Here is a 142,401-nt window from a genome sequence, read left to right as displayed (position 1 = left end):
CTGAGGTGGCAAAGTTCATTTGTCTGTCCCAAGACAAAAAGTTTACTACTAACCAGGTGTGGTGGTGCATACCTGTGGCTGGGGACCTGGGCTTAGGCCTTGCTCTGCCCTTGAATTTGGGAGGTAGAGGCAGGCAGATTAAGAGTTAAAGGCTAGCCTCATTTGCATAGCGAATTCAAGGCCAGGGTATACTACAGGAGACCCTATCTTTAAAAAAAGAAAGGAGGGGAGGTGGGGGGATGACACGCATGTTTAATCCCAGCATTCAGGAGGCAGAGGCAGGCAGATCTCTGTCAGTTCAAGGTCAGCCTGGTCTACAAGACAAGTTCTAGCACAGCCAGGGCTACACAGAGAAACCCTCTCTCAAAAACAGTAAAGGAAAAAAAAAGTTAGAGAAGCCAAACTTGGTGATGCACACCTTTAACCCCAGGACTCTGGAGGTAGAGAAGAGGGAATTTCTGAGTTTGAGGCCAACCCGGTCTACAGAGTAGTTCCAGGAGCCAGAGCTACACAGAAAGACCCTATCTCCAAAAACCAAAACAAGAAAGAAAGAAACGGGGGGAGGGGGACTGGAGTGATGGCTCTTGGTAAAAGCACCTACTGCTTTTGTCTGGGACCAGGTTCAGTTCCCAGCACTCACACAGCACCTACACCTGTCCCAGGATCTGACACCTCTTCTAGCCTCTGCCTATACCAGGCACACACTGTAGTGCACAGACACGCATGCAGGCAAAACACTCATATGCATTAAATACTTTTTTAAAGGCTCCCATTCATTGTCACAGAGCAAGCAGACTACACTTTGCCCACTACCGGTCCCTGGTGATGGGTGGTGAGGACAGTGCAGGCCTGTCACTGGATGACTGCTGCCTCTGGAAGGGCAGATGAGTGAGCCATGTTGGGGAGACTTCCTGCGTGCCCTTCAAACGCTTCAGATTCGGGGCTTCCACATTAAATGCTTTTCTTCCTGTATCAAGCTAAGATCCTGGTGTCACTTCTGAGTCTATTTTTACAAGTGAATCTATCTAAATTGAGAGGTCGGAACATGGGCCTGGGTCTCAGAAGTCTCCAGGTCGGTGGCTCAAAAGTTCCCCCTCTGGTGTTACAGATACATGTAATAATCCTGCTGCACATAACCTGCAACCTTGATGATGCCACTGTCCCTATCGCATCTTGCTCTTACTCAGCTGCTTTGAAACTTACTGGCTGTGTGTATGTTCCATGTTCCTGATCAACCAGACCTTGTACTGCTTTCATTCTGCACATGGGGCTTTCTCTGCCTAAGATACCTTTGTTCCTTCATCCTTCTACCTGGCTAGTGCATACATACCACACACATCACATCACATCACATACATACACACATCATACCACATACATACCACATGCACAATATACACATACCACACATGCATAAACAAAAATATATACCACACACATCACATATGTACACTATACATACCACACATACCACACACATAGATGAATACATACCACACACACCATATACATACATATATACTACACACATCCTCTTTCACCGAGTCAGGAAGCACCAGTGTTGCCCTGAATTTGTGGCATTTTTATACCGTGAATTGTGTATCTTCACTAGACTGTGCACCCCTAGATCACACGTCATTGGGTCACACCTACCTAAGGACTCCCATCAAAGGCCTCTAGGAGGCTACAGAGATGACAGGTATGAAAAGGAACAGCTAAAGCCATCTCGAGTCCACAGTCTCATGCAGGGCCTCTGGAATAAGGGCCCAGCGTGGTCACTGGATGTGGATGAGGCGGGCAGGCGCAGGGGACAGCAGATGGAAGTCTCCTAGCACTGCTCTCGGCTGCTCCCTCCGTCGGGAGGCTACCTAGATGCTTTCTGGCCCACAGCAAGGTCGTTGGCAAGCCATCTCCCCATCTGCCTACAGTAATGACTCCACCACCTCAGGTGATACTGTCCACAGGGGCCCACAGAGAGGAGATCATCATTGATGATTAAGTATGTTGCAGAGCTAGGTAACTGAGTGTGACCTCATTATGACTGAGGAAGTGATATGTGCAGAGATGGGGTCTGTCTGGTCCTGCCGGGAGTTCTACACCATCTGCCACAGGACCCGAGCATATGAAGTATTTGCTCTTTGTCTGCAGAGCTGGAAACGCAGAGATCGAGTACGGAGAAGAAAGTTCATGTTTCCTGAGGCCTAGACCGGCAGGCTTGTCTTAGCAGGGTGCATGCTGGAAGTCAAAGCAGCAATGAACTGTCATGTTCTCGTGCTCATGTAGGAACAGAGATTGGGGGGATGACGGGGACAGACGGGGACAAGTGATTCCAAGACAGGGGTTCCTGGAGGATAGCCTTTCAGGCCTGGGGTAACTCGGGGACAAAGCTGTCCTGGCGTGAGAGACGTCAAGCCACACGGAAAGGCTGTTCCGTGCGGTGGCTGGACAGGCATGAGGTGATGAAGAAGAGAAACAAACAGAAGTCCTTACCATGGTAGGGAGGAGTTACGTGTCAACAAAGAGTTACGCTCTACTGTGGCCTAAAGACTACATGTAAGAGAGTTACATGGTGGGAGGGAGCTGAGCCCTGCTGGGGCCTAGACTGAGGATATTTTCAAAAGGCGTGTTGTCTCTTGGACTTTTACTTACTCTTTATGCCAAGAACTGTATCTTGGCTGCCTTGAGAAATAGTTCCAAGAGCCTTGTCCTGCTGCTTCTGTAAACCTGCTTGTTTGTTTGTTTTTGTTTTTTCAAGACAGGGTTTCTCTGTGTAGCCCTAGCTGTCCTGGAACTTGATCTGTAGACTAGGCTGGCCTCAAACTCAGAGATCCACCTGCTTCTGCAAGTGCTGGGATTAAACATGCTGGTTTTTAAAAATTAGAAGTCTAATCATGCAAACTAAAATGTCAAGCCCCCCAATCAGGGCAATGCCCAGAGGTGATCCAGAACATAGAGCCAACAGGAACTCTGAGGATTAACTTGAGTTAGCATCAGCCGATACAATAAAGTTGAGTTCTCCATCTCTCCGAGTGCAGACTGGTGGTGTCTTGGGTGGGGATGTCTGCTCCTCGTACAGCCTGACATTGTGGAGAAACTGTTTACGAAGCAAAGAACAAGGACTAGTGAGATGGTCGGGGAGGCAGGAAGCGGGTGTCATGTCTCGGTATAGACATGACACAAAGCATAGAGTTTTATTGAAGATCGATGCCTTAACAGATATTCTGGAAATTCTATCTGGTTGGAGTATCAAAGGGGAGAGCTAACGCAGAAGGAACTTTTATTTAAAAATATAGTCCTGAGAGATGTTGCTGCCTCCTTCCAGGAGGGGGCGCTGCAGGACAGGCCTGGAACTTAATTAGGCTCAGTCACCCCTGGGCTCTCAACCAAAAGTATCTGGGCCTTAAGGCTCAACTCATCCCTTTCCCAGTGACTGCAAATTCTGTGCCAGAGGGATGGAAAGATGTCAGGAATCTGGATCTAGGCTCTGAGAGGTGCTCTCAAAGTCCTGCATCTTCTAAAAGTAGCCCTGCCTCATGACCACACACCACCTGCTCACTACTGGGAGTCTCTCTCCAAAGTTCTCTGACCCGAGCACTGCTCTGGGCCAGCAAAAAGGCTCTCTCACAAATACATCTTTGGACTTCTTGGCCATTCTCAAACTGAGGTGGGAACCTGTCATCTTTTTGTCTTGTTTTGATTTTTTTCAAGACAGGGTTTTTCTGTGTAATATTTCTGGCTGTCCTGGAACTTGCTTTGTAGACCAGGCTGGCCTCAAACTCACAGAGATGCTGGGATTAAAGGTGTGCGCCACTGCCTGAATGGGACCTTGGCACCTTAGTAAGACACACAGGGACAGCTGAAGCTGAGCGGAATGTTCTAGAGACAGGTACTGTACAGTGCCTTCCTAGTTCAGGCCAGGCTGAATCCTGCTGCAGAGGGGTCAATGCCTAGGCATCTGGGAGAAGTACAGGAATAAGGTGGTTTAAGGTCAGAAGCTGGAGTCCTTATCAAGTAACTGCCTCTTTGTGCCTTCTACTCTAAATGGATTTTGAGAAAGGTTCTTGCTCTGTAGCCTTGGCTGACCTGGAATTCTTATGTAGGCCAGGCTGGCCTTGAACTTGCAGTGAGCGAGCTTCCTGCTTCTGCGTCCCAAATGCTAGGATTACAGATGTACGGCACCGTGCCCAGCCCTGATGAACACATTAACAGTGCCTTTCTGAATGGCTTAGAGCCTGAATGAAATAATCTGCATGAAGTGGGTTACTCTGGGGGACCAGAACACCAACGGCACACCAACCTTATTCTACCTCCTAAGGACAGTGTTTGAAATCAGGACACTGCAGGGAACAGGCCTGATAATTCCTACAAGTGATGCCAAGAGGAAGAGGAAGGCCTCCCTAGGGCTTTTTGGCAAGGAGCCCAGGATTTGAAGGAGGAAGACTGGAGAAGGAACAGAGTTCAGAGAGGCTTCGAATCCAGCAGACTGGCCAAGAAGACAAAGGGGCAGATTTGTCCTTCAAGACCCCACCCAGCTCAGGCCTGTCCCTGTCTGCAACAGCTAGTCAATAGGCTGGTGACTAGCCAGCTGACTCAGGCAGTGCCAATTAAACCTGCTCCAAAGGGTGGCACATGCCCCTTCCTCCTTAAGCTCCTCTCCGAGGGCTGTCCTGGAGCCACACCACGGCTTCAGGAACAGAAGCCTGGGGCTGGAGATGGCCTGGCAGTTAAAACTGCTTACTTCACAGAGGACCCAGGTTCAGTTCCCAGCATCCACATCAGCTAACTCGCTATTTCCTGCTCCAGGAAATCTGATGCCATCTGCTGGACTCTTTGGGCACCTGCACACATGTGTACATGCACACAGACAGACAGACAGACAGACACACACACACACAAATAAATAACAAATCTAAAAAAACAACAAAAAGAAAAGGACCCTTTCATGACCTTCCGTCTAGGGCCCAGGCTCTCCTCCCATCTTCCTGAAATGGCAGGCTTGGCAGAAGGCTGACAGGAAGCCTCACACCCTGTCTACTAAGGATATTTGGAGAACTTCTGGGACTCGGCCATGAGCTGAGCCATTAGCTCAGAGCTGCGGTGTAGTCCATGAGAAAAGGGAAAACAACCAATCTACAGCAACAAACAAGCTTTCCATTATTAAGGAAACCCAACCCCAAACAAACGACCACACACCATGATGTCACATTTTTTCTGACTGATTTACTGACATTTCTCAGATGTTGTACAGTTCTCCTTTGTCTCCGCTCTGCCAAGTCAGGGCCCTCCTCCCCATGTATAATACAGAAATCTCCTTTCCTGTGGGAAGAGCCTGCCTGGGGGCTGGAAGGGTCTCGTCACATGGGAGGGTGGGTGAAGATCCCTAAGGGATGACCTGTTGCCCTCACCAGTACTGAGACTCCCCAGTCTAAGACGGGCACAGCTTCCTGCCATCTCCCCTTAGGACTCAGCCAGGCTAGTTCCTTTTATTGGGCTCTCTCATCCTGTCAGACCACAAGTCAGGCTAAGCAGCCCACAGATGGATCCTTTGCTGCCCCTGCTCTCCGGTAGAACCACCTGCATACACGGCTAGCCTGAGAGCGCTGGCCACCCTGCAAATCTGAGGAGTCAGTAACGGACGGATGGGCTTTTTCCTGGGCCACCTTCAACCAGCTCCTAGCCCTGGCCCAAGCTGATTTATTAAACAAAAGACACTGTCTCTGCTATTGCCAGTCCCAGCTCCCAGTCCCTCCCTGGTCCCTCTGCCCCGTGGGAGGAAGGATGTGTAGGCTCACAGGTTGTTCCGCTGAAGTGCTTCACATAGGTTCTGGTTGGCATCTGGCTCCTCGGTCAGCATCTCCACAGTCTCCCACTCCCCAGATCGGCTCGACCTTTTAATGGCATCTACCACGCTCTGCATGTATAGTCCATCCTCAAATGAGGCAGCCATAGAGACCGGGGTGCGGTCCCAGGTACGGCGATCCCCTTGGCCCTGGAAGGACTGGCGTAAGGCCTGCACCATATAGACCATACCTTTCAAGTAGAGCAGTGGGACATCCTGGAGACCCTGCTCCGGGAGCCCCGCACCCACAGTCAGCGAGTCTCTCACCAGCAGTTCCTCCTGTGCAGCCGAGTTCTTCTGCCCATAGAGGTCAGCTCCCCGGGCAACAAGACGTCCTGCTGAGCCCACAACCATGACTTCATGTACAAAGGCACCTGGCATGTTGAAGTTGAGCGTCACTGTGCTGCACACCCCCCCACCCATGAGCATCTGGAAGAAACAGAAGTCATCGCTGGTGACATGCCGGATGCCGCGGATGGTGGCGTTCTGCCGCACAAAGGTCTTAAGGAGCCCATGCACCTTCTCAGCTTTCTGGCCAGTCAGGTGGGTCAACAGGTCCACGATGTAGGTGCCCATGGTGTGCAGGCCCCCGCCACCCATGAGCTCATCACATATCCAGCCATAGCTGGGGCTGAGCAGGCTCCCAGAGTAGATGCGGGCGTCACAGATCATCACTGCACCTACGTAGTGCTCCGCGATCAGCTGCTTCATGCGCACAAAAGCAGGCAAGAAGCGCAGCACGTTCCCCACCAGGCTCATCAGCTGTGGGTAGTAGCGAGACGCTGTCACCATCCGGAAGGCGTCCACTGATGTCGCTGCTTTCTCACACACCACATTCTTCCCGATGCCTGTGAATAAAAGACAACGGGAAATCCTCAAACTGTCACAAGATTTGCCTTGTAGGGGGCTGGAGAGATGGCTCAGCGGTTGAGAGCACTGCCTACTGTTCCAGAGGTCCTGAGTTCAATTCCCAGCAACCACATGGTGACACACAATCATTTGTAGTAAGATCTGGTGTCCTCTTCTGGCCTGCAGAACACTGTATACATAATGAATAAATAAATCTTTTTTTTTTTTTTTTTGGTTTTTCGAGACAGGGTTTCTCTGTGGCTTTGGAGCCTGTCCTGGAACTAGCTCTGTAGACCAGGCTGGTCTCGAACTAACAGAGATCCACCTGCCTCTGCCTCTCGAGTGCTGGGATTAAAGGCGCGCGCCACCATCGCCCGGCTGAATAAATAAATCTTAAAAAAAAAAAAGAAAAGATTTGCCTTGTAGGGAGAAAAAAATCTTTTTTTGGGAGGGGAACGCAAGTTTTTCCATGTAGCTTTGACTGTCCTGGAATTTGTTCTGTAGACCAGGCTGGCCTCCAACTCAAAGATCTGCCTGCCTCTGCCTCCCAGGTGCTAGGAGCAATGGCATGAACTAACACAACACAATTTTATTTCTCAAGTCTGACAAGATGGGAAGGAGAAGCCGGGCGATGGTGGCGCACGCCTTTAATCCCAGCACTCAGGAGGCAGAGGCAGGCGGATCTCTGAGAGTTTGAGGCCAGCCTGGTCTACAAGAGCTAGTTCCAGGACAGGAACCAAAAGCTACGGAGAAACCCTGTCTCGGAAAAAAAAAAAAAAGATGGGATGGAGACAAGAGGAGCTGGAGTTTAAGGCCAGCCTGGATTACATAAGAGCCAGTCTGTGTGCGCGCGCGCGTGTGTGTGTGTGTGTGTGTGTGTGTGTGTGTGTGTGTGCGCACACACACACACCTCTAGAATGTCCCCTACACAAACAGGTGATCTGGAAGGGAGGAGATTTAGAACATACTGGAAAGGTCTCAGTGCCTGGGTTCTTTCACTGAAGCGGTAATGGGTACTGGGGATGGTCAGGACCACGTGAGGCTTCACAGGGGAGTTAATGGGGTTAAGGGAACAGGGGCGTAGGGCACATAGAGAGGGGGTGACATATGCCAAGACTTTAAGGCAGAGTGAGGCCGAGTTAGACTTGCTAGCACCCTGGCTGCATGTCAGGACATAGAACCAGACAGATTACAAGCTATTTAAAGCGATATGGGAAAGTAGATGGACAACAGGCACCACTCACTCCCGAGATATTCAAGGTAAGATCCAAATCGGGGCTCCAGAGAGTCCCTAGCTCAAAGCTTCCCCATCTGGGTTTCCTGAGTGAAAAATCACTGTAGGCACCTCATATGTATCATTTTCAAAAATATTTTGTCTGTGTGGTGTATGAAAGTATATGTTTGTATGCATGCATGTGTCTGTACAGCTAGTCATACAATGAATGCATACAGAGGCCACATCTAAAACCAGGTGTCCACTTCTACCACTTTTCAGGTTTTTTTATACATAGTCTCTTTGTGTAGGTAGCTACAGCTGGCCTTGAACTCACTTAGTAGACCAGGTTGGCCTTGAACTCACAGAGAACCAGCCCCCCCCCCCGCCCCCCCCCACCCCGCTTCTAACCAGAGTGCTGGGATTAAAGGCGTGTGCCACCACGCACCACACCAAGTTATCTGACTTGCATACATCCTACGGACTTGGTCTTCAAGCTGCGTCCAGAATCTAACCAGTTCTGTCACTGTCCCCATTCAGGTTATCAATGTTTTGTTTTGCTTGGATTGTAACAAAGGTCATTTCTTGGTAGCAACGAGACAAGAAGATGAGGAGTTCAAGGCCAGTCTTGGCTACACAGCCAGCGTGAGGCCCTATCTCAAACAACCACTCCCCACTCTCAAAGTCACTTAACTGCTCTCTGCCTCGCTCTGGCAACCCTTCCGTTTTCTCACAGCATGACGGTCACATTTCTGTTCAAGCTTGTTACAGTATGACATTCTCCAAAGGTCCATGGGTTGATCCCCAACACCTGGTGCTACTGGGAACAAAAACCTTTGGCAGGAACTGGGGCCGTTGGAGGCCATGTCTTTGAATGCGGTGCTGAGTTCCCCTGTTCTTTCTCTTTGCTTCGCTGCTGCTGTCAAGTACAGAGTTTTGCTCCTAAGCTGGGCATGGTGGCTCACATCTGCAATCCCAGCAATCAGAGGTTCAAACAGGAAGATTATGAGCTTGAGGCCAGCCAAGGCTACACAGCGAGAGCCTGTCTCACACACAGGGCAGCCTTTGTAAGACTTTAAGACAATCCTGAAGCCATTTTTGACAATTCTGAATCCTCTCAGCCTCTGTGCCATAGTGCTTCCCCTCCTCCCCTGGGAACCAAGGACCTAACAGCTACACTCACACATACTCAGTTCCTGAACAATTACCCGTATACGTATGCTTTGGTTCGGTCCCCTGGGAAACGGGGTCAAAATGACCTCTTACCTCATTTGATCTGGCAACAGCTCTCCAGTCAATTATTGGTAATAGCCCTTTCAAATAAGCCAATCAGAATAGTCAAAGAACAACCCCCCTTACTTGCTAAAAGTAGACTGTACCTGCTATTCAAGGTCCCTCGGCTTCCCGAATGCTGGGGGACCCTGTCATGACAGAATTACTAAAATCCTCATGCTGTGGTGTATGAGATGGTCTCTGGGGACCACTCCTCCTTGGTGTTTGGACGCTAGAGTCCAACACCTTGTTCCACCACGCGCTCTTTGCCTTACTCTTCTGGATCACATGGATCCAGAGGCGATGAAGCTACTCCAAGGTTAAAAGGCTAAAACCGCCAGCAAAGCAAACCTTTCCTTTTAAACTCAGAGATTCTCCTGCCGCGGCCTCCGAGGGTTGGGACTGGCAGGTGACATTCGCCTGGCCAGCCTGTCTTTTTAAGCTGTGGATCTCGAATACTTTGTTCCCGGAATGGAAATCTAACGTAACATAAAACTTAGATGGATCAGAGTATCTCTCCCAGAAAAGCCTTCCAATGGAGTCACCTCTCATTCAGAATAAAAGTCAAAGTTCAACCACCAGGCATGACAGCATGTGCCTATGATTCCAGCACTTGGGAGGCGGGGAATTGCAGACCTGCCTGGACTATACCAAAAGACTTTGTCCCAGAAAGAATTAGTGTAGTGTGAATTTTAATTGGTCTTAATAATAAAAACTTGGAGTCAGATATTAGAGGGTGAAAGCTGGAAGTCAGAGGAGAACAGCCAGCCACTAATTCTTACTGATATGGAATCCTCAGACCAAATGGGGTATCCTGTCTCTACAAGTTCTCAGACTGAATCTCCAGACTGAATGCGGTGAGTTCCTGTCTCACAGACTACTCTAGCCAGGACCCCTGCACTTTTTTATTACACAGAGAATGGATAAGAAATGATACAGCCACCTCCTCCCAGTACTTGACAATTAACCCAAATTTTTCTTTCTTTTCTTTTTTTTTTTTTTTTTTTTTCGAGACAGGGTTTCTCTGTGGTTTTGGAGCCTGTCCTGGAACTAGCTCTTGTAGACCAGGCTGACCTCGAACTCACAGAGATCCGCCTGCCTCTGCCTCCCGAGTGCTGGGATTAAAGGCGTGCGCCACCACCGCCCGGCCCAAATTTTTCTTTTCAGGATCCCCTAAAGATAGAAAATGAATTACGCACAACCTTCTGGAATCACCAAAATAAGATAGATAACGGAGTATTTTCTATGAATTTGTCAAACGCTAATGACTAGATATTGTTAATGTAAATATTGTCTGTACATATTATATATAGCTATTATGCTTATATACATAGTTTGTCTTATATTAGTTATAACCTTTTATAAATTTTAGACAAAAAGAAGGAAATGTGTTGACATTTTGTTTGTGATCTAATAAAGCATGCCTGAAGATCAGAGTGTGGAGCTAGCCACTAGTTAGCCATAGAGACCAGGCAGTGGTGGCTCACACCTTTAATTCCAGTATTCCGGAATAACAAGCCTTTAATCCCAACACTAGGGAGGGGGAGACAGGAAGGGATATGGCTGGGTGGAGAGGGGAATATAGGGTGGGAAGAGACAGGAATTTCGTGGAGATAAGAACTAGTGGCTGGCTAGTCTGCTTCTCTGATCTTCAGGCAAGCTTTATTTGTTAGATCACAAACAAAATCTCACCACAGATTAGGGCCGAGGAGATGGCTCAGTGGGGGGACTCGGGGAAAGCCCTATACAAGTCTGAGGACCTGAGTTCAATCCCCAGATTCTACAGTAGAAAGTCGTCCGCTGAGCCCCACCACGTATTCTGTGGCACATGTATATGTACATTCATACATACACACACACACCTACATACACATGACATTCACACAAACACACACCTAGGGCTGGAGAGATGGCTCAGTGGTTAAGAGCATTGCCTGCTCTTCCAAAGGTTCTGAGTTCAATTCCCGGCAACCACATGGTGGCTCACAACCATCTGTAATGAGGTCTGGTGTCCTCTTCTGGCCTGCAGACATATACACAAGACAGAGTATTGTATACATAATAAATAAGTAAATATTAAAAAAACACACCTACATACACACACGCGATGACATGTATGACAATTTTTGTTTCTTTGTTTTTGAGACAGGGTTTCTGTGTGACAGTCTTACCTGTCCTAGAACTCACTTTATAGACCAGGCTGGCCTTGAACTCACAGAGATCACCTGTCTCTGCCTCCTGAGTGCTGGGATCAAAAGCATGTGCCACCATGCCTGACTGATAATAAATTTTTAAAGTAAAAACTTGCCTGGCATATATGTTCAATTTCAGCCTGGAAATTTAGAAAGATCCAGTCTCAAAATATAAAAAGGAAAAGAGGACTAAGGATGAGCCCAGCTCTTGCTCCGCACGCATGAGGCCCTAGGGTCAACCCCAGGCACTGAAAAAACACAAAATTCTATTAGTGGTCCACTGATACAACCTTCAAGTCTGACCAGAGACCCTTCCAAAACCTCCTTTAGCTCTTTCTCCCTGCCGTGGTCCCTCTTCTGCTCAGCCTTCACTGGCTGCTGGGAGAAGGTGCTGCTGTGCTCGAGAGCCTGGTGGTTAGGGAGAGGCAGCAGTCCTTAGAACCAAGGAAGCTAACAGGCAGACCTCGACACCATCACAGTAAGGGAAATCTTGAGAGGGACTACACTCTGCAGACCAGACTGGCCTCGAACTCACCGCCTGCCTGTATTCCTGGTTCTTATGGAAGACCTCTGGGCACACAAGGGCCATCTGCACTGACCTGGCTCCACAGCTGCTGCCTAGTTAGAGGGGCAGCTTCCAAACCTTGATGCCCCCTCTCCAGATCCTCACTGTACCTCCCTCTAGGTGTGCACACCTGCAAGAGCTCCAGTGCTCATTCCCTCGGTCCCTGGCACACTCGCTGAGTGTTTTCTGATGAGATCAAGGTGGGATGCAGATGACTTCAGGTGGTCACTGCAGGGCACAGCCTGTCCTGCTGCATGGATCCCGCCCCTCCCAGGGGCCCAGCTGGGAAACTCCTCTAGTTGACCTGCACAAATACTGGCTACCATCGACCATAAATCTTGCAGAAAAAAATGAAAGAAAGGAAGTATGACTAATGTCTCCCATGATGGATGGGACACAGCCAGCCAAATAGCAAGAAAGTGTCAACTATTAGTGGCAAACTTAGACACTTCATAAAAAACGACCTGCAGTTTGTCTGCCTCTCAGAGTTCTGGCTATCACTAGGAAATGATAATCCACCTTACAGGGAAGATGTCTGCAGTAACTGAGGTAACCCAGGTAAGGCGTCTGGCTCAGCACAACCATCAGTGATTCGCGTTTACCAAATCGCTGGAGAGGCTGAATACAGCAGAATGGCTTCTTGAGATTCAGACTTGAAGATTCACACAAATGTTCCGATTTCTAGGCAAATCGTTTCTGTGTTTAATGTTGAAAATGTCTTCTTCTTCTTGAGGAAGGGGGTGTTAAGATAGGGTCTTACTCTGTAAGCCAGCTACCCGCAAACTTACTCTATTATAATATCATATTAGTACTGTCACGAGGCCTCTCACAGAAAGAGAGGAGCTCTTTAGCAGTTCAGGCCTCACAATAGCCACGGCAGAGAAGATGTTTTTGGCAATCCTGCCAGCTCCCTACTTCCTACACCTACCCCAGCCACCCTGACCCTCAAGATGTCCACAAAACATTTATCATCAACACATATGCGGGTCTCAGGCCTGAGCTCTGGGGATGATGAACCTTAGTGCTCTACCGAGGACACACGCACAACAGCATCCCACGGCGTGACTGTGTCACTGCAACTTAGGGTGCCCTTCCACTTCCTGTCTCCAAACAACAGGCGCGGCAGGATGACACGAGCTAACTCACTGTCTGTAACTACTGCTTCTGGAGGGTCCCCACGTTCGCGATTTCTGAATGAGGGGCAGGAGAATCACGATACTAGAAGTAATTTCCATTTGGTTGTTACACACGTGGCTGATCAGTGAAGTATAACTAGGTTCTCAGCACAAAACCCCACAGAGAGCTGCAGTTCTGACCACTTGAACATTTGTTACAGTTGTGAGCTGCCAGGTGGGTGCAGGGAACTGAATCCGGGTTCTCTGGAAGAGCAATTGATGCTCTTAACCGCTGAGACGTCTCTTCAGCCTCCCCCCTTCCCCCGCCCAACCCACTTTCTTTTTTTAACCAAAAAAGGTTTTATGGAGCTGGAGAGATGACTTAATGGTTAAGAGCACTTGCTTCTCTTGCAGAGAACCTGAGTACAGTTTGTTCCCAGCACCTACCTGGTGGCTCCCAACCATCTCTAACTCCAGTTCCAGGGGATTTAACGCCTCTTCTGACCTCCTCAGACACCAGGCATGCATGAGGTTCTCATACATATATGCAGACCAACATACATACCCATAAAAGTAAACTTTTAGTTTACTTTTATTTTATGTTTATTGGTGTTTTCTTGTTTTGTTTTTAGAGACTAGATTTCTCTGTGTAGCTTTGGAGCCTGTCCTGGAACTTGCCCTGTAGGCCTAGATCTTCCTCTACTGCTCCTCATCTTATGCTTTGAGTTAGGGTCTCTCTGTCAAACACAAAGCTCACCCATGTCTAGCTAGCTAGAACTCAGAGATATCTGCCTGCCTCTGCCTCCCGAGCGCTGGGATTAAAGGCGTGCACCACCACCGCCCGGCTGTTCATTGGTGTAAGGGTGTTAGCAGTCTTGGGACTTGACTTATAGACAGCTGTGAACTGCCCATGTAGGTGCTGGAAATTGAACCTGGGTCCTACGGAAGAGCAACCAGTATTCTCAACCATTGCCATCTTTCTAGCCCGTGTGTGTGTGTGTGTGTGTGTGTGTGTGTGTGTGTATAAGACAAGGTTTCTCTATGTAGTCCAGGCTGTCATGGAACTCACTATGTAGACCAGGCTACCCACAGAGATCTGCCAGTCTTTGACTTCTGGACACTGGAATTAAAGGTGAGTGCCACCATACCCAGCCCAGGTACTAGAAATATGTATGAGCTTGCAAACCAGCAGAGCAGGCTCTCTTGCCTACAGCCCATCTCCATTCTTTCCTGGCCACCAGCAATATGGACCACATGGACAGGAACTGTAAATTTTTTTTTTTTTTTTTTTGGTTTTTTCAAGACAGGGTTTCTCTGTGGTTTTGGAGCCTGTCCTGGAACTAGCTCTTGTAGACCAGGCTGGTCTTGAACTCATAGATATCCGCCTGCCTCTGCCTCCCGAGTGCTGGGATTAAAGGCGTGCGCCACCACCACCCGGCTGTAAATGTTGTATTTACCCAGTATGCCAGGTCCTGGGCCAAGCACTGGGGGAACACAGTATCAGTAAAGGATTTAACTTGAAAAGTTACACTTTGGCCGGGTGGTGGTAGCGCACGCCTTTAATCCCAGCATTCGGGAGGCAGAGGCAGGCGAATCTCTGTGAGTTCGAGACCAGCCTGGTCTACAAGAGCAAGTTCCAGGACAGGCTCCAAAACCACAGAGAAACCCTGTCTCGAAAAAAACCACAAAAAAAAAAAAAAGAAAAGAAAAGTTACACTTTGGGGGTTCATATGAGCATACGGTAAAAATGTAAACTGCATAGCAGGAATCTGGTCTGGGCTAAAAGGCTACGTAAGGAACTGGAGTTTTTATTTTTAAAGATTTAGTTATTTATTATGTATATGGTATTCTGCCTGCATGTCTGACTGCAAGCCAGAAGAGGGCACCAGATCTCATTACAGATGGTTGTGAGCCATCATGTGGTTGCTGGGAATTGAACTCAGGACCTCTGGAAGAGCAGCCAGTGTTCTTATCCACTGACTCATCTCTCCAGCCCAGAACTGGAGTTCTTGAGATTAAATTATCTGGGTCAGTGTGCTTAGAGAGTGATCTTTTGTTATTGTAATAGCTCATAAGAAAAGAATTAATAAACTTAATGTGTTATAAAATATATATAGACATACATGTATGTATCTAATCTTAATTAGTTTTGTAAACTTTATTCCTGAGCAACAAAAACTCTTTTATTTTATTTTAATTTTTTTTCAAAAACTCTTTTAAACAACACAAACACACCAAAAGTAACCAGACCCAAAGTCTACATATCTCAGTGAATTTCTATATATTCTGAAGCTGTGGAGCTTCACATACACTTTCAGTATGGAATATGTTTCTGTGCATTTATCCATCACCAAATATGAAAAAATCCTTAGCAGAATTAGAACTAGAAAACAAATCCCTCCTTGTCTTCTTTCATAACTCAGTTGTGAAGCCGGCTGGATGGGTAAGGTGCTGCCGCACACACGAGGACCTGAGTGGATTCAGCGGTCGTGGGAAAACGAGGCATGTGGCAAGAACAACTAACTGAGGATGCAGGGAATGGACACAGACAGACGTACCTCAGGGGCTTACTGGCTGGCCAGTCTAGTTGAAATGGAGAACTCCTGGTTCAGTGTCTCAAAAAATAAAGTAGATAGGGCTGGAGAGCCCCAAGTCCAATTCCCAGCACCCGCGTGGGCCGCTCATAACTGCCTGTAACTCCAGCTCCAGGAGGAGCTGATGGGCTTCCTCCTGGGCACTCATAGTCACATGCACCCCCAGGCCTGCAAATTAAAAATGAAATTACCCAATATTAAGCTCTAGCCTCTCTGTGTGGCATGAAAAGGACATGCATTTCTACACACAGTGTGAACACAAGCACACCACAAACACAAAATCAAAGTAAAAAATACTCTAATGAGAAGGAAAAGCAATTTTGCCTATAGCCCAAGACTTAGAAAATACCCAAGTAGCATTCCTGGGCTGATGTGGAATTCCCCTCTATATGATATGAATACCATTGGTGAATAAAGAAACTGCCTTGGATTGTTGATAGGGCAGACTTAGGTAGGTGGGGAAAACTAAACTGAATGCTGGGAGAAAGGAAGCAGAGTGAGGAAAGGCCATGTAGCCCCACTGGAGATAGACGTCAGAACTTTACACAGTATGTTAATAGGAATGGGTTAAATTATGATGTAAGAGTTAGCCAACAAGAAGCTAGAGCTAATGGGCCAAGCAGTGATTTAATTAATACAGTTTCTGTGTGATTATTTCAGGGCTGAGGAGCTGGGAACCAACTAGTGGCCTCCTTGCTACACTGGGCCTCAGTTGCATTTCTTTTTCTTTTGTTTGGGGTACTGGGGATTGAACCCAAAGTCTCTGCACACTAGCTCTGCCCGAGCTATACCTCCAAGTCCCAGTGAGTTTCAGATTCAGAGGAAAACTGAGGAGTCGTCTCTCCTTCCAAGTGTGGGTTCAAGGGATCAAACTCCAGTTGTCATCCTTGGGAGCAAAGTGCCCTGAGTCACCAAGCCTCTCACTAGTCCTCTCTTTTCTTCTCTTTCTTTTTTTCTTTTCCTTTCTTTTCGGTTTTTAGAGACAGGGTTTTTCTGTGTAGCTCTGGCTGTCCTGGAACTCACTTTGTAGACCACGTTGGCCTGGAGCTCACAGAGATCCACCTATCTCTGCCTCCTGAGAGCTGGGATTAAAAGCATTCGCCATCACCACCTTGCTTTCCTTTTCTTTCTTAAACACAATTTTTCATGTATTCCATGCTGCCCTTGACCTCATTATGGAGTCAAAAGCCAAAAACAATTTGATCTGGTCTTCCTGCCCCACTTCCCAAATGCTGGTGTTAAGAGTATACACACACCACCACACTTAGTCTTCTGTGGCTCTGGAGACTGAACTCTGAGTTCATACATGCTAAGCGCTCTACCAATTGAACCACATCCTTTACAGAAGAACAAAGACAGTGCTGTGGGTCTGTGATCCTTCACCCACAGTGTGCATCAGAACCACCTAGGAAGCTGCCAACCCCAGCAAGTGAGCAAATCCGGGAGCTGGAGAAACCACAGTGCGACTCTCACAACTGTCCCAGGTGACATGTTTCTTTGGTGGGGATGTGCGGGGACCCCTGCAGTGTGGGGGGTGGGGGAAGGGGAAAGCTCTGTCAGCCTCTTCCACAGCACTGAGTGGAGGCAGAGCTCTGAGAAAGTGAGAGACACCCGCAGGCCTGGCTGTTCTACTTGATGCCACCGAAAGCCAGAGGCATAAGAAGTCTAAGAGGACATCGGCTGGGCCACACGTCTTCATGTCCGCGTTGTGTGCCTCACATTGCTGTTTTTACCCTCTACACCTTTTATATGCTTACCATATTCCAGCACAACCCAAGGAACATGCCTAGTTACATGGAAGCTATAGGTAAGTGTGAAAACCTCGTATATGCTCCAGGTTGAAGGGAGCTCAGTTAAAATTAGACTATTCTGACATCTACTAAGGACTGTCTTGTCTTCTGTCAACTCTAAACAGACTGCAGTTGGAAAGCTTGGAACCTTAACTTAAAAAACATAAAGAAAAAGAGCAAGAGAGATCCAGCAACAGAAAGAAAAGAAGCCAGGAGTAGTTGTGCACACACACACACACACACACACACACACACTCCCAGCACTCGAAGGGTGAGGCAGGATTGTGAGTTGGGGGACAGCCTGAACTACATAGGTAAACTCTTGTCTCAAGATATGTATGATGAAAGAAAAATCTGTCCATAGTTCACAATCAAGTGGAATTCACTAGGAGCTGAAGATCAGTTGACAGGGCCACACCCAGCCAGGGTCAGAGGTCCCCAAGCCCAGTTTCCCAAGGGAGTGAAAATGTAAGCGAGCTGTCCCGTGGTTGGTGTCGGGAAAGCCAGGGCTGACAGACAGCCTTCCTGCTGTCTGGCAGTGTGAGATTGCAGCTTGCCAGGAAGGGTGGTGCTCACTACAGTCAAGGGCTGACAAAGCACGGGAAACGGGACAGCCTCCGCTCCTTCCCGCAGAGCCCTGTGCTACACAACGGCAAAGCACACACAGCGGTCACAACTGACCCGCAGGGTCCAGAGGCAGACCCGAGAGTCAACAACCGCACATCTCTGGCTCCTTGACGGGCTGAGTGTCGGCTCAGAGGGTTACTAGTGAACAGGGGGTACAGAAGGTCGAGCTATTCTTTCCTCTTGAGAGCTTTTAGAATCAATCTCCAACATCCCTTTCCCAGCCGTGTCCCAGCGATGTCCCACATCACAGCTACGCGCAGACACAGACAAAGAAGGAATGCCCAGGCCTGTGAGAGGGCAGTGAGCTGTGGAGGACTGCTCAAAGGGAAACACATTCCGCCTGCTGTGGTCTGAAGGTACATACCTAGAGCCTTCACGGATATCTGCCGGGTGAGTGGAGGTGGGATGTTGATGCACACCAGGTCTACATCTTGATGCAGCAAGATGTCATCGGTCCGGCTGGTGTAGAAAGTGATGTTCATCTCCTCGGCCAGCTGCTTTGCTTCCTCCTCGGTCTTCCCCCACAGGGCCTCCACGGTGAACCCCTCTGCCCTCAGCAGCGGGACTAGGACCCGGGCTGAGCTGCCAGTCCCAAACACGCCCACTCCTGGCAGCAACTTCATTCTGGCCTCTGCTCAATGACTCATCTCCTTACAAGGGTCTCCAGGATAGAGCTGACCTTCCCATAGTCCCGGTCAAACATGGTTCCTAAAACAGTAAGAAACAAACTGGTTAGTGGGGGAGATCATACTCAGTGGAACCTACATTCTTGGATAATTTGAAAGCAATTAAGTTTTCTGACCCCAAAGAACAAATGAAGTATTTTTCCAAAATAAAAGCTGAAGGATTTTGTTCCTTGAACACTGATACCACAGTCACCTGTTAGACACAGAGAAAACAAAACAAAACAAACAAGCCGGGCATTGTGGCACACACCTTTCATCCCAGCACTCGGGAGGCAGAGACAGGCGGATCTTTGTGAGTTTGAGGCCAGCCTGGTCTACAAGAACTAGTTCCAGGACAGACTCCAAAGCTACAGAGAAACCCTGTCTCAAAAAACCAAGGAAAATAAAAACAAAACAAAAACAATAAGGGGGGGGTCAAATCTGGGCAAGTAATTTAGCCTTCAAGGCTTCAATCACAAAAAAGGACCGATCTTAAATTTCCTTCTCTTAAAAAGTATTTACTTGATGTGTGTGTGTGTACCTGATGTCGGTGCATTGCACAGATGCTGGGAACTGAACCCAGGTCCTCCACAAAAGGAGTAATACTCTTAAGCTCTGAGTTATTTCTCCAGACCTTAATTAAAGTTTTCTTGCTGCAAACATCTAGCAGTTTCACAATATGACAGTGGGAAGAAGTATGAACTAAAAAGCAGCAGCCGCAGCTGCAGCACTGTGAAGACAAGCACCTGGAGCCTCAGGCGGGCATGTGGGGCTTGCGAGGGCAGCCTGGCTTAGAGAACAAGAGTCTGTCTCAAAAAACGACTGAAAAAAAAATCAGGAAAAAAAAAAGGAAGTCAAGCATGGTGACACACTCCTTTAATCCTAGCACTCAGGGGGCAGAGGTAGGCGAATCTCTGAATTTGAGTCCAGTGTGGTCTACATACAGAGTTCCAGGACACCCAGGGCTATACAGAGACCCTGTCTCAAAACAAAACAAACAAACCAAAACACCAAAAGCAAAACAAAAAGACCAAAAACCAAGGGTAGCTAATAAAAATGACAGATTAGATAAATAACACTGGGCACTAAAACCATGCAGCACAGGGCCCTCGACCCCTGAAAGGCACCGCCGCACGCTCACTGGGGGAAGGGAGAGTCTGGTTCACAAGGTACCCTGCATCATCCTGTCCTGGGGACAGAACATCTGTGCCTTTGAGGACCACTGAAACAAGCATGGCTCCTGCAGTCAGCAACTCAGAGCCTCTAGGACTTTTTGTTTGTGTATATGTCATTAGGATGTTAGTTTGTTAACTTATTTATAGACAGGGTCTTGCGCATCCTAGGGTAGCCTCAACCTATGAACCACACCTGGTTTTAGGTGCTAGGGAATGAACCTAGGGCTTCAAGTGCCAGACAAAGTTTCCTACCAAGTGAAGACATTCTCAGCTCTGGTTTGTGCTCTCCACTATGGATGTGGAGCCTGGCTGGCCCCTGTCACTACCATTGGGATTTTGTCTTACCCAATTTATTTACTTTAAACACAGGGTCTCACTATGAAGGCCTGTGTGCCTGGAACTCAATATGTAGATCAGGCTGCCCTCAAACGTAAAGAGATATACCTATCGTTGCCTCTCATGCTGGGACTTAAGGTCTAAGTCACTACGCCTGGCTCTGCAGACCACTGATTATTAAAAGCCAGGGATAGGGGCTGCAGAAATGGCTCAGCAGTTAAGAGCACGTGCTGGTATTTTTTTTTCTTTTTTCTTTTTGGTTTTTCAAGACAGGGTTTCTCTGTAGCTTTGGTGCCTGTCCCGGAACTAGCTCTTGTAGACCAGGCTGGCCTCGAACTCACAGAGAGATCCGCCTGTCTCTGCCTCCCGAGTGCTGGGATTAAAGGTGTGCGCCACCACCGCCCGGCTGCACGTGTTGTTCTTCCAGAGGACCCGGGATCAATTCCCAGCACCCACATGGCAGCTCACAACTGTCTGTAACTCAAGTTCCAGGGTATCCGACTCCCTCAAACATCAATGCATATAAAAATTAGAAAAAAAAAGCCTGAGATGTCCATGTTCTCTCTAAAATTATGCCCAGGACAATACATCTCTTCCTATTTCACACTGAGCTCCTAACTACTCTAGTTATATATGCTGCATATATAAATAAATAGCATATGCACACATGTATCAATATTTATTTTTTGAAATGGGTTTTTTTCTGTATAGCCCTGGCTGTCCTGGAACTAACTCTATTTATAGGCTAGACTGGCCATATCAGAGATCCATTGGCTTCTGCCTCCCAAGTGTTGGGATTAAAAGGCATGCATCAGCGATGGCAGCGGCACCCGCCTTTAATCCCAGCACCTGAGAGGCAGAGACAGGCGGATCTCTATAGAGCTACTTCCAGGACATGCTCCAAAGCTACACAGAGAGGCACTGTCTCAAAAAATCCAAAAAGAAAAAAAAAGCATGTACCACTGTCCATGGATATAAACACACACACACACACACACACACACACTCTCTCTCTCTCTTAAGCATTGGTGGTGTAAAATAACAAATTAGATTTTTTTTAATAACCTGTTTTACTACCACTGACTCAAGCGAGGTCAGTTTCATTAACACCCATAGAGGGGCCTCTGAGGAAGCTAAATGGCATGAAACTAAGCAAGCTGGATGACTGGGTATTTCCTGCTCAAGCAGGAACAGCTAGTTTTCCTGGTTTATTTTGGGGCTACTCTTTCTCGCCCCTAAATTTCTTACTCTTTGTCTTAAAATCATTGCACATGCCTTTCCCTGCCCATGAAGATCTAGACAAATCCAGCCTCATCAAGTTCATGTGAGTTCCAATCACCACATCTCTCAGGAATGCAGAGTACAAGTACTAGGTGCTGGGGAGGCAGGCTGGAGCTTAGAGGCAGGGATTCAAATCTGACTCTGCCACTTACCAGCAGGGTGGCCTTCACATGGGTGGCCAAGGACTTGGTCACTTGCTTTCTCTCCAACTCACCCCCTCCTGGTTTTTGAGACAATGTTTCATATTATAGCCTAGAACTGTGTAACTCAGGCAGACCTCAAACTCACAGCAATGTGCCTGTCTCAGCTTCCTAGAGCTGTGATTACACCCATGTACTTATGTAGACAGAAGGCTCAGCTTTTTAAAAAAATTATGTATCTTTGGACTTACAGTCTCTGTATGTGTGGAAGAGAGATAAGACATGAGCAAAGTACAATGAGATTATATATATATATATATATATATATATATATATATATATATATATGTTTGAAAATGCTGTAACTAAGCCCGGAGGTGGTGGCGCAAGCCTTTAATCCCAGCACTTGGGAGGCAGAGGCAGGTGGATCTCAGTGAGTTTGAGGCCAGCCTGGTCTACAAAGCGAGTTCCAGGGCAGCCAAGACTGCTATAGTGAAATACAGGGACATATATTGAGATTCATCATTTTATGTTTGCTGGTTTTTAACGGAAAGAAGGGCTTATTTTGTTTTGCAGTTTTAGAGGATGGTCTATCATGGCATAAGACAACAGCTGCAGGAGGCGGCTGGCCACATGGAGTCCAGTCAAGGAGCAGAGAGCAATAAAATCTTTTTTTTAGAGATAGGACCTCATGTATTTCAAGTTAGCCTTTAACTTACTGTATGGCTGAAGGTGACCTTGAACTCCAGCTACTTGTACCTACCAAGTGGACCACCACAACCAGCTCTCAAAGGTGCATGCTTTTCTGAATTTGAATTATTTATTATTGTTGCTGTGGTGGCGCACGCCTTTAATCCTAGTACTTGGAAGGCAGAGGCAGGCGGATCTGTGTGAGTTCGAGGCCAGTCTGGTCTACAGAGTGAGTTCCAGGACAGCTAGAGCTGTTACACAGAGAAAACCTGTCTCAGAAAAAAAAATTATTGTTATATGTGTTTGAGTGTGACATGCACATCTCAAGGCTACAGGCCGAGGTCAGAGAGTAACTGGGAGTTAGTTGTCTCCACCATGCATTCCGGGGACAGACTGAGGTCATCACACTAGTGCAGCGAGTGCCTGTGCCCGCTGAGTCTTCTCACTGGCCCCAAATTTCATTTTCAAATAACCAATAAACAGTGATATCTAATATTCAGAAGCAGCAAAATAAACAAGTAAATAAATAGTAGGGACTATAGAGACAGCTCGGGGTACAAATGCTTGCAATGTGAACATGAAGACATGAATTCAAATTCCAACACCTATGTTCAAAGCCAAGTATGGCTTTGTGAGCCTACAACCCCAGCAGTTGGGACACAGAGACAGGTGGTTCCCAAGAGCTTGCTGGCCAGTCAGTCTAGCCAGAATGGTAAACTTCTGGTTCAAGGAGAGACCTTGTCTCACCAGAATAAGGTACAGAGTAATAGAGGAGGCCATCTGGCATCTTTCTCTGGCTCCCAAAGACACATGCCCAGATGTAGGCACCACACCCTCCACATACAAATCAAACCAACAGCTCTGCAGGACAACAAAGGTGACCCTGAGCTGGCTGCACGGATATACCCCATCAGGCAGTATCAGCTGTCTTTAAGTCCACATAATCTTGTCTTAAAGCTGGGAAAACAGACTTTTCCATAGCTGGCTTCCACTCGGGAGGCAGAGACAGGTGGATCTCTGAGTTTGAGGGCAGCCTAGTCTGCAGAGTGAGTTCCAGGGCAACCAGGGTTACACAGAGAAACCCTGCCCCGCCACAAACCAAACCAAACCAAAAAAAGCAAAAAAACAAAAAAACTTGCTCTGTAAACTAGGCTGGCGTTGAACTTGCCTCGAACAAGATTCACTTGCTTCTGCCTCCTGAGTTCTGGGATTAATGGTGTGTGCCTCTACTGCCTGGCTGTATATATTTTAAACTTAGTTGTGTATGTACACACATGTACTACTAGATAGGTTTTTTGTTTTTTTTTTTTAAAGATTTATTTATTCTGCATACAGTGTTCTCTGTGTGTATCCCTACAGGCCAAGAGAGGGCACCAGATCTCATTATAGATGGTTATGAGCCACCACGTGGTTGCTGGGAATTGAACTCGGGACCTCTGAAGATCAGCCAGTGCTCTTAACCTCTGAGCCCTCTCGCTAGCCTGTAACTGTTTCTTTTTAATCAAATGTCTCCTAAATCTATTCTGCCTTCATCCTTGTGCCAACTTTAAAAAGGAAATTAATGGTATTCAGCTGCTTACAGGAAACAGCCAGTACACTCAGAGGTTAACAAGAGACCTTGAGTAAAGGGATGGTTTACAATTGCGTGAGCGGCCCTGTAACGGATAGTAGGGCACCAAGAGACTGTCAGGACTGACTGTACCTGGTCATGCTCCTAGCCCAGATACAATGGAGGAAAAGTGGGTGTGGCTGGAACAGGAGCCTCAGTTGAAGAACATAAATCCTGCTAGAACCATATCTTTGAAAAAGAGAGATCACGGGATAAGAGCCTTGACTTTCCAGCTCTCAGATTTCTTCTAGTGACGCAGATGGAAGCCAGAATTCTGACCTGGAGTCTTGTTCCTTAGAGATTGGCCTTCTGGATCCGGAGGCAGGAGGTCTGAACATACCGTCCGCCAGAGCCCATCCTTAGACTACCATTTAGTGCGGCCAGCTCTGGCTCCTGCCCACCTTTCTGACTCGTCATCTCCTGATTAGGGTTTTCATGTTTTTATACCCACAGCCCCTATTAAACTTCCCATACAGATGCAGAACATAGGGGGCTGGAGAGATGGCTCAGTAGTTAAGAGCACTGGCTGCTCTTCAGAGGATCCAGGTTCAATTCCCACCACCCACATAGCAACTCACAACTAACTATAACTCTAGCTTCAGGTAAGCTGACCCTCACACAGACATACATACTGGCAAAACACATAAAATAAAATTAAGAAACAAAAGATGTAAAACGTGAACAGATTGCGTTGGCTGCATGGTAGACCTGAGTCAGGCAAGCTTGACAGAAGGAGTTGGTCCGGCTCTCAGCCATCACTAAGGGTAAGAGTCGAGCTGCTCTAAGGCCCATTTGATACAGTGTTGGTCTAGCATGCACAAGGCTCTTCCCCTCCTGCACCCCCTACCCGGCACTGATACAGTGGACATGCCTGAAATACCAATACTTGGGAAGTAGGAAGATCAGAAGTCCAAAGTCATTACTGGTTACATTGGGAGTTTAAGGTTATCCTCAATAAACAAACTAAAAATAAATCAATTGCATTTCAACAAATGGCAGTAATTAATGTTCTAAGCCTAAATAACTTAAGAAACTGTAGTGCCCTAAAGAGAAAGAAACGTGAACCAGTTCTAATCTGATGCCTGGTTTTATAAATAAAGCTTTGTTGGAACACAGTCACGCACACCCATTTACCCATTCTTTTAAATTATTATTTATTTATCTTATGAGCAATTCCAGTAAAAGGTGTCAGATCCCCTGGAACTGGAGGTACAGAGGGCTGAACTGAACTCGAGTCCTCCAGAACAGCAGCCGTGCCCCAACCTCTGAGCATCTCTCCAGCACCTTCCCCACTCCTCCCCCACCATTTACCCATTCTATTATTGCTGCTCTAAGCTACAGCAAGCAGTTCAGTAGCAGCAACAAGCCACAAGGGCCCACAAAGCCTAAAATAGTTAAAGCTGGCCTTTCAAACAAAAGATTTGCTAACTCATGCCCTATCCATGGGTTTATACAGTACAGGGCAAAGTATAATCATGAAGGTGATGGTGTCCAGGAAAGAACACTCTACCTGTGTGAAAGTCACATATTCTGAGTTAGTGGCAGCTGTCATTCAGCAGCTCACGTATGAGTGAGACCTTTCGTCAGAAGACGCCTGTGAATCCTTCTGTCTATGGTTACATTAGGTCCCGACACACCAGGTTAAAAATCAAAATAGATTCAAGCTAAAGTTATACCTTTTTCATTCCGGTTGTCGCAGAGTTTAAACTAGACTGTTATCTCACTTCTCAGACATTAGATTAGAGAGGGAGCAGGTAAATTTCCCCAAAAGATCAGTGTGGACTAGCATGACAATAAAGACTTCTCTGCCTCAACCCTTCCGTAAGAAAGGAAAGCCGAAGCTATATGATGGTGGCCAGTTGTGATTACAAAGAAAGTAAAAATTACTGCTGTTAGTTAGTTTTCTTCAGCTTTTTTCTTTTTAATTAAAAATAAAAACACAACAAGAAAGAAAAAAGAGTGCTTGGGTGTTTTGCCCAGGTTTATACATGTGCAGCAACAGCATGCTTGGAGCTGAAGTTAAGAGACAGCTGTGGGCTGCTGCTGGAAACCAAATCCTGGTCCTCTGCAAGAGCAGCCACGTCCCTCCAGCCCTGCAGCGCTTGACAACCTCTTCCTGGCTCACTGAGACACTCGTCCTGCTTTAAGGAATGAAGTGTCACCTGACGCTAGAACTGAAAATAAAGCCACTTGTGAAAGTTAAACTCAATTATTGTAATTCTGCTCTTTATAATGTTGGGGTTGTAATATGTTAAAGAGCTAAATCCTGTATTTCCCATGCTTCCTTGCATCTCTATGAGGTATATCTCATTAGATAAACATAGAAGGTACAGTTTGTCAAAATTTGTGGATTTTTTTTTTCCCAAGACGGGATTTCTCTGTGTAACAGCCCTGGCTGTTCTGGAACTCACTCTGTAGACCAGGCTGGATCTTGAACTCAGAGATCCACCTGCTTCTGCCTCCACAACTTGTGGATTTTTTTTTTTATTAAAGAAACAGAAATAGGAGGTACAGGAAAGGCTCAGCAGTCAAGAGCACTTGTTCTTATTGCTGGGAGAATACCTGATCACGCAACAGCTTCCTGCAGCACAATGAGACATTGTCTATAGCCGCGGGGAATACCATGTCATGACAAGACAGGCATTTCAGCAAATCTATTTTAAGGTGTGACAGGGCACAGTGGCACATGCCTGGAGTCATAGAGCTTCAGTGTTCAAGGCCAGAGCAGCTACATATTAAAGTCAGGCTTGGGCTAGAAGAGCCCCCACCAACACACACACACACACACACACACACACACACACACGCACGCACGCACGCACGCACGATATACTAAGTAGATACTTGTGTACAGCACAGGAAAACACCATCAACCCCAGGGCTGGAGGTGGCACCGGATGGGAAGCTGCAGGGTGGAAGTGCTCTAAGAGCCCTGAACTGGAGGAAAGGACAAGTGATAAGAAAGCCCTCATCTCGTCCACAGCAGCGCCCCTCTTAAACGGCAGCCCACTTCTGTCTCTCAGGACATTTCAGTCAGAGGTTCCTTCCTTCCTTCGTTCCTTCTTTCCTTCCTTCCTCTCTGTTTTTAAGACTAACTCATGGCAACTCATCTGCCTCAGTCTCTTGTGTGCTAGGATTGCAGGCCTAAACTACCATACTCAGCCTGAGCTCTTTAGGTGGACTTACATTCTCAGGAATCCTCCCCCAGAAGAACACCCATGAGTGTCCTACGTCGGGGCACTCAATCACGACTCACGCTGACTTTGTTGGAGAGCCAGTTAGACATCTGCAGGATGAAAGGGCATTAGAACGAATTTCTCAGTCAACAGCTTGTAAACGCAGAGTGAAAGAGCAGGACTCGGTAACTGGACAGGGCAATGGGACCTGAGTCATAGCTTTTGGCCCTGGGAAGAGGCATCGTATGCGGAACTGCCTGGAAGGCTGTTAACTGATAACCAAACCCAGTTCCAGAAGCCCAAAGGCTGCCAAGGAGAGCATGAAAGCAGATCAGCATAAAATCAAAAATTAAAATCTTAGTAAGCTTTTTGCTTTTTTTTTTAGGGGTCTTTTTGTTTGTAATTGAACTGCACAGTTCTAAAATGTGACCTCTGCAGATGATGAAATCTACTGCAATATCACGGGGCTGGCTCCCTGGGGAGCCTTTAAGACTATCACAGGGCTGGCTCACCTGGGGAGCCTTTAAGACTGCTGCCCAGCAGAAGCCTCCTGATGAAGAACAAGTGCATCCCACTGGCCTCCAGGGTCAGTCCGAGTGGGTTTTCAATGACCCTCAGAAAAGCTGTCTGCCCTTATAAAACTCACCTAAACTACGGGGGACAATGGCCTCTCTGCCCACTGTCCACTCTCACCCCTTGAGAGTATTTGGTTTTTTATTACTGTGTAATAAAATGCCTGTCTTCGACACTACATTCTGTGTTTCATCTGAATTCTTACAATGGTCAAAGGAGCAGGGAAGTAAGGGAGTCCAGACAGAGATCTCAATGACAACACTGTTTGCCCAACAGCAGTAGGACACAAGCTTGAAAAACACCGCTGCTAAGGGAGGTCCTACCACTCAAGATATCTGCGGCCATCAGCTAAGTGCAAAGCCATGGGATCACGAGAGACGTGACCAAATTATTCCCACTACCTCATCTGACATTGAGCCAACTGCCAGTTATGAGTGAGATTATGCCAGGCCATCAGGTCCATCAGAACTGACTTAGACCAGACCACCCCGGGAAGCATGAGAAATACACATCTGTCTTAAGTTCTTGGATTTTGAGGCTTTTTGTTATACAGTTAAGAAATTACCTAATATACCTTCATATCAACTAAACTCCTACAACCTTCATAGGCCCCACCCCAGAGTCCAGCCTGTTCTGGTCTGTTCACCTGGTTTAACAATAGCCCAATTAAGTGGAGGCCCCAGGGCTACAAACAAGCTCTGTTCTTGCTACCCATTACACTTTCTTTTTTTTTTTTTTGGTTTTTCGAGACAGGGTTTCTCTGTGGCTTTGGAGCCTGTCCTGGCACTAGCTCTTGTAGACCAGGCTGGTCTCAAACTCATAGAGATCCGCCTGCCTCTGCCTCCCGAGTGCTGGGATTAAAGGCGTGCGCCACCACCGCCCGGCTCCCATTACACTTTCTATCAAACAGCTTGGGTGTCTTCAATTTGTATCAGTCTTGGAGACTGAACTCAGAGTTTCACTAAGCGTTCTACCAGCCTACATGGGTGCTGTGAACTGAACCCAGGTCCTCTGTAAGAACAGCAAGTGCTCTTAACAGCTGAGCTGTCTCTCCAGCCCCAGAACAGTGAAAGTTAAAAAATAGTAATAATAATAAGGTTTGAAACACTTGCTTATCTGCATGAGGCTGAGTTCAATTTTGAACAAAGCAAGAAAGAGTGACAATCCCAAAGTGTGCAGAGGACATGGAACAGATGGAAATCTCATATGTTTATGGTGGAGGTAAAAAACAATGCAATTGCCAGGCAGTGGCGGCACACACCTTTAATCCCAGCACTTGGGAGACAGAGGCAGGCAGATCTCTATATGGTGGAGGTAAAAAACAATGCAATTGCCAGGCAGTGGCGGCACACACCTTTAATCCCAGCACTTGGGAGACAGAGGCAGGCAGATCTCTATATGGTGGAGGTAAAAAACAATGCAATTGCCAGGCAGTGGCGGCACACACCTTTAATCCCAGCACTTGGGAGACAGAGGCAGGCAGATCTCTATGGGTTTGAAGCCACCCGGTTTACAGAATGAGTTTCAGACTATGCTCCAAAGCTACAGAGAAACCTCGCCTAGAAACAACAACAAGATAAAACAATACAACTACTTCAGAAATTAAGAGGGTTTTGTTTGTTTGTTTGTTTGACACAGGTCTTTCTACATAGCCCTGGTTGTCCTGAAACCTACTATGTGGACCAGACTGGCCTCCAACTCAACAGAGATCCACCTGCCTCTGCCTCCTGGGTGCTGGGACTAAAGGTTGCACCACCACATCCAGCTAAAGTGATAGTCCTAAAGAATGAATGTGTACATAAGTGAGTTCACCTGTAACATTTCCGTTCCTAGACATTTATCCAAGAAAAGAAAACTCCTAGCCACTAAAAAATGTATACAATGTTCACAATCAATTTAAACTGGAAACAAACCGAAATGCTATCAATAGGAGAACGAGAAACCACTGGTGGTGCTGTGATACAGTGGAACACAGTAAAGCAGTACAAACGAACCATCAATACAAGCAACAATATGCATGGACCACAAAACATTACAGCCACTGAAGGCTGCCAGGCAGCTCTCGGGCTGGGAAGACGATGGCTCAGCAGTTAAGAGCACTGGCTGCTCTTCCAGGGGTCTTGAATTCAATTCCCAGAAAAAAAAGTTTTCCCGTTCTCTAAAGAACAGACAAGCCTTACAGTGACCATTGCCCAACAGTGCCAGCGGTGGTAGACTTAGAGCGACTTAACCAGGAAAGAGCGCAGGGAAACAAGCCAAAGGCTACACAGGAATGTCTGTCTTGAGATTCTATAGTTACATGGTGCTATATATGACTGTCAAAACTGAAACTCAATACTTGAGAGCTGTGTGTTTAACTGTATGTGGATTATTCCTTGATTTTCATCTTGAACATTTTTTTTTTCAGACAAGATCTCATTATGTAGCTCAGACTGGCCTCAAACTCAGAACAATTCTGCCTCAGCCTTCGGGGTGCTGGGATTACAGGTGTGTGCCTCTGTAACACCTGGCTCCTGTCCTTACTGCTGGCATTCATAAGCAGGGACCGAAGGGCGGAGAGCCACCCACTTACCCTTTGCAATTCCAGACATGTAATCAAGATAAATGGGCTTGGAATTAAAAATTAATTCCTATAAAACAAAGAAAATGCCATGGAAGCTAACCTGATCAGCATAGAGACAAAGCGAACCAAGAGAATAGAGTTTCTGAAGAAATGACTTCTAGCTGGAACCAGGATCTTAGGGTATCGGTGAGTGCTAAGGTGACAAGCCCATCAGAACAAACCTCTGCGCCTGGAAGTGTGAGCCAGGGCCCACTGGCATGGAGACAGACTCTCAGTCCCATTTTAAAACACTGTGACATTAGCTGAGCTAATTATAAGCTGTTTAAGGTGCTTTTGTATAAAACGACACCTGTAATTTATGCAAACAGACTCACTAAAATACAGGCCACAGGCCAGGATCAAGCAAAGAACGAGATACTTTGGTAAACAAAAACCAGACACAGCTTCTGCTCTTACACAGTGTACCGCTTACAGGAGTGAGCAACAACCTAGCAACCACACAAGCATGTCACGACAATTTAAGGCACAAGCTATAAAGAACACAAGGTACAGTCGGATGAAAACTGCTGTCATATAAAGAAGGACTAAATGAGTGAGCTTGGGGGTGCTGCATACCTTTAACCCCAAGACTTGGGGCGTAAGACAGGGGACTGAAAGAGTTCAAGGACAATCTAAGCTACCAGGTGAGCCTAAGAACACTGATGATATTTACGTCATACATTTTAAGTTCCATAAGAGAAAGGCACCATCTACGTGGTGTTTGAAAGTGATGAAAAACTCTGATCCTGGCATCCCAGTGAATAAATAAGCACAGCAGTTCAATGCCATTAAAATGCTGGATTCAAGCCCAGTACGGACACACCGGCACAGAACACACACCGACACACACGTACATCTTTATTCCCCACACCAATGTGGTACAGGCAGGCCGATTTCTGTGAGTTCCAGGCCAGCCTGGTCTACGGATGGTGGTGGCACACGCCTTTATTTATTTATTTATTTGCTTATTTATTTATTTTTAAATGTTTATTTATTATGTGTATACGCCTGCACGCCAGAAGAGGGCACCAGACCTCATTACAGATGGTTGTGAGCCACCATGTGGTTGCTGGGAATTGAACTCAGAACCTTTGGAAGAGCAGACAGTGCTCTTAACCTCTGAGCCATCTCTCCAGCCCCGTGGCAAACGCCTTTAATCCCAGCACTAGGGAAGCAGAGGCAGGTGGATCTCTGTGAGTTTGAGGCCAGCCCCGTCTACAGAGCAAGTTCCAGAGAAACCCTGTCTCCCAAAATAAAATCCAATCCAAACCAAACCAAACCAAACCAAAGCAAAACAAAAACCAAAAAGGCTAGTTTGGAGGTGGGGAGATGGCTCAGTGGTCAAAGCTCCTGCCATGCAATCATGAGGACCTGGACTTGAGTTCAGATCCTCAGAACCCATATTAAGCTGGTCTTCTTTTTTTTTTTTCTTTTTTTTTGGTTTTTTCGAGACAGGGTTTCTCTGTGGCTTTTTGGAGTCTGTCCAGGAACTAGCTCTGTAGACCAGGCTGGTCTCGAACTCACAGAGATCCGCCTGCCTCTGCCTCCCAAGTGCTGGGATTAAAGGCGTGCGCCACCATCACCCGGCCTAAGCCGGTCTTCTTGATGGTATTATAATTCTAGAACTCCTATGGGGTGACAGGAGGCAGAGACAAGAGACAAGAGAATCTTCAGAAGTTTTTGGCCAACTAGCCTGGCATTTGTAATAGTGAACAAATGAACCTGTCTCAAGATGGAAGGCAAGAACCAACACGCGAGGTTATCCTCTGACCTCCACAGGTGCCATGGAGGCACATACACTTTACACACATGCACACTGGGCAGCCTAACCTGCTAGGTGAGTTCTGGTCAGTGGGAGACCCTGCCTGAAAATAAGGTAGAAGACATTGGAGAAACAATATTGCTAATTACAGGGCCAAGTCCCATGCTCACCCCACTTCCATCTGTCTGCACCGTCTGATGGTCTTTCCCACCCTCCACGACAGAGTTCTTTTCTTGGTTTCTAGAACACAAATGCCTGCTGATTTGGTTCCCATTTCTCTAGCCACTTCTCAGACCCTTCCTGCTAGTTTCTCCTGATAACCAATGTAACTAACTACCCAGCCCATTTCTCTTTTCTATTTATACTCCCTTGATGAGTCTACCAAGTCTCATGACTTTAAATACCATCTATTCCCTAGTGACTCCTAAAGTCGTCAGCTGGAGCCTTTCGCTTGGGGTCCAGACCAGTATAATCAACTACCTATCTGACATCTCCACTTGGATGCTGCATCTGAAACTTAAAGCATACAGAACAATACAGTTTCTAATCCTTCCACGGTGGCTTCATCACTGAAATTGGGAACATAAATCTTCCAATGGCTCAAGCCAAAACCTTGGTGTTATCTTTGCTTCCTTCCCACAGGTGATATATGATCCATCAACAAATCTTTTGCCAACTCTCTGCCTTCTGACTTCATCCTGAATCTAAGTACTTTGCACTTTCTGTCACCCTCACCTGAGTTCAAGTGCCCACTCCTCCTACATCACTGCAACAGCCTAACTGGGTCCCAGCCTCTACTCCGTCTCCCCACGTTACACCCCCAATCTACTCTCACGGCACCAAGAGTGACCCGATTAAAGTGTAATTCAGATCAAATTACGTGTCCAAACGTTTTCTCGAGTGACCTACAAAGCCCTATGCCTTTCCTGCCGCCTACTTTCCCGTTCTGACCTCATCTGCCAAGCCAGATACAACTCTGACTGCTGTGTGCAGCTCACACAAGCTAGGGGCTCCTGTCTCAGGACCACGACACTTGAGATCTGCTCTGTTCTACAGAACTTCACTTATCTTCCCCTTCCTTTCAGGCCTCGACTCAAATATGGTCTTTTTCCCTTTCTAGTCTTTTAGTACTGGAGAATTGATCCGAAGCCTCATACACGACAGGCAAGTGTTCTATTAATGATCTGCTTCCTTTTTGAACACAGTCCTATAAGAACAGGTTTATGGTTATATTGTTGCTGCTGTTGTTTTATCTGCCAACCTATTAGAATTTATGCTCCCTGGGAACAAGGAATTTGGGGGGCCTGGAGCGGTCTGTTTTTTCCAATGTTTTAACACTGATACTTAGTATATAATAAATGTTTAATAAATATGCTCTGGAAAAAAAGAGAAAAATATTTCGGACCTTGTTCCCACATAGTCAAGAAAGCAAGCCGGGCGGTGGTGGCGCACGCCTTTAATCCCAGCACTAGGGAGGCAGAGGCAGGCGGATCTCTGTGAGTTCGAGACCAGCCTGGTCTACAGAGCTAGTTCCAGGACAGGCTCCAAAACCACAGAGAAACCCTGTCTCGAAAAACAAACAAACAAACAAACAAAAAAAAAAAAAAAAAAAAGAAAGCAAGACACATTTACTGAGCTAATAAAATTTTACTATTTACAATTTTGGCTAGAGAAATGGCTCACTGGTTAAGGGCACCTGCAAAGGGCCTGGGCGCAACTCCTAGCATCCACACGGTAGCTTACAATAGCTGTCTGTAATTCCAGTTCCAGGGGAATCTGACAATGGCCTCTTTTTATGTCCTAGGGCACCAGGCATGCAATCTGATGGACGGACACACATGCACACAAAATACTTGCACATATGAAATGAATAAGTACAGTCAAGTGTGGTAGTGCACACCTTTAATCCCAGTACTCAGGAGACAGAGGCAGAGGATCTTTGAGAATTCCAGGGCCTGATCTACATAGGAGAGGCTAGCCAGGGTTCCTTAGTGAGACCATGTCTCAAAAACAAACAAAACAACAACAAAAACCCAAGTTTAAAAAAACAAATAAAAAAATGTGTATAGAGATAGGAATAGTCATTCATCCCTGTAATCATAGTACTTGAGAAGCTGAGGCAGAAGGATTCTGAATTCCAGTCCAGCCTAGGCTACATATTGAGACCCTATCCAAAAACCAAAGATAAACAAAAGAAAAGCTGCATATAATCCCGTAGGGGTGTGGGATATGCACACCAGCAGAGCCCCTGAGCGGCACACACGAAGCAGGGTTGTATGTCTACCTAACACTGCATAAAAAGAAGAAGGCACGGTGGCTTAATTCTAGAACTTCAGAGATAGAGACACAAGAATCAGAAGTTCAGTTACCCTTTCCAACATACTGAGTGCTAGGCAGCCTGGACTGCATGAGACCCTGCCTTAAAAAAAAAAAGACAGGGCTGGGGAGATGGCTCAGTGGTTAAGAGCATTGCCTGCTCTTCCAGAGGTCCTGAGTTCAATTCCCAGCAGCCACATGGTGGCTCACAACCATCTGTGGTGAGGTCTGGTGCCCTCTTCTGGCCTGCAGATATACACACAGACAGAGCATTGTATACATAATAAATAAATATTTAAGAGAAAAAAAAAAGACAGGGAGATAGGGAGGAAAAGAAGGAAGGAGAGGTAGTGAGGGAGGAGGGGAGAGGGAAAGGGAGATTTCCAGTTAGGCACGGTAGTTCATGCTTGTAACCCAAATGCTCAGTGCCACAATAAATCCCTGTTTCAAACAAAACACAAGGCAAACAGCTTAGTCAGTAAAGCACTCGCTGCATAACGAGGAGGACCTGTGTTTAGTTCTCCAATATCCATGTAAAAGCTAGGGGGTACCACTATGCCCCCATGTTAGTCCCAGTGCCGAGAAACCAAAGACAGGAAGGTCCTGGGCTTGCTGGCCAGCTAGTCTAGCCAACTTTGTGAAATTGAGGTTCAGTAAGAGACCTTGTCTCAAAAATAAAGTGGAAACTAAACGAGGAGACCCACTGTGATCAGCCTGACCTCCATGCACGCATATCCACATGCTTATGCGCATGCACACACACACACACAGACACACACATGTATGTACACAACACACAAACATATCCACATGCACACACATATACACAGATGTATACACACAACACACAAACACATCACATGTATACACATACACAAACATACCCACACATATATACACAACACAAACATTTACATGCATATACATACACAAACATATCCACATGTACACACAAACATTCACATATATACACACAGAGACAAACATATCCACATGTACACAGACACACACAGAGTTGAGTAGTCTGGAACAGAATCTGGTTAAAGTATTCAGGAAAGAAAACAAGCATCAGATGACAGGAAACTGAGGACTAGGAAGAGGAGCTGACCCCCCATCCTGTCTTATATTGCAACACGAGCTCTCAAGAGCGAGCCCTTCATCCAGAACCACTTCTGCAACTCTGACCCCTCCTTCCCAGCACATGAGCCACACCACCTTAGCCCTCCTTGCAGTTAAGTTCCTTCCCCTACAGAAAAGAACACCATGTCAGTCTGGAGGCTGTGTTCAAAGGCCACAGACCAGTATAAAGGGAGGAGAGTAACAGAGGACGCAGACAAACACTGAGACTCAAATTTAACCAGTTTAAAAGAAACATGGCAACAGCGAAGCCTCCCTGCCCCCACAACAGTCTGTCACCCCTCCCCAACAACTGGACATTCTGGTGTCACCTGAATTCACTACTACTTTGACCTCCAAAGGTACCCAGTATGTTTTCCTAGCCTAAGGGAAGCACCCGTAGGCCCCAAATTTCTTGACAATGCTCACAGTCTCAGTGAGGCAGGACACTTCCCATCTCTCTGCCACTTGGTCTGATACATGCATGACCCAGGCTAGCCACTATCTTCGCTTGTCTCCTTCGGCCCAGGTCACTTACTCTGCCTGTAAAGCTCTTCTCTAACCCCTCGGAACTGTCAGCTCTTCACTGAAGCAGCCCCTCCTCCGAGAGCCTGTGTCCTTGGCTGGAAAGAGTGGTTCAGTTTAGTGTTCCCACAGCACCCTGGGCTTTGTCTCTCTCAGAGCTCACACGTCAAGCAGTCAGAATGGCAGGACGCGGCTTCGCTCGCACACTGCTCTATGTCTAAAATCAGCCCAGCTTCTGACAAGGAGCGGAGGCTGCGGAAAGACCCAGTCACCGAACAAATGTGAGATAAGGAAATCAAATCAGCCTGTGAGGCTCTTAAATTCTTCTTTATCTTTTTGACTTTAAATAAATGATTATTTTTAAATCTTAAGAGTGAGAACTGAGCCAGGTGGTGGTGGCGCATGCCTTTAATCCCAGCACTTGGGAGGCAGAAGTAGAGGCAGGTGGATCTCTGTCTGGGCTGGGGAGATGGCTCCTGAGGTCAACCCCTGAGGCCCACATGGCTGAAGAGGAGAACTGAAAAGTTATCTTCTGACTTCCACATAAAAACATGGCATGAAGGTCGCTGTGAGTTCGAGGCTAGCCTAATCCACACTAAGAAATCCTGTCTCTGAGAAACCAAAAAAGAAAGAAAACCAAGTGCTGAAGCTGGCTATGGTGATGCACAGCTATGATCCCAGCCCTTGGGAGGCTAAGGCAAGAGGATCACTGAGTTTTAGGTCAGTCTTGACCACACAGCAAGACTAGATTAGAAGAAGTGGAGCAGGAGGAAAAGGAGGAGGAGGAGGAGGAGGAGGAGGAGGCGGCGGAGGAGGACAGCCAGGACTACAAAGAGAAACCCTGTCTAGAAAAACAAAAAAACAAAACTAAACCACAACAAATAAAACACACACACACATCTACACAAAGGAGAAGTCTGGTATGGTGGTGCACACCTTTGATCCCAGCATTTGGGCGACAGAGGCAGGCTGAGACCAGCCAGAGCAACCTAGAGAACCCGTACAAAAACAAACAAACAAAAATAACCAAAAAACAACAACAACAACAATAAAAAGAGGCTGGTGAGATGGCTCAGGGCTTGGTGGCACTTGGTGCCAAGTATGACAATCTAGTCTGCTATCTGGGACTCGCACAACAGAAAGACAAGACATGCACCTCTCACTACAACATATGCCCAGGCACAGAGAGACAGAAACACAAACACACAGAAACAAACAAACAAAAAAAAACAACCAAACAAACAACCCAGAAGCAAAAGGGAAGGGAGGGATGAGGAAGGAGAAGGAGTGGAAAAGAACTGGGAAGGGAAGAGAGGGGAAGAGCTAGGAAACAGGTATTGACTCTCACCAATTTGTTTCCATTAATATCATCTATGTGAACAGTGCCTGCACTGAGTCTATGCATGGTCACATATTTCCGCCTTCCCACTGGAAGCAAAACCAAAAGCAGGACAAAGGAAAGAGATGCTAACCCTCAGCTACACTAGCTATGGCGTGACAGGGCAGTCACTTGCTAGGCAACCACCACCTTAGAGCACAGAGGCACCAACTCTCCACTCCACTGTACACAGGACACCAAGGACCAGCCCAGTGACCTAGTCCGTGAAGCATGAACACCCTATGCGCCAAGGGTCAGCTAACTGGGCCATAAAGGAGAAGTGAATGGAACACCCACAGATGCATTTAGTTTGCTATTAGGTTACAAAGCTTCAGCTGGTAATAAAAGCATTCCTCTGCCAGCTCTATCAGATCTTTATTGGTTTGTTTGTTTGTTTGTTTGTTTGTTTTGGTTTTTTGAGACTGGGTTTCTCTGTGTAACAGTCCTGGCTGTCCTGGAACTCACTTTGTAGACCAGGCTGGCCTGGAACTCAGAGATCCACCTGCCTCCCAAGAGCTGGGATCAAAGATGTGAGCCACCACTCCTGGCTATTGTTTAAGTCACATTTGTTTGTTTGTTTGTTGTGCACATTTGTGGAGGTAGAGACAACTTACAGGAGTTGGTTCTCTCCTACTATGTAGGTACTAGGACTCAGACTCAGGTCGTCAGGCTAGCAACAGTGCCTTTACCCACTGAGCCATCTAACTGGCTCTTTACAATATATCCATAAGAAGCTGGGCATGGTGCACATGACTGTAATCCCAGAACTCAGAAGACAAAGGCTGGAGAACTGCCAGGAGTCTGAGTCCAGGTGGGTCACATACCAACTATCAGACTAGCTTGGGCAACAGAGTAAGATCCTGTCTTAAAGCGCACACTAGAAGACACACACAGACATGCATACAAACATGAATACAAACACACACACACTCACAGACAGACAGACACACACATACACGAATACAGACACGAAGACAGACACACACACACACACATATACAGCAGCAGGAGGGACTAGGGATGTGGTTCAGTAATTGCCTACCTAGCATGTCTGAAACCCTGTCAGATTCCCAGCACTCCATAAACCCTATGACATGGCCCACATCTGTAATCCCAGCTCCCAGGAGATGGAGGCAAGTAGATCAAAAGTTCATCAAAAGCAGGTTATAGCAAACATGAGGACAACTTGGGTAACAGGAGGCACTTTCTCCAAGAGAGAGACAGTAACATTTTTTTTTTCTGATATTGCTCCAAGAGTGAGTACCAGGCTGATATCAGCCTAAGAACATTCTCAGCCCTTTCTCTCCAAAAAATTTAATCTAATCCCTCAATTTTATCATGACTTCCATGAAACGTTCCTAACGTCCAGTCTCCAGCCCTGGCAACGCAGCTCCAGCTCCACCTCAGGCTCCACTCTTCTAAGGATCTGCTGGAAATTCCCGCTGTCTGTCTCCAACCGGAATTCCTCTTCCCTCAAACCCGAAGGTCCTCCTGTGCCCCTCCCCCACAACAGTCGCCAGAGTTCTTTCCTCGTTCATGTCCTACCATTTTCAATCACATGGAGTCAGGCATGTCAGGACCTGGGGCACACAGGAGTGATTCAAACAGGCCTCATCCCTGGAGCTCAGTTTCCATTTCTTGCTTGGCCCTAGCTGAACAGAGAGACTGATGATTTGGGAACCTGCCTGTGGCAAGCAACATGGAAACAAACACTGGTTTATCTTTAAGGCGCTGAGGGCAAACTCCCCAGCAATGCACTTGTCTCACCAACCCTAGACACGAGTATGTCACATAGTCTGGGTTTACCTGTGGCACCAAAAACAAGGTGAGTTTTCACATTGTAATGCTTTTCAATGGACAAACTTGAGGTTTTCACTTTTTTGTTTGTTTTTGCTTTTGAGACAAAATATCAATACATAGCCTTGGCCTGAGGCTCACTGTGTAGAGCAGGCTCGCCGTGAACTCACAGAGATCCTCCAGCCTCAGCCTCCTAACTGCTGGATTACAGGCAGGAGTCACCATAGCCACTTCTGGTGCGCTTGTACACTGCACACCAGGGCCGGCAAAGCAGCTCCGTGTGTAAAAGCACTCACTCTCATACAGATTTGAGTTGCATCCCCAGAACCAACATGGCAGGAGAGCCTGCCAGGTCCAAACGGCCATCCGTGGTGCCTGTTAGCATAGCAAAGCACATGCTGGCCTCCAGTGCTCCTCAGCTCTTCTCACCCCTAAATTCTCCAGTTCCTGGGCTTCTCTTCGCCAGATTCTCATTCCCCTATAATCTTTTTTTTTTAAAAGAACCTTTTTTTTAAAATATTTATTTATTTATTATGTATACAATATTCTGTTTGTGTGTATGTCTGCAGGCCAGAAGAGGGCACCAGACCTTATTACAGATGGTTGTGAGCCACCATGTGGTTGCTGGGAATTGAACTCAGGACCTTTGGAAGAGCAGGCAATGCTCTTAACCACTGAGCCATCTCTCCAGCCCTCCCCTATAATCTTATTACGCAGCCATGTTCTCTTTTTCTTCCTCTTTTGGCCCCCTCTCTCTTGGTCTCCTCTGCCTGAACCTTTTTTTCCTCCTCTCTGGCTCTTCCTCCCTCTTCTCTTCTCTCATGGACAGGTCCCGTCTGCTGGCCACGTTTAATCTACTACTTTCTCTATGCTCTGGACTCTTTCAGAGACCTCTGGCTATCCTCTCCCTCATGTCTACAATAAAAACCTCCTCAACTATACCTCGGAACTGTCATATCCTCAGTTTATACAGCTAGTGCCAAAACCCGCACTTTCCACGAGAGCCAACTCCCACACGCTGTCCTCTGACCTCCACACTGGGACTGTGGCACACGCACGCCCAGAGGCACGCACATATACACGCAAATGAAGTAAATAAGAAAATCTGCTTACTAGCCTCTAGTTCAGCAGTTCTCAACCTGTGGGTTGCAACCCCCCCCCCCCCCAGGAAGTCGAATGACCCTTTCACAGGGGTCGCATAGCAGATATCTTATATATCAGATAATACATTCCCAATTCTTTTGTTTTGTTTTGAAAACGGGGTTTCTCTGTAGCTTCGGAGACTGTTCTGGAATTTGCACTATAGACCAGGCTGGCCTTGAACTCACAGAGGTCCGCCTGCCTCTGTCTCTGCCTCCCGAGTGTTGGGATTAACGGCATGCGCCACCCCACCCCCGCACATTATGATTCATAACAGTAGCAAAATTACAGTTATGAAGTAGCAATGAACATAATTTTATGAGGAACTGTATTAAAGGCTTTCGGCATCAGGGAGGTTGAGAAGCACTGCTCTAGATGTTAGCTAGGTGACACCTCGTTAACCAATGAAGTCACATTTTCTCTTTTTGCCACACCACCACTTTTTATCTGTTTGCTATGTAATGAAGGGCCAGCTGTAAAACACAGGTTACAAACAGGATGTGCCTAGCTGAAAATAATCATTCACTGAAGTATTGTAGGATTTTCTGTGCCTGTTTAAATGATGTTCTGTCCACTATTGACACTCTACACTCCTTCAGGACAAAAACCATGTTCTCAGGCTGGAGAGGTTAAGAGCACTGCCTGCTCTTCCAAAGGTCCTGAGTTCAATTCCCAGCAACTACATGGTGGCTCACAACCATCTGTAATGAGGTCTAGTGCCCTCTTCTGGCTTACAGGCATACACACAGACGGAATATTGTATACATAATAAATAAATAAAATATTAAAAAAAATGTTCTCACTACTAACCAGATACTAAGTCCCTGGAACTTCATACTTAGAAATACACTGCAGAGAACAGTTCTTTATAATCTGGTAATTACTTAGATGCATTTAAATGTTCTCTGGATAGCAATCAATATATTAGGAAATATTAGAAACCCTAAGCATTGCCGCCCGGGCGGTGGTGGCTCATGCCTTTAATCCCAGCACTCAGGAGGCAGAGACAGACAGATCTCTGTGAGTTCAAGTCCAGCCTGGTCCACAGAGTGAGTACCAGGACAGGCTCCAAAGCTACAGAGAAACCCTGTCTCAACCCCCCCCCCCCAAAAAAAAAGAAAAGAAAAAAAAAGAAACCCTAAGCAATGACAGGATAAACTAATTTTAAAATAAACAGCATGTATGCTGGCTAGTTTTACGGCAATTTGGCAGACTTGAGAGATGGACCCTCAATTGAGAAAATGCCTTCATATGATGGGGTTGTAGACAAGACTTTGGAGCATTTTCTTAAGAACTGACTGATGTGGAAGGAACCAGTCCATTGTGGGTGGGGCCAGGCCGGGCTGGTGAACCTTGGTTCTTTAAGAAAGCAGCAGGTTGAGCAAGTCAGTTAGCAGCATGCATCCACAACCTCTGCATCGGCTCCTGCCTTCAGGTTCCTGCCCTGATCGAGTGAGTTCCTGTCATGACTTCCTCTGATGATAAAAATGATAAAAAGCGATGTGGACTGAATCCAGGACATGCACATATGAGGCAAGGGCTGTCTCTGAACCCAGGACACACACACCTAGGCAAGTGCTGTCCCTGAACCCAGGATACATACTAGGCAAGCGCTGTCCCTGAACCCAGGACAGGCACACACTCCCTTCTTCTTTTTTCTGAGACAGAGTCTCACCTGTGTAGCTCTGGCTATCCTGGAACTCACAAAGAGCCACCTGAGCCGGGCGGTGGTGGCGCACGCCTTTAATCCCAGCACTCAGGAGGCAGAGGCAGGTGGATCTCTGTGAGTTCGAGACCAGCCTGGTCTACAAGAGCTAGTTCTAGGACAGGCTCAAAAACCACAGAGAGGGGCTGGAGAGATGGCTCAGTGGTTAAGAGCATTGCCTGCTCTTCCAAAGGTCCTGAGTTCAATTCCCGGCAACCACATGGTGGCTCACAACCATCTGTAATGAGGTCTGGTGCCCTCTTCTGGCCTGCACACACACAGACACAATATTGTATACATAATAAATAAATAAACATTAAAAAAAAAAAAGAAAACCACAGAGAAACCCTGTCTCGAAAAACCAAAAAAAAAAAAAAAAACCAACAACAACAACAAAAAAAAACCCAAAGAGCCACCTGCCTCTGCCTCCCAGGCACTGCTCGGCCTGGCTGACTGTGATTTTACCCGCTATCCTCTCTGTCTCAGCTTCATTTTACCAGACGGCACTGCATGCCCTCGTTATTCACAGACGGGAAAACCAGAAAGGCAGTTCAGTGAAAGTAGATGCTGTTAGTATTGCTGCTTTATCTGGCAAGGGCTCCTTGCAGTTGAACTGTCAAACACTAGTGATTACTTTATTGCAGGTCAGACTTGATAGCTGCCCTCAGTTACCCTAAACATGGAGTGGGCGCTAAGCAATTATTTGCCAAAGGTTTCATTGCCATAGTAACTTAGAAACACCTGGAGAGTCTCCTTAAGTCCACTTTTCTCTGGGGTAAAAAAAAAAAAGTGTCTGATTGTAGAACAAAAAAAAAAAAAGAACAACAACAACAACAACAAAAAAGCCCATAAACCCATGAACACATCCCAACCTAACAAGGCCTCTGCAGTTAAGGGTACTTATTGCTAAGGCAGAGTCAGGGTTCAGTTCCTAGCACCTACATGCCAATTCACAGACATCTGTAGCTCTACTACCAGGAGATCTGACACTCTCCTCTGACCTTCATGGGTACCAGGCACACATATGGCGCACATACATACATACAAACAGGCAACATGCACACTCACAAACTAAATCTCTTTTTTAAATGTTATTTTTCAAAGTTTCTAACTGCTAAGTCATCTACATGTACATCTGTGCACTGTGTGCGTGCCTGGTGCTCACGACAGCCGGAAAAGGGCACTGGATCCCCTAGAACTGCGGTTACACAAGGCTGTGAGCTGCCATGTGGGGGCTGGGAATCAGACCTGGGTCCTCTGCAAGAGTAGCCAATGTTCTTATCCTCTGGGCCATTTCCTCAGCTCCTCACCCAAAATATATCTTAAAAAACAAGCAAGCCGGGCGGTGGTGGCGCACGCCTTTAATCCCAGCACTCGGGAGGCAGAGGCAGGCGGATCTCTGTGAGTTCGAGACCAGCCTGGTCTACAGAGCTAGTTCCAGGACAGGCTCCAAAACCACAGAGAAACCCTGTCTCGAAAAACCAAAAAAAAAAAAAAAAAAAAAAAAAAAAAAAAAAAAAAAAAACAAGCAAACAGGGGCTGGGGAGATGGCTCAGTGGTTAAGAGCATTGCCTGCTCTTCCAAAGGTCCTGAGTTCAATTCCCAGCAACCACATGGTGGCTCACAACCATCTGTAAAGAGGTCCGGAGCCCTCTTCTGGCCTTCAGGCATATACATAGACAGAATATTGTATACATAATAAATAAATAAATATTAAAAAAAACAAACAAGCAAACAAACAAAAAAAAACCCAAAACAAAAAACTCATACTTGGGGCTGGAGCAATGGCTCATCAATTAAAAGTATCTGCTATTCCCTGAACCATCCATAAATCCAATTCCAGGGGTTCTGAAACTCTCTTCTTCAATGGCACCAGACACACACTTGCATGCAAAAATTTTTTTAAAAAATTCTTACTTAAGCCAGGTAGGGTGGGTCTTGACTTGGAAAACTGAGGCAGGAGGATAGCTAAAGAGAGTTCCAGGCTGGCTTGGCTTACAGAGTGAGATCTTGGGTCAAAAAAAAAAATTATGTGTATATATTTTTATTGAAAGTCTCAACCACATATGTAACAAATATATATATATATATATGTATATATATACATACACACACACATGATTTTTGTTTTCGATTTATCTGGCTATGTTGTGAGTATTTATTTTGCTTGCATGAGAGGGTGCCAGACCACCCTGGAACTGAATTTATGGATGGTTGTGAGCCACCATGTGAGTCCTGGGGACCCAGCCCATCCTGAGTAACAACATCAAGTGGTTTTATTTTTTTCTCCAAGGCAGCATCTCTCTATATGGTCCTGGCTATACTGGAACTCATTCTGTACAAGAGGCTGGCATTGAACTCACAGAGATCCAACACTTCTGTCTCTCAAGTGCTGGGATTAAAGGCGTGCGCCACCACCGCTGAGCACCATCAAGTGTTCTTAACCCCTGACCCATCTCTCTGGCCTCCTTTCTGCGGTTTTGATGTGGTTAATATGCAGCCCACACTGGCCCAGAACTTGCCATCTTCCTACCTCTACCCCCTGGATCCTAGGTATGCACCAACCTCACCCAATTTGAATTTCTTCACATACACATGCACACACGCACACACATGCACAAACACGCGCGCGCCCAGGAAGTGGCTGATCAGGTAAAACTACCTGCTGGCAAACCTGATACCCAAGTTCACTCCCAGGATCTATACAGTAGGACTAGCTGTCCCAGACCTCCACAGTCATGCTCACAAAATAAATTAATAAAATATACAAAAATATTGGGGGCTGGAGAGGTGGCTCAGAGGTTAAGAGCACTGGCTGCTCTTCCAGAAGTCCTGAGTTCAATTCCCAGCAACAACATGGTGGCTCACAACCATCTGTAATGAGGTCTGGTGCCTCTTCTGGTGAATATATGTTAACAGAACATTGTATGCATAGTAAATAAATCTTTAAAAAATATATATATACAAAAATATTTTTAATGGAAGATTACTGATGTAGCCCAGTTCATACAGTGCATGCCTAGCAGGCACAAGGCCCTGGGCTCAGTTCCTGCTGCCTTATAAAACCAGATATGGTGGTACACTCTCAAGTACTAGGGAGACGAAGGCAGGAGGATCTTAAGTTTAGGGTTGCTAGGTGGTGGCGGCGCACGCCTTTAATCCCAGCACTCTGGAGGCAGAAGCAAGCAGATCTCTGTGAGCTCGAGGCCAGCTTGGTCTACAGAGTGAGTTCCAGGCCAGCCAGGGCTATACAGAAACTCCGTCTCCGAGAAAAAAAAATGCGGGGGTGGGGGGTCTACCAATAGAACTGTGTACTAAAACTTCCACTTCTTGGCCCCAAAACATGTTTTAAATTCATAGCCCGAAAGCATTAATTTTCTCCTATTTTCTGTAAAATGGGTGTCTTGACACTCTTGTGTTCTCTGGTGTAGTTTTTTCAGAAGGAAATGAGTTTCCTTATCACAAATGAATCTAGCTTCACCTACTCAAAGACGATCATCTTTTCCTTATCACCGCATATCACAGCAATGTTGTCTCTTATTTTTCTATTTTTTTTTCTATTTTAAAGGCTGTTTCTTTCAACTGAATGGTCTTCCATCAAGAAGTCTTTGTGCCCACAGATCCTCAGAGTAGTGCCTGAGCTGGGTTTCGACTTCTTCCTCATGTATTCTGTCCTTAGCACGATACGGGGAACAACGAACACAAACGTATGATAACTTCCTTGCTGTCTACCCAATGCGGTTTTATACCTTTATATGTCTGTCCTCTTTAGATCCTGCTGCAGTCTGGAAGGTGAACTGTTCACAGACCCATTCATAAATGCTCATCTTCCAGCCCCATCTTCCCTCGCCACTCAGGTGTAATAGAGCCTTGACAGGAACACCTCATCTCATCTTTTGTCTCTCCAAATCCAGCAGGGTTTTTTTTTTTTTTTGTCTTTTGTTTCTTTTTTGAGCTACAAAAGTAGGCCAGGGCCAGCCAGGACACAGCACTTGTTCGGGGCTGGCAGGGAAAACCAAACACTTCTGGGATGTTCCCTGTTTCAAGCTGTTACCTGAACACCAGTTTTCTTACATATTTGCTGCCTGAAAATCCCATCTCATTTTGCAAGAGGATGGGCCAGCTACACGATGAGTCCTTTGTCTTAAGTTCCCACACCTCACAAATTCTCATCCACAAAGCGCCCATCCTCACACAGGTATGGAGTGATCTGTTCCGCACTAGGCACGGCAACCTAGGGTTTCGCATCTGGATAGGGATGTGGTTAGGTTCAAGATCTTAACAGAATCCAAAATTCTGCGTCCAAATGCGAGGTCCTACCTCGGAGGTGAGGAAACGAATCCCAGTGCGACCCTCGTACTCCGTACAGGGCACATAATGGCATTCAGAACAGGCCTCCTCCAGCCCCGGCCCCGCGTATACTAGCCTCCAACCTCAGGAGCCGGGCGGTGGCAGAGGCCGGGCCAGCGCCCGCTCCCAGCCGCGCCATGCCCTCCTTCGCCCTCATCCGCCGCCGGCTGCCGCTCACCTGGCACGCTGGCATCGCCCGTCCAGAGCCGCATGCGAGACCATAGATCCCGACCGGTTTCGGAGGCCACCGGTCCGCCTTGAGGGAGGCTGGTGCGGATGCGCGGACACCGGAATCAAGCTCACCGATACCGGGAACACGCCGCCCGGTTTCTAAGGAACAGGGGGCTCTGGAGGGGAGGGGCGGGGCGGCTGAGCACAGCGCATGCTCTGTGACGGGGGTGGACCCGCGCTAGGAGGGGCCGGGATGCAGAGCTGCGCATGCTCGTGCCTTGGGGCGGTGCTTATGAAACCGGCCGGGAGGCTGATGCTGTCTCGATTTCTGCGCTAGCGGTATTGATGCTAGGGGTTTTCTGCCTTGGACGCTCTCTAGTTGGCCCAATGGCGTCAAGAATGTATATTCTTTAGAGAATTCCCTGGAATAAAGAAAGGCCTTGTATTCGACAGCAACCTGTTTGTAGAAACCCAGGTATCTCCAACTGATCGGATTTTTTTGTCTCTGGAATGATTGGCTTTCCTGTTTGCTCAGTTGTCTGCCTGGTCTCTCCTCTGGATGTTCTTTGGTTGTTCCTTAAACGTCATGTCTCTTTCAGTCGGTGACCTCAGGTTCTCTTGACCTCCTTATAGAGCCTGTGTTCTCTCAAGGAAACAGATTTTGTAAAGAGACTACCCTTTGTTTTACCAGACCGCCCTTACAAGTGAAGCCGATAGACCTTAATGTGAAATTGGTTCTGCAGAATGTGACTGGGATTTATTCTACGGGGGAATATTCCCCTGGCTGCTTCTCAGCTGCAAAGGCGGAAGAACCTAGTCCTCATCCCACAGCAGGCTGGGATGAAAGAACACGTCTGCTGAAGGTGGTTCCGTGACCGTTTTACCAGTTGTAAGACTTGCCACCATTGCCACTGTCTCCGCACCTGCTCAGCTTCCAGAATGAAAAGAACCGCAACTTGGAACCTTCCTCTTCAAATGGGCCGTTATCCCGTCCACTAGAGACAGAAAGGATCAGAGTTAAAATGTGGATGCATTTCCTATTTCCTGGCATTCCTTTTGTTTGTTTGTTTGGTTTTCAAGACAGGGTTTCTCTGTGTATTCCTGGCTGTTCTGGAACTCACTCTATAGACCAGGCTGGCCTTGAACAAGGTCCAAGGTCCGTCTGTCACAGCCCTCCAGATGCTGATGTTAAAGGCGTGGGCAGCCACTGCCTGGCCTGCATTTTATATTTGATTATGGTAATTTTCTTAGATCAGGGTTTTCAGCAGTGATACTACTAACTTTCAAAGCCTGATCATTTTGTTGTTGTTGTTGTTCAGCAGAGATGGAGAGAGCTGTTTATTATAGGATAGTTAACAGTATCCCAGGCCCTCTACCCAGTAGGTGCCATTAGCACCCAGCCCCAGTTGTGACTACTAAAAGTTACTTTTGTACTTATCTGATTTCCCATTTCTCCCTGTGCATTAGCTCTTCCCTAAGAATTGTCAGTGCTGGGAGTGTAGCTTAGAGGTAGATCACTTGCCTACTATATGTGAGAGCCTGGGTTTCTGCCTCGGCATTGCCAGACAAAACCAATGCCCTCTGTAGTAATGCAGATCCAGGAGAATGCAGGGTTAAGCCCCACACTTTAACAGCTTTTAAATAGCTGGTGGTTGCCAGACTGGTGGCACACACCTTTAATACCAATATTCTGGAGGCTGAGGAAGGTCGATCTCAAGGCCAGCCTGGACCACAGAGTTCCATCCGGGACAGCCAGGGCTACACAGAGAAACCCTGTCTCCAAATACAAAATGACAAACAAGCAGGTAGATGGTGATTGGTGCTCACTGTCAACATCCAAGGGTTTTCTTGGTTTATAGACACACCAAAAACCCTTCTCCAAGGGCGTGTCTCCTAGAGATGGGTCTGGTCCTCTCTGCAAACCTCCACCTGCTGCGTCTGTGTCATGGTCAGTCTTTCCCCCCCGAGCTTGTTTGCTCTGTTCCTTCACCAACCACCCATCTTGTGCCTGACAGCGTTTATCTCCTAGATATTGATCAGCCTTGCCGGTTTTTAAAGCCTACTAGTGGCATCCTCGTTCATGCCCTAATCTGTTACCTCTATATCTTCTGTCCTATGGACACCAACGTAACTCACTATGTCCCTTTTCTGCACACCTGCCAGCCACCTGAGACTCCTGAAGGACTAAGAACCACGGATGCGTGCTATCACCTCCTGGTTCCATGACTCCACATTAACCTTCCTGTGTGGGAAGGGAGCCCAGAAAATTCACTTCCTTTTTTCTTCTTTGTTGCTCGAGATTGAACCAAGGGATCTGTTAATATGAGGCGTCTTGGTTTTTTTTTTTACCCCGGTTGTGATAAAATGCCCCAACAAAAGCAGCTTAGCAGAGGAAGTTTGTTTGGCTCACAATTCCTGGTTAGAGTTCATCTTTATGGGTGGGAGAAACTTGAAGCAGCGGTCACATCACACTCTAGAACAGGGCTGGAGAGATAGCTCAGAGGTTAAGAGCACCGGCTGTTCTTACAAAGGACCTGAGTTCAGTTCTCAGCACCCACATGACAGCTCACAACCATCCATAACTCCAGTGCCAGGGGACTGGATGACCTTCAAGAGCTCCAGTGGCACAGGTGGTACACAGATATATATGCAAACAAAACACACAGCTAAAAACAAAACCCAGCAGGAATGTATGCATGCAGCTACTCAACTTGCTCTCTCAGCCTTACATAGTCCAGGATCCTCTGCCCAGGGAATGGGCCACAGATTATACCAGGCACTAAGACCTGAACACTACTGAAGCCATGTTAGGGACACCATTTTGACTGTAGAACCCAGATCATATACCCGAACACCTTCTAAAATGGAAATAAAGACCTACATCTATCCAAGACCTAATTCACAGTTCCAGGATCTGGAAAAGTCCCAAAATGCACTAACCTTTGCTTTTTGGCTTCTGTAGTTTCACTTCTTGCTAACCAAAGTATATCAACCAGGATGTGGTTTTTGTATATAAAAGGCAAAAACACGGTGAGCCTTGGAGCTGCCTGATTGAGGTAAGTTTCCCATGCAGTCTCCAGCCAGCAGTACAGACTTTGTATTTGGCTTTAGAAGTTTCTGTATGAGCTGGGTAAATCCCAGAACTCAGGAGGCAGAGGCAGGCAGATCTCTGCATTCCAGGCCAGCCTGGGCTACAGAGTGAGTTCCAGGCCAGTCTGGGCTACAGAGTGAGTTCCAGGACATCCAGGAATACACAGAGAAACCTTGTCTTGAAGAAACCAAAAAGAAAAAAAAAGAGTTTCTGTGTATTGGGCTAGAGAGATGACTTATTGGTTAAGAGCACTGGCTGCTCTTCCAGAGGACCTGGGTTAGATTCCCAACACACACATGGCAGCTCACAAATGTCCTTAATTCTAGTTCCAGGGGACACTCTCTTCTGGCCTCCAAGGGTACCATGCACACATGGTACCTAGACATACATGCAGGTGACCCACTAAGACACATAAAATAAAATTAAAAAGAGAAAAGAATTTCTGTGTGGTCTCTGGTGGAATTGCTTTGCACTCTGGAGGCCCCAGCAGGAGAGATGTCCAACACCCAAATAACTTGTTATCAACCACTTTTCTTAGACTAACCCCATACCCAATTCTGTAAAACTTCAGCCATCAACCCAGCCTGCTGCCATAAAATAACCCAAGAGAGCCTCTCCACTATTGCCTGGAACTCACTGATGTGGCCCAATCGGTCAGACCCGATGGATTGAAGCAGTTTTGTTCAAAATGAAACCAGGTATTGTTGGGACCATTTGCAGTCCTGGCCTCCAGCTGCTCTTCCCTGCTAGAGATCTTTACTTTCCTTTTGATTTGAGTTACTGAAAGCTGTGTCAAAGTTGTTTACCAGCTCTGCTTCACGAGCACGTGTTGCCTTGGCCTTGAGGATCAGAGGATGAGGTTTTCACCTGTTGGCCTCCGTGGTGCTATTGAATAAAGGGCTTCTTACCAGTGACTAGAGGTCCGTGTCTCTGTATCTCTGTGTGTTTCAACCTCCAGCCTCTTGCCTGAAGCTCACAAACTGTATGGTAGCACATAGAGCGCAGATAGGCGGTGTGCACGGCAGGTATCTTGGGGCTACAGTTGTCACCTTGGACAGGACAGTTTGGGCCCAATCTCTCAGGTGAGGAACTTTTGGCACCAACCCAGGCACTTTGCTGTGTGTACACAGACAGTTGCTAGGGAGTTACCACAGCCATGTCTGTGGAGCCCTCTATAGGAAAAGGTGGCTTCTCACCTCAACCAGAAAGGAAATTAAAAACAAAGAAATCCTGGCCCTATTAGAGGCCATACAGCTCCCAAAATAGGTAGCCATTGTCCGCTTATAAAGGGCATCAGGGGAATCCCTGGCTGCCCGTGGAATTGGGGCAGCAAACTTAGTTGCCCAGAAGACAACCCTAGAACCACTGGGTCTGCTTCAGATCTTGGTCACCCACCCAAACCCGAATTGCTCCAACACCAAAGCTACACACAGAAAGAAACCAAATGGACAAAAAAGAAAGATGATAAACGGGACACAAAGAGGTGATTCTTGCTAGATGTACTCCCTGGCATTCTCATTAGATAGATGGACACCATCCACCTGGGGGCATTCAAACCCGCTAAATTACTCAGGCCCAGATATTACCTCCTTCAACTTTGACAGTCTTGTCAAAGACATTGTGCAAATGTGCAGGTGTTCACAAGTAAATCCCAAAGGAGGAGAAAAAGCCTGGGAAGGAGGCTGCACCCAATGGGCACCCCAAGTCAGCTTTACAGAGATAAAAGCCACCATTCTTGGGAATAAATAATTGTTAATTTTCATAGCTACCTTCTCTGGATGGGTGGAAGCCTATCCTACCCAAGTGCTGACAGCCTCAACAGTCACCAAGAAACTCCTCCAAGAGTTAATACCTAGATTTGGGTTGCCCCTCTCCCAGTCAGACAGTGGCCCACCCTTCACAGGCAAAGTTTCCCCAAATCTAACAAAGGTCCTAAATGTTGATTAAAAACTACATTGTGGGGCTGGAGAGATGGCTCAGAGGTTAAGAGCACTGACTGCTCTTCCAGAGGTCCTGAGTTCAATTCCCAGAAACCACATGGTGGCTCACAACCATCTGTAATGAGATCTGGTGCCCTCTTCTGGCAAGCATACATGGAAGGAATGTTGTATACATAATAAATAAATAAATCTTTTTTTTTTTTTAGTTTTTCGAGACAGGGTTTCTCTGTAGCTTTGGAGCCTGTCCTGGAACTCCCTTTGTAGACCAGGCTGGCCTTGAACTCACAGACATCTACCTGCCTCTGCCTCCCGAGTGCTGGGATTACAGGCGTGCGCCACCACCGCCCGGCTTTTTTTTGGTTTTTCGAGACAGGGTTTCTCTGTGGCTTTGGAGCCTGTCCTGGAACTAGCTCTGTAGACCAGGCTGGTCTCAAACTCATAGAGATCTGCCTGCCTCTGCCTCCCGAGTGCTGGGATTAAAGGCGTGCGCCACCATCGCCCGGCCGTAAATAAATAAATCTTAAAAAAAAAAAAGAGCCGGGCAATGGTGGCGCACGCCTTTAATCCCAGCACTCGGGAGGCAGAGACAGGCGGATATCTGTGAGTTCGAGTCCAGCCTGGTCTACAAAGGGAGTTCCAGGACAGGCTCCAAAGCTACAGAGAAACCCTGTCTCGAAAAAAACAAATTATACTTGAGAGATGGCTCATCAATTAAGAGCCCTGATTGTTCTTCCAGACAACCACATGGCAGCTCACAACTGTCCATAGCTCTGACATCCTCACACAGAGAGATACATGTAGGCAAAAATGCAAATGCACATAAAATAAAAATTATAAAAACATTATATTGCCGGGTGGTGGTGGCGCAGGCCTTTAATCCCAACACTCGGGAGGCAGAGAAAGGCAGATCTCTGTGGGTTCGAGGCCAGCCTGGTCTACAAGAGCTAGTTCCAGGACAGGAACCAAAAAGCTACGGAGAAACCCTGTCTCGAAAATCAAAAAAAAAAAAAATTATATTTTGGAGGTTACCCTCTCCTTCCTAAACTATATTCATGAGGCAGAAATTACTAACCATTCCTGTCTAAGTCCTTACAGGCCCTGTAACAAGCCCAAAGGACTATTCATCAGACAGTGTGAGGGGCTGTGCCCTTTTCCATGTCTGAGCCTGTGCAAAAGTTCCAGTCCAGTGACTTTGTGTGAGAACGAGGTTCCTGATCCAGATCCTGGAGCCAGTGTGGAAAGGCCCATATTCTATGCTTCTCACCAGATTGCTCGTGGATTCACCATACCTTGTAAAGGAGACCACCAAGGACAACACCAGATGGGCTGTCACCAGGTCCTCTGACCCACTGAGGGCCCCAAGACTGTAGTTGTCCTATTTTGCCTTGTCTCCCATGGAAAAGACCCATAACCTCCACAAACCAAGACCCTGGGAATGAGAATTAAGAAAGAAGAAACTGGGAGTTTATAGCTTAATCTGTCCACTAAGACCCAATCTACCCTCCAGGTGGACTTCCATAAACAATTACAAACCCAGAGGCTACTGGAAAAAGAAGGCCTCAAAGGAGCATGCTTTGGAGTTGTGGGTCCACTATTGAAAAAGTTGGGCTCTGGGCTGGAACGATGGCTTAGCAGTTAGGAGCACTGTCTGCTCTTCCAGAGAAAGGTTGTGAATTCAATTTCCAGCAACCACATGGCGACTCACAACCATCCTTAGTGAGATCTGGTGCCCTCTTCTGGCCTGCAGACATATACACAAGCAGAACACTGTATGCGAAATAAATAAATCTTTAAAAAAGAAAAGGTTGGGCTCCAATTGACCCAAAACTATACCTGCCATGCTGAACGCCTCCAGAACTGCCAAGAGCTGGGTGAATATCAGTGTGATCAGTGGGGTTGCAAAACCAGCTCCTTCTGGAGGCACAACTGACCCCTTCATAGGCCCAGAGAGACCATCACAATCTACCTATAAATTTACCAGTTTTGGGCAAGGCAATCTCATATCTATAAAGCTTTGATCTTGGCAGGAAACTAAAGGTCATGATTGAAAAACCAAAACCTGGGGAGTCAGGACCCAAGCAACGTATTGACTAGCCAAGGAAACCTTCACTAGAGTTATCTGGCCCAAAATGGCCCATCTTGGTACCTCTGGAATACAGCCTTCTAAGGCTGCAAGCTCCAAAATTCCAATTTCCCAAGAGAAGCTAGAAGTCAAGGAGACAACAAAAGCCAGGCCCTCGGTATTTGGGGGGCTAAAAGGAGTGTATCAGATCCTAAGCCATTCTAAGCTGAACATAGATGTCTTAGTCAACGTTCTGTTGCTGTGAAGAGACACCATGACCATGGCAACTCATAGAAGAAAACATTTAGTTGGGTCTTGCTTGCACTTTCAGAGGGCTAGTCCATTCTCACGGCAGGGAACATGGTGGCACACAAGCAGACAGGGTGCTGGTGCTGGGGAGTGAGAATTCTATGTCTGGATCCACAGGCAGACGCAGACAAAACACTGGGCCTGGCGGGAGTATTTGAAACCCACAAACCCACCCCCAGTGACACACTTCTTCCCACAATTAGGACTGAAGTGCCAACTGCAGCAGAACCCAGCCGGAGATTACTGCCCCTAACAGTCTCTGGCCTCCACACATGCATAGAAGGGGAAGTGTAAGTACACACATACACACCTTGCACAAAGTTTTTAAAAGTGTATCTAAGTCGGGTGGTGGTGGCACACACCTTCAATCCCAGCACTCGGGAGGCAAAGGCAGGTATCCACCTGTGAGTTTGAGGCCAGCCTGGTCTACAGAGTGAGTTCCAGGACAGTCAGGACTGTCCAACAGAGAAACCCTGTCTCAAAAAAAAAAGTGTATGTAAGCCAGGCATAGTGGTGCATACCTTTAATCCTATCACTCAGGAGGCAGAAGCAGGCTTGAGTTCAAGGCTAGCCTGGTCTACACAGAGTGAGTTCCAGGACAGTCAACACTGTTACACAGAGAAAGAAAAAAATACATCTAAGCATAAAAAGGATGTAGGTCATATTATATACCATTTTATATGGGGAATTTGAACACCAGAGGAATTTGGCATGTGGAAGAGAAAGCAGTCTTTGTCGATACTGAATATATACTACACCTTTTTTCCTTTAAAGATCTGTTTTTATTATTTAAGATGATGTGTAGGTTTGTGTGTCCGAGTGTGGGTATGTGCCTGAGTGCAGGTACCCTGAGGCCGGAGGATTCAGATCCTCCAGAGCTGGAGTTACAGGTTAGCCACTTGATGTGGGTGACGGAAACTAAACTCAGGTTCTCTAAAGTATAGCGGTATATTACTTGTGTTTTGATAAACTTGCCTGAAGATCAGAGGGCAAAGCAGTCCTGCTAGTCAGCCATACAGGCCAGGGAATGGTGGTCCACACCTTTAATCCCAGGACTCTGGAGACAGAGGCAGATGGATCTCTGTTAGGCCACCCTGGGCTACACAAGATTGACTTTGTCTAAAAGAGAAACAGAGCTCACACAAAGGTGATCCCAGCGCTTGGGATCACACACCTTTAATCCCAGCACTAAGGAGGTGGAGACAGGAGCAATATAGCTGGGTAGAGAGACAGGAACTCAGTGGGGTGTGGAGTCTTTAGGATTCATGGAGACAGGATCTCGTCCGTTTTTAGTCTGAGAGTTAAGAGCCAGTGGCTGGCTGCTTTGCTTTTCTGATCTTCAGATTGAAACCTAGTATCTGTCTCTGGGTTTTATTAATCATGCAACAAGCAAGTGCTCTCCCAGCCACTGAGCCATCTTTACAGCACCACACTTTTTTTTTGACACAGGATCTGTGTAGTCCTGGCGTGCCTGACCTTGAGCTCAGAGATTTGCTTGTCCCTGCCTCTTGGTGCTCAGACTAAAGATGTACACTATCACACCCAACCCCCATACTACATTAAAAAAAATTGAGGGGGTTTTTGGAGACAGGGTTTCTCTGTGCTAACAGCCCTGGCTGTCCTAGAATTCACTCTGTAGATCAGGCTGGCCTCGAACTCAGATCCATCTGCCTCCTAAATGCTGGGATTAAAAGCGTGTGCTACCATGCCCAGCTTTGTATTTAATTACATAATTGTGCCTTTCCTTTTTCCCCTCTATCCTTCCCATGTACCCACCTTGCTCTCTTGATTTCACGGCCTCTTTATTATTGTTACATATATACACATATGTGTAAATACAATCTGCTCAGTCCATGTTACTTCTGTGTGTATGATTTCAGGTTTGACCACTTGGTATTGGATAGCCAATGTGGGGGTCTTCCCTGAGGAAGACGACTTGCCCTGCTTTCAGCATATCTTGGTCGCCTGTAGTTCTTTGTCAAAGGCTGAGGCCCCATCAGAGCTCAGGTCATGAATGAGACTTCTGCAGCCATGTTGATAAGACTTCATAGGTATACCTTCTCTGACATTTCTAGATGAAATCTCACAGCAAGCCTGTCCCCCTGGCTCTTACAGTCTTCCTGTCCCTCTTCTGCTGAGATCCTTGAGCCGAGGGTGAAGGATTTGTTGTGGAAGCATATTTTTGTGGAGGAAAAACAACATCGCAGTCCGCCTTTCTGAGGTTAAATTTGTCGTTTCTCTGGTCTAAGATGAAAGCTATTTAAGAGAAAACTAGCTAAAGCCCCTGTCCTTTTTGGAGTCTTGCCAAGAGATGTATGAGTCCACCAACCCCAGTAAGACCAAAAAAAAAAAAAAAAAAGAGAGAGAGAGACAATTGCTCATGGATGTGTATTTTAATAAAAATAATTCTGTCAAAATACAACAGGAATTTTTTCATCTCAAGTACAATTTAATAGGATGTTTGTGTTAGAATTCTGTCAACCCTCTCCCACCACAAATTTCATGCTAATGCTGAGTATCAACTTGCAAGGACAAAGGCAGAACCAGTGTGCACAATGTGGAGGATGCCTGTTTCAGCTGGAGTTGAGAATGGAGGGACCTATGTGAAGAGGTGGGCGCTGGGGACAGCCAGAAGCCACCATCTGGCCACAGGTCCAAACGCCTGCGATTGGTGGTAAAGTAGGGCTCTGAAGTCCAGCTGCCAAATGACATGCATACCTGAGTTGTGAGCGACCAAAGGAACGTTCAGCCCCAACAGTCCTCTGCCTCATCTCTTTTTTTGTGCTTAAGGGGCTGGGTAGCCAGGCAGTCCTCACTTCCCTAGCTTGTGATATTCTTGTTCTGCCGCCTATACCCAGCCACAGACCCACATAGGAAGGGGTGGGGATCTGTCAACTTGGTCCTTGCTCTGCAAGGAGCTACCACCTAGTGCCACAAAGGGGAGGTGAGTAAGGAATGCTGCTCCCCAAGGGCTGAACCCAACACAACCAGGTCCTCCTCCTGCCTACAAGGGTCAGGTCCAGCCCCTTACTAAGCTGTAGCCAAGAAACTATTCCCCATCCAGGCTCCTGGAAACAGGCTAGGAGGATTGGAGGTACATACGGGGCTCCTCTGGCAGCAGTACTGGACTAACAACTGGCTCCAGCAGCTTGATTTTGGCCCTCCCCACAGCTTGTGGGGCAAAGGCTTATGTCCCCAAAGTGAGCTGTCCAACTAGGACAGGGAGCCCCTCTGGAGAGGAACCGAGTAAACAACTTGGACTCAGCTGAAACAGTGAGATAAGGCACAGAAAATGGGGAGATGGCCATGGGTACTGAGTGCGAGCCAGATAGACACACAACCCCATACAGCACACAGCAATCCCGAGCCCTCCAAGGCCCTCTCAGCCACTCCACAGCCCAAGTCTAAGCACCCATCCCCACCCTTGTCACACTCCTAAAGGTCCCTGCTGCTCAGGCACTGCTCAAGTCATACCAACCTAACCCCTCACAAAGCTCATCTGCCAAGACTGTCGAACCCATACGAATAGTTAGTCCTGACTGTGCCACTATTTGCTGTGTGGCTTTGATTAAGTCACTTCATCTCCTGGGCCTGTTTCTTTAACGGGCAAAGGAGAGGATGGGTGGGGATGTTTTCTGAACTCCACTGCTCTGCAAACGCCACTGGATCTCATTTCCAAATGTGAGGACGAGCACTGTAACAGCCTGATATTTCCAGCCTTCGACAGGATGAAATTTCCTTTACACAGGACAAGACCTCCTAACAAGCTGCTAACTAAGCTGTCAGGAACCAAGAAAATGTAGTAGCCCTCAAACCAAATTTCTGCAAGATTTCAGTCAGGGCCCTGGCCCGTGACAGCTGGCTTAATTCATTTTGCCCAGCTGTGGGCCTAGTGAAGCCTGGCAGACACAGAGCATCTCCAGCTCTCCCACTGATCTGTGTCCACAGCAGAACATGAGCTCACCCAGCCCAGATGCAGATGCAGACGGGGACTGGAAGCCCAGTTGCGGCTCTGCCTTCTCTGTGCAGAGGCTGCTGGGCTTTTCACTCACCCTGTGAAGCAGGTAAAGAGATCTGGCCCTCCAGGTCTCCTCTCCATAGACCCTCCTCTTCCTTGGCAGACAGTCCCCTCCACGGATGGCCCACCCACATCCTGGCAGCATCTCAGCCCTGTGGTGGTGGGGTTTTTTTGTTGTTGCTCCACCAGCTGTGAGGATCCATGTGAAACAGCTGGTGGGACATTGTAAGGCCCATGAAGTCTCCTCTTCCTAAGAGTTGCTGGGGCCAAGCTGGAGGGAGCAGCCTCCCATAGCTGTAGGGAAATCTGGACCAGGAAGCCAAAGGTTCCATCCACTCTGGACCAGTGGTCTGAGAACCAGCCTCCACGAGGTACCAACTTCTCCACAGGAAACATCAATCCCATCAGAGCTGGGCAGTGATGCAGACCCAGGCAGGAAGAAAGCAGCCAGCCTGTAGTTAAGGGCCTCTGTCCTGGGAACAGAGTCTTCCTCTTGGCATACAGCAGCTCTTGGGTTGAAGGCAGGTAGTTTCCAGGCATTCAACTGAGAGTAATGAATTATTTGGCCATCTTAACAACAAGGGAAGGCAGGGCACTGAGATGGGAGAGAGGGGCAAGGCAGGCAGTGAGGCAGGGTGGAGTGGTAGACAGCGCGCTGGCTACAGACCCTGTGTTCCCTTGCTTTGCTGTGTGCCCCTGTGCCACCTCACATCCCTGAATCCCCGAACCTGCAGTTCTGTGTTTTGTCTACCTAGACGGGGTCTAGAGACCCACACCTCTTGGGATGCTGCAAAGCAGCTTAGCCTGACCTTGCCCACCAAGCAGCCTCAGCTGGACCTGTGGCTCAACAAAAGGGGAGCCTAAAATAAACAAATCACTTGATTGAAGTGACAAGAGATGATTCTTTTTTAATGAGTTGGACTCAAATAAAAACACATGGTGTCTGGACAGCCTCACCCAAGAGGTGCTGGACCACTAGTGCTACGATAAATACTGTGTCTTTTTTTTAATATATATATATTTATATATATATATATATAATCTCATTTGTTTGTTTGTTTGTTTTTACTTATGAAAATAATAAGCTATCATCAACCTGGATAGGCTTCATTACTAAATTAGCAGAAACCAGCTCAGCACAAACTCTCCCGAGATAAACACTGGTGGCTCAGTCAGGAGGAAAAAAAAAAAAGATTAAAAAAAAAAAAACCAACAACAAAAAAACCCAACCTCTCCTCAAAACAAAAACAAAATCTCCTTTAAAGGAGAAGCCGCTACATGAGTAACCAGCCAATACTGTGTCACAGGCCGCTGCACATGGAAGGAAAAAGAGGAAAGAACAAGGGAGGGAGGGAGGGAGGGAGGGAGGAGGGAGGGAGGAAAGACCGGCCAGGTAGGAGGAGTGGGACTCTGCCCACGGCTTCCAGGTCTCTGTACCAGGTGCCTATGGAGGGCAGGGTTGCTCCAGCCTAGGGCTGAAGGATGGCCAGCCGGAGCCAGCCAGGAAGGTCAGCTAGTGCAAGTAGTCATCAACTCTGGCAAAAGAGCAAGACCCCAGGCCTGCTCGGGCCATGAGCCGTAGACATTCAGATGCCTGGCCCAGGGCGAGCATCAGAGGAGGCTGCTTTGGCAGGTTCTGGGACTCTGTGAAGAGATTACAAGGGATGATCAATGCTTAGCCAAGGACTTGGGCGCAGGTCAAAGTTCCCTAGAGGTCGGGGTATGGACAGACTCTTGGAATAGAGTTCATTGTCTGAGTGCCCTAACCACCAGGCCATAGCCCTGCATTCATGACAGGAACCTAAGGACCTTGGCCTTCTCTAGAGCAAGAAAGCCGGCCTGGCCCATGGTCATGAACTAGCAGCCAACTCAGCTGGGCACAGGGAGTTAGGGTCAGGTTCCCCGTGAAGGCCTAGGCCAACCTAGCATGTCCAGCAGAGGGAAGGTGGCCACCGCACACTCAGAGGTGGACATGTGCTTTCAGCAGCTGCACTCACCTAAAATGGCGCTGTTGAGAGCCGCACACACAGGCTCCCTCTGGATGGGGTCAAGCTGATGGCCAACGGGGCAGTTCCAGGGGTCTGAGTACGCTAGTAGGCTAAAGGCATCCTAGGGACAGAGCACTCGTGAGAGGAATGTAGCGCACCACACACAGTCCCCACAGCTCCTGAGGACAGAATACTGCATGGGGCCCAGAGAGAACTCACAATCCCTGAACTACAGAGTCAGGCAAAGCTAAACCCTCTTTAGATCTTAGGGTGGGGAACACCCTGAACACCCCACATTCCACTGTAGACATGACTAGAGCCCATTCTGGCCTAGTACTGCTTCCCAGAGCCCCGGCATCAGATGGGGACCTGCTCTGTGTGAGGACCTGGCTTCTCCTATACCTGCAGCATCTCCGTGTGGGTCAAATTCTTGCCGTACTCTCGGCCCAGCTGCTCGCTCAATGCCTGCAACTCTCGGCCAAACAGGATGATCCTTTCTGTGGCAGCCTGGTTGCCCCCGCAGAGCTGCCGCCGCGGATGCCCATCGTCTGCACCCAGAGGCCAGCAGAAAACACATTAGAGGGAAAGGGGGAGGAACACAGGACCCCGTGGAGCTACAGCGTCTACCAAAGGCAGCCAAGGGCTAGGGAGCACGCAGGTGGAGCAGCTAAGTTCAGCTGGCATATGGACCAGAGGGGGCATAACTTGGAAACTTCCCCCTTCCCACCCTGCACAACTGTGTGGTGCTAGTGAGGCCCACATTCTCAAACTCCCTTTGGCCTTGAAGGAGTCTTGGTGGCAGGCATGGACCTTCTTACACACTGGAAGCCACCTCAAGGATGCATTCAGGAATGACTAAGAAAGTGGTGGCTGGGTCCAGCTTCAGTTTCTCAAGCTGCCAGAGCCTGCCATCATAGCCCCTCTCAGGAGGAAGTGGGTATTACAAGGAGCACAGGGGCTAGGCCACACGAAGGAACAGCACTGACCCATGCTGGACTCATCTGTCTGCAGGTCTTCGTGCTTGTAGGCGCCGTTGACGATGCGCGTGGATATGCTTTCCAACACGCCATTGGGGTAATGCTCTGCCTCCATCTCCATCTCGCTGTCGCTGGAGACAGAGGACAGAGGAGTTGGGTCTCTACCTGGGCTTTGTTTACCATCGCTTCAGGTAAACCCAAGAGTTTACCCGATGGACCAAAACGGGCCCTGTCATGGCATCAAACTGAAGGACTGCCAGGACATGGAAGGACAGCCCAAGCTTTCTAGGCTCCAAAGCTTTGTCCCCACTACAGTTATCTCCAGGTGCCTGTTACATGATTCCTATTCTTGTGACTCTTCTCAGTCGACACACCTCTTCAATATATCCTTCTCTTCCCTACCAACTGAGCAACTGACTGATTGGGCATCTCTGTGGCCTTGGCAGGAACCCAAAGCAAGGTCAGCTTTTAGGTACACCTAAGACCTATTGAAAGCAAGGTCAGCTTTTAGGTATGCCTAGGACCTATTGAAAGCAAGGTCAGCTTTTAGGTACGCCTAGGACCTATATTGAAAGCAAGGTCAGCTTTTAGGTACGCCTAGGACCTATTGAAAGCCTTCGGAGCTGCAGCCTACAGCCCAGGTCACCTGGCTGCCCATGCGCCTAGTTTCATAAAAACTGCTTAACTGTAAATACTAGAGCTTCCTTTTTTTTCTTCTTTCTTTCTCTTTTTCTTTTTTGGTTTTTTGAGACAAGGTTTCTCTGTAGCTTTGGAGCCTGTCCTAGAAGTCACTCTGTAGACAAGGCTGGCCTCAAACTCACAGAGATCTACCTGTTTCTGCCTCCCAAGTGCTGGGATTAAAGGCATGCGCCACCTCCACCCAGCTGACCCTACAGGTTCTAATAGGCCCATTCCTTGGAAAAGGGATCCCTGTGTAGGCTACCATGTTATCAAGTCTGGCAAGGGTCAGCACCTACAGAGAAAACCAGAGCCAAGGAAATTGACAGTTATATCTTGAATAGGGACAAAAGCTAGAACCAGTGTTTGGCCTGATCGGTCAACAGGTTGCAATCCAGGCAAGACCTACAAGAGAGGTGAGGGTAAGGGCAGAAGGCAGCATTTCAAAGGAGAGACTACCCAGTGATAGGCTCAGTGGGCACAGAACGGAAGCAGAGTGGAGAGAGAGGAGCAAGACAGGCACCTGGTCTCCTGGTTACTGGTACTGCTGTGGGGCTGGGACTTGGTGGAGTCTGTTGAGTTGGACTCGGAGTAATTGATGGAGGACGGGGAAGAGGAGGACGAGGAGGACGAGGATGAGGAAGAGGAGCTGGGTGCGGGGTATTTACTGTGGTTCTGTTTGTTCTTGGTGGATGCAACGCCATTGCTGCAGCTGGGACTGTCTGCTCCTAGAAGCCAGGGTCAGAGAAGGGGTAAGAAGTGGGGCCCCAGGGATCGCCACAGTGGTCCTTTCCCTTCCACCCAATCCAGAAGCCAGTCCTCAGTCCACTCAGGAAAGGTGGGGGCGGCCATTCTTCCCCACACCAGTTCTTCCCAGAGAACTCTGGAGGATGCTGACCTGTGCTGTGCATATGGGAACTACTAGGGCCGTGTCGGGGGCTGAGGCTGGGGGAGCCAGGGTAGCTGTCCTGGGACTTGGGGCTTCGTGAGCTCAGGCTGCGGACCTCACTGTCGGTGCCATTCACCATCTCCACGAACTGTCGACACCTGCGAAGGGAGCGCAGCGTTGGCGTTCTGGGCTGGCGCAGGCTGGGGTTCCTGCTGCCGACGGAGGGCCAGGCTCTGGAACTGTAAACCTGACTTACTTGAGCATGAAGAGCAGGTTGGGGTTGTGCTCCAGTAGCCCAGGGTAGAAGCGCTGGGTTGTTTCAATGGCTTCGCCCACCCGGCCTTCCAGCACCAGCTTCTGGATTTCTGTAGAGAAGAACATGGTTGTGAGTAAGGGCTAGACCCCTGCATCCCCCGGCCAGAAATCAGGTGGACTGGCTCCTGGCACACTGATAGCTGGAGAAGCTCACAGAAAAGGCTGAGAGAACCTGGCTGCCAGGACGACAGCAGAGGCTAGTTTTGGACAGCTGTCATGGAGTTCTCAAGAATATGAGGAGAGAACAAGGAGAACTCATAGCCTAGAGGTAGGAGGTCCACTCCTGCAGGGCCCAGGAAGCCAGGGAGGTAGCTAGTGAGGGGAGCCCTGGCTATGAGACTATGATCTTGGGTTGGCCTGAGGACGCCTCTTTAGACAGACCGCGCTCTCTTCAGGGGTATGCGCTGGCTTGAGCTAAGGTCCACTTCCTGACAATGTGCAGATGCTGCAAGCATGCTCCGTACTGGCCTCTCTGAGGCCATCAGCGTCCTGCTACTCCCTTCTCACTCTTGCCCTAGGACCTGAGCAGCTTGCTGTGAATCTGGGTCTGAAGCGCTCTCATTTGTTGACCCCAAGTCTGGGATAGGATACCTGTCCATCCACCTGGTTGAGGACAGCTTCTCGAGAGACCCAGACCCAGACACAGAAATGATGTGCTCAGAGAGGCAGGGAGGGGAAACAAGCATGGAGGAACAGGGTTTTGCCATGCCAGGATTGGGTCTACGCCTGACTTTCATAATGTGTTATGTTAGGGAGGCTGCTCCGAGACGGCCGCTGGCTACCTGTGGAGCAGTGAATGAAGGATGGGAGCAGGGACTGGAGCCAGCAAGCTGGTCTCCAGGACGGCAAGGACAAGGTTAGACTAGACTCTTGACAGCCTGAGAAGGAATGAGCTACAGATTCAGGGGCAGGTAAGGAGGCAAGGGGTGAAAAAAATTAACCTTACTTTGTCTGTTCTTTATGGATGCCTGTTCTTCCTGAATTGTGGTTTCAGTCATTCGGGCAAAAGCTGTGGCTGTGGCACAATACCCATGATGCACCAGATAAGATGAGACTATGCTAAAAAAAAAAATAAAAATAAAAAGAGCTTAAGGTAACACCCAAGAACCACATTTCTCATAGACCACTGAAGGGGGACAGGCCACATGCATCCCTATGGTCTCCCCTAAATAGATCTTGGAGGTATGACCCAGAGTGGGTAAAGAAAATGAAACCTGCCCTCAAGTGCTCACACTGTCGACAGGAGAGGGGCCAGTCACATCTGTGCCTAGAGGTCAGAGGAGTGGCTTCAGTTCTCTGAGACATGCTGCCCTCCCCCTCACAGAAACGGCTGGCTTCTGAGAGACTGCAGCAAGTCCAGATCTGGTAAGTTTACCCCAGGGCTGCCTAAAATGGCAACTAGACAGGCAGTGTGGCAGTGGCCAGGACACAGAGGAGGCCTGCACACCCGTATTTGACAGAACTAACTACCAAACTTTAGCAAATGGTGAGGAACACAGGGGAACCCTGGGGTTGCCTGCACTGGAGGAAGCACCTTTGTCCCCAGGGAGCCTGCCATGTGGGGGCACTGGCTCTAGAGCAGTGTCAGGACCGCGTGGGGGCACTTATCAAATACCCTGCATAGCAGATATTTACATTACAATTCATAACTGTAGCAGATTTAAAGTTATGAAGTAGCAACAAAATAATTTTATGATTGGGGGTCACTAAGGCATGAGGAACTGTTTAAAAGGTCACAGTATTAGGTAGGTTGAGAGCCTCTGCTCTAGAGAAATGGGAGCTTAATCTATAGGTCAAATTAATTCCATGATATACCATGGATCAGGGCCCAAGAACTCAGTATCAGGCTGATTTTGCTGGGAAGAGACAGGCAGAGCACGGCAGCAGGAGCACAATCTTTGTGGAAGAGCATAATGTACAAAAAGTCAACCCCATCTCAAGCTGGCTGAGCAGTGCCTGATGTACACATATGTGTACATGTACACGCATGTGTACAAAGATGAGCTCTCATGACCTGTGTGGATAGGAGATGTATGGGAAATGCTTTAAGTCTGTGCAACTTTAGCTGTTTGTCTTCTTATGTTTTAAGGGGTAAATGAAATAAACAATCAAAATGCTTGGCATTTTAACATAAACAGAAGAGCAACGTATTTTGAAAAAAAACCCAAGAAACAAAAAAACATGGTTCAGATTATCTCTATGAACATAAGATGCCTCTAAAATGTGTATTCTTGGGGCCAGAGAGATGGCTCAGTAGTTTAAAAACACCTGCTGCTCTTGCACTCACAGAGTGACTCTAGGTCGAGGATCTGATGCCCTCTTCTGCTCTCCACAAGTACCAGGCACACACCCAGTGCACATAATATACCTGCAGGCAAAGCACTAATTCATAGAAAATAAAAATAAATCTCTAAAAGAAAATAAAAATAAAATATAGCTTGATTTAAGAATACTGCTTAAGCCAGGTGGTGGTGGTATACACCTTTAATCCCAGCACTGGGGAGGCAGAGGCAGGCGGATCTCTGTGAGTTCAAGGCCAGCCTGGTCCACAATGAGAGTTCCAGGACAGCCAGGGCTGTTACAAAGAGGAAACCCTGTCTCACAAAACCAAATGTAATAAATTAAAAAGAAAAAAGAAAAAAAAAAGAATACTGCTTAGCCGGTCAGTGGTGGCATATGCTTTTAATCCCAGGACTTGGAAGGCAGAGCCAGGTGGATCTCCTGAGTTTGAGGCCAGCCTGGTCTACAGAGTGAGTTCCAGGACAGCCAGGGCTACACAGAGAAACCCTATCTTGGCAAACAAAAGAATACTGCTTTAGAGGACAATGCAAACACAATTTTAAGCATTTGTTTATTTATTATTTTATGTATTTGAGTGTTTCCCTTCATGTATGCATATGTACTATGCGTATGCCTGGTGCCTGCACAATACAAAAGAGCATCAAGTCCTGTGGAACTGGAGTTACAAATGATTGTAAGCTGTCAAGTGGATTCTGGGAAGCAAACACGGTCCTCTACAAGAGCAGCAAGTGCTCTGAGCCCCAGAAAGAAACTTTACATAATGTGAATTTCTTTATTATGAAAGGGTTACCTATACCAGCAAAAGAAACGGGCTGGGGATTCTGGTCGGCAGTACTGTGGCCTAGCATGTATGAGGACCTGGGTTCTACTGCTGTCAAGAGAGATAAGGGAAGCAAAGGCGGGGAGGGGAGAGGATGGGAGGATGATAATACTTGAGTCTCACCAGGGGAAGCCAGTCAGACATGAAGCTGTGACAAATCTATCTCCAAGATAACCTAGTCACTTACAATATTTATAAAATAAAGTTTTAACAGAATAAAGAATAACAGAACACAAATTATATCCAGGTCTTGGCAAATGTTGCATAGGACATATACTGGCACCATGGATACATACATATAAAAATCCATGTGCTGAGCCCAACCCTGAAAGTAACTCCATTTCTTCTCCTGCCCAACCAGTAAGTATATTGTGGGGGATGGTGTTGCTCTGGCCTGCAAGGAAGCATTTCTCACCTGCTGGGCTGGGAACCAGAGGTGGTTAATGCTATTCCTTCCAGGTCTGGATGCCTGTACCTCAGCCCTTCCTTAAGGCTACCTTAGCATCAATCCCTCAAGAAAAGAAAGCTGAGTACTGGGGATATGGCTCAGTGACAGTGCTTTCCTAGCATATAGAAAGCTCTGGACCACGAGAGAAAGTGAACCAAGGAGACAGGGTGGGGCAGGGTGGTGCTGGGGACCGCTTGAGACTGCATGAGAAATCCTACCCCTGGTCCCCTGGTGCCTTTGCAGAACAATAATCAGGGTTAGCAGAAGCCAAGTCCTTGCCCACTCTTGAGAACCAAGCTCACATCCACCTCCTAACAGGTGGATGATTAACGGCCATTGCTTCTCCCAAGCATGCAGCTGGCTAGTGAAATAAAGACCGAAACTTGGGCCCCTGTTGGATCTCAGCAACACTAGCCTCCAAGACAATTTAGACACTAATTAGCCAAGGAGCCTGCTAGGCTGGTCCTAAGGAAGACTTCCTGATACCACTCTGCCATGGACACAGGAATACTGAGGTGGATACTAACCCTGTGAAGTCATCTCAACCAAAGTATGGCAATATGAATTTTTTTAATGGTTTTTCAAGACAAGGTTTTTCTATGTAATCCTGGTTATGCTGGGAACTTGCTCTATAGACCAGGCTAGCCTCAAATTCACAGATATGCCTGCCTCTGCTTCCCGAGTGTTGGGACTAAAGGCATGTGCCAACATACCTATATTGGGCTGGTGATCTTACACACAGGTGCCTTGTAAATTGTCTGAGAGGAAGGCTTTTTTTTTGAATTGTTATTATTTTTATTATATGTATAATTTGAATGCCGTACATGTGTGGGTTTGTGCAAACTGAGAAAAGCTGAAGATGTCAGATCCCCCAGAGCTGTGAGCCACCTGACACGGGTGCTGGGAACTGAACTCAGGTCTTCTACAAGAGTCCTGTGTGCTCCTAACCACTGAGCCACTCTCCAGCCCAGGCAAGGGTTAACTAGGAGCAGTTCCACAGCACAAAGAGGGGGTCCACTGACGAGAGGGGAGCAGCAGCAGCTGAGTCGTCCGCCAGTGTCCCCAGAAACACGCCCTGCGGATGGAACTGTTAGCAGCATTTGCAATAATACTGCATAGATCTCTAGGACCATAAGGCCTACGGGAGGGAGGATAGCACTCACTTCTGCAGCACCGCCTGCCACTCGCCAAGCCGGGCACTGATGGGAAAGCCGTGGACAGTGCCCTGGACTTTGGCACGCCACTCCCGCATATAGTCCTCAATGTCGAACAGGAATGGCTGCTGCCCAAAGTTGGCATCCACAATCTCCCCAGGTGTCTGCAGGCCTACGGTGGGGTAGAGGTTGGCCTGAGGAGGAAAATGGATGTCAGTCAGGCCCCTGAGGACAGCACGGATCAATCACATTCTGCCTACCTCCCTAGCAGAAAAGCTATCCCCAAAAGCTTGAAGGGAGAAGAAAAAGAAAAGCAAGCAAGGTTCAATAAGGAAAAGTTTCCTGTTTTTGCACCAAAGGTCACTATGTCCCCCAGGCCTTTGGCCAAGACACACAGTATCAGACAGGACTGCAGACCACTACATACATACAAATAAAAATGTGCCATGGGGTGGCCTATGGCTTCCCTGGAAAGAGAGGCAGGGTCAAGGATGTCCCTGGTCACCAAAAAGAGGTACATGAGTGGGGGGGGGATGACGTAGGAAACGAGGAGCAGAGATGAGAGCAGGCGAATGATTTGGTGAGTTGCTTCTAGAGCTGGTAATGGAGACAGAGGTGCCCCTCTTCCGGTCAGAGGCTTATTTGGCAGAGGCCTTCTGGCCAGTGATATATGGAGCGCTGCGTTTACTACCCGCTTACCACGACCAGCTGTAGTCAGGTCACAGCCTCACTCAATGCCTCTTGGGCTCCTACTGCCCATGTCCAAAGCTTTGCCCCCTCCTCCCCATGCCACTAGACACCATTTTCCCAGGAACTCCTACCCACTCTGTTTTTAAAGACGGGGTCTCATCTAGCCCATTTGGTCTCAAACTCACTATGCAGTTGATGACCTTGACTGACCCAGCTGCCTTCACCTCCTAAATGCTAGGATTACAGGTGTGCACCACCACCTTCGGCTCCCCTGAGCCCTCTTCACCTTCAGCGCTCAGGCGATGGGTCCTTCACAAGTATCTCATGTTTTTTCTGGGCACATGGGTTTCAGCCCACCACGAGGTCTAAACCTACAGACGTTCTGCTTCCTTTCTTTTCCTCCCACAGGGACATTTCCCAGCCTTCCCAGCATGTGGCAGCACACCGTCCACACTCACGGCTGTTCATTTCATGTCATGTCTCCACACCTAGAAGCTTCCGCAGTCAGAGTCAGAATTCTTCTGAGTCTGCCCCCCTTGCCTAGGACAACAGCCCCTTTCTGGGGCTTCCAGGTAGGAAGGAAGGATTCTGATACATAACAGGAAGTTAAACATGACTATGGTACTGCAGTTAAGATTCCGAGGTCCCTTATATTACAAATGCACTTCCTGGGGCAAAGTGGGACACCCAGGATAATAAAGTCACAGAGACCCATGCAGGCTCCCAACATTCAGGGTAAAGGTTGCATGTACGGTGCCCGTACAACTCAGTCAAGTAATAGGGTAGAGAAGGAGGGAAAGGACCAAACTCAGCTGACAGAAAACATTCTTTCTAAGAGAAAAACCTATGCAACTCATCCAGGTTTAGGGGAACCCTGAATGGTAGCATGCTAGGTTTCCAGGGGTGCTGACTTTCCTCAGGGATCTCTAATGGCCTGGATAAGGACCTGATTCCTAGAAGCTCAGGAGCAACCCCTATATGCCACTCCCAGCCCTGTAGCTGAAGTCACAGGCCAGCCTGTGCCATGGAGTTACCCTGATTCCACCACCATTCCATTACCCCCACCCACAACAACTGCCTTAGAGAATGCCACAAATTTTTGTCACTTGCTAAGAGACATGGAGGAACACCAGGCCTTGCTGAAGAGAGAGGACAGCCAGAAGGTAACCCCCACTGGCAGCACACCACACATCCCTGCTTAAGGAAAGGGCCAGACTCCACACCCTGCACTTGCAGGTATCCCCACCCATCCCGGGCAGCCCTCAAGTCCAGGAGAAGGAAAACCTATCAGCAGTACTTACCGGGAGATCTGTGAAGGCTATACCTGCGGGGAGGAAAGGACAGTGATCAGGTCATTAGACAGGGATGGCCCCTTGGTCTGCACCCTGTGAACTCAAGGTGCAGATGGTGGCCAAGCATATACTAGGAACTGGTAGTTTTAGGCCTGGGCCTTCCTCTTGCTGGATAATCTAACCAGAAGGGAAACCAGAACCTCAGGTAATTAATTGCCTATAGTTTTTCCACTTTTGCAAGAACGTCTGCTAGAAAAACTAAACCCAAGTGATCTATCACCTAAGACTTTTCAAGCATCCTGATCTAAATGTCTTCACAGAAACCTACTGTGTGCTCCCACCCATTATCGTCTACTACCTGATCCACTCCTCATGCCAATCCCTTGGAACAGGCATTCTGCTCATTCTCCCATTTACAGACAAGAAAAAGCAGACTCAGAGGCAGAGGTTAGAGGTGTTGCCTTTAGCCACTGAGGTGTTGGCAGGGGTGGATCTAACAGTCCAAGAGATAGAGAAGTGCAGGCAGGGAGGGTGGCGCTGCTCATCTTTAGACCGTACTTGTTCCAAGTCCTCAGAAGTTCCTTGTTATCCAGCACTGGCCAACAATGGCCTGTGCATCCGAACCCTCCTGTCATGAGTGGGAAATGCATCTCTAGAGACTTCAAATTTGAGCTGCAGTAAGAGTGGAGGTCATGCAACCCCAAACACATGAGGAGACCTGAGCAGTATCCTCAGAGTGGAGCATCAGAATGTGAAGAGCCAAGCAAGCCTCTTCCAAGGCCTCACAGACTTCTTAGGTAAAGTCTTTTGTCATCTGGGAACTGCTCCGCTTTTGGCATTAGGGTTTTCAAGTCACTGATTCTCTGAAGGTCCCAAAGAACTTTCTGAACTCTCATCAAGAAGGAACAGAAACTTGGCAAACAGCACAGTGAAGTCTGACAACAGCCTCAGGAAGTGTGCAATATTTCTCACACTAGTACACAGACTAAAACACAGGGTAAAGAGAGATGACACATTACACATTCTTTGCACGGCTACTTTGCTCTTCCGTGAGTGAAAGTCAAAATCCTTATTATGCTCCACTGGCCTGAGGTTACGTGTGAGCCTCACATACGGGGTCAGAGTCACAGCACCAGAAGCCCCTCATTAAGGTGCCTTTGTTGATCTTGAAGTATCCAAGATGCCACTCACTCCCAGGCTTGGGAAGATGCTCACAGGACCTTCAAAGAAGGGGACTCCAGCTTCATCAGTTTTACTGCCATGTGACCTTAGCCCATCTGAAGAAATGGTAATACTAACCCTTTACCTTAACGGGGGGGAAAAATGAGACAGACTATGAAAGTTGCTTCACTTACCATGAGGTCTAGGTCCAAGTTGGCTACACAGTAAGAAAACTGCCACAGTCTGGACAGAGGCTAGCACACTCAGACCTGCCCAACTCTGCCTCACAATGGCACCAGGAAAGACAAGTCCTTGAAGGCTGTCAGGACAACAAGGAAAAAACTACTCTGTACTGCACTGTGGAAGGCAAGACTGCTCCCTGATGAGGCCCTGTGAGCCTCACTAAGGCTACTGTGTTAGTAAGATTTGTAGACCCACAGAAAGAAAAAGGTCGGGCAAACAGGATAGCCAGACTTGCTGATAAGAAGAGCCCTGGGTAAACAGGTTTGGTTCTGAGGACCCGGAAGCTGAGAACAAAAGACCACGTGAGACAGTACAGAATCACATGAAGAAGAATCTACAAGCATACAGACCACTTATGGACCAGATATCAGTCCTCCATCTCCATTTATCTGCTGAGGAGCCAGGCCCAGTAACAGGACTGGAGAAACAGCTGCAAGCCAGCTCGCCCTCAAAGTGCCCCTGAATTCAGCAAGAAAGATGGTGTTTGATGAATAATCCCAGAGACACTGAACAGGAGGCTTGAGTGCTATGACAAAGAGGAGAGGCAGGGAGGCCAGAGGTAGGATATGTAATTCTAACCCCTAAAGTGGAGGGAGTAGAGCCTGAAGCATGTTAGTAATAATAAGACGGCACAGGACATGGGAAGATTCCCCAAGCATCTATCCCTCAAACCTCATGAAAGTTCACTGTCAATTAGGTCCCCAAAATATACTCATGGACCAGATGGTGAAATGTGAGCTTCAAGCTAATATCCTTGATCCCATCCCCTCCGCCCCCCAGTATTAGGGACGGAAGTCAGGGCCTTAGCTAGGCCAAGCAAGTGTTCTATCATAGACCTCTAATTTTCATTTTCAGCTCTCTTTTCATTTTTTAACTTTGAAACAGATTCTTGTTAAGATGCCCTGCTGGCCCTGAGCGTCCCTGCCTCAAGAAGCTGGGATTACAGCCTGTGCCACCAGACAGAGCTTAACTGATTCTTTGGCTTTTCTGTATTTGTTTTGCCTCACTTTGTGGTACTAAGGATTGAACTTAAGATCTTAAGAAGCTTGGCAAGTGCTCTACCACCGACCTAGATCTCCAAACCACACAACTGGTTTTTAATGACTGCTGTCTATGTGGGAAGCTTAACTACAAAGGAACTCAAATCTTGGTCTTTTCCTCTTCTAGTATGTTAATGAGTATCTTTATTAAATGATACTTATTTATCATACTTTGGGTTAACAGAAGTTTGAAATTAACAGCAAATATTAAGAAATAAACAAGAGCACAGGAGATTTTTTTAAAGGATAAAAAAATTAGACAATGTACTACCATATCAAGTTTAATTAAACGTGTAATAAATAGGTCTTTGCACAGGGTCCATAAAAAGCATTCACTAGACAGATAAACAATGGCCTAAGGTGACCTGGCTCGCAGAGTCCTAACACACATCTATAGTGCCCAAAGGAGGCACTAAACATACAGTTACTATAGGTACAGCACTGTATTCTCCAAATCTTATTTTCCTCAAGAGATACCATGCTTAAAGAAAAAAAAAATAGAGAGAGAGAGACACCATGCTTTAAGCAAGATGTGGACAAGCTAGAGATGTGAAAGGCAAATACCTGAAGGGGTAGGATTGAGCCTGGCTATAGACATACAGGTGAGAGGATATGCAATGAGGGCATCTAAGAGCCCTTGGGATTCTGGCTGCAGATGAACCCAAAGTAATGAAATAGCTGGAGTCAGAAAGCAGAGTAAGGAGCAAAGAACCTTCTCGAGATCTTGCCAGTGGGACACCAGACTGCATCTAGGTGACGGTCAGTCTCAGGAGAGTTTCTTCAGATGTGAACCGGGTGAAGCTCTACCTCTGAGACATGTTCTCAATCACCCATCTTCCTGTCCTTTCCTGCGTGCTCTAGGCTATGGTGTGCAAAGAATGGCTGAAGAATGTTGGCTCTTAGTTGCTCATCCCCAGTCAATAGCAAACCTAATTCCCTTAGGGCTCTTGATTCTGACTGGCTTATCTCCTAGAAAAACCATACATGTGGAATATTTTTTGACACTGTAAATATATGTCACTATGATTGGTTTAATAAAGAAGCCAACTGGCCAACAGCTGAACAGGACAAAGTTAGGTACAAGAACCAAACTGAGAATGCTGGGAAGAAGAAGGGCAGAGTCAGAGAAGTAACGAGCAGACACAGAGAGAAGCAAGATGGGCATACCATACTGAGAAAAGGTACCAAGCCACATGGTAAAGCATAGATAAGAAATATGAGTTAATTTTAAATGTAAGAGTTTAGTAATAAGCCTAAGCTATTGGCCAAGCATTTACAATTAGGACTCTGAATGGTTATTCGAGAGCAGCTGCTGGCACAAGAAAACCCCACATACACATCCAGGTTGTAGGAGCAACAGCAAGATATTTACTGCCCCAAAAGTCAGCAAAAGCAGGACCCCAGTTTCCAATTCTAAAAAGCCTGGTGGCCTGGTTAGTAAGGTGCTGCTGGTTCTCTTCTTGGGAGAAGCAGGGTATGGTCAGAGCAGAGACCCTTGCAAGGCAGGCAAGTCCGGCCGTTAGGGACCATTTACTAGTCAGTATAGTCCAAGTCCCTTTCTCTGAATTTTTTCACATATTTTAAACTTTAATTAATTCACTTTTTCTTGTTTATGTATATATTTATGTGAATATGGGCACACATATGCCACGGCACATATATGGAATTCATAGGTCAACCTTGGGTAGTTACATAATCCAGGCTGGCCTTTAACTCATAGAAACCATCTTGCCTCAGCTCCTGAGTGCTGGGATTTCAGGTGGATGCTACATCTAGCATGTTCTTTCTCTTTCCTCCCCCAAATCCATTTTGTTTGTATGGTGCTCTTAAGTCTAGACTGGCCTCAAACCCTTTATATAGCTGAGGATGGCCTTGAACTTCTGTTCTACCAGCCTCCTTCCCTCTAGTGCTGGAATCACAGGCATTCAGCACCATGAACAGCTCAAGTTCTAACATTAAGTTTCTATATACAGAACAGCTCCTTTCCAGGAACCCATCAGACCCGCAATTTCCCACCACTAAATTCCTTCACTCCACCTGCCTAACATTCCACTAGTCTGGCTCCTTCCTCACCTTTTTCTTCTCCAAGTGCACCACCACCCAATGTCCTGCTGGACCTCCATCCCATCTCTAGCATTAATCTCCAGGTGCTTACCTTTTCTCCTGGCCCCCTTTTCCAGTTCATCTCTCCATTTCTCTCTGGATGCATCCCTCCATTTCTCCCCGGATTTTTATTTGTAACTCTGTCAACACTGCCAGAGTTCTGTCCCTATTTGACTCCTTCCCATTTACCTTCTGTCTGACAGCCCTCACTGTTACTTTCAGTACCCCACTATCAGAAGAGCTGGGCCAGGTTATAGGCATGCAAACCCTAATCCAAACCACAACCACTGATAACTACACTTAGGGTCCTCAAACTTTTTCTCCATCAAGCACAACCGACAAGACAGGCCAGGATCATGACTAGAATGTGCTGCTCTCAGCAACCATCCTGGGCTCATCCAGTAAATGCTGCTGAAGGGACAGGTTAACAACGGGCATGCCTGTTGCCTTCCATTCACCTGAAAGGGCTCCAATGGCTGGAAGTGACTGCAGTCCCCCAGAGCTGCGCAGAGGCTCCATGATACTACTTTGACTTCAAGGCCTGCCTTTGAGCTTCTCATCAATCAAAGTGGCTCCACAGGCCAGACCCTCCAAGGTCTCCTATGCACCTACCAAGGCTGTGGCCATTCTTGGTGTAGAAGCAGGTGCCGTTGATGAGGTTGACACAACAGCCGATCACATCCCCTGTGGTGAATGTGGGACCATAGGGCTGGCCCGTCCCCGAGGAGCAGAAGGAATGTCCATCATCGCCATGGTAACCATAGGAATGTTTGTCCCAACCTGTGGGGAAGAGAGCAGCAATAGCTTAAAATCTGTACTTGATAGAAAGCTCTGAAGGTCTCAATTATATTGCCAGGCCCCTTGCCCATCTTAGCCAGCACTCAGGGGTATGGTCTTTCACAGAGCTCCCTATGGACATGGTCTTGCTAAACTGCACACATATTCTGAGAGTCCACCAGATCATTACCTCTGAGGAGCTGAGGCAAGAGCTGAAAGGGACTCACCAGAAGACAAACGCAAAACGAGAAGCCTCACGGAGCAGTGGTGGTGCACACCTTTAATCCTAGAACTTGGGAGGCAGAGGAAGGCGGATCTGTGTGAGTTCGAGGCCAGCCTAGTCTACAAGAGCAAGTTCCAGGACAGGCTCCAAAGCTACAGAGAAACCCTGTCTCGAAAACAAAAACAAAAAAAAAGGAAAAGAAAAGAAAGAAAACAAAGGGTGGGGGAAAGTCTTAGTCTCATGAAGGAGCAGGCTAGAATTTAGGAAGTCTATACTGGTGGGTTGTTTTGTTTTTCAGGCAGGATCTCATCAAGTCCACAATCTTCTCAGATTCACTATGTAGCTGAAGCTAGTCTTGAACTTCTGATCCTCCTACCTCCACGTCCTAAGTACTAGGATTCCAGAGAGCAGCAGCATGCCCAGCTGTTAAAAATATGTATGCGTGTTTTGATGGAGCGGTGGTGGTACACACCTTTAATCTCCGCATTTGGGAGGCAGAGACAAGCAACTCTCTGTGAGTTCAAGGCCAGCCTGGTCTACCGAATGAGTTCCCAGGACTGGTTCCGAAGCTACTGGAGAAACCCTGCCTTGAAAAACAAACAAAGAAACAAACAAAAAAGTATATGTGTTTTAACTGGGGAGTAATTTAATCTTTTCTTTTTGGTGGTACTAGGGATTGGGGATTGAACTAAGAATCTTGGGAATGCTAGGCAGGCACTTCAACATTTGGCTCTACTAATTCTTTTTTTATATTTTATTTTTATGTATTTATTTAGCCTTTTTTTGTGTGTGTGTGACAGAGTTTCTCTGTGTAGCCCAAGCTGTTGGTTTTAAATTCACGGAGATCCACCTGTCTCTGCCTCCAGAGTGCTGTTTAATTTACATTTTATTTTTGCTTGTTTGTTTATGTTTCTTCGAGACAGGGTTTCTCTGTACATCTCTGGCTGTTCTGGAACTCACTGTAGACCAAGCTGGCCTCACCTGTGCTAAGTATACTATAATACTGACTATACTACTGGCTCCTCAGCTGTACTAAGCATACTATAATACTGACTATGCTACTGGCTCCTCTTCCATTTTAGCAGTACAATTCAAATTAGCTTTAACAAATGTATTGTGTTACCACCAAGACAGAAGACTGTAGCCAAGTGTAATAGTGCATGCCTTTAATCCCAGTACTTCAGAGGCAGAAAGGCAGGTGGATCTCTGAATTCTGGGTCTGTGCCTGATCTATTCTAAAGAGCTGTAGGCCAAGGACTGGAGAGATGTCTCAGAGCTTAAGAGACATCTTAAGCTGCTCTTCCAAAGGTCCTGAGTTCAATTCCCAGCAACCACATGGTGGTTCACAACCATCTGTAATGAGATCTGGTGCCCTCTTCTGGCATACAGGCATACACGCAGGCAGCACACTGTATGCATAATAAATTAAGTTAAAAAAAAAAAGAGTTCCAGGGCTGGCTACAGAGTGAAACACTGTCTCAAATTACAATAAAAATGGGGGGGGGGGCTGGAGAGATGGCTCAGTGGCTGAGAGAACTTGCTGCTCTTGCAAAGGACCCAGCACCCACTAAGCAGCTCAAGGAATCTGATTCTCTCTTCTGGTACTGTATACACATGATACACATACACGTGTAGGAAAACACTCAGGTGTATAAAATTGAAAACAATTAAGTTTTGTTTGGTTTTGGTTTTCTGTGTATCTCTGGCTGTCCTGGAACTCACTCTGTAGAGCAGGCTGGCTTTGAACTCACAGAGATTCACCTGCTTCTGCCTCCCAGGATGCTGGGATTAAAAGCGTGCACCTGGCTATAAATAAGGTATTTTTAAACCCCAGAATGGTATGTATTTCCTCAGGAACAGGAGCTACAATGGTAGGGTGGCAGGGTGGTTTGGAGACAGCATGCACCTTTCCCCTCCTCCCCTCTGCCACTGAATAATTAACAAAAGCCGCTCCTGGAAGTTGGCAAAGGGCGAGGGAATGTGGAAGGAGCAGAGAAGACAGATAACATGTAAGTAAGTAAACAAACAAACAAAGAAACAAACAAGAAATACCTGGTAGAGACTAGAGAGACGGCCCAGTGATTTAAGAGCACTGGCTACTTTTCCAGAGGACATGGGTTCAATTTCAGCATCCATATGGCAGTTGACAATCATCTCTAGCTCCAGTTCCAAGAGACCCAAAGTCCTTCTCCTGGCACTGCATGCAGACATCATATATTCCCGCAAACACTCACACACATTGAGCAGAGTTCTACATGCCAAGAAGACCAGAGGGAAAGACATTCTGGGCGAAGGGAATATGATCAGTTCATCTGAGCGAAACAAATCTCCACAGGTAGTTAGAAAGATAGCAGCTCTCAAAATCCCTTGCAGCCACTGTTCTAACCTCATGAGAAAGTCAGTTTAGGAGCCTAAAGCAGGGAATAGAGACAAAAGACACAAAGAGCCCCGTGGAACATCTGGGTACCTGAGACTGGGCACCTGTTTGCCCCGCCAGGGGTCAGTGGGCCATGCTGGTCAGAGATAGGTTCTCTTCCTTAATGCAGTTAAGTTCTCTGACAACAGCAGCCCTATTTAAGCATCCTTTGTCCACAGAACCTAACATCTGGTTCATGTAGGAGCTTAGTGGTAGAGTCTGTCTAGCACACGTGAGGCGCCACATATAAAGACTAACAGTGAAGGTTTTTGCACTTTAGAAAGAGACCTACAGCCAGGTGGCAGACATGACTCTGCCCCAACACACAGCTTCATTCCTCTGGCTCTCCATTCCTCATCTATGAAACAAGGCAGAGTATGCAATATCCCTAGAAGCTTGAGAGTCATCTATGGTGCTAAGTCCCCTACCTACTTAGGGGACTAGTAGTCATGCTTAAGTAAGCCCCCTCCTACCCAGCACCCACTCCTGAAGACTACTACACTCTTTCCCACTCGTGCCTAAAGCCAACAGCATGCACACTCGTCCTTCTCTAGATGAGCCTGGTATATAGTTGGGTATGTGTCTAGTAATGAGATTTGCCATTCCTGCTATAAGACCACAGACATGAAGGCCAGTGATAGACTGCTTGCCTAGCATGCTTAAAACCCTTCTGGGTTTGATGTTCAGCAACGCAAAACAAAGACTAAAGACAGCTGTTTCAAAGGACAGCAGGACATAAAAGTCATAAGAGTTCAGGCTCTGCAGGGAATCACATCCAGTTAGCTCGGATTCAGAAAGACGGGCTGTAAATGGAGACAATACTCTTAACAGAAAGCCTCCCAACTCACCATCCCTCCTTCTCCAAGGAAATTAGGTATTGCTACTCTCAAGGGAACTGATTTCACGGGCACCCCAACAGGAAAGTCAATGTCAGGGTGCCCTGCCACACATCAGGTACTTACCAGAAGCCAATAACACAAAGGGAGGGCAAGCTATATTCAGTCCAGAAGGCTCCATGTGTACAGTTTAGGAACCCCAGTACCACCCACTTCCCCTGACTCATCATCAAACTGGGAAGACCTAACACATAAATACAGGGTGGCTGAGGAAGTGGTTATTGTTTTGGCATCCCCAGACACCATGCATGGGACATCCCAGAGGTGAGGGACTCTCCATGGGAGTGTCAGGGCTCCAGCACGACTGTTCTGGGAGCCCACCCCTGCCACTCCCATCCACCAGGACACATCAAGAGCTTCAGTCTCAAAGTATCAGGGAGGGGAAGACTACTGCCAAACCACATCATCAGTGCATTAGGTCAAAACTCTGAGGGGGCTGGAGAGATGGCTCAGTGGTTAAGAGCATTGCCTGCTCTTCCAGAGGTCCTGAGTTCAATTCCCGACAACCACATGGTGGCTCACAACCATCTGTAATGAGGTCTGGTGCCCTCATTTATAAATATATAAAAAAAAATAAAATAAAACTCTGGAAGGTGGCCTAGGCTGGGGCTGCCCACTAGGGCCCAGCCCAATGCTTACCCCCAAAGCTAGCCTGAGCCTATGTCTTCAAACCAGTTATTTTCCCACATCCCACTCAATAGTGGAGTTTGGGGTCAGAGGACTTGATTTGATTTCAGTTGAGGTCTCACTGTGTTGCCCAAACATCTTACTGACTCAGTATTTCAGTCTGAATGCCAACTCTTGCACTCAGCTCCTGAGTCCACTCGGCTGCATATCTTTCAGGTATAGCATGATTCAGTGGGACTGAGCATGAGGTACAAGTCACAGGAAGTATTTCTAGTAAGGTTCTTTCCTCTCACCGCGACCTTGAACATCAGCTTAGCAATCACACCTGGGTGCTCTGCATCTCTAGTTCCCTCCTGTGAAGGGTCCACTAGCACAAGACCCAGGCCCACTAGCAGAAGACCCAGGCCCACTCTGTTCTTAGTTGTTCACGGCCCTTATAGAACATGCAGCATTCAAGAGCCATGCCCAGTGGCTCTCAAAATCGCACTCTTGGACCTGTTGTGGGAAGGAATGTGCTGGGCTGGCTGGCCAGGGGGTTTCCCAAGCCTGAGGCTACTAAGACAGCCAAGCATCAGTAGCTGGGCTGTCCCACAAGAGTAGCCATCAGTGCTGAGACATTCCATCCAGAAGTCTGGCAGACATGCTTTCTCTATACCCCCAACTATCTTAAAAACCTCAACGGAACCAGTGTGCAACAGATAGAAAATGGCTAATGGGAAAGCAGGTGGGTCTTGTTTCCATTCAGTAGATGCTGAGGTAACAGAACAAGTCCATCACAAACAGCATTCTGCAGTCACACCACCCCCGTGGCCATTAATATGAGCTTTGGGAATCTTGGGCCATGGAACTCTAAAGGCTCTGGCAGCTTCGGGCAGAAAAGGAAACAGTAACCCAAGGGCAGAATCTTCATGGTGGCCCTGCATGGAAACCGTGTTAAAGAGGGAAAGGAAACACAAAACAAAACAAAATCTCTGTAAGTAGCTAATGGACCTGGGTAAGGTAAGCCTTTCCACAAGCTCCTGGACCCTCCACTGAAAAGGGTCTGAGAGTTAAATTTGAAGCCATGGGAAGGAAAGGGAAGATACAGCCGGCATCTGCATAAAAGGGGGCTTTTAGGACTGGAGAGATGGCTCAGTGGTTAAGAGCACTGGCTGCTCTTACAGAGAACCCAGTTCAATTCCCAGCACCCACGTGGCAGCTCACAACCATCTGTACATTCTGATACACAGTTCTGATACATTCTTCAGGCCTCCACAGACACTGCATGCACACAGTGCACAGACATTCATTCATGCAGGCAAAACGCCCATACACATATAAACAAATATCTTAAAAAAAAAAAAAGGAAGAAACACATCTTGTTTGTGTCATCATCCTGGTATTCAGGAAAGACCTAGAAATGTCCACGAGGGTCTGGCTAGCTCTAGGCTTAAATGGTGGCATCTGTCTCACCTGGGTGAGTTATTTTTCTACACCCAGAGTCCCTAGGGAAAGCTGGGTTTGTCAGACCCTGAACCATGTTAAAGAAAAGGGATGGCACTGTTCCGTACAATGGGGGTGTGTGGGCTCAACTCCCAGGACTAATGTCTCTCTAGGGTTGAATCTGGCTTCTGCTCATTTCCCAAAGGGCTTCTTTCAAATCTCTGGGAAAGCTAATGGATGGGTGAAGCCTGACCTTGTGCACACCCCCAAACCCTAAGAGGTGCAGGTGAGTTCCTCAAAGGTGGCCCAGACACCACTATCTTTTGATCCACATCTCTATACAGAGTGCCAGTTGTAAGGGTTGGAGCAGCAACTGGTCCCTACTCTGCTCTAGCCTGATGTGGCCCTAGTCTCAGAGCACACCCAAGAATCTTTGCTTTCAAATGCTAACAAACTCAAATTTTAGAGCTGTCAATAAGATCCCTTATCTCAAAGGTCAAACTTGCCCTGAAAAAAAATACAGTATCCTTTTTTTTTGAGATGGAATCTTGCTTTGTTGTTCAGGCTGATCTTGAACTCCTGGCCTCAAGTGATCCTCCTGCCTTGGCCTCTTAAGTAGCTAGAACTACAGTCTATTCTGTGCTCAGCTTGAAAAATACACTTGTTGCTTAGACAGTTTCTCACTCTGTAGCACAAATCTAGAACTCAAAGTGATCCTCCTGCTTTGGCTTCCCAAGTGCTTTTACAGGCATGAACCAGCACACCGAAACCAGTCTAAGTCTAGCATGTTTACAGAACGAATGCTACAATGAGCCCCAGTGCCTAGTAATAAGAATTTCCAGGTCTAACAGAGTAGCCTTCAAAAGGCTGCCAAACACACAGGTGATGGCAGTAGCCCTTGGAAAAGGAGTTCACCCAGGTCATGGGGCCAAGGGCACTGCTAGACTTGAGCATAACCACAGGGAAATGAGAAACGGAGGCTCTCATCTGAGCCATGCTCCTCCCTTGGGGACCACCCACCACCACATGAACCATCAGGATTTCTGACCAGTTCCCCACCTCTGCCAAAACACCTGTATTCTGCACTGTTCTGTAACCCTGTTGCCAAGCTCCAAGGCTTCTGGGCATCTACATCATCCATTCAGGACACTTTCCAAGGACATCTCAGAGAGAGGAGAAAGAAAAAAGGCAACAATGGGTCAGGCAGTGCCAGGCTTTTAAGCCCCAACCTCTTTTCTTATAGTGCTGGTCCTGGGCAGCTGCTCAGTGGTTCAGAGAATTTCCTAACTGATCCCTTTTACAGGGTAACAACCCATTAGCTTCTTCTCCAGCAGGCTCAGCTAGGCACTGGCTTGGGAGGCATGGACAGGACTGCAATACTAACGGGAAGTATGGCTCCCAGTTTCTGTGCCCAGGGAGTCTGCTACAGTGAGGAGGAAGGACATGCAAAATCTTAGTAAGGCCCTGAAGTTCAACTCATCCAGCTGGAGAGAAGCACAGTTTCCCTCCCAGGGGGCTTGGCAAACCCTTACAAAACACTAGCTCCTGAGAGGAAAGATGTTCCAGAGAGACAATGGCTGAACAAAAGACCTGGTGGATGCTGGTCAACTAATGAGCAGCAAGGGTCCCAGCTTACACGAAGTAGGAAAGAATAATTTCTGTTTGGAGGAACACACAAGCAGCATTTCCAGACTAGTAGAAACCCACCCACATGGCAGCAATACCTGGAACGTCAGCTGTGTCCCACCATCCGCTCTAGTATTTACTTTAGATACTTTCCACTGCTTGAGTTGCACCCTTACTTAGGAAGGTAGAGAGGAAGGATATTGAACATCCTGTTATGTATTCTCCCTCTCACGTGAGCCTGGCACAGACCCTCCTAAGTGTGTGCAGATGTGACAGATGAGCTATTTACAGAATGTGGCCCAACTATACGAGGCAGCTCTCCTAAGGGGATATCCTGCTGATGGCGGGCTTGGAAAGGTGTTCCAGTACTTTCCACCATCGACTGCTCCAGCCTGTGCCCTCCCCCATCTCAGTCCCCAGCCCAGGCCTGGGCAGCAGCTGCTCCAGCAGATATACTTCCCAATCCCTAACCATCATCCTTCCAGATATTCCTCTCCAACAATTAAGGAAAACAGGTCTCAGTGGGTCTGAATTCTCCTCTGTGGGGTTGTAACAAAGTAATGTATGCAGCACCATGAGAACGGCCATCCTACTACAGAAAAGGTAAGTCAGACAATGCCAGAAACCCAGCTCTTTGCAGATGGACCTCCTTTCAACACAGCATGAGTTTCCCTGGCTCCATCTGAGGCACGGGGCACAGAAGCAACATCTGTCTGTCCCACAACTCTCAAAGCACCCATACATGGACGAGGCCCAACCCTGCTCTCCATCCACACAATCCTGCTTTCTTCATCCAGCTTCCTCAGTCTAGGGATCCCTGCCCTTTCCTGCTAGTTCTCCAGAACACGGGTGGGGCAGCAGGCAGCTGCACTCACCTGTCAGTAAATCATTCAGCCTCGCCTCTGAGTCAGTTCGCCCAGGGTTCCGACATTCTTATTTTGGAGCCACACCTGTTCCCTGGTTTCACGCGAAAGGAAACTAAAGAACACCTTGTAAGAGATAACAAAACTTCCACATCTTCCAACAGAAACTTCTGACAGTGTAACCAAGACACTCCCAGTGCTCTCAAGACACTGAGCAGCAGAGCCTCGTGAGGGAGGGAGGAGTTCCTGCTATCATCAGTGAGTCCCACAGTGCCATCTCTCTGCCCCAACAGCCTGGAAGGCGAAGATGCTCCACTGAGCCAGTAACCTACAAAAACACACTAGAAGCATCAGCATCCTGACCATGGTCTCAGTGGTTCACACTACTACTCCTGCTAGGACAGTCTACACTCAAGTGCAGAAGACAAGCACTCGAGGGGAAAGTACAGTTTCCTTTCTTTTTTCTTTCTCCCCCTCCCTTGAGACAGGGTCTCTCTGTTATGTAGTCCTGGCTGTCCTGGAACTCACTATGTAGATCAGGGTGCCTTGAGCTCACAGAGATCCACCTGCCTCTGTCTCCCAAATGCTGGGATTAAATGCATGGGCCACTCTGCCCTGCTTCAGAAAGTAGTTTCCTTGAAAGCTAACTCCAACCTATATGCAAACACAGGAGAAGTTTAAATGTACAGTTGCTCCTTTTTTTTTTTCATGTAGAGAAAATTTACCTTTTCTAACAAGAGATATACTTCTACTCCTTTTTGAGAGATATTTTGAGATTCCTATCTAGGACCCTCCCTACAAAAGAATTAATCTTCAATCCTTATAACCACCACCCTAGATATTTATAAGCTAATATATCCCTTCCATTTTACAAATGGAGAAACTAACAAACCAAGCAATTAAGTAATCATTCTAGGTAACAAAGCTGCAAGAATGCAAAAGCAGACAATGTGGCTTCCCAGCCGATGGCCTTAGTCACTGGGCCATACAGTTTCACAAGTCAACCATACAGCCCTCAAGATTTTCCAGGCTGACAAGATGTCTGCTGTAAACCTGGTAAGTAGAGTTCAATCCCTAAGACTCAAAGGGTAGAAGAGAACTGGCCACTGCAAGTTGTCCTATGGCCAACATGCACCACACATTTGTGCCTTCACATACACAAACGAACACACACAATCAATTATTAATGTAAGATCTGCTTTCCTACATGACCAAATGTGAGCCAGCTCTCAGTTCGGTAACTCTGAGCCCTGTTAGTGCAAGGTGGAAGAGCTCCATCACAATCAATGCCACAGTTCTTAAGGCATTGGGGGTAGGCGGAGCTCCAAACCAAGGCTCATCCAAGCTCAAGGCTTTCGGGTCAAGAGAACCTGATGCAAAACTGGCTCCAAAACCACAGGTGACTTCTGAAGTTCATCATGTTGAGGCAAAGCACAGCAAAGAACAAGAATAATTTCAACCCAAAGCCATTATCAAGGCCCTCTATGCACTCTGTATGAGTCATGATTAAAAGATGTATTCCACAGCCAGGCTGTGGTGGCACACACCTCAGATTCCAACACTCATGAGGCAGAGGCAGGTGGATCTCTGTGAACCCAAAGCCAGACTGTTTACATAACGAGTTCCAGGATAGCCAGGGCTACACAGTAAGAGACTTTGTCCAAGTCATATGGAGCCTACAACCTAATTAAGGACATGATAAATGTTGAGTCACACAAGGCATGGTGACAAGTGTCATCAGGGAGACAGGCAGAGCTGAAGGGACCAAGCAAGACTGAACTAGGGTCAAGAGGAAGGGCATTCCCAAGGCAAGCATAATCAGTGTCTGCCAGTGGCAGACGTACGTTGGCAGCATGTCTAAGGTGCCCCACAGCCCCGAGGCTGTGTAGTATGTGCAGGGGGCAGAGATATTTGAAGAAGAAGCAGAGGAAGAAATGGTCCTCTCAGCAGCAGGAGCAGGCAGGGGCACAGAGGTGAAGAAACCAGTAAGGTCATGGACAAAGAAAGAACAGAGAAAGCGGCAGAAGCATGGGATGAGATCAGCGGAGACCCCACAGGCTACTCTAGGAGTCAGGGGCTGTCGGCAGAGCAAGAAGCACACGGGGACCTGGTCCTTGCAAGAAAACTTCCATTTAGAGAAAGCAAGTTCACTTTCTGCCCAGCCTTAAGAAAAGAACCGAGCTTTCTATGGGATAATTTACTTTAAAATGGAGTGGAATGAGCGCAGTGATCTGATTCTCTCAGCTAGGAGGTCCCCTGGCTGCCCTCACGCTGCCCTTTCGGGGCCTGGCCAAGCCCAACCAACCACTCAGAGGCCACAGGACTCCTCTTAAGGAAGACCAATACTGCTGCCACCACCTCTCCAGGCCCTTCACTCAGCGACTGTACATTACTAAGATAGTAGATCCTGGGGACCAGAGAAACAGGAATCAGGGTAGAGAAGGAGAAGAGTCTGTCAGGCGTATACCGGTTCTGGATGGTTTCAAACACTAGATCAGGGCCACACGAAAATGATGCCTATCCACACCTGCAATACTCCTTCCTCACAAGCATTTTTTACAAGGCTGAAAGGCAGTATTAGGAGCTGAGGACCATGTATTTCTCTACAGTAGCAACAGCAGGGTAGACAGGCCTCGGCTCCTTAGTTAACATCTTCTCTCTGACTGACTTTGACAAGAGCCGCTCTCAGCCTGTTTCTAATGTACCTGAGATTCCGCATCAAAACAGCCATTTTTTAACTTAAAAAAACCATTTTTCTTTTTTTATTTTAAATTTTTTTATTGATAAAAGGAGGATAAAGAAAAGAAAAAAAAAACAAATTTCCCCCTCCTCCCACCAGCCTCCCATTTCCCTCCCCCTCCTCCCACTCTTCTCCCCCTCCTCCCACTCTTCTCCCCCTCCTCCCACCCCTCTCCCCTTCCCCCCACTCCTCTCCCCCTCCCTTTCCAGTCCAAAGAGCAGTCATGGTTCCCTGCCCTGTGGTAAGTCCTAGGTCCTCCCCCCTCCATCCATATCTAGGAAGGTGAACATCCAGACTGGCTAGGCTCCCACCAAGCCAGCACATTGCGTAGGATCAAAACCGCGTGCCAATGTCCTTGGCGTCTCATCAGCCCTCATTGTTCGCCATGTTCTGAGAGTCCAGTTTTATATGCCCTTCAATGGAAGAATGGATGAAGAAAGTATGGAATATATACACACTAGAGTACTACGCTGCGGTAAAAAACAATGACTTCTCGAATTTTGCATGCAAATGGATGGAAATAGAAAACACTATCCTGAGTGAGGTATCCCAGACCCAAAAAGATGAACATGGGATGTACTCACTCATAATTGGTTTCTAGCCATAAATAGGGCTCACGGAGTCTACAATAGGCGAATCTAAAGAAGCTAAGTAAGAAGGTGAACCCAAGGAAAAACATATAGTTATCCTCTTGGATAAGGGAAGTAGACAAAATTGCCGGGGAGAAAAGTGGGATCTTGGGGGTGGGGTGGGAAGGGGGTAAGGGGAGATGGGGAGAGAAAAGGTAGAAGGGAAGGAGGGGGGACTTGGGGAAACAGGAGGATCGGGATAAAGGAAGGTTGGATAGGGGAGCACGGAACCACAATTCTTAGTTAAGGGACCCACTTTAGGGTGGGCAGGAGACTTGACCCTAGAGGGGCTCCCAGGTGCCCAAGCTGAGGTCCCCAGTTAGTTCCCTGGGCAGCTGAGGATAGGGAACCTGAAATGACCTTACCCTAGAGCAATACTGACGAATATATTGCATATCATCCTAGAACTCGCATCTGGCAATGGATGGAGATAGAGACAGAGACCCACACTGGAGCACTGGACTGAGCTCCCAAGGTCCCAATGAGGAGCAGAAAGAGTGAGAACATGAGCAAGGATGTCGGGACCACGAGGAGTGCACCCACCCACTGAGACAGTGGAGATGATCTACTGGGAGCTCACCAAGGCCAGCTGGACTGTTACCAGAAAAACCATTTTTCTTTTTAAAAATTTTCTGGGCAGTAGTGGCACACATCTTTAATCCTAGCACTTGGAAGGCGAAGGCAGAAGAGTTCAAGGCCAGTCTGATCTACAGCATGAGATCCAAGACAGCCAGCGCTACACAGAGAAACCCCTGACTAATTAATAAATAATAGTAAATAAAGGCAGGTGGATCTCCGTGAGTTCAAGGCCAGCCTGGTCTACAAAATGAGTTCCAGGATGACCATGGGTGTTATGCAGAGAAATTCTGTCTCAAAAAAACCACACACACAAATAAATAAAATTTGAGACAGCACTCACATAGCACAGGCTGCCTCAAAACTCATTACATAGCCAAGATAACTAAATTTCTGCTTCATCAGGCCTCTTCCTCCCAGAGTGTTGGGACTATATAGGTACGCATCACCATAGCCCATGGGCTTCTGCATGGCTGGGGATCAAATGTTTTGCATGCTGGGCAAACAAACACCCCACCAACTGAGCTACAGCCCCATGCTTAGTGAAAGATTTCTGAAAGCAATGGTCAGCAACTCTCTGGAGATACGCTAACAGCTTGCAGAGCAACTGTCTAAAACACAAGTCTTGCTCAATTACTTCTCAAAGAACTAGTCAGTCATTCCATCTTCTCAGGTTTTTTTTTTTGTTTTTTTTTTTTTTAGCTTAAGGATTAGCTATTACCATCTTCTCCTCATTAATCTTGTCCAAGTCACTTCATGAAGTTCTAGCCACTGAGACAAGTTTGTCTCTTTATACCTGTCCTTCCAAGCTGTACTATGGTTTCCTCAAAACACCCAAGACAATCCATATTCCTTATTGGACCGTGTCAACCATACAGCCCAATCCCCATTGGCCTTACCCATTCCCTCGTGACTCAGCTCTTGAATCCTCCATCAGGATCTTTATTCTACCTAGAACGTTCTTCCCCATCTGATCCTCCCTCCCCACTTGTTATCACCACTCCTGGCCTGACTCTCCCTCATCCCTTAGTCTCCAGCCTGGACAGCTGCCTCAGGAAGGTCTGACCCTAGCACACTTTCACCACACTCTAGCGGGCTTCAAGGAACCTACCAGTGTAAAGTGCCCATGAGGAGTTCTCGACTACACGACTACATGTTCCTTCCTACTGGTCAGATTTCACAGGGCGGGGAGGCTGTGTCTGTTTACCTCGGGACCAGACTCAGCACCTGTCACAGAGCGCCTGTACGGTGCACTATGAGGGCCTCACGTTATAAAAAATGAGATGCTCCCTGTAAAGCATCCGGTACAGAGAGCGCCTAAAACACAAGGATTCCAGAGCAAAGGGCCTGGGCCACTTGTTCTCTGGTCCCACCACAGCTGCTCCCACACACCAGAACAGCTTTCCAACCTTCCCATGGAAAAAGAGACCTGTCTGGTGATACTTCTCCAGAAGCTCCACAGCACAAGGAGCTAGGGTAGCTATTATTCATACCCAGACCCTGCTCTAGAGTAGACAGGCCTGTGAAGGGATGATGGGACCTGCCCTGACAAGTTTCCCTTAAATACTGGAAAGGCTAGCCTGCAGGGGCTAAGCCCAGGGCCTTCTTGGCCCAGGATCAAGGGTGATCCTTTTCATTCCAGTGGCCTCTTTCAGGATGAGAGTAATGTCTGCTACCACTTCTAAATGCTGAAGCAGCAGCCTGACACTGCAATTCCAGGCAAGTTGCCAGGACATAAGAAGGGAGGGTACTCCACTCCCACAGCCAGCCAGAGGGCTCGGTGCATCCCTCACGTCACAGTTCTGATCCCTGTGAAGGGTTTCCGTCTGTCTGTCTAGAACAGGGTTTCACTTACACAGTCCAAGCTGATATAGGACAGGCTGGCTTCGAACTCAGAGATCCACCTATCTCTGCTGGGATAAACTCAGGAGCCATCAGGCCTGGCTATTTGTTTTTCATCTGAAGAACATTTCACTTTATAGCCTAATCTGGCTGAGAACTCACTAGCCTCCTGCTTCAGGTTCCTGACAGATGTGTGCTAGCACATACAGTCCTGGATGAGTTCTTGTACTTTGTTGAGACTCCCAACGGGTACCTGGATATCCATGGCTCCCCAGAAAGGAGTAACTAAGCCCCACTTCCTAGTCCTCCCTCTGTATTGAGCATAATCCATACACCCATCTCCAGGTCACCTGCAAACAAAAGCACAAAAGACCTTAACTACACGCTGAGAACAAACCCCGCACTCACAAACCCAACATGCTTTGATTTCTCACCCAAACAGCCCTCAAAACAAAACAAAATGCTTTCTCTAAGACTTATTGACTCCTAAGTTTTGTTGTTGTTTGTTTTGTTTTGTGTGTATGCTGTTCAGGAAGAGGGATGCATGCACTTGTCAATGTGGGTACACCTGCATGCAGGAGAATACATGCACAGCAGGCAGTACTGGAAGAGGGATGCATGTACTTGTCAACGTGGGTACACCTGCATGCAGGTGAATACATGCACAGAAGGCAGTGGGCAGAGCTCAACCCTGGATGTCTTTACTCAGTCACTCATCTTTTCTATTTTGAGACAGGGTCTCCTGCTGAACCTTTGAGGCAGGGTCTGCCTCACCTAGCTTGTCTAGTCTGTGCATTTTAGGGATTTGCCTGTTGACACACACACACCACAGCACTGGGGTTACATATGTCTGCTCCCACACCCAGTTTTTACGTGGGTTCTGAAGATTCAAATTCAGATCTTGAAGCTTGTGTAGCAGGCAATTTACCAACTGAGCCACATCTCCAGCCCACCTAAGCTTTTCTTTTCTTATTTTCTTCTGGTTTTTAGTTTTTCAAGATAAAGTTTCTCTGTGTAGCCCTAGCTGTCCTGGAACTAGCTCTCGCAGACCAGGCTGGCCTCAAACTCACAGAGATCTGCCTGTCTCTGTCTTCCGAGTGCTGGGATTAAAGGTGTGCGCCACCACAGCCCAGTCTAGCTGTTTTTCTAAACTTGAAAACAGGAAATAATCTATATAGGTTGAGTGGTATATGTGAAGCAGTAGAGTTAGCAAGTGCAAGATCCTGGGCCCAACTCCCATCACCACCCTCAAAAAGAAAAAGTAATCTTCATATACAGCCATCAACATAAGGACCTCTCCCAATGACCTAGCAGGAGTTTTTTCAAACAAACCAGATATATTCTGTTATCTCAGTATACACACATTTAAAACATAACTGCCTACTTTCGGGGATGGGCAGTACTGGGGACCAAACCCACAACCTCATTACTGAGATCCCATTCCACTTAGGAGTAAATGCTTCCAGTTACTATCTTAGGGTGAGAAAATAGTCTTTATGTAAACTATAATCGACTACTTGTTACAGTTCCCTGACCAGCTGAATTTTCTAAAGTTCTTACTGCCCAAGAGCCCCAGCTTCAATTCCTCTGGTTCTCCTTCCTCTACACGGAGTTAGGGTGAATTAGTTGGTTAGCATCTTGCCTATACAAATCAATTCTGTAGCCCCCCTCCCCTCCCAGCTGCTTATTGAAGAAGGAGAAGGTGGAGGAGACCACCATCACCGTTCTCCCCCAGGGAACCATGCACCCCGTCAGAAAACATGTATGTTTACTCACAGGGACAGCCATTCCCGTGTCATCGTTCAGATCTAAGCCTCAATATCGGCCAAACAAACGACCAAGAAGCAGGATTCACAACCTCTACGACTGTCTCTCCCTTCATTAAACATTCCTGCACCAGCTGGGCTGGTGGTGCGCACGCCTTTAATCCCAGCACTGGGGGGGAGAGAGGGGGATGATCTCTGAGAGTTCAAGGCCAGCCTGGTTCAAGGAGAGAGTTCCGGAACAGCCAGGGTGGTAACACAGAGAAACCCTATCTTAGAAAAGAAAGAAAGAAAGAAAGAAAGAAAGAAAGAAAGAAAGAAAGAAAGAAAGAAAGAAAGAAAAGAAAGAAAGAAAGAAAAGGAAGAAAGAGAGAGAAACAAACAAAATATGACCAACCACTAAGCAAACTTAGTCTGGCTAAGACACCATTAGTTTCTGCTGGGCATGGAAACACATACCTATCATCCCAGGACTCAGAGAACTCAAGAGGCTAAGGTAGGCAAAAGTCTAGTTTGAAACCAGCTTGGGATACATAGTGAGACCATATTTCAGAACAAAACAAAAGCAGCAACAACAATAATTACAATAAATTAAAAATGGAGAGATATATGCCATTTCTGGTTTGGAAGACTTATTTTCAGTGAAATTAAGGTTTCCTATGCTAACACATGGATTTTGTGTATGCATTACAAATTTTTCTAAAGATTTATTTATTATGTATACAACATTTTGCCTCTATGTATGTCTGCAGGCCAGAAGAGGGCGCCAGATGGTTGTGAGCCACCATGTGATTGCTGGGAATTGAACTCAGGTCCTCTGGAAGAACAGTCAATGCTCTTAACCACTGAGCCATTTCTCCAGCCCTACAAATTTAAAATGTCAATATGGTCAGGTGGTGGTGATGCATGCTTTTAATCCAAGTGCAGGTGGATCTCTGTGAATTTGAGGCCAATCTGTCTACAAAGCTAGTTCCAGGACAGCTAAGGCTACATAGAGAAACCCTGTCTCAAAAAACCACCAAAAAAAAAAAAAGAAAGAAAGAAAGAAAGAAAGAAAGAAAGAGAAAAAATGTCAGTACAGCATTTTGGAACAGTTAATTAAAATTTTGTTTGTTGAGCTTGCTAGTTCCAAACTGGTCTAGCCCAAAATTGGGTGTGGTAGTACAGGCTCATAATGAAGGCTTACTCGGAGACAGGAGAATCAGAGTTCAAGATCACTCAGCTATATAGTGAGATTGAGGCTAGCTTGGTATACATGAGACTCTGCTTTCCTATCTCCTGTTCCCCCAGAAAAGGTTTATTATAGACAAATATAAAAACTCTGACATCTTTACTATATTAAAATATTAACACCCCTCCCTAAACAACACTGGAAGAAATAACAAGCAGTCTGCACAAAGATGTTTCTAAGACTGGTCAAAAGAGCAAACCCTGCTGAGTAGATAGCTCAGTGGGAGAGCATTTGCCTAGGATATTCAAGGTCCTAGGTTCAATACCCCAGGAGAATAAAATTTTTAATTTTTTAATTTAAAGAAAAATATCCAGGCATTGTGTGGTAAGCCTGTAATCCCAGCAGAGAGAAAGGTTGGAAGACTGAGTTCAAGGCCAGCCTGTCTCAAAACAAACCCCTTCCCCCATGAATACATATTTCCAGTAGGCAGAAAAGTTTGTAGTTATAGTATATGCAAACAAATTGGCTTCACTGGGTCCACTAATGGTGAACAAACACCGAACATGACCATCAAGTATATATGTACACACTGATCTCAAAAGGGATATCTGAGTGGGGTGTAGTTGCATATGTCTTGAATACCAGCACCTGGGAGACAGAGACGGGTGGGCCTCTATGTGTTTAAGGCCAGCTTGTCTACAAGACAGCCAGAAAAACATAATAGAGGGACCCTATCTCAAGGGGAAAAAAAAAACCTAAGCCAGGAGGTGGTCATGCACACCTTCAGCCCCTGCAGTTGGAAGGCAGAGAAAGGTGGATCTCTCTGAGATTGACGCCAGCCTGCTTTAGGGTGAGTTCCAGGATAGCCAACGCTACTCAAAGAAACCCTGTCTTGGGAAAAAAAAAATTAAACAAGTAAATATTCATAAAGCTTTGAGTCTATGTGGACAAGTGAGCACTGGCTACAGAAACAGATGCTCACCAGGTGGCCAGCAGGCCAGAAGATATATTATCTCTCAAACATCTCATCTAAAGGTAATAACAAAGACTCAAAATTTGGACCCAGCCAAAGCCATTACCAGTCTCCTCCCATCAATCACATATCCAAACAACCCAATTAGTCTTCAAGGGCCTCTTGGAAATCAAAAACAGTGGGCAGGAAGGCTACCATACCTACCCTGCCTCCCTGCCAAAACACCTGCAAGGAGTTTGGGGTCTAACTTTTAACAAATGATGACGTTTTCAGTTTAAAGAACATATATTCAACACACACACACCCCACACACAGAGCAATCTCAGAAAGGTTGAAAGCACACTCTTGTATTCTAACCTTCCAAACGCAGCAGTAAATTGAACAATGATAGACCAGCCCACTGTCATACCCGGGAAGAAACCCTCCACTCTAGCCATATACTGCCCTAAGCTAGATCTGCATCCTAGGCAAGTCAGGAGTGTCCATCCTTCCCAAGAAGCCCTACCTAGAATCAGTCTGATTATTTCCAACCATGGAATTATCAGGCAGAGTTCAGATATGGTGGGGAACAATCAAGATAGCAGTCAGAGTAGAAATGAGGGCAAGGGAAGCAGGGCGTGGTGGTGCCCATCTATGATGCCAACACTTGGGAAGCAGAGGCAGGAAAAATCTCAAATTCAAGGCTAGCTTGAGCTATACAACTAGACTCTGTCTCCAACAACAAAATCTCTTTTCTCCACTACCAGAACAGTACAAAAGTTCAAAAATCACACTGAAAGCAAGAAACCGATCTGTGTAAGAGCTAAAAAGTTAGGCTACATCTAACTTACAGATTCTGATTAATAACACAAAAGTTTGCTTTCCACCACATTAAAGCAAAAAGACAAAAAGAGAAAAGCCAAATTCCTGAAAATTAGTTGAATTCAGAGCAAGTCTAGATTGCATTTGAAATCAGTCTGTTGTCGACAACTCCGTGGTGAGTGAGGATGGGAGCTGTTAGGAAAGGGCACTGAAGTGCGCTCCCTCTTTAGAAAAGCCAGCTGTCTTCCGTGGCACCAGCACAAGGAATCCAAGGCAAAACCACCAGGACACTACTTGCCTCTGTGATGGTATCAGGGCAGCTCATGTCATGCCACCTCTGCCACTTAAGGCAAACACCACCTGGAAGCTCTTAGGGTAGGCTCTGTCTCCACAGCCGTGCCCTAGCAGAACGAGGAATGAACAGCGGGGCCGAAAACAACTGGAAGCATGGAAGACTAGTAGAGGAGGACCAGATGCAGAACCCAGAATACTTCACTAATCTGAAGCCGCTGTGAACTCACAGCTACAAATCCAAATATCTTAATCACATCTCTTATTTATTCAGAATTCACCTCAACCAGGTTCCACGTGGGAAACCACTTAAAGACTTTGATCTTTAATGTGGTGAAGTAACAAGCAATGAAGGAGCCAGGCTTGGCAATACATGCCTCCTGGCACATGCCTGAGTCCCGGGCTGACAACAGCCAATGGGAATGAGGGTTACTGAGGCGTAGCCCCAAGGCGATTAAGGTCAGGTCACTTCATTTAACAAACAGTAAACAGTCCAAATTCCATGAGGGACGACACTTGTCAATCTTTTTTAAGATTTCTATTTTTAATTATGTGTGACTGTGTGTATGTCTTGAGTGTGGATTCGGGGGTCCAAGGAAGCCGCTGTGACCACTGACATGGGTGCTGAGGACTGAACTCAAGTCCTCTGGAAAAGCAAGAAGCACTCTTGACTGCCAGATTGTCACTGCAGCCTCCACCAATTAATTTTCGAAATGGAAGATGTCCCAACTCAATGACCATGGCTGGACATCCTGCAAACAAGACCCTCCCCAGTCTTCAGCCACTCCAACAGAGCAGGACAGAAGAGAGCAGAACAATGTTTTCTTAAATAGTGACTCACCAGGTAGTCTGTTCATGTTGACGCCTTGAGCTGAGAGTCCAATTCCCATGTACCTTAAAAAAGCAAATAGGGAACTAATGAAAACAAAGTGGAACACATATGTATGAAGAGGCCATGATGATGCTCGTTATTTTATATGCTAGCTAAAATCAACTTATCTTGAACTCAACAAGGCCAGCTGGACTGGGTCGGAATAAGCATGGGATAAAACCGGACTCGCTGAACATAGCGGACAATGAGGACTGCTGAAAAGTCAAGATCAATGACACTAGGTTTTGATCCTACTGCACGTACTGGCTTTGTAGGAGCCTAGGCAGTTTGGATGCTCACCTTACTAGACTTGGAAGGAGGTGGGAAGTCCTTGGACTTCCCACAAGGCAGGGAACCTGGACTGCTCTTCGGGCTGATGAGGGAGGGGGACTTGATTGGGGGAGGGGGAGGGATATGGGAGGCAGTGGAGGGGAGGAGGCAGAAATCTTTAATAAATAAATAAAATAAAATAAATATTTAGTAGGGAAAAAAAGAAAAAAAAGAAAATCAATTTATCTCCCTTCTCAAAGAGTTCTTAGTAGAACACAAAAATAAGAAAAGGAATGTCTATAGACTTTTTCAATACACTAATGGTTCTCAGAGAACTTTCATCTTTTGATTTCTCTTGTTTTTTTTTTTTGTTTTTTGTTTTTTTGTTTTATTTTTTTTGTTTTGTTTTTTCGAGACAGGGTTTCTCTGTGGTTTTGGCGCCTGTCCTGGAACTAGCTCTTGTAGACCAGGCTGGTCTCGAACTCACAGAGATCCGCCTGCCTCTGCCTCCCAAGTGCTGGGATTAAAGGTGTGCGCCACCACCGCCCAGCTTGATTTCTCTTATCTAAGTACAAACTTTTGCTTTTCCATCCATTGATTGATTGACTGATTGAGACGGGGTTTCTCTGTGTAGCTATGAATGTCCTGGAACTCACGAGGCCAGGATGGCCTTGAACTCACGGAGATCTGCCTGCTTCTGCTGGGATTTAAAGTGTGTGCCACCACATCCAACTAACCTTTTTATTTCCAATGGAAGCATCTTAATATCTTTGCCACTAAAAACAGAGGACCACTAAGATTACTTATCAGGCAAGGGCACTTGCCACCAAGCTGAAACCTGAATTCCACCTCTGGGACCCATACAATGAAAAGAAAATACTGACCCTCAAATGTCTCCCTCTGACTTCCAGATCTGTGTGCACACGCAAGCACACAAAATAAACACAGATGATTTTAAATTTCCCTTTAAAAGAAAATAAGGGATATTGTGTGTAACCATGACTAACTGCTAAAGTGTACTAAAATCATGACCTCCAATCCTTTGGCAGGAGAACCAACTCCTTAAAAGTACCTATGAACTAGGGAATGAATGGCAGCACAATGCAAGGTCAAACTTTGTCTTTAGCAAGGAGCAGTAATACTGAAAAAGTACAGCCAGGCAGAATCTACTCTGGATCATTCAGAACCCAAACACAGTTTCCTCAAAACATATACACATTACCTTCCCTGTACATTTATGGCTAGCCTCCTAGATCACACACAGCAGGGAGAAGTTGAAGTTTGAGCTTCCAAAACCAAAATCATCCCCCATACACACACACACACACACAATTGTTCCACCCTAGGTACCTAAGTAAGGTATGCAAGGCAAGGTGGGGCCCTTCCTGTGGCAACTTCCAAAGAAGTCTTAGTAGCACTCATAAGAAGAGGTAAGCCAAAAAAGGAAATCTCTTTTTCAGTCTAAGTGTTTGTGGTATAGAAGGAAATGGGTAACTCAAGAACTTAAAAGTAAAAGAATCAAGCCCTCTGTGGCTGGAAAGATGGCTAGGACTGAAGAGATGGCTCAGCGGTTAAGAGTACTGACTGGGGGCTGGAGAGATGGCTCAGAGGTTAAGAGCATTGCCTGTTCTTCCAAAGGTCCTGAGTTCAATTCCCAGCAACCACATGGTGGCTCACAACCATCTGTAATGGGGTCTGGTGCCCTCTTCTGGCCTTCAGGCATACACACAGACAGCATATTGTATACATAATAAATAAATATTAAAAAAAAAGAGTACTGACTGTACTTCCAGAGGACCAGGGTTCAATTCCCAGCACCCACATGGTAGCTCACAACTGTCAGTAACTCCAGTTCCAGGGGATCTAACACAAATCACACAAATCCACATTCAGGCAAAATACCAATACACATAAAATAAATAAATAAATCTTAAGAAAAAAAATCAAACCATCATCATTTTTTTTCTCCTTGAGACAGAGTTTCTTTGTGTAATAGCACTGGCTGTCCTGGAATTTGCTCTGTAGACCAGGCTGGCCTCAAACTCACAAAGAGCCACCTGTCTCTGGCTCTCAGGTGCTGGGATTAAAGGCGTGTGCCACCACCATCCAACCAAATCATCATCTTTTAAGAGTAAAAGTAGAAGCCAAATATAAAACACCTGATTCTAAGCACGTAAAACCATTACAACAGGCAGCTGAGTTGCCTGAAATACTTAAAACATCCAAAACACCATCCAAAGAGGCTAAGATGTAACTTTACAATTGACTAAGAATGGCAATGTATTCAATACCATTGAATTGTACATTCTAAAAGGTTAAGATGGCAAATACTAGCCGGGCGGTGGTGGCGCACGCCTTTAATCCCAGCACTCTGGAGGCAGAGGCAGGCGGATCTCCGTGAGTTCGAGGCCAGCCTGGTCTACAAGAGCTAGTTCCAGGACAGGAACCAAAAGCTACGGAGAAACCCTGTCTCGAAAATGAAAAAAAAAAAAAAAGATGGCAAATACTATGTTAAGTGAATTTTACCATAATGAAAAAAAGTTTTGCTCAATGGTGACGGTGCACACCTTTAATCCCAGCACTCAGGAGGGAGAGATGGTGGGATCTCTTTGAGTTTGAGGCCAGCCTGATCTACAGAGTTGAGTTCCAGGACAGGCTCCAAAGCTACAGAGAAACCCTGACTCAAAAAAACCAAAAAACAAAAACAAAAAAAAAAGAGTTTCTATTGGTGTGTGTGTGTGTGTAGTGTGTACACGTGTGTGTGGAAGCCAGAATTTACCATCAGGTGTCTTCCTTAATGGTCTCTCTTTTTTGTTTTTAAAGACAATCTTTCACTGACCCTGGAGCTCACTAGTTCAGCTATATGGCTGGTTTGTAAGCCACAGGATCTTCCTGTCTTCAGCTTCCCAGTTCTGAGATTACAGGCGTGCACTGCTGTGTGGATATTAAAGACCCAAACTCAAGTCCTTGTGCTTGTACAGAAGGCATTCTTACTAACTGGGCACCGTCCCACTTCCCAAAACTGAAGGAGCTGCATAGAGTTGCCTTAATTTGCCTCAAGTACCTCAATAGCCACTTGATTGCTTGTGTTATGACTTTACCAAGATCCTTTCCATGTTGATCTCATATCAGAGTCTTCCTCCTCTAGTACAAATGTACTATGCACCTGCTTCCTAGCACTCCCAGGATCCCATTCCATAGTCAGCCTTAGCCCAGACCCTGCCTGGCATTCAAATGTAATTAATGCCCTCTTTCCTTTCTCTCACTGTCTGTACCATTCACTGGATTTTGGAGGAACAACTTCTAATACCCAAACAAAATAGCAAACACGAATGCAAGGCTCTGACCCACCCATCTCCCTTTGAAACCAGCAACCCCATCATGTTGTACAGGTATCAAAAGGCACAGACTAGCACACAGAGCTAATTAATTTAGTCCACAGTGCTTAAAGGAGATGCAGGAAGGACCAACATTTTATAGAGGGCATCCATAGCACAAAGAAAACTTGTCTTCCTTATTTTAAGCACTATTTGGGACACAGAGTTAACTCCTTTGAGGCCAAAGACATGGCCCAATACACAGCCCAAGGCTGAATAGAACTGCTCAGCCCTTCCAAGAAACACATACTGACTGCGAGAAAGGGCCAGCTTTGAGGGCCATCGGGAGCCATTGTGTGAGCCTGCTGGCAGTATCCCCATTAGATTACAACCTTCACATTTCCCCAGAAAAACAACGGCCTAAATAAACAGCTTCCTGGCTTTATGTGGTAGAAGATGCCAAAAGCTGGTCTCCATTCCCCTGATGTCTTTGCTGACTAAGCAGTAAACAACTCAACTAGCCTGTAGTCATCCACCGAAAATGCACAACACAGCCAGGAGGTTCCCTAACTTGGAAGGCGGCCACTCATCCTGTCCTATTGTGAGGGGCCTGAGCCTGTATCCCACACTACATGTAGTCCCACTCCTGGCATAAGAGTTTCCTGAAACTAAGGGAAGAGCTTGGGTTTAGAGCTTATTTGTTTCCTGAATGACCCTTGACAGCTTAAAGCTAGTGTAAACAGGGTTAATTAAGGATCCCGCAGGAAGAGTTATGTTTGGTCACCAGACAAAGTTCTGGCAATGTTCCATGGGGAAAGACCACTAAGACATCTATGCTCAAACACAAGCTGCTTTAGGGGGCTGAGGTGTAGCTCAGTGATACAGCACTTGCCTAACATGCACAAAGCCTGGGGTCTGATCTCCAGCACTATAAAAAACAAACATGAAGCTGGGCGGTGGTGGCGCACTCCTTTAATCCATGCACGCACTCAGGAGGCAGAGGCAGGCGGATTCTCTGTGAGTTCGAGGTCAGCCCGGTCTACCAAGTGAGTTCCAAGACAAACTCCAAAAGAGCTCCAAAAAAACACAAAAAAAAACCCCGTTTCGAAAACAAACAAACAAACAGGAACAAGCTATTACTTCCTACAAAAGAAGCTTCTCTCTCCAGCAAGTAGCCATCATCACATTCCTATGGGCTCTGTGTCCCCCAGGAGGAAGGGCATTTCTTAGAAAACTTCCGAGAGCCTCTGCACAAACTCCTGCTCAACTTCAAGATCTGATTGGATGAGTTAAGTGCAGAGTAACCAGGGGAAGCTGACACCATTCACATTGGGCACCATGCCACCTCTGGGTGTCAATGACATGGGGAGCAGCCCCGCAGGAACCCAACTAGCAGACACAAATGAGGTCAAAGCTGAGTCAGGGTCCAAAGGAAATAGGCCCCAACTCTTCAAACACCAGATAACACCAAGTCTTTTTCCAAAGGAGGGTGCCCTAAAGCTACAAGAAGACATACAGCGCTGGGCTACATGTGGCAGGGCACTTGCCTAGACACAAGCCCCAAGCACTGGGGTAAAAAGAGAGTGAGAGAAAGAAGTTTCCCAGATGGGTGTGACCACTCACAACTGTAATTTCCCAGCACTTGGAAGGAAGAGGCTGACAGACTGTCAAAAGTTCAATGCCAGCCTTGACTACACAGCTACCCAGGGATGCATAAAGAGACCTTGTCTCAACTTTTTGTTCAAAATAGCTGCAGGCTCCCACCTTCTAGTGAGTTTTCAGGCACTGAAGACTATCATCCAACCAGCCTGAGATAATCAAGGGTAAGAGCCATAAGGACCCTTCGAATATACTAAGTGTTGAACTGCACACTTTTTGGTTTTGCAATACCAGCACTCAGTCGAGGTCCTTTTGAGTACATTGAAAGTGCCAAGCAAGGACTGTATTGTTGAAATAAATCCCAATCCACAACTATACACTTTAAGGGGTGAATCATATAGGATAAAGATCAGCCAAGTGAGTGGCACACACCTATAATTTAAGAATCAGAAGGCTGAGGCAGCTATGAGTCCAGCCTGAGCTATAGCAATTACCCTTCCTCAAACAAAATAAGATTTTAAATATTTAAACATTACATCTGGACCAAGCGTGATGGCAATTGCCTTTAATTCCAGCACTCAAGCAGAGGCAGGAGGAGCTCTGTGAGTTCAAGGTCAGCCTGATCTATAAGGCAAGCTCCAGAACTACGTAGATACCTTGTCTCAAAACAAAACAAAAATTACATTCCAATTATACTCAACAGAGAACAGAAAGAATCCTAACACAGTAACATAAAACAGTAACATGACTCACAGCTTATCCTCTAACACTGGGAATACAATGCTCTCTCACTATTACTGCTTCAACAGAACACTGAGAGTTCTGGGTAAAGCAGTTAAGACAAAAAAATAAATATAGGAGGCTTGGAGTGCTCACCTTTAATCCCAGCACTCTGGAGGCAGAAGCAGGCAATCTCTGAGCGTTCAATGGCAGCCTGAATTACATAGCAAGTTCTAGGCCAGTCAGGGTTACATAGTGAGACCCTGTCTCAAAATAAGATAAGATAAGATAAAATAAAATAAAATAAAATAAAATAAAGGCCAGGTATAGTGGCATATGTCTTTAATCCCTGCACTTGGGAGGCAGGTAGGTGGATCTCTATGAGTTTGAAGCCAGCTTGGGCTACAAGAGCTACAGGACAGCTAAAGCTGTTACATAGAGAAATCCTGTCTTGAAACAACAGCAACAACAACAAAAAAGTATAAGACTAGCAAAAGATAGACATGAAGACCAACAAAAAAGACTCAAAACAGGGAGCCTAGAACTAAACTCTCACCCAGTTAACTGATTATGACAAGGGCGCCTCGACCACTCAATGCAGAAATGTTTCTGGGGTTTTTGTTTTGTTTTTTAGGTTTTTCAAGACAGGATTTCTCTGTGTAATAGCCCTCTGTCCTCTCTTTGTAGACCAGGCTGGTCTCAAGCTCACAGAGATCTACCTGCCCCTGCCTCCCGAGTGCTGGGATTAAAGGTATATTCCACCACCAGCAAGTTTCTGCTTCTTAAACAAATCGTGAAGGGGTATCTGGATAACCACAAGTAAAAGAATGATGTCAGTACCTTCTTCCGTAGAGCCTGAGATTTCATTCCTGCCTTCCACAGAATCAACACAGAGCTGGGAACAGGGTAGGGCCTACACTCGGTCCCACCACTGTCAGGTTAAGGTTAAACCAGAGAGCCAGGATGTACTGATGTGAAGGGCGGGGTTCCCTGAGGAAGTGAAAGCTGAGCTAAGCCTGGTAAAGGAGGCAAGAGAAGCAAGAGAGAGCATGTGCCGTGCAGAAGCAACAGAATATGCAAAGGCATAAAAAGGCAAAGAAGCAGACACAGGGCAGAGGAACTGAAAGAAGTTCGATGCGGCTGAGTTCTAGGCTGGGCAGACTTATAAAGAAACAAAGCTGGACAGGAAACAGAGATTGTGTGTACAGCCTACATGCTAACTTAAGGAGTTTAAGCTTCGCGGGAGGTCAATGGAAAGCCACAGAAGAGGTGTAGCAAGGCTACACTGATCAGATAGCTGACACAGACTGAAGAAGCAAACCCATACCAAAGTCATCCAAGTAAAGCAATAGGGACGGAATGACATGGAAAAAGCCAACCACTCTTTAGAACCAGTGAACTTCTAGGTTGAGGGGCTTGAAGAGCCTAAGACACTAAACAGCACAACCAGTCACCAAAGCAAGGCCAACTGGGACTTATTTGGAAAGTTTGAAGCCAACATGCTCAGCAAGAGGCATGGCCGCCATCCCCCAACTCTGTTCTAGCACTGATACTGACATCAAGCACAAGCACCTGAATGAAAAACCTACTTGCAAACAACAAATATACTGGACATGCTCCGATTCCAATCTCATCTCTGCTCCCAAGTTCACCATAGATCCATGGGCATGTTTCTCGGCCTGCTTAATCAACTGTTACCATGAAACCAGAGAGGCCTCAGTGCAGCCAGTCACCAGAAGCAACCTGAGCTGGTGCTCAGGGAAAGCAGGTGGATGACTGTATACATGACCCACTCTGTCTAGTAGGTCACTGTAGGGTCTTCCAGCAGGGGAATCAGATCAATCTGGCTAGTCTCAAGGGCCTGAACTTGGGACATCTAAAAACAAATGCCTGTTTATTCAGGATTACCAAGGAGAAAGGTCTTGAACATTTGCTTCCTTGTTGCTAATAAGCCAAGCCATGCTAAGAACACTACCAGATACAGCCTGGGAAGAAGGGAGTAAGCCCCTAAATAGGTGACAGAATGGATCCAAAAGTTTGGCTTCTCACTGGGCTCTCTTTTCAGGCATCAGAAGATATGAGAGAGTATAATTTACCCCACCAGTAACTGCAAAATAAACCCATTTTATTTGTTTTTTTTTCTTTCTATATGGCAGCAAAACAGAGGAAATAACACTTAACAAAGACGTGAGACAGCCAGGAAGTCCAGAGGGACAACAGACAAGTTCCTGATGGTAGCTGGGTCATGAGCTGGTTTCTAAGATGGTAGCTGGGTCATGAGCTGGTTTCTAACTTCTCAGTTTCTGCTGCTCACTGCCAAAATCACAATGGAAGCTGCAGCTACAAGAGACACTCTACCCCCACTGTGGCTCTGCACTGCAAGACCAAGCCAGGTAGAGACTAGGGGCAGCCACAGCTGTAGGTGGGCAGGAAAGGCCCCTAACTAACCATAGCCAAAGTAAGATTGGCCTTGAACTTGTGACTCTTCTGCTTCTATCTCCCAAGTGCTGGGACCATAGACATGGACTGCCACGTCCAGTTTACATGGTGCTAGGGATCAAACCTAGGGCTTTGACATGCTAGGCAAACAGTCTACCAAGAAACATCCCTAAGCCCTGGAATCACTTTTATAATTATGAAAACAACCACATTGAGGAGCCAGCTATAACCATCTCTGGTTCATCCCAGCATAGCCCTTCAGTGGCAAGAGACAGACAAGGAACGTGGCTTTCATTAGCTCCTCAGCACATACACCTAGCGCCCTGAACTTGACGGGGGCTGAGAGTGCACTGGAAGAAACAGCAGAAATGGCATCTTGGGTCCCAGCCCAAGAACAACCCAGAGCTCACTCTCAGAAGACACCGCTGTAGTGAGTCAGGCTCAGCAGAGCTCCAAAAGACTGGAGATTTTTTCCTAACTCAGTCATGCCTGGTGATATCAGAGGACAGGACTTAGAAACGAGAGCACTGGACTCTCGACCCTCCAGTTTTGAACAAGGCTAGCGGGGGACACGACACCTTCTCTGTTGTTTCCTAACGGAGCTGGGAACCCCTTCTACACAGGGAACAAATCTAGTGTGCCCTTCCTACTTCTGGAAGGGAAGCATGTGAAGAATTTATTTTGGTTTTTTGTACAGAGTCTCTGAGTAGCTTTGGCTGTCCTAGAACTCATTCCATAGACCAGATAGGCCTTGAACTGGCCTGCCTCTGCTTGTTCCACCACCCAGGCTGGCCTTGAATCGTGATCCTCCTACCTCTGCCTCCTTTAGCAAATCCTACTGGCACGTTCCACTAAACCGGCTTATTTTGTTTTTTGAAAAAAAAAATCACTATATTTCTTTACTAATTTTGGGTGTGCATTTTGTGCCATGATACACACGTGGAGGTCAGAGAACAATTCACAGGAGCTAGTGTTCTCCTTCCATCACATGAGTCCCAGGGGTCAAACTTAGGTCATCAAGCTTAGTGGCAAACACCTTTACCTGCCCAACTATCCTGCTAGACCCTGATCAATTTTAAAGTGACAGGAAGTCAGGTGTGGTGTGCACTTCTAATCCCAGCACTGAGGAAGCTGCTGCAAGAGGAGCGGGAATTGATGCCCAGCCTTCTGAGTTGTCCTTCAAACTCCCCGCCAGTCTGGGCTAGATGAAACAAAGCAGACTGACGGAACACTTCTCAGGGACCTTAGACGTAACACCCCAACTCTGAAAGGATGGGCTCTTAGACTCCACCCGAATTTGGGATCACAGATCTTGTGTTTAAACCCACATCTCGGGTTCCCTATCAGAAAAGGAGAAGTTAGACTAAAGGGCTTCTCAGCTCCTTCCCAGCTCTGACCTTAGCGTAACTCTTAGCAGAATAATGTCAATAATGGCTGTGCACTAGTACAAATGTATCATACCCAAATGCAAACCCAAGATGGGATATATCTTAGAAGAGCAATTAAAAAGTCAACTAAGGATGTAGGCAAGACGGCTCAGTAGGTGCAAGCAATTCACACACAAACCTGACGACCTGAATTCAATCTCTGGATTCTATGGTGGAAGGAGAGAACTGAATCCTGAAAATTTCCTCTACCTTCATAACTGTACCATTGCACACGCATGCCCACGGACACACAAACACACATACACACATGCACTCACTGCAAAAATAATACAATACTAGCAGGATATAGTGACCCATGCCAGTAATTCCAGCCCTCAAGAGGCAGATGTAGAAGGACCAGGAATTCAAGGCCAGCCTGTGCTACAACAGTGTGTCTACATATAGTGTACCAACCAGGCAAGTGCTAATGCATCAGACAGCCTCAGGTTTAAGAAGAAAAAAAAAAAAGACCCAGGAAGTGGTGGTGCACACCTTAGTCCCAGCGCTAGGGAGGCAGTGGCAGGCAGATCTCTATGAATTTGAAGCCAGCCTGGTCTACAGACTGAGTTCCAGGATAGCCAGGGTTACATAGAGAAACCCAGTCTTGGGGGGAAAAAATCCCTTATAATTCAAATAAAAAGCAAACCAATTATGAAATAGGCAAAGAACTACATAAATGTTTCTTTTTGTGTAATTTTTATTTTATTTTATTTTATTTATTTATTTTATTATTACCGTAGGCACAAATGCAGATGCATTTGGGCCAGGGCACATGCACTCATACTGAAAACAGAGAACCATTCTAGAGGGTTGGTTCTCTCCTTCTATCATGGGTTTGGGAGATCAAACTTGGGTTTTCAGACTTATACAGCAACTGCTTTTACCCCCTGAGCCATCTCACCAGTCTTATAGACATCTGCTGAAGGATTTATAAAACACTGCTGCTGAGGATGTAACTAAGTCGACAGCCCGTCTCCTAGTGTACATGAAGCAGTGGGTTTGAGCTCCAGGACAGCATAAACTGGGGAGGGCAGCACAGCTAAAACCCCAGCACCCAGAAGACAAGACCATCATCCTTGAATACACAGTAAGCTTGAGAGTAGCCTAAGATAAAAACTGAAGAAAGGAAGGAAGGAAGGAAGGGAGAGGAAGGGAGAGGGAGCCATATACAACAGTGCATGAAAAGATGTTCAACGCACCAACAGACACACAAAATGTGTCTTGCTGTGTGCCTAGCCATCTAACTAGCTAGCTACACAGTGGGAAATTTCTCAGTCATAAAAAGAATGAAGTTCAGGTGCATGCCACAGCATATACCTTGAAATTATTTTTACAGAAAACATGTCTGACACTATAGGACTAATTTGGTAGGATTCCATTTGTATAAAATCACCTAAAATTGGTAAATTCATAAACACAAAAATGTATTCAGGGGTGGGAAGAAGAGGGTAGTGCTGAACTCTGTCTGTCTGAGAAAGAGTCTCACTTCGTGATCCTGGCTGGCCTTGAACTCAAATTTATCCACTTGTTTCTGCTTCCTGAGTGCTGGGATTAAAGGTATGTGCTACTATACTCAGACTGGAAATAATTATTATTTAATGGGATAATAAAAGTCTTAGAAATAGACAGTAGCAACGGTTATCCAACATTGTGACCTTAAATAATACCACCGAATTACCCATTAAAGACAACAAACAAGGGCGTCTCTCAGCTTAGTCAATAGAGTTACTTTGAGGACAACCAGAGCAACGTAAAAATTAAATTAGCCAGGCTTGGTGGTGCACCTTAGTCCCAGCACCTGGGATGAACAGGCAGGCGGATCTCTGAGTTTGAGGCCCTCCCAGTCTACAGAGCAAGCTCTAGGGCAGCTAGGGGAAAAGCAAAGGAAAAGAAAAAGGAAAGGGAGAAAAAAGAAGAAAAGAAGTAAGCAAGCTAAAAAATAAAGTAGAAAAACAGCACATTTTACGTTGAAGGTCGTCAGCAGTCACACCCTTTCAGCTAAGCCAGACCTCACCTGGCCTTTCCAGATAAGACAAGTGAGGGCCCTAGCTCAGCTCAGTGGAAAGCTTCAGAGGGGCCTATACTCTGGCCTTGTGTCGGGGCTAGGAGAAGAAGCCCCTCTCTGCTCGTACAAAACAAATGAGTATAGTGAAAAACACAGGCCCAAATCTTCTCACTGTCTCTCAATTTCTTCTCGGAGAAAAGGTAGAGTTTTTTGTTTGTTTTTGGTTTTGAGACAGCGTTTCTCTGTGTAGCCCTGGCTGTCCTAAAACTTGGTCTGTAGACCAGGCTGACCTTGAACTCCAAAGCTATGATTAAAGGCGTGGGTCAAACCACCTAGTAGAAGGTGGATCTTATGGGCACTTTAAATAATGGTGGTGTACATTTTTACCAGCACTCGGGAAGCAGGCGGATCTCTGTGAATTAAAGGCCAGTTTGGTCTACAGAGCTAATTCCAGGACAGCTAGGGCTGTTACACAGAGACACCCTGTTTCAAAAAACCAAATAACAATAATTACCCTATAAGGTAAAGGAACCAATATATTTTGCTATAGGACTTCAAGGCTTTAGACTTAAAAGTTCTATTAATAGGATAGCTCTGGTAGGAAGTGATACAAAGGAAGAAACAAAAGGCCTGACCCTTGGTACCGAGACGGCTCTTGGGAGCCGTGGGAAACTGAGTCTATCTTCTCTAATTCAAAAAAAAAAAAAAAAAAAGGCCTGGCTTCAAGCATCATGCCTTTGCATCCAGTACTGGGGAGGCAGAGGCAGGTAGATCTCTGAATTCAAGGCCAGCCTGGTCTACAGAGTGAGTTCCAGGACAGCCAGGTCTTCACAGAGAAACTATGTCTTGAAAAATAAAAAACAAAAGTCCAGCTCTCCAAAGAGCTCTGGGGAATCACCTGACAGTTTCATCTTGATCAGCCACGGCTCATCAGACTGGCAATCTTCTTCCTATTAGAGCTTGCCCCAGATAAAAGAAATCAACGGCTTCAATAACAGAGAAGACTCTAGGGCAGTGGCTATAAAACACGAACTAGGTCTGAAATGAGAGCTAATATTTGGCACCGGGGATTTCATTTCATAGTCTGATGAGCCCACTCAAAACCACAGACCATCATGGCACCAACTACTATGTGCATTTTGTTCCTCCAGCAACCATAGCCCACTGCCAGGAAGTCATGCAGCTCACTTAGAGGAGGGCATGATAGGCCCCAGCACTATTGGGGGCTGTAATCCAGAACACAAAAAGGCCTCAGTCAAGATGTCCGTAGAGAAAGGTGGCTAAGGGTATAGATGACTCTAGGCATGGGCTCCTCTTCTTCTTTTGCTTTTTTTTTGTTTTTTAAAAAGATTTATTTATTATGTATACAGTATTCTATCTGCATGTATGCCTGCGTGACAGAAGAGGGCATCAGATCCCATTATAGATGGTTGTAAGCCACCATGTGGGCGCTGGGAATTTAACTCAGGACCCATGGAAGAACAGCCAGTGCTCTTAACCTCTGACCCATTTATCCAGCCCCTGGACTCCTTCTCTAAATGGTCAACAGTCTTGAAAACAAGTCTTGCCAGGAGGTAGTGGCACACGCCTTTATCCCAGGAACTTTAACTCAGGAAGCAGGTGGATCTCTGAGCTCAAGGCAAGCCTGGTCTACAGGGCAAGTTCTGGGGACAGCCAGGGCTGTTAGAGAAATCCTGTTTCAAAAATAAACAAGGGGGTTGGAGAGATGGCTCAGCAGTTAAGAGCACTGACTGTTCTTCCAGAGGACCCCGGTTCAATTCCCAGCACCCACATGGCAGCTCACAACTGTCTGAAGATCCAGTTCCAGGGAAGCTGATACATTCACACCAATGCACATAAAAATAAAGTTAAATAAACTATAAGAAAAAAATGAATATAACCACTGATAAGCAGCCAGCACCACAGACCTAATGACACCAGACACTGTATAAAAATGGCACATGCCAACTACGGACTGACTCTCAACTTGTAAGTGAGATTTGACTTTGTTAGTAGAATGCAAACAAGCTGCCCCTCTGCTCTTCTTGGTACAGCTCTACCTTGGCACTGTCCTGGAAGAGAGAAAACCTGAGCCCTCGGACCATCTAGACACAGCTACCCTTTCTCTGCTGTCTGCTTCTTACCTCCAATCACCTCTGCCCCGAGGCTGGTGGATTTCATCTCATGTTCAAAATGTGATCAAATAAGTTCAACTCCCTAGTATACTTTAATTAAATAAAATCCTGGGGCTCTGTTTGGACCAGAATGGATGCTGTTATCCATGTATGTCCCGGAAGGTGAGGGTCTAGGGGTGTATTTGAGCCCTGACATTTGTCATTCCTGACTGTCCTGGTCAGGGTTACTACTGCTGATGAAACATCAGGACCAAAGCAACTTGGGGAGGAAAGGGTTTATTTGGCTCACACTTCCAAATCACTGTTCATCACTGAAGAAATTCAGAACAGGAACCCAAACAAAGGAGGAACCTGGAGGCAGGAGCTGACACAGAGGCCACGGACATAGTGCTGCTTATGACTGGTTCCCCATGGCTTCCTCAGTCTGTTTTTTTCAAGACAGGGTTTCACATAGTTTTGGAGCCTGTCCTGGAATTCATTTTATAGACCAGATTGGCCTTGAACTCACAGAGATGCACCTGCCTCTGCTTTCAGAGTGCTGGGATTAAAGGCCACCCGTCCTAGCTTCAGTCTGCTTTCTAACAGAACCCACAATGGGTTGGACTCTTCCCCAAAAATCACTATTTAAGAAGATGCTCAGTGGTTAGGAGTACTGGCTGCTCTTCCAGAGGACCCAGGTTCAATTCCCAGTACCCACATGGCAGCTCACAACTGTAACTCCAGCTCCAGGGGATCCGACACCCTCATACAGACATACATGCAGGCAAAACACCAATGCACATGAAAAAAATTAAAAATTAAAAAAAAGATAAAAAAAAAAAAGAAAATGCCCTACAGGCTTGCCTACAGCCTGATCTTATGGAGGCTTTTTCTCAGTTGAAGTTCCCTCCTCTCAGATGACTCTAGCTTGTGTCGAGTTGATAGGAAACTAGCCAGCACACTGTCCTAAAATTTCCTGAGATCTCAAGATGCCTTCTAAGACAAGGAGAGAGGCAAGAGAGCAGTGGGAAGAACTTTCTTAGCCCATTCCAAATTCCTACACAGTCCAGGGCATCTTATTCTGACATCTTGGGGACAGATAGGCTCTATCACCAAGTCCTCCAGTCCGGAAATCAGCCATGACTCCACAAGTTGGTCACAACCAAAACACTGGCAGTCTTGGAGCTATGAAGACATTCTGTATGGATTCAGAGGATCAAAGAGACATCCTTGCACTGAGATCATCAGCTCTCTCTCCTCTCAGATACGCATCTTCTTTCCAACTTGCCCCCTGACCACACACAGACCTCCTCAGGACCCCACTCTTTTCCAGTGTTCTGCTAAACTCATGCTCTCTGCTCAGCCTGACAAACCGTGGCTTCCCCTCTAACTGGGATTTTCCCTTTTGTACCAACCCATCTACAGAAATAAACCAAGCATTCCAGAGACCAAAGAAGCAACGGGGATGTGAGGAGGAGAGTATAGGAATTTCTCCTAGGAATTTCCCTAGAGGCTGACCCTTGACTAAGTAAGATTTAACTTATAAAGAACCCATGGGGCCAGAGTATGGTGCTGTAGATGGATCTCTATGAGTTTGAGGTCAGCCTGGTCTACATAGCTTGGTCTGGGCCAGCCAAGGCCACATAGCCCAGACCTTGTCTCCAAAAACACAAAAGAGAAAACAAACAAACAAAAAAACAACCACTACCACCATCACCCATGGGGCAGTGATATGGCTCAGTTTGTAAAGGAGCTTGCTGAAAAGTCTGATGAGCGTTCCATCCCCAGGACTCACATGGTGGACGAGAACCTGTTCTTTTAAGTTGTCCTCTGACTTCAACACATGTGGTGTAATGCGCGCACACACACACACAAACATGAAAATAAAATAAATAGTAACCTAAAAAATTCAAGTGCTGCCAGGCAGTGGTGGCGCACGCCTTTAATCCCAGCACCTGGGAGCAGAGGCAGGCAGATCTCTGTGAGTTCAAAGCCAGCCTCGTCTACAGAGCTAGTTCAAGACAGACAAGAAACCCTGTCTTGAAAAAAAAAAATAAAAACAAAAAGTGCCATGCTCCCCATGCTGAGCTCATAGCTGGATGGAGATGGCAACTGGAAATGAGCAGGGAGTCCCCTCCAGGAAAGTGGTTTCAGCTTTCTCAACCCATGCCAGAGCTACACCCCAAGATACCCAAACTAGTTTCCACCCACAATATAAGTAAGTTATGTATCACCCCAGGAGGCTCCATAGCCCACGTATTTCCATATCACAGGAAACAGCACCTTGTTTAGAACTCGAGGAAAGATGCAGCCTAAAGCTCAGCAGTCACTTGTAGTCCTCCCCCTGACCCCGCTTTGGGGTGCTCAGGGACAACAGGACTCCACTACCGCAGACAAACACGGAGCTTCAACAGCCCTGAACCATGCACAGAGACCCAAATGAGAGGCCCAGCTGCTGGCTGTCTCTAGACTTGGGTGACCCTAACTCATGAGACCGAAATGCCTGGATGGCTTTGAAAGAGGAGCTGGCAAAATCAACCACCACACAATTACAGTATAAGCAGAGAGTCATTCTCGCTTTGAAAGGACCACTCGAGAAGAAAATCACATTCTAGGTGAAGGACAGAACTCTGAGCAGAGGCCTGGTAGACCAGATGGCGGTGTCTTCTGCCCTAGCCAGAGTCTGTACACACAACTGCCCTCAAAACAAAGTCCAAAATCTTTGGCCACAATACACAAGGGATTTTCCATTTGGCCCTTACTTACTCAGTCCTTCAGTCCTGGCCCCAAATATTGTTTCTCCCCAAACAAGCATGGACTCTCTGTATAGTCCCAGGCTAGCCTTGAAGCCAATCTTCCTGCCTCTGCCACATGAGTGTTAGGATTACAAGCATAAGTCACCATCCCTAGGCCAGCCTACACATCTGTGTGTCTTCTGCTCGAAGCATCTGCTTCTCACTTTGTTCCCCTTGAGCATCCCAGCTGCTCTTCCCACTGTTCGTCACCATCTCTTCTATGAAGCATCCCCTAAACGCAGGGGGGTAGAAGGAAACAAAACCTCAGGGCCACCCAGCTAGGGCACATACCATGGGCTAACAATTTCTCTGCCCCTGTGAGGTCACACACAGGGGTGTATCCCTCTTGTCTCTAGAAAGGCCTTGTGTCTGTGTTCCTGGAGCCCATACCTAGGACAGACAATGAGTGTTCATCCTGGTGTGTGGCGTGAATGAGTGAGTGTTCTGCTACATGATGGAGCAAGCAAGAGTTGGTTGACTGTAACCTATTTGGGGCCCTCACTAAAGAGAACCCCACCTCTCCCTACACTACCTAGTTCTCTAGGCTAAGTCTGCTCTTCTTGGGAAGAGTCACCCATCACATGTCAGGAGGCCTCTGCCACCAGGATGATGTTACAGTCTATTTTGAGGGTCACACTGAAGCATCTGTCAGCCAGGACAGCCACACCCTCCATGTGTCATCACTAAAAGCTGGGGACACCCACAGGTCCATAAAGTGACTACTTAACTTTCTGGAAAGGCCAACCCACATGCTCCTTATCTCCTAGGGGCAGCCCTGGCAGGGCTTGAGACATCTCCTCACCCTATCAGACCTGCTCCCACGGTTCACAACTCTGATGACTTGACAAAATCCAGCCAAAGCCAAACAATCTATGCCAAGCTCTTAGCTCCTTCTACAGAGTCCTCCCTCCTAAAGGGGAAGAGGCCAAAAAGCCCCGCACCCTGGCATGGAGCTAATTACCCACAAGACTCATGGATCCATGGGTAGTGCCTCCTGGGAACTCCTACTCATCCCTCGCTGCAGTGCCCAAGCTCTGCCTCCTCTTACGAAGGGCTCTTCTCAGGTCCACTCTCCACTGAGTAGGCCATAGGCTCCCTGTGGACAAGGCTGATCTATTGCTGGCTTTGCTTCTGCTCTCTTATATTTGGCACATCGGGATGAAAAAAAGAAAAAGAAAAGAAAAACTCTATAAGCCCCTTGAAATAAGCCTTTCTGTGGCACTTAGGAGACACTTGTTTGTACAAACCAAAACTGTCTCAAAAGAATCCCCACCCAGTCAGGCGGTGTTATGCACACCTTTAACCCCAGTACTTGGGAGCCAGAGGCAGGCGGATCTTTGTCCCAGCCTGGCCTACAAGAGCTGGATCCAGGACAGCTAGGGCTGTTACACAGAGAAACCCTGTCTCAAAAAAACAAAACCAGGGGCTGGAGAGATGGCTCAGAGGTTAAGAACACTGATTGTTCTTCCAGAGGTCCTGAGTTCAAGTCCCAGCAACCACATGGTGGCTCACAACCATCTGTAATGAAATCTGGTGCCCTCTTCTGGCCTGCAGGCGTACATGCAGACAGAACACTGTAAACAAAAATAAATAAATAAATCTTTAAAAAAAAAACCCAAACAAACAAATAAACAAACCACCACCTAAAGCAAAGAAACAAAACCTTCTGTGAGGGGCTAGAGAAAGCCCTGAGTCAACAAGAGCATCAGTGCTCTCTCTTCCAGAGGACCTGACCTGAGTTCCATTCCCAGCACCACGTCAGGCAGGTCACAGTAATTCCAGGTCCAGGGGATCTGTCATCATATTCTGCTCACATGCACATACCCAACCACACACACATGCATGTAACTAAAAGTAAAATCATAAAATCACTTAAATCAACCATGACAACAAAAAATGGACTCATAAATACCTTAGGAACACACAACTCTACAGACAAACAAGATTACAGAGTCAATGGGAGAAGTCAGTCAAGGCTAGCACACAGCATGCCCTGCTTCTCTAGCCTCAGTGTGTACATGTCAGTCCTGTCCCTTGACATTGTGACCCTGCAGATCCAGCAGGCTGTTCCTGCACACTAGCCCAGAGAAGGAATGCAATAGCAGTCCCACTGCGAAAAGTCAGCAACAGCTCAGGCACGTGTCTGGGATCAGGCAAGGACATCTGACAGGTTAGGCTATTCTATTGCACGTCGCAAGCCCTGCAGCCAGGGCAGGCCACCAAATAGCTCAAGGACTCACCCACAAAACAAGTTTATCACCATTTACCCCAGCCATTTTCTAGAGATGCTATGAGGCTCAAATGAGACAAGAGAGAAGGCTACAAAGCCAATAGCTACAGCTAATGCTGAGGGTCAGAAATCTATCTCCAACGCTGAAGGGGAGGAGTTGATGTCTGCCTGTCCCCCAGACCTGGGTCAGAAATCTATCTCCAACGCTGATGGGGAGGAGTTGATGTCTGCCTGTCCCTCAGACCTGGGTCAGAAATCTATCTCCAACGCTGATGGGGAGGAGTTGATGTCTGCCTGTCCCCCAGACCTGGGTCAGAAATCTATCTCCAACGCTGATGGGGAAGAGTCAGGGTCTGCCTGTCCTACAACTTCTGTTGGCTTCCTCAAAAAACAAATCTGAACTATACTGCGTGGCTCATACCAACAACTGAAAAAAAACAAAAAGCCTTCAAGGATTCCAGAAAGTAGCTGTGGGGAGCCAGTCACATACTCTCTCACCAGCTTACTACTTTAGCTGTCTGTCAACTGAAGCAAGCCGCTACAGACACACATGACCTTTATACGATTGAGGCTTCCAGACTAATTCAACAACTGTATTCGCCATATGCAAAAATACTGAGACTAGGGCACAAGATCGTCACTCCATTGGCAGAGGGCTTCCTAGTGTGTATGAATCCCTGGGTTCAATTCCCAGTGCTAAATAAACCAAGTGGGGTAGCATAGATCTGTAATCCTAGCATTGGGAAAGTGAAGGCTGGAGGACCATGAGTTCAAGATCATCCTTTGGCCACTTAAGAAGTTATAAGCCAGGCTGGAATATACGAAACTTTGTTATTTAAAGAGGGAAAAGAAAAAAATGCTGGGGAAAGAAGCAGAGAAAGATACTCCTCATTTCACTGAAACAAGGTCTCATTATGCAGCGGTTGGTCCTGGACTTGCCATATAAACCAGTCTGGCTTTAAACTCAGAGAGACCCACCTGCCTCAGCCTCTAGAGTCCCGTGACTAGCACGTGCACCACCACACCTGGCTTTCACTGTTTTTAGACTTGTAGATAACACCACAGTCGTGCGGTCGCACACAGAGCTTTCTTCTCTAGAGCCATTGAAATTTAAAAGGCCAGCCGGGCGGTGGTGGCGCACGCCTTTAATCCCAGCACTCGGGAGGCAGAGGCAGGCGGATCTCTGTGAGTTCGAGACCAGCCTGGTCTACAGAGCTAGTTCCAGGACAGGCTCCAAAACCACAGAGAAACCCTGTCTCGAAAAACCAAAAAAAAAAAAAAAAAAAAGAAATTTAAAAGGCCAGTTAAAGGAATCCAGATCTCTAAGTTTAAACACTCCCCTTGTTTCTCACTAGCTCAGCCCTTATCTATGAAAAATGGCTACAGAGAAGACACATTTTTTTCCTCCCTATGAGTTTAAGAAATATGCCCCTGTCTCCTCGGTAATGTCGAGTCCAATACCAGCATCTCAGTCTACACTGTAACTGTATTTGAGGTGTTTGTTTTAAGAGGTTATTCTCATTGATACTGGTTTAAACACATTAGATATGTTCTACCAGATGGTGGAAAAAAATATTAAAAAGTTCTTAAGTCTTCCAAAATGTAAGTTTCCCATCTGCAAATGAAGCAGATGGAAATGAAAGCTAAAGATGCAACAGCTTCCCAGGACGAAAATTCTAAAGTCACTGAACGTTAAGGCTAAAGGCAGTTTAGATGCTTACTGACTTCCCAGGACGACAATGAAGAGACAAGCCCCAGGATGTGCCCATGCTCAGAGTCCTACTTGGCTGGGAAGCCACAGAGTCACTGAGAAAGCAGGGAGGTTCTGATCCCAACAGTCCTTCCCCAGACTCAGCTTCATTTTTGCTTTTTGTTTTGAGACAGGGTCTGGCTGGCCTGCAACTCTCTCTGTAGACCAGGCTGGCCTCAAACTCACAGAGCTATGCCTACTTCTTCCTCCTGAGTGCTGGGTTGAAGGGCCTGCATCATCACACTCAGTTCAGTCTCAGTTCCTAAACCTGGCATTTTGCACACAACACAAGGGATACAGTTAGGAGAAAAAATTATCCCAAATGTTCAAAAACACACACTCAGGTCCATACGAATGTCATTGGCAGGATTTGCAAAAATTTCCCATAACAAACCTAAGGTCTGATTTAAAAAGCCTGTCCCAAGATAGTTATAGTCACATTATAGCTTGAACACCTGTTTTATTACAATTACTAGTGGAAAAGGAGACCGGGAGAATAAGGAAGACGCAGGACGATGAGCCGGGCAGTGGTGGCGCACGCCTTTAATCCCAGCACTCGGGAGGCAGAGGCAGGTGGTTCTCTGTAGGTTCAAGGCCAGCCTGTTCTGCAGAGCGAGTTCCAGGACAGGCTTCAAAGCTACACAGAGAAACCCTGTCTCGAAAAAGCAAGAAGAAAAGATGTTCCCTCTGATGCCTTGTGTCTGCTTAAGTCACCCTAAAATAGGGAGTCTCCCTAATACTGACTTTAATAAGACCTTCCTAAAGCTGGTCCAACTGGTGTTCAAGTCCCTGGACTGAAAAACAAGTTTATGAGCAGCAAGGTCACCTGACTCTGACCATGCGTACACTGTTTATCCAGATGACAGTGGCCACCACAGCTTTGATGAATGCTACACAGACTCTAGTATTCCTTTGAAGTTTACTGATGCCTCTACATGACTAAATGCCATAAAAAAAGAACCTCAACCTCAAAAGGAGGGAAGTCAGAAACACCACATGCTAGCAGGGGAAACCCCATTTGGCCTCTGAATTGTTAATGTATACTTGTTACTTATATCCCTGATCTGTTACTATCTAGTTACAATACTTAAAAAAAAAAGAGATGTCCACTGTTTAGACCAACCAGACCACATTCACACTTAGGGGAAAGGTAGCCCAGATCCAAGTGGGTCAACAGGCCAACCTCAGTCACTAATATCAGTCAGGAACTTCAAATTCTGACAAGAGGGAACACCAGTTCTGTGTTGAGGGGGGGGGGGGTAAGAGTAAAGAGGGCCTTACCCATCTCTTCCTTTGCTGACAATCTTCACTTCAAAATAGTAAATACCACAGGCGGCAGGGATGGGGTGAGTGGCGCGCACCGAGGCTGCATCTTTGTGATTTTTGCCATGACCTGATGTAAAAAGGCAAAGAAGGAATGTCAACACCAGAAAAATGAAAAAATAAGCCTCCTTTATCTCTGTGCCGTGGTAACTTCAGTCCTCCTTTGCCAGAGAAGCTCTTGTACTCTCCAAGAAATTGAGTAAACACAAAAGCCTCCCACCTTTAGGTCAACTCCTCCCCAGACCAACCAAGTGTCCTGACCATGATACTGTCCTCCATAACAAAACAAGGGTACACACAGGCAACTAAGGTACATGTGAGACTCTGAACACTGCTGTCTCTCTTCCTAGAATCCAAATGGCCCAGCCTGGAACCCGGGGAAGGAAGTGGCAGAAATGGAAGTCATCACTACCAACAACTTACACACAACCCCCAGGCCAGTCTGGGAAGACTATCAGGCAGGCAGCCCATGCACCGCCTGTGAGAATGTTACCACCTCTTTTTGCAAACATTACTAAAACTAAGCCATGGTAAAGGGCCTAGCTGAGGTTGGAGCCAGTTCAGGACAGGAAGGGAGGCCCTAAAGTGGAAGGTCTTGTCCAACACTGGTTTAGGACATTTAACTGTAGTTCTCTTAAAGTCGGCTGTTTCAGGACAGAGGAAAGGAAGCAGGTAAACCATGGCCTGGCCAATCCCTCTACTCTGGACGTTCCGCTGGGCAAAGGCCCAACTCAGAAAACCCAAGCAAAGAAAGGGACATGATGGTGACAGCCTCCTTGCAACAATCTGGATTGTCTCCCAGCGACCAGACCCGCTGATACCTTTGTAGTGGACACGGAGGTTTCCCTGGGAGAGGCCGATGTAGTTGTACTTGTCCTTGGGGCTCCAGGATCGCGGCAGTGGCGTTTCGTGCTGATTGACAGCAGGGTACAAGCGCTGCAGGCGCCGGCTCAGTTCCTGCTCCCCGGGTGACGGTAGCCCGCCCCCTGTGTCCCCACCGGAGGAGTCCCCAGTCTGCGGGTTCCCAGCTCCCGGGTCTGCCGTCGCCGCCGCCATCTTGGAGGGAGCTGCTATTGTGTCACTGGGGGCGGGGAGGAGTGCAACAAGAACTGCCTTACTCAGCCAATGGCCTATGAGCATCCCAGGGCAGTAGGGAAACTGAGTCCGAATCCGTGAACCCTTCTTTGGACACAACTATGTTTCGCAAGATAATAGACTACATATCCCACAATACAGAGCGCTCTAGAAGCAGGCCAACGCGAGTTCCTGGAGAACTTCGGGAGATGTAGTACAAACCTGCTCACCTACAAGCCCGCATAACGGAGACTATGAGCCACTAGAAACTACCATTCCCAGCCAGCCAAGTGGCCAGGCCTCGAAGCTCACCTCCCACGACCACAGTCTCAATTTATTCTCCTGCCTCAGTTCTGTATCTGATATCAAACTTATTGCACTGATTGGTTCTCAGAACATCCTGTCTCCGGGCCCGAACCTTCCTTTACTTCTTGGCCTTTCTCCAGCGTGCTCTTTGGGGGCTGGAGGCGTGTCGCGTCCGTGACCCCGCCCTCACCGCGGAGGCCGCTGGGGGCAGGTCCCCATGGCAACGGACTGTACACTACTGCAACGGAGCTACTTTGCCTCTGCTCCAAAGTCATGGCCAACCCCGAGACTCACTACTACAGTTTCTCCAAGCCGAGGTAGCACCTGGCCGGGCCGAGGGCGGGGAGGACTTGAGTACTTCCAGAGTGGGAAATGACACTGATCCAGACCGCTGCACCATCGGTTGGTCTCTGTTCTTTGGGCTAGGGCTCCAGCGACAGAATCAGTGATACAGAAACAGTTGTAATAGAACTGGGACAGACTCCAGTAGGAACGTTACGTGCTGCCAAAAGTGAAGGCGTACTTTGTCGTTAGATACATGATCTTAGCTAAAGATTGAAAAGAAGCGTCTTAAAGCCGGCCGGAGGTGGCGCACGCCTTTAATCCCAGGACTCAAGAGGCAGAGGCAAGCGAATCTCTGTGAGTTCGAGGCCAGCCTGGTCTACAGAGTGAGTTCCAGGACAGGCTCTAAACCTACACAGAGAAACCCTGTCTCGCAAAAAAAAAAAAAAAAAAGAAAGAAAGAAAGAAAGAAAAAGAAAAAAAATAGCCTACAAGAAAGAGGCAGCAGGTTGAAAAAGAGAGCTGTTATCCAACAAAACATAATCTAGAAAATTTATTACCTATAAAAAAAATATGGCCGGGCGATGGTGGCGCACGCCTTTAATCCCAGCACTCGGGAGGCAGAGGCAGGTGGATCTCTGTGAGTTCGAGACCAGCCTGGTCTACAGAGCTAGTTCCAGGACAGGCTCCAAAGCCACAGAGAAACCCTGTCTCGAAAAACCAAAAAAAAGAAAAAAAAATATATGTAATAAGGCTGGGGCTGTAGCTAGAATGTGCCAGGTCCTGAATCCCCCAGCAACCACAAAGAATATGAAACAGACTTAGGATCTTCATTCCACAGGAAGGAAGCACAATATAATTTCTGTGAGCTGATTTGGTGGTGATATGAAATATTTATTCACCATTCTCTTCTTCCAGCTATATGTAGTGACACACTGTTTCCCTTATAGAGACACAGTGTGGGTTTTCTCCTCCAGACCTTATGAGGGTCTACACAACGGGCAGATCATAGTTTAGCATGCAGAATGTAAGCAGAACCTGAGAAAAGAGACCTTTGATTTTTCTATTTCCTCACGGAATGGTTCTTCTCCCCTGGGTTTTGCTCCTCTTGTTCGCATATCCCTACGTGCTACTTTAGTGGAATGTCTGTGGAAGTCACTCAATACCAAGAAAAACTCTTGAGGAACCACTCCCTTCAGTCAGTTAAATAACTGAGTTTTCACCACCATTGAGATGGAAATGGAAATATTTTCTACTACTCCTTGAGGGCGGTGTGAATCATCTCTAAAAAGATGGGAGCCTAACTGGACAGTGGTGGGGCACACCTTTAGCCCCTGAATTCAGGAGGCAGAGGCAGATGAAGCTCTGAGTTTGAGGCCAGCCTAATCTACAGCGTGAGTTCCAGGAAAGCTAGGGTTACACAGAGAAATCTGTCTTGGAAAACAAGAAGGGGAGAGCCTGGGAGATAACTCATCACGTTAAGGATTGCCTGATAATCCGAGTCTGATTCCAAGTCCCATGTGGTGGAAAGAGAACATTCATCCCAACAAGTAGTCCTCTGATCTCCCCTGTGTACTGTGGCTTGTGTAATTATACATACATGCAGAGAGAGAGAGGAGGGAGGGAGGGAAGGAGGGAGGGATAGAAGGAGGAAATTAAAAAAATTAGAGGCTGAGCCGGGCGGTGGTGGCGCACGCCTTTAATCCCAGCACTGAGGATCTGAGCATCTGAGGCAGGCAGATCTCTGTGAGTTCAAGGCCAGCCTGGTCTACAGAGCTAGTTCCGGGACAGGTAACAAAGCTACAGAGAAACCCTGTCTCGAAAAAAAAAAATTAGAGGCTGGAGGGAGCTGCAGGGATGGTTCTCCCCCAAACAAATTTTAAATAAGAAAAGTACTTAGAAATTAAAAATAAATAAAGTAATGAGCATCTATTTTGGTTGTTTCTCTACTGGGTGTGCTTGGTTTTCATTTTGGTTAAATCTAGTTTTTATGTCCAAACTATCACCAACAGAACATTTCCAATTGGAAGTTTCTCCTGATTTCTAGAGATTTACATAGTTTTCCTAATTATTTTCCCTTTTATGGTGGTTACAGTATGATCAAGAGCAGAATTTTTCGGGAGGGAGAGGCAGGCGGACCTCTATGAATTTGAAACCAGCCTGGTCGACAGAATAAGTTTCAGGACAGCCAAGGCTACACAGAGAAAGCTTGTCTCAAAAAAATCAAGACAGAATTTTGACCAGGCATTTAGTGTATGCCTGTGATTCTATGACTCAGGAGAATGAGGTAGGAGACTCACAAGTTCAAGAGCATACTGAAATACATAGTATGACCTTCTCTCAAAAATTAAAGATAAGGGCTGGAGAGATGACTCAGAGGTTAAGAGCATTGCCTGCTCTTCCAAAGGTCCTGAGTTCAATTCCCAGCAACCACATGGTGGCTCACAACCATTTATAATGAGGTCTGGTCTTCAGGCATACACACAGACAGAATATTGTATACATAATAAATAAATATTTTAAAAAATTAAAGATAAAAGCTGGGCAGTGGTGGCACATATCTTTAATCCCAGCACTCAGGAGGCAGAGGCAGGTGGATCTCCGTGAGTTCGAGCCCAGCCTGGTCTACAGAGTGAGTTTCAGGACAGGGTCCAAAGCTATACAGAAAAACCCTGTATCAAAAAAACAAAAAAGAAAGAAAAAAAGGGGGAAAAAGCCAGGCACAGTGGTTTATGCTAGTAATCCCAGGGCTCAGGAAATAAAGGGAGGAAGATCACTACCAAGCCAGCCTGGTCTCTATCGTGACCCAGGATATATACTAAGAACCATCTCAAAAATAAGTAAATAAATGAATATATCTTTAAAAACAGAATTTGGCATAGTGACTAATCTTGAGAGAAAGGTATTAATTTAACCCGATAAGCAGATGAAGTTGTTGCATTGTGTCTTGTTGCTCTCCGATATGTGTCTTTTAACAACAACAAGCCTGAGGTGGTGGCACATGCCTTTCATCCTAGCACTTGGGAGGCAGAAGCAGTCTGATATCAGTAAGTTCGAGGCCAGCTTCCAGCTTGCTCTACAGAACAAGTTCCAGGACAGCCAGGGCTACACAGAGAAACCTTGTCTTGAAAACAAAACAAAACAAAAACCAGTATTGGAGATTGAACCTGTATATTCTGACATATATTCTGTCACTGAGGTATATCTCACTCATACGTAAACTTTACAAAACTATGAGAAACAGAGTAAGAATTGTCTGTTTCTTTAGGAGACAATTAATTTGACTTAAGGAGGTTAAATGATTTGCCCAAAGCTGGTCCTTTTGAAACCTCAGATGCCAGGACCCCAAAAGTCATTAAACAATGCCCTCTTCTGGACATGCCAGCGCCTATACTTCCACATGCTCAGACTCACACACAAATACACACACATACACATAGTTTAAAAAGGAAGGGGGGCGCCGGGCGGTGGTGGCGCACGCCTTTAATCCCAGCACTCGGGAGGCAGAGGCAGGCGGATCTCTGTGAGTTCGAGACCAGCCTGGTCTACAAGAGCTAGTTCCAGGACAGGCTCCAAAGCCACAGAGAAACCCTGTCTTAAAAAACCAAAAAAAAAAAATAGAAAAAAAAAGGAAGGGGGGGCCAGGCAGTATCAGCGGTCAGAAGGCCTAGGCACGTGGATCTCTGTGAGCTTGAGCCAGCCTGGTCTACAGAGCGAGTTTCCGACAGCCAGGGTTACACAGAGAAACCTTGTGAGGGGGCGCGCCCATGCCCTGTGGATCTCCGTTGGGGGAGCTTGTCCCTTTACAGGCTCTGTCACCTATCACAGCTTCTTGTCCACGCAGACCACGTACTCGATCTTCAGGAGGGACTACAGAAGCCAAGGGCGTTGAGAAACGCAAGCTCTCTCAGAAACGAAGAACACTGGTCAGTGCCACTCTTTTTGAATCGTACTTGTCACCCGCTACAACCCGTCTTCTGCCTACAGCACACTAGTTTCTTTTAGAGGAGCGTGGCTGGCTCACGGATGCCAGGCTCGCCAGGCTTTGGGGGAGGAGGAGAGGACATACTGCTTCCTCCCCCTAATCTAAACGCTGGCCATGACTAACCCTGGGTAAAAAAGACTTAGCCCCTTCCCTTAACAGCAGCTCAGCTTTTCTTCACAAGCCTGCCGTGAACCAGACGCAACGCTGGTGTGGTTGAGACAGCTCCTGCCGAGGTCCTTCAGTGCTGTGTGGTGTCTTTTTGTCCTTATCGTCCTAGGTCTGGTACAGGGCTTGGGTTCCATCGGTCCTTATGAAGAAGCGGTGAAGGCAGAGCACTGGGTATTTTTCTGCTGTGTTTTGGTTCTGAGTTCCTCACTCCTCCTCGCTAAGATTTTTGTGTAGACCAAGCACAGCGACTACTCACACCTGTAATTCAGCCCTGGAAATGCCGAGGAAAATTGCTACAAGTTGGTTTGTTTTGGTTGGGTTTAGTTTTTGGTTTTTCGAGACAGGGTTTCTCTGTGTAGCTCTTGTTATCCAGAAACTTAATCTGTAGACCAGGCTGGCCTCGAACTCAGATCAGCCTTTCCGGGTAGGGTACTGAGGTTAAAGGCATGCGCCACCACCACTTTAGTCCCTTTAAGACCCCTTTTTTAAAAATTGTATAAGAATTAACACTGCCTTCTTACCTTACTAAGTATTTTAGTTTTTTTTTTTTGTTTTTTTTTTTGGTTTTTCGAGACAGGGTTTCTCTGTGGTTTTGGAGCCTGTCCTGGAACTAGCTCTTGTAGACCAGGCTGGTCTCGAACTCACAGAGATCCGCCTGCCTCTGCCTCCCAAGTGCTGGGATTAAAGGCCTGCACCACCACTGCCCGGCCTTTTAGTTTTTTTCAAATTTTCTTCTTTAGCACCTTGGACCGAACACTGCCGTGCAAGTGTTTGCCCCTGAGCTATAGCCTCGCCCCACTTTGAAGCTTTTGCTGATTGGACCATAGGATTGTTGTAGTTCAGATAACAAATAACCACTGTTCACGTCTCAGAGGGAAAAATATCGTATTTGATGGGGCTAGAGTGGGTGCCTTAGTGGTTAAGAGCACTTGCTACTCTTGCAGAAAACCTGGGCTCTGTTCCGAACACTTTCATGAATGTAACTGCTCTTCTGGAAGAGCCGATACTCTCGTCTGACCTTTGCGGTTATACATACACACACACATACATATATTTGAGCAAATTTATTGCTTTAGTTGACAAAGGAACACTGTGGGCAGTGTATTGGCGCTGTGTGAATGCGTTCCTTGGGGAGGATTTGGAAGCATACATAGGTCATACACTCTATGAAACTGGGAACTGCCAAGACCAGGCCCCTCTCTAAGGAAAGAGGACAATGTGAACCCTGTAGAGACAAGTGCAGCCACAGTAAAGCCGTGGTTCTCAGCTTTCCTGATCCTGCCACCTTTTTATTACAGTTCCTCATGTTGTGGTGACTCCCAACCATAAAATTATTTTCAGTGCTACTTCATAACTGTAAATTTACTACTGTTTTGAATCGTAATGTATATCTCTATGTTTTCCCATGGTCGTTGGCAACCCCAGTGAGAGCATTGCGACACACAGGTTGAGAACCGCTATGTTAAGGCCCGTTCCAGTTCAATTCTGGGCTTGGCCGCCAGAGGGGGATGTTTCTCCCGCCATTACCAGGAAGTGGGGCACCTTCCAGTTTTGACCTGCAGGGGGAAACAAAGAGCCAGAAAAGCTGAGTTCTAGCAACAACCCTTGGGCCTTCAGCAGCAGCTAAAAACCCTGGAGAGAGGCCCAGTTTTCATTCACCTGTGCAAGTCAAAGGGGGCCTACAATTTCTTCAGCTGAAAAAGGAGAGAATTCATTTACTGTCCATTTGAAAATCTGAAACACTTTCCAGACTCATCAAGATTGAGGCCCAGGTGTCTCCTGGGGTCCCCACCACACACACACACACACACACACACACACACACACACACACACACACATTTTGTTGTTTTGAGACAGTCTGACGTCTGACACCATGGCCTCAAACTCATGGGACAGTGGAGTGCTGGGACTACAGGGCACCACCACCAACCGTGTAAAAAGTTCGTCCTCTGTTGAGACAGACTCGGGTTCCACGGCCTACACTGGCCCACAACCTCACAGTGGGCTTTAGCCTCCCCAGAGCTAGCATTTCAGGTGTGAGCCACCACATGAAGAAGTTGTACTTTTATTACTTCCACATCCCACCCCTCCCCACCTAAACGTTTTCCCTTACTTTTAGTTAATAATTTTTTTTTCTTCCTGAAATCAAGTGGTGGTGGCGCAGGCCTTTAATCTCAGCACTTGGGAGGCAGATGCTGGCGGATCTCTTGAGTTCGAGGCCAGCCTGTTCTACAGGGCAAGTTCCAAGACAGGCTCCAAAGCTATACAGAAAAACCCTGCCTGGGGGAGGGGAGGTATTGTAGTTTTCTTTCTTTCATTCATTCTTTCTTTCTTGCTTGCTTTCTTTCTTTCTTTTTTAATCTTTGGAGGCCTGCCACCCAGATCCCAAATAAATACACTGAGATTTAGTCTTACTTATGAATACCTGGCCTTAGCTTGGCTTGTTTCTAGCCAGATTTTCTATTTTGTTTTGGTTTTTTTCAAGACAAAGTTTCTCTGTAGCTTTGGAGCCTGTCCTGGACCAACAACCTCTTGTAGACCAGGCTGGCCTTAAACTCACAGAGATCCACCTGCCTCCCAAATGCTGGGATTAAAGATGTACACCACCACAGCCTGGCTTCTAGCCAGCTTTTCTAACGTTAATTATCCTGTTTCCTTTCACCATGTTTTGTCCCTGGGTTTTTTGCCTTTCTTTATTGTTTATACCTTTCTTTCCTCCTTACTTCATGACTGGCTGTGTGACTTCATGCTGGCCCCTAGCGTCCCTCTTCCTCTCCTCCTCTTCTCACTCCTAGCTCTTCCCTAGAGTTTTCCTCCTATTTATTCTCTCTGACCCACAGCCCACCCATTTCTCTCTCCTGCCTCTATTGGCCATTCAGCTCTTTATTAGACCTATCAGGTGTTTTAGGCAGGCAAAGTGATACAGCCTTACAAAGTTAAGCAAATACAACATAAAAGAACAGAACACATCTTTGCATCATTAAACAAATACTCTTTTTTTTTTTTTTTTTGGTTTTTCGAGACAGGGTTTCTCTGTGGCTTTGGAGCCTGTCCTGGAACTAGCTCTGTAGACCAGGCTGGTCTCGAACTCACAGAGATCCGCCTGCCTCTGCCTCCCGAGTGCTGGGATTAAAGGCGTGCGCCACCACCGCCGGCCTTAAACAAATATTCTATACCATAAAGAATGTAATACTCCCCTCCCCCATTCACTCAGTTAAGAAGAGCTGGCTTCTATCTTTTTTTAATTGATTAATTAATTTTTTAAATTTCATTTTACAAAAGCTAGTACCAGGACAGGCTCCAAATCTACAGAGAAACCCTATCTCGAAAAACCAAAAAATAAATAAATAAATTTCATTTTACGTTGCAACCAAAGGTCTCCCTCCCACATCTCCTTCTGCCTTCCCTTGCCTCTCTCCCATCCCACCTCCCCATCCTCTCCTCCCAACAGTTAAGGGCTCCCATGGGGAGTCCACACAGTTTGGTACCTTATGTTGGGGCAGGACCAAGCCCCTCCCATCTGTGTTATCTGAGCATGGCATCCCCTCATAGGGAATGTGCTATAATAAGCTAGTTCCTGCACCAGGGATAGATCCTGTCCTACTGCCAGGAGCCCCTCAGATAGCCCAAGCTTCACAACTGACTCCCACATAGGGAGGGCCTAGTTCAGTCACAGGGAGGCTCCACAGCTGTCTGTCAAGAATTCACGAGTTTCCACGACCTTGATTCTACTGTTCCTATAGATTTCTTCATCGTGGTATTGACCTTCCTTGTTCCTGTATCCCCTCCTCCCTCCCTTTGACTGGATTCCCTGGCTTTGGCCTGGTGCTTGGTTGTGGATCTCTGCATCTGGTTCCAGCAATTACTGGAAGGAGGTTGTAGTGTCTCTGCAGCTGTGGATTGTAATCTGGTTATCCTTTCCTTTATATCTAATATCCACTTATGAGTGAGTACATACTATGTTTGTCTTTTTGAGTCTGGGTTACCTCACTCAGGAAGGTTTTTTTCTAGGATTGACTGGATTAGATTATCATATTTTTCTATGCCGTGTTTCATGAAAAGATCTGAAGAGATAAACCCATGTTCCTACCACATGCATCTGCTACTGGTTCAAATGAAGTCCCATTCACCAGGGGACCCTCACCTGTTTCCCCCTCCCCTAAGGGACACAACCCAATCTCCTTCCAGGCTCCATTTGTTACATCTGTGTAGTTCTATCTGTCTTGTCCATCTAGGTGTGCCCTCCTCTCCTGTCTCTTCAGCTACGCTATGCCCAGAGGCAGGGACTGGGGCTCTTCAGGATTCTCGTTTTTTACAGTACAGGCATTCAGTGCTCGCTGACTTACATCCAGGAGAGGATAACTCCTGTCTCCTGGGTTCTGCAGGCACTGCAGTGTATAAGCTACGTGCTATATTTTCTCAAGGCATTCTTGCCTCAGTGCATTGGGATGGCCACTCCTATTATCTCTACTTTGCAAATGAAAAGACTGAAGTTCAGTGCAGTTAAGCCTATGGTCACACTGCTAATAAGGAAGATTTAAGATTTAATCCTGTCTGTAACCAAAAGTCCACAGTCCTAATTATAGACCACATTTAAAGATGTTTGTATAGCTGAGAATGCTGACCCAGACCTGTGAAGGTATCAAGTATAAGGCTAGCTGGGCTGTATAGCAAAAGTGTGTGTGTGTGGTGTGGTGTATGTGTGTGGTATGTGTGTGTGTGGTGTGGGTGGAGGGATGCAGATCAGAAAAGGAGCTGTGGCCAGGTGGTGGTGGCGCACTCCTTTAATCCCAGCACTCTGGAGGCAGAGGCAGGTGGATCTCTGTGAGTTCAAGGCCAGCCTGGTCTACAAGAGCTAGTTCCAGGACAGGCTCCAAAGCTACAGAGAAACCCTGTCTTGAAAAATAAAAAAAAAAAAAAGGAGCTGTGTAGTAGTACAGTCTATACTTAAAATGTGAGATAGTTCTGGTAGTTCTGTCTTGTCCTCAACAATACCAAAAAGGGAAGGAGGAATAATGTTGCCATAGTAACCTCAGCTGTCCCTTCCTTAAGCCCTTGCAGTTATCCATTGGCGGCCACCTATCCCCATGGCCAACATACGCGAGTGGCCAGACGATTCTCCATAAACGAAAGCCCTGTTCCGAGGACTGCCGGAAGCGAGCCAGGTAAGCCAGGGCCCCCCGGATGGGGGATGGGCTGGTCTAGATCAGGCATTGGTTCAGGACATATAGCTTAGTGGAGTTTGCGGCCCCAGACCAAGACTACGAGGACCCATGGGGTGCTAGTGACATCTCAGCCCACCATCCTCTGCAGTAGCTGGCAGCAGCAGCCCCTGGGCACTTCCAAGCCCAGGTACCTGGAGCAACTAGAGAACTACCTGCGCAAGGAGCTCCTCCTGCTGGACCTGGGCACGGATTCTGCACAAGAGCTGAGGCTGCAGGTCAGAGCCACAGACCAAACATGGCAAGGGTGAAGAGAAACTCGTGCATCAGAACTGAGTAACTCAGACCTTCCCAGGGAAAAGGGGCCCTCCATCTTCTAACTATTCCTCTTTGGAAGGAGGAATGCACTATGACAGAGCCTCCGGCCCGATGGCAACAACCAGAAGCCCAGAAACAGAGAGAGAATGGCCAGGCTAGATGTAGTCCAGACTCTGGTACACGCTAGAGAGGGAGTCAATACTAATGGAAAGGAATCGCAGACTTCTGGCCTAGATATGACCAAAGCATTTACTGAGTGTGGACCATGTGCCGGGCTTTGGGCACACACACATACACCACATGCAGTCTTTCTGCATCTAAGTTGGAAAGGAGAATATGCTCTTCCACTCTGAGTTCAGAACATCAAGCTAGAATCTTCAACATCCTGTTCCCACAGGTCCTTGGTGTAGAGAGGGGCTACAAGTGAGAGACTAATGGATACAGGATCTGGTTGGCAAGAAGCTGACTGGGCAGACAAAGTCATCTCAGGCAGAATGGCATATTTGGCCCACAGTGATGGGTTGCCTGTCCCTGTCCCTGTCCCTCCTCTCCAGCTCCATTGGTATTAAGACGTGGTGCCTGGCCAGATATAGGTTACTCATACGGAAACAGTTTTGAGCCCACTGAGTGTGGGGGTTATGGGCCAGGAAATGATAAGGTCCTTTTTTTAATGCCAGCCTTACAGGGAGATCTTTGAGTTCTTCATAGAGGATTTCAAGACATACAAGCCGTTGTTGTCCTCCATCAAGAATGCGTATGAGGTGATGCTGGGTAAGACTGCAGCTCCTTTCCGGGCCCCAGCTGGAATGAACACAGAGTATCCTATTCTGACTTTTTGATTCTCTACTAATAACTGATCTTTCAGGCCACTTTTTGCATGTCTCAACCTTTTCTACTCTTTAGAGGGACGGCAAGGCAATCTGTGGTAAACAGAAGGGATCCTAGGCGAGTATGTCCTTCTGGGAAGGCTCCCTGGTCTGTTCAGACAGTGCGAAGCTGGTTACAGCTACAGAACCCATGTTCCTGAGCCTCTCCACGGGTGACATCCTGACCCCCAACATGACTCAGCCTCTGATTTGTTTTTTTCATTTGCATGACTGGATGGAGATTGAACCCAGTGTCTCACACATAATAATCAAGCATTCTACCGTGGCTCTCTATCCCTGTCCTCTGCCCTCCTTTAAAAACAAGTGTGTGTTGACGCTGGAGAGATGGTCCAGCAGTTAAGAGGACAGCAGTAGCCGTCCTTCCAGAGGACCTGGGTTCAAACTTCAGCACCCACGTTTTAGTTAACAATGATCTGTAACTCCATTCCCAGAGGATCTGACCTCCTCTTCTGGTCTCTGCAGGCACCAGGCTCACGGTTTTCAGACACACATGCAGGCAAACCCCACACATACAGCTTAGGATCTGTGACCCCTGGCTGTTTATTCTGTGTCCCCCAAAGAGCTTTTCTACTTGTCTTTTTATGTATTTGGTTTTTTTGTTTTGTTTTATTTTGTTTTTTGATTTTCGAGACAGGGTTTCTCTGTAGCTTTTCGTTCCTGTCCTGGAACTAGCCCTTGTAGACCAGGCTGGCCTCAAACTCACAGAGATCCGCCTGCCTCTGCCTCCCGAGTGCTGGAATTAAAGGTGTGTGCCACCACCGCCCGGCTTTGTATTTGGTTTTTTGAAACAGGGTCCCTCTGTGTAGTCTTGGTTGTCCTGGAGCTAAATTTGTAGACCAGGCTGGCCTAAACTCAGAGATCCTCCTGGTCTCTGCCTCCTGTGTACTGGGATTACAGGTGTGTGCCACCACACCTGCCTGTTTTTGCTTAGCCCACCAAAGGGAGAAAATTCAGGCCCTGGAACCCCTGAAGGCCAAGATCGTCACTACGAATGAGGACTGCAGTGAACGGATCCTGGCCATGAGGGCTGAGGAGAGGTACGAAATCTCCCAGCTCAAGAAAGAGAAGATGAATTTGCTAAAACTCATTGATAAAAAGAACGAGGAGAAGATCTCATTGCAGAGTGAGGTGAATGGAAGTGGTAATTAATGCTGAGCCCCTAAGTTTCTGCTCTACCTGTAGCCTGGTGTGCTGATGATGTGATCCCTAACCCCATCTATGCTTCTGCCTGGATGGAGAAGCCATCACCACCCCTGAGCGCCCCTACTATTTTCATTGTGCCCTGCTGCAGTGCTCAGCAGACTCCAGTGTGCCTCTAAGTGCCAGCAAACTCTCCATGGGTTGAAGCACTGGCATCTTGCTCTGTTCTCAGGCACGGTCACTTTCCTTTTCCAAAGCTCAGGAGACTGCCAAGCAGTAGCCACACCCTGTCGTGGTGAGCTGCCAATGAGGGCTCTAAGCTCACTGAGTACTGTCATATACCTCCACCCCACCCCACCCCCAGGTGGCTAAACTGAGGAAGAGCTTGGCTGAGGAGTACCTTCGCTACCTTACTGAGCGAGATGCCCGTAAGATTCTCATTGGGGACCTGAATGAGCTACGATACCAACGAGAAGACATGTCACTAGCCCAGTCCCCAGGTAATCCAAGCCAGGGCCTCATCTGAGGCACTGATGTCTGTCACCATTTACATTTCTAATATCTTATTTTTTATTTATTTTATTATGTATAGTATTCTGCCTATATATATCCTATAAGCAGTAGAGGGCACCAGATCTCATTACAGATGGTTATGAACCATCATGTGGTTGCTGGGAATTGAACTCAGGACCTCTGGAAGAGCAGCCAGTGCTCTTAACCTCTGAGCCCCTCTAATATCTTATTATCCTGTGTCCATTGATGGTAGGAGAGGCCTGGGCCGCTACCTGAGGCTGTGGATCTTTTTTTAGTTTTTTGAGATAGAATTTCTCTGCTGCTTTTTGAACCTGCCCTGGAACTCGCTCTGTAGATCAAACTGGTCTCAAACACAGATTTGCCTGTTTCTGCCTCCTGAGTTCTGGGATTAAACACTGGCCACCACCACCCAGTTGGCTGTGGATCTTTTAAACTAGACTGAAAAATCACAGAATAAAGTAGGAAACTTTAACACTGCTGGAAGCTGAGATTGTGGGCAAGTGAAGCCTGGCACCACAGGTCCTGGGCTTCTCTACTTAACTCCCAAAGAATCCCAAGCAGAGAAGGAGGTATACTAGTTATTGCTGTGATAAAACACAGAGACCAAGGCAATTTATAGAAGGAAGGATTTCTTTTTTCTTTTCTCTCTCTTTTTTTTCTTTCTTTCTTTCTTTTTTTGATTTTTCGAGACAGGGTTTCTCCATAGCTTTTTTGGTTCCTGTCCTGGAACTAGCTGTTGTAGACCAGGCTGGCCTCGAACTCACAAGAGATCCACCTGCCTCTGCCTCCCAAGTGCTGGTATTAAAGGCGTGCACCACCACCGCCTGGCATTCTTTTTTTGATTTTTCGAGACAGGGTTTCTCCATAGCTTTTTTGGTGCCTGTCCTGGAACTAGCTCTTGTAGACCAGGCTGGCCTCAAACTCACAGAGAACCACCTGCCTCCGCCTCCTGAGTGCTGGGATTAAAGGCGTGCGCCACCACCTTCTTTTTCTTTTCTTTGTTTGAGGCAAGGTTTTTCTTTGTAGCCCTGGCCATCCTGGACTCTGTAGACCAGTCTGGCCTCAAACTCAGATCTGGCTGCCTCTGCCTTCAAAGAGCTTAAAGGTGTGAGCTCCCAGCACTCAGCTAGAAGGATTTCTTTGGGACTTAGAGTTCCAAAGGGATATTAGTCTATCATCATGGCAGGGAGCATTGGCAGTAAGCAGACAGGTATGGCACTAGAGCAGCAGTTGAGTTCATATACAGATCCACATGCAGGAAGCAGATAACACAGTGAGAATGACACAAAGTCTTTTGAAACCTCAAAGCTGCCCCCAGTGACACAGCTCCTCCAACAAGGCCGTACCTCTCAATCTTTCTCAAATGGTTCCGCCAAGTTGGGATCAAGTATTCAAACATATGAGCCTATGGAGGCCACTCTATTCAAAGAGGGCATGCCCAAAGCAATATTTAACCTAATCCTGGGTACAAGGCCCAGAGCCAGGGTGACAGACTGGTGGGACCCTGGCAGGTGTTTGGGGAGAGGATCCTGTGAAACTAACACTGGCACTGAAGATGACCCGACAAGACCTGACCCGCACCCAGATGGAACTCAACACCATGAAAGCCAACTTTGGAGACGTGGTGCCCAGGAGAGACTTTGAAATGCTGGAGAAGACCAACACGGATCTTCAAGAGCAGGTGCTGGTGGGGTGGGCAGGTAGGGTTTGACATGGGTGTGCTCAGACAGGTGGGTAGCTAGGACCATCAATGCTCTTGCCTGCAGCTGGAAAGCCTGCGAGCAGACTATGAAGAGGTCCGGAAGGAACATGAGTTACTGCTTCAGCTGCATGTGAGCACGCTGAAGGAGCGGGACCAGTTCCACTTCGAGCTGCAGGAGATCCAGCGCACCTCCACACCTCGACCTGACTGGACCAAATGCGAAAGTAATGATGGTTGCCGGGGCACCAGCGCCTGCTGCGGGACATGGGCTGGGTTCTAGCCTCCTCTCCCCATCTGCAGGTGTCATTGCGGGGGGTCCAGAACGCTGGATTATGCTGGCTGAAGGAAAGAACAGTGACCAGCTGGTGGACGTGCTGCTGGAGGAGATTGGCAATGCTCTGCTTCGGGAGAAAGACTTCTTCCCTGGTCTGGTAGGGGAGTCACTGAGCCAGAGGTTACTTAAGATTCTGGGGGAACTATCTGGGGCTCTTTTCCTGTTTAGACACAGGGCAACAGAGAGGTCCAGTCGTGAGTTAACACCTGCCTTTCAGGGCTATCGGGACTCTATCCCTACTTTCCTTCGGTTTGATGGCCCTGTGGAGAACAAGAAGCCAACCAAGAAGGAGGTGATACATCTCCTTGAGGATGCCTGGAAGGAACGGTTTGCAGAAGAGCAGGTCAGCTCTGACTGACGTCTATGTAGCCTTTAGATCCAGACTCCTTTAAGGAGTTCCCTCAAGGTGGTAGGGAGCAGGGTGGGGCTAATCAAATCTGGGACACCCTGACCAAGTATTCTTATTCTACAGAAAGAGTCATTCCCGGATTTCTTCTACAATTTTCTGGAACGTCGCTTTGGGGTCAATGATGCCATGGCCTGGGCTTATACCATTTTTGAAAACATCAAGCTCTTTCGCTCCAGCGAGGTCATGCGTCACTTCTATGCAATCTTGATAGGAAAGGTGAGCTTTGGCCTAGGCCCTTTTGTCCCGGCAGAATGGCAGCCCACTAGCAACTGCTCCTCTTGTTGTAGAGGAAGGAAAGCGTATACATCAGCCAAAAGGAGACAATGTCCCAGCTGCTCAAGGAGATGATAAATGTCGACACTCAGAACGAGGGGTTTATAACCATGGAGCAATTGAGGTAAGAGGCCAGTCAGGCAACTCTAAACTCTAGTCCATTCTCTTGGCTGGTCAGGTTTTCAAGTATGCAGGGAAAAGGGGAACTTCCCAGGAAGGGCCACAGCCTCAAAGCCTGCTGTCCTCTCTACGGGTGGTGGCACATGCCCGTATTCTAGAACTTGAGAAATAAAAGCAGGAGAATCATTTAATTCTAGGCCTAGAACAAAACTGTTTCAAAACATGCCAAGCACTGTGGCACACGCCTCTAATCCCAGCACTTGGGAGGCAGAGGCTGGAGGATTTCTGCAATTTGGAGGCCATTCTGATCTACAGAGAGTTCCAGGCTAATCAGATTGACATAGAAATAGATCCTTTTTCAAAAAACCAATTTAAAAGAAAATCAAAACAGCAAAAGAGTTTGGGAGGCTAAGGCAGGAAGATGATTATGTGTTCAAAGACTCTCAAAAACAAAAAAAACCTGTGGAAATACTAGTGGGGCTGGCCCAGGAGGGATGGGAGGTGAGTAGATAGCCTCCATCAATCAGGCCCTGTTGGAATTCTTACTCTCCTAATAGCACCATCCTCAAGAATACCTTTCCTCTCAAGAAGGAAGAGCAAATTCAGGAGCTAATGGAGACAGCAGGCTGGAGTCCTGACATCAGCAGTACAGAAGTGCTCAACTACCGGATATTGTTTACTGAGGTGGGTGGGGGCACATAACTCGCTAGTCCCTTCCTTAGTCTTATTTAAACTACAGTTAATATGGCCTCACTCTGCCTTCTCCCATACCCCACCCCATAGGATGAGGAGGGCCAGAGTGAGCCATTTGTGCAAAAGCTGTGGGAACAGTATGACAACGAAAAGGATGCATACTTACAAGAACTGAAGCAGGATCTGGGCCTAGATCAGTGAGTGACCCTGGGCCCCGAAATCCTGCTCAGCTACTGGCAAGTCCTATAGGTGGGACAAGCCCTATCAGATAGCATCTCAGGAGCCTGAGTCTCCCTGTGCAACAAACTACTCAAACCTGACAGAAGAGTGGGCACCTCAGAGTCAGGGTACAAAGAGCTCAGACCTATAAACCTGTCTTTCTTTCCTCGTGGGACAGAACTGATGAGGTGAGCCTATTGAAGATGCGTGTGGCCCTGACAAACATTGATCCTAGCCTGGACAAGCAGGTGCTGAGTACCTACCTAAGCCAGGCCTTCCAGCTCCCTGTGGCAGAACTGCCATTGGAGGAAGATGAGAAGCAGCAGGAGGAAATCGTGGTACAACTTGAGACTGCACTTGACCGGCTTCGGATGGCAGACACCAAACGTGTAGGACCACCACGAGAGCCAGAGCAAGCAAGCTAGAAGAACCCCCCATGGGCAACTTAAGTTCTTTAACGTTGCTACCTTCCAATATACAATTCTTTGTCTAAATTTCTATTTTCCAGGCTGTGCTGGAAAGTGTTGGGGTATGAGGGAAGAGGATCTGGGCAGAGCCTAAGACATGCACCAAAAAGCAGAACAACCCATTTATGAGACTTTATTGGTGCTAGGAGATGAGAAGGAGAACTTGATGATTGTGTGGGTCAGTCCAAGGTGTCTAAGGCAGGGAGAGGACAAACATACAGACCTAGCCACTACTGGGCAGGGAAGACAGAATTGCCACTAAATGCACAGGGAATGAGCAGCTGTCGATATTCCAGGGGCAGGTACCGCTCCACAAGCACGTGCAGTGAGACTTGATCCGTGACTAGTCCTTGCCTGTATTGGAGGAAAGGAAGGCCAGGCAGAGTCAGCACTAGCACTCCCGTGTTCGGCCTCCCTTTTATGCCTCCCACTTACCGACGCAGCAGCAGCTCCAGGTCCTCTAGCTTCACGGTCTTACGGCCAGCATGAGCAGAAAATACCTCCAGGTCATTGCAAAGGTGCTGGAAATGCTTGTCTAGGCTGCCAAGGTTGGGACAGAGAAGATTGAACAGTCTGTTTAAGAAAGGGCACCTCGGCAGGGCAATGGTGGCACACGCCTTTAATCCCAGCACTTGGGAGGCAGAGGCAGGCAGATCTCTGTGAGTTCGAGACCAGCCTGGTCTACAAGAGCTAGTTCCAGGACAGGCTCCAAAGCTACAAAGAAACCCTGTCTCGAAAAACCAAAAAAAAGGGCACCTCTATCCACTCACATGCTAGACTTACCACTTCTCCACTATCTCAAAAGCCGCCTTCTCCACAGGCCTCTTAGTATAGAAGCTGAAGAACTTCATATAGTGGCTCAGTCCAGCCTTATAGGGGTCTTGGTGGTGCCTAGGACCTGCAGTTCGGGTCCTCAATGGAAGCCTGATGAGGACGAGAGCAGACAGAGGTGACTGAACTGGCACTTATTCAAGGACAAGTCCTGCTGGCTCTGCTGAAACTGGGACTGTTGTTCATTAAGTAGATTGAACAAGGGGCTGGAGAGATGGCTCAGTGGTTAAGAGCATTGCCTGTTCTTCCAAAGGTCCTGAGTTCAATTCCCAGCAACCATATGGTGGCTCACAACCATCTGTAAAGAGGTCTGACGCCCTCTTCTGGCCTGCAAGTATACACACAGACAGAATATTGTATATATAAAAAAATAAATAAATATTTAAAAAAAAAACAACCCAACAACAACAAGAGCATTGCCTGCTCTTCCAAAGGTCATGAGTTCAATTCCCGGCAACCACATGGTGGCTCACAACCATCTGTAATGAGATCTGCTCTGCTGCCCTCTTTTGGTCTACAACCACACACAGGCAGAATATTGCATACCAAATAAATAAATAAATAAATATTTAAAAAAAATAAGTAGATTGAACAAGAAACCCAACTATAGCCAGGCGGTGGTGGCACATGCCTTTAATTCCAGCATTTGGGAGGCAGAGGCAGGTGGATCTCTGTGAATTTAAGGCCAACCTGATCTACAGAACTAGTTCCAGGACAGGCTCTAAAGCTACACAGAGAAACCCTGTCTCGAAAAACTTAAATAAATTATAAATAAATAAATAGAAATCCATCTATCAGCCAGGGATGGGGGAGGCGAGGGTGGCACACACCTTCAATCCCAGCACTCAGGAGTCAAAGTAAGACAAATCTCTGTGAATTCCAGGCCAGCCTGGTCTACAGAACAAGTTCCAGGGCAGCCAGGGCTACACAGAGAGACCCTACCCTGTCTTGAACAAAGAAACAAACAAGCAAACAGAAGATCTGTTCTTTCCCTGAGACCTTTATCCTCCAGTCTAGCCCTAATATCCTAGGCTAGCTTCAACATACATGCAGATACCTGCTCAAGCTTGTTGAATGTCGGGTCTCAAATTGGATAGACCCCTCAACAATCCATCACTGCTAATCTCCTCCAGGAAGCCTTCTATGATTACATACTGACCTAGGAGCTCCTCCCTCACCCAGGCTCCTCCAAACTCCTGGAGACAGGTACCAGGATCACAGGTAGGCTATCACCACCAGGCTTGAGCTGCCGTGCTTGGTAAGCGTCTGCATATCTACAATGCCAACTTCAGGGCACCTCCTTCCCCAAAACAGTGGTTTCTTACACTGTAACTGCAGATGGTGGAGGCGGCTCAAACTGATGTGGCTGCTCAGGCTGGAGTAAGTCATTGGTGCCGCAGGCTAACTCTGGACTTGCTGCAAAGAAAGAGTAGAGTCACAAGGGGTTCAGGCTCGACTGTCTGACATAGTTGTACAAGTCTAGTCTCCTTTCCTTTTTTCCCCCCGAGACAGGGTTTCTCTGGCCTAGAACTTACTCTATAGACCAAGCTGGCCTCAAACTCAGAGATCCACCTGCCTCTGCCTCCCAAGTGCTGGGATTAAAGGTGTGCGCCACCACTCAGCTTCCATTTCTTATTCCTAAGGGCCTTGTAGAGCTCTAGACAAGTGATTGCCCCTTATACTCTCCCTGGCCTCTCAAACTACCAGTTCCCAGAAACAGCTCAGGCAAATCTTCTGTATGGTGTCTAACAAGTTAATGACACTCACCTACCCTCAGCCTCTTACCTGGCCTGCCAGGAGAATCCTCGACCCCTGAAGAGCCTTCTTGCTCCTCCACAGCTTCCTGGGATCCCACTGCTTCTCTTAGTTCTGGAAGCTGAGGCTGTGGTTCCAAGAAGGGTAAAGGAGTAGTAGCCAAGCCAGTTCTGTTCACTGAGGGGAGAACAAGACGAGGCAGCACTGTAGCACTGACTTAGGATCTCCTGCCGAGCCCTGACCCGGCTCTTGGGTGGAGGGGAACTCCTAAGCTTACTCTCACCCAGGATGAGCTTGGCTCCAAGCCAGCTGCCCCTCATACTCACTGTGCTGCAGCCCAGTCCCAGCACTTCGTGTCCTGTGGTGCACAAGTCCTTCAGAACCTTCAACCCCAGAGGGAGAAGGGTTAGGCAGAGAACGATATGCACCAAGGGAGCCGCCAGCCGAGGGATGTGAGAAAGGCTGGGTGTCTTCCAATACTTCATCCATCGGCAGAGTAGCGACAGGGCTTCTATGGTTGTCACCTAGAGATCAAGAGCCAGATAAACTCTAGATTTTAGGCCCACCTAATACCTGGGGCCATGAAATAAGGGTCTTCTCTGCCTAAGTGACCTACATAATGAGATAAGCTACATTCAAAGTCTTTTCTCTTTCATTGCTCTCCTTGCTGCTACTCCTCCTCTTTCTGACATTCCCAGGCCTCTCTTACTTGCTTCCACCTCCAAAACTGCTTACTCACACGTCTCAACTGTCTACTTCTTCCTCTCCTAGGCACTTTCCTCAAACATTAGTGAACTTGTCTTCTGGAATCAGGATCCCAGGTTGGTGCTAACTAACCGTGAAACCTGTTTTTCTAACAAGCTCTAGCCTCCAGATTATATACCCTTTCCCTCTACCCTCAGCCTGCAGTTCACAAATGAAAAGGAACAGACGACTCAGAGAAACCAAGGCTAGGTGATTTTTTTTCTCAAGACAGGGAGGGTTTCTCTGTGCAGCCTTAGCTATCCTGGAGCAATCGCTCTGTAGACCAAGCTGGCCTTGAACTCAGATCTGCCTACCTCTGCCTCCTGAGTGCTGGGAATAAAAGTGTGTGCCACCATAGCCTAGCCTTTTTTGTTTGTTTGTTTGCTTTTTGAGACAGGGTCTCTCTCTCTATAGACCAAGTTTGCTTCAAAAGCACAAAGATCCACCTGCGTCTGCTTCCCAAGCTTGTGGGAGGCTCCCAAACCTGGCTACATGGCTAGTCTTGGTTGTCAGCTTAACTACATCTGGAATTAACTAAAATGCAAATGACTGGGCACACCTGTGAGGTTTTTTTTTTTTAATTAAAACATTTGACCGGGGGAAAACACACTTCTAATCCAGATCATTGAAGTGGGAAGATCCACTTTTAATCTGGGCCACACCTTCTACTGGCAGCCTATATAAAGGGACAAGGAAGAAGGACGCTTACTCTCTTTGCCTATTCTGTGTCTGTCTCTCTGACACACACACACACACACACACACACACACAAAGTCCAGTCCTTCACTGGCAATGGAGCCTACTTCCTTAAACTACTGGATTTTTGGACCTTCTGTTAGTAAAAGCTACAGTCTGTAAGCCATTCTAATAAATCCCATATATAGTCATTATATTATATTCATTCTCTAAGTGCCAGGTACACTCTGCAAAGAAAGCAGAAATTTCTCACAGATGCCTGGCCAGGCTCCTACAGCGTCCCTGACCTCACCAAATGTGGAGCAACCCTGAACTCAGTAAAGCCTCCTGTCTGTCAGAATGCTAGCGTCTCCCTAAAGCTAGAAGAGGAAATCTCAACCTTACCTGGAAGAGCTGAGGTCAAAGAATTATTTTTCAGATCCTGCAAAAGAGCACCTACATCCACAGGTTGGCGTTTGGGACGTCTGCGAGCCAGACCAGGTCTCTTCACTGACTGTGACTGAGGAGGCGGGACAAAGCTGAGGTTGAAGGAGCTGATAGGATGGAAACAGATGCAAAGGAAGCCTGAGACACGGCTTTGCCAAAGGAGCTCATCTCTTAGGCTATGGCTCCCATGCTGTAAGGCTGAAACTAACAGTAAGAATATCAAGATCCCATGAGTCAACACCTCCCTCACATCTCTGCTCCATCAAACCCCAGAACAGGGAACAGTACCTGGCCAAGGATGAAAAATCAGCATTCCCAGGTGGCTCTGTCAGCGCCCATCAAGACATTGTCAAAAGAATAATCCACAGTGAGTTACTCAGGCCCATAGAAGCTCTCACAGGTCTCTTCAACCTCCTCAGCAGAGAGAAGGGAAAGAACAGCACAGGTGTGTCCTAGGACTCACCTGGAGCGAGAGGCAACCCCTGGTTCACTTCCTGCTGAAATACTGACAACCTCAGCCTTTGCTTCCTTTTGCTAGTGGCTCGTAGACCTGGAGCCAGGGTTGAGGGGACTTCCGGTTCAGGAAGTTGCAGTTCCAGGCTATAAGGATGGAGTTTATCTCAGACATGTCAGAAAGCCCAATTTTAGTTTCTGGGGACCCCAAAGAGGTGGCTCAACCTATGAGGCAATTTCACTGTGTACCTTCCCAGACTGCTTTCCCGTCTGGAGGATTCTATCATCTCTGGTACTTGTACTGGCTTCATCACTGAGTCCGGCATCATCATAGAAGATTCTGGGGCTGTACAAATACCAAGAGAGGGCAGGGCTGAGAAAAAGGATAATGAAGAAAGATACCATAGGGCTGGCCATTGGGCTAGCACCTACCTTTAACTGGCAGGCTAACACCCACTTACCAGTTAGTAAGATGTTCTTCAGCAGAGTCCGGGGTGTCTGTTCCTTCAGGTGCCCGTGGGCTTGAACATGAGCCAATCCTCCAGTTGACTATAGGTAAAAGACCACCAGTCTACATTTTTGCCTTAAGAACCCTTCAAGTTAGACTTCAAAACAAATATAGACTTGACTTCAGTGCTCCATGAAGTCACTCATGGCGTGGGCTTACCCTAGTTCCATAGGAATGCCTCCTGACAGTTGCTTTTGTTTGGCTACCCTGCCTCTTGGAGGAAAGTGTTTGAAGTGGAGTTCTCTGTGCGCTGTGTAAAAAAAAAAATGGCTTTGAGAATTATGTGTGGGGAGTGGGAGTGAGGACCTAGAGGATGCAGATGCTACTCTTCACAGGGGTTAGTCACACAGGGAACAAATTGGGAGAGTATTCCATTCTTTAAAGTAACAATCCAAGCAGGTAATTCAAATATTTTTACTTTTCACGTTGTGGCCAAGGTGTGACAGGAAGTTCCACATGGGTCAACCTAGCCCCGTTTCTCCAGTTCAGTGCGGCTCAGAATTCTATCGTGTTCCCCAGGCACAGTTCCCATCTCATTTCAAAACCTATCTGAGGGGCTGCCCAGAATGCTCAGTGGATAAATGCACTTGCTTCCGAATCTGACATCCTGAGGTCACACAAACATGGTGGAAGGTGAGAACTGACTCTGCAGGTTTCTGACACACACACACACACACACACACACACACACACACACACACACAGTAAATAAATGCATAAATACCACATGCTGAATGAGGTAGCAGAAGAATGGCTACTTTAAAGCTTGTTTGGGCTACAGTTTCTTTTTTTTTTTTTTTTGGCTTTTCAAGACAGGGTTTCGGGCTGGAGAGATGGCTCAGAGGTTAAGAGCACTGACTGCTCTTCCAGAGGTCCTGAGTTCAATTCCCAGCAACCACATGATGGCTCACAACCATCTATGAGATCTGGCGCCCTCTTCTGGTATGTGGGAAGCAGAATGTTGTACACATAATAAATAAATTAATTAATTAAAAAAAAAAAAGACAGGGTTTCTCAGTAGTTATGGAGCCTGTCCTGGAACAGGCTGGCCTCAAAGTCACAGAGATCCGCCTTCCTTTGCTTCCCGAGTGCTGGGATTAAAGGTGTGAGCCACCACAGCCCAGCTGGACTACAATTGCCAAGGCAACTTTTTTTTTTTTTTTTTTTTTTTTTTTTTTTGGTTTTTCGAGACAGGGTTTCTCTGTGGCTTTGGAGCCTGTCCTGGAACTAGCCCCGTAGACCAGGCTGGTCTCGAACTCACAGAGATCCACCTGCCTCTGCCTCCCGGGTGCTGGGATTAAAGGCGTGCGCCACCATCGCCCGGCTTGCCAAGGCAACTTTAAGAGACCCTGTCTCAAACAGCAAAAGGGTTGGAGATGTAGCTCTGTGGTAGGGTGCTTAACTAAATAGCAGGCATAAAGCCAAGGATCAGACACTAGTACCATGGGGGGGGGGCACCTTATCACGGACAACTGTCTTCTCGAAAAGGACGACATCCTTCCAGATCGACAGATGCCAACTTCAGTACCATCTGCTCACCACAAGCCTCAAGACACTCCGAAAAGTCTAGTAAAGCATCCTTCCAGTTCCTGCCTGCTGACTTCCCCTGGGAGCCGCAGGGAGTAGGACTGTGTGCTGGGAAAGGCGAAGTCATCTTAAAGTAGGGGTAGATGTCAGGACAACTTCGGTCTGGGTTGAGTGACACAGCCTAGAAAACAGAGCCTTATCCTTTGTTTCTAAAGATCCAGCACTGTTGGTCCTTGCGGAGCCCCACAACAGCTTAGCTGAGTCCGAATCCATTAGGATATAGTCAGAGCTCGGCGATTCCGACTCTGCCGAGACTCAGTTTTCTTTCCGGACAGGAAGGCACAGCCACCACTCCTCAGTCAACACTCTCACATACCTAGTCTGAGTACTCCGTCGTCGCCTTGGGGAATGCGTATCCACTGTATCCAGCACGCGCCGCAGAATCGTGCGAGGTGTCTGACCCGGGTCCAGACTGTAGCGACTCGCCATGTTCAGGATCCGCCCCTCCTAACTGCTGTGGCTGCAGCCAGAGCTGCGTTCCCGCCGCCTCTTTGGAGTCAAGTCTCGCGATGCTGCCACATGGCCCCACGGGAACTGTAGTCCCATAGGTGGTAGCGGGGTCAAAAGAGATTGTAAATTGGGTTTGGAGGCCATATCACATTAAACTTGAGCAAAAGCCGACTGGTGTTGATGGCGCGCTGCGGACCTCTGTGAGTTCGAGGCCAGCCTGGTCTACAGAAGCAAGTTAGTTCCAGTACAGCCGAGGCTACACAGAGAGACCTTGTGTCAAAAACAAACAAACAAACAA

General features: G+C 47.1%; 4 protein-coding genes across 9 annotated transcripts in view; 1 reads left to right on the top strand and 3 right to left on the bottom strand.

The window, feature by feature from the left end:
- Window positions 1-46,759, bottom strand: part of Gfod2 (Gfo/Idh/MocA-like oxidoreductase domain containing 2) — a 47,378-nt gene extending 619 nt beyond the window's left edge. Inside the window, exons 1-3 of one of the 5 annotated variants that reach the window (XM_075977149.1) lie at window positions 46,571-46,759; window positions 18,421-18,764; window positions 1-6,687 (exon numbers count right to left, since the gene is read on the bottom strand). The exon at window positions 1-6,687 is cut by the window's left edge and continues 619 nt beyond it. In XM_075977149.1, the coding sequence (XP_075833264.1) occupies window positions 5,789-6,687; window positions 18,421-18,679 (1,158 nt within the window). In that variant the 5' untranslated portion in view covers window positions 18,680-18,764; window positions 46,571-46,759 and the 3' untranslated portion in view covers window positions 1-5,788. Of the gene's footprint in view, window positions 6,688-18,420; window positions 18,765-27,138; window positions 27,318-32,235; window positions 32,371-36,035; window positions 36,122-46,362; window positions 46,382-46,570 lie in introns of those variants that run through there. The other 4 variants (XM_075977153.1, XM_075977152.1, XM_075977151.1 and 1 more) reach the window with 4 other exon arrangements.
- A 9,575-nt stretch (window positions 46,760-56,334) lies between these two features.
- Ranbp10 (RAN binding protein 10) lies at window positions 56,335-117,661 on the bottom strand. 2 transcript variants are annotated; one of them, XM_075977145.1, is made up of 14 exons: window positions 117,400-117,661; window positions 116,537-116,648; window positions 94,560-94,612; window positions 74,695-74,862; window positions 69,545-69,567; window positions 67,563-67,747; window positions 63,777-63,889; window positions 62,772-62,880; window positions 62,525-62,673; window positions 62,150-62,354; window positions 60,958-61,079; window positions 60,374-60,519; window positions 59,981-60,092; window positions 56,335-59,627 (listed from the first exon to the last, which is right to left on the bottom strand). In XM_075977145.1, the coding sequence occupies exons 1-14, from the start codon at window positions 117,632-117,634 to the stop codon at window positions 59,497-59,499; spliced, it is 1,863 nt and encodes a 620-aa protein (XP_075833260.1). In that variant the 5' UTR covers window positions 117,635-117,661; the 3' UTR covers window positions 56,335-59,496. The 2 variants fall into 2 exon arrangements, with proteins under 2 accessions (XP_075833260.1, XP_075833263.1); XM_075977148.1 differs by lacking the exons at window positions 116,537-116,648; window positions 117,400-117,661 and adding an exon at window positions 101,336-101,443.
- Window positions 117,662-118,201: 540 nt separating this feature from the next.
- Tsnaxip1 (translin associated factor X interacting protein 1) lies at window positions 118,202-134,704 on the top strand. The gene is made up of 16 exons (XM_075977143.1): window positions 118,202-118,275; window positions 122,085-122,166; window positions 127,448-127,560; window positions 127,709-127,835; window positions 128,553-128,646; window positions 129,694-129,890; window positions 130,267-130,402; window positions 131,948-132,117; window positions 132,203-132,362; window positions 132,439-132,569; window positions 132,690-132,815; window positions 132,945-133,097; window positions 133,169-133,278; window positions 133,832-133,958; window positions 134,058-134,164; window positions 134,365-134,704. The coding sequence occupies exons 1-16, from the start codon at window positions 118,232-118,234 to the stop codon at window positions 134,609-134,611; spliced, it is 2,124 nt and encodes a 707-aa protein (XP_075833258.1). The 5' UTR covers window positions 118,202-118,231; the 3' UTR covers window positions 134,612-134,704.
- A 65-nt stretch (window positions 134,705-134,769) lies between these two features.
- Cenpt (centromere protein T) lies at window positions 134,770-142,128 on the bottom strand. The gene is made up of 13 exons (XM_075977144.1): window positions 141,970-142,128; window positions 140,226-140,316; window positions 140,020-140,107; window positions 139,808-139,904; window positions 139,569-139,705; window positions 139,394-139,430; window positions 139,064-139,212; window positions 137,566-137,763; window positions 137,270-137,416; window positions 136,810-136,900; window positions 135,437-135,577; window positions 135,089-135,193; window positions 134,770-135,007 (listed from the first exon to the last, which is right to left on the bottom strand). Exons 1-13 carry the CDS (start codon window positions 142,080-142,082, stop codon window positions 134,884-134,886), a joined length of 1,518 nt encoding a protein of 505 aa, XP_075833259.1. The 5' UTR covers window positions 142,083-142,128; the 3' UTR covers window positions 134,770-134,883.
- Between the last annotated feature and the right edge of the window lie 273 nt (window positions 142,129-142,401).

The sequence above is a fragment of the Microtus pennsylvanicus genome, chromosome 6 (genome assembly GCF_037038515.1).
Source record: "Microtus pennsylvanicus isolate mMicPen1 chromosome 6, mMicPen1.hap1, whole genome shotgun sequence".
In the NCBI taxonomy this organism is placed as follows: Eukaryota; Metazoa; Chordata; class Mammalia; order Rodentia; family Cricetidae; genus Microtus; species Microtus pennsylvanicus.
Note: the sequence above shows the minus strand (reverse complement) of the source record. Positions and strands in the feature narration are given on the sequence as shown.

Bases quoted from the DNA above. Each gene is read 5' to 3' on its own strand.
- Cenpt (XM_075977144.1), bottom strand. From the start codon at position 142,082: ATGGCGAGTCGCTACAGTCTGGACCCGGGTCAGACACCTCGCACGATT. The intron at 139,213-139,393 runs GTACTGTTCCCT...CCATCCTATCAG, and splicing joins GATTTTTCATCCTTGGCCAG to CTCCTTCAACCTCAGCTTTG. The intron at 137,764-139,063 runs GTAAGGTTGAGA...CTTGATCTCTAG, and splicing joins TTTGACCTCAGCTCTTCCAG to GTGACAACCATAGAAGCCCT.
- Tsnaxip1 (XM_075977143.1), top strand. From the start codon at position 118,232: ATGGCCAACCCCGAGACTCACTACTACAGTTTCTCCAAGCCGAG. The intron at 130,403-131,947 runs GTAATCCAAGCC...GGACCCTGGCAG, and splicing joins GTCACTAGCCCAGTCCCCAG to GTGTTTGGGGAGAGGATCCT. The intron at 132,118-132,202 runs GTGCTGGTGGGG...TCTTGCCTGCAG, and splicing joins ACACGGATCTTCAAGAGCAG to CTGGAAAGCCTGCGAGCAGA.
- Ranbp10 (XM_075977145.1), bottom strand. From the start codon at position 117,634: ATGGCGGCGGCGACGGCAGACCCGGGAGCTGGGAACCCGCAGACTGGG. The intron at 74,863-94,559 runs GTGAGTCACTAT...TCTTCCCCACAG, and splicing joins CAACATGAACAGACTACCTG to GTTGGGACAAACATTCCTAT. The intron at 59,628-59,980 runs GTGAGTGCAGCT...ATCTCTTCACAG, and splicing joins TCTCAACAGCGCCATTTTAG to AGTCCCAGAACCTGCCAAAG.